At 48.3% G+C, this 121,896-nt stretch overlaps 1 protein-coding gene across 2 annotated transcripts; it reads right to left on the bottom strand.

The window, feature by feature from the left end:
* Positions 1 to 18,273: 18,273 nt before the first annotated feature.
* Positions 18,274 to 110,903, bottom strand: FSHR (follicle stimulating hormone receptor). Of its 2 annotated transcripts, XM_068153451.1 has the most exons (10): positions 110,704 to 110,903; positions 77,343 to 77,414; positions 46,393 to 46,467; positions 45,934 to 46,008; positions 38,870 to 38,941; positions 36,445 to 36,522; positions 33,901 to 33,969; positions 33,715 to 33,789; positions 31,036 to 31,221; positions 18,274 to 24,365 (listed from the first exon to the last, which is right to left on the bottom strand). In XM_068153451.1, the coding sequence occupies exons 1-10, from the start codon at positions 110,886 to 110,888 to the stop codon at positions 23,138 to 23,140; spliced, it is 2,115 nt and encodes a 704-aa protein (XP_068009552.1). In that variant the 5' UTR covers positions 110,889 to 110,903; the 3' UTR covers positions 18,274 to 23,137. The 2 variants fall into 2 exon arrangements, with proteins under 2 accessions (XP_068009552.1, XP_068009551.1); XM_068153450.1 differs by lacking the exon at positions 45,934 to 46,008 and having other exon boundaries at positions 110,704 to 110,888.
* Positions 110,904 to 121,896: the final 10,993 nt, after the last annotated feature.

Here is a 121,896-nt window from a genome sequence, read left to right as displayed (position 1 = left end):
TCCCTTTTTGTAATCCCTCCCTGTGAGCGTTTGCATGGCTCGGGCCCTTTGTCTTTGAAAATACTTCTAGGCATCCTCTGCTCCTCTGGGATTACATCTCCCTGAGATAAAAAAATCTCTCATACAACTGCCTCTGACAGCGTCGGGAGTCAGAAAGGTTTGTTCCTCTTTGCCAGGCTCCTACCAGCTCTCCAATCTGAGCTGACACTGTCCTGGGTGCAGGTCAGACTTGGGGGCTGCTGTGTATCCCCTCAGGCTAGCCAGCACATGTGAAATCTGGCAGGCTAGACAGCTTTCCGGCTACCTGGTCTGTGCATGCGCTATGCAACTTGTGTGGGCTGTGAGCGTTGAGGTTCTGTATTTATCTCTGTGGATCCTAACTCTGTCTGGGCTGCTGCGGGAAATGGTGCCATCTCTGGGTGTATCTCAGGCACCCCCTAACTGATCTCGTTGGTATTTGGCTCCACTGTGAGAGAAGTGAGGGAGCTGAAAGTTGCCTCACCCAGGGTGGCTGCATTGTCTTGGGAACAGAGGGAAAGGCTGGTGTCTGGTGAGTTTGAAGGCCAGGCTGGATGTGGCTGCGAGCAACCCGGTCTAGCGTGAGGCGTCCTTGCCGATGGCAGGGGGGTGGAACTGGAAGATCCCTGATGTCCCTTCCAACCCTGACGATTCTGCGTTTGTGTGATTGCTGGGCACGGCTCCCTCCCGGTCACGCTGCCCCCCTGTCTCCATCCCACCTGAGTAGCTGGTTTTGCCCAGGGGTGTTCCTGTGTTTTTTCTAAGTTGTAAATGTCTGTAAATAATGTATATTTTGTACCTAGTAGTTGCGTGCCATATTTCTAGATTGCAGCCGTGCTGGTAAACGTAACCTCACTTGCTTTCACCTGAGCTGGCCTGGCTATGATACGTTGGGGGGTAATATCTACCCACCACTCTGACCGGCAAGCAAAGGAAGATCTTGAAACAGGGGCATACAAAGGAGTTTTTTTCATGTATTTTCTGGTGATGCTCATGTAGATGCAAATGATGTTTGATTTTGTAGAGAACAGGTAGTTCCAGGTATAGATGCATAGGGGTTAGTGACCATGAACCTTTCAAGGGTAGAACAGGATAGGTGTAAAGGTTGGACAGCAGCCAGAGTGTGTCGGGGTAGAGTGTCAGAGGGGCTCATTGGAGTTTGGATGGCAGGGACATGCTAGAAAATCCAGTTGGAGATGAGCGAGGGGCCCTAGGCCAGCAAACGAGGGAAAGACTGCCTGCGCTAGCCTGAAAATTCTCTCCAAGAGCTGTGTTTGCTAGGAACGCTGCAATCTACAGTGGAGTGCAATGAGTAGGTATGAAATATGCAGTAGTTAGATTATTTGCAGGTATTTACAACTGACAAACAGCACAGGAAGCCCCCTGGCCAAAGTCAGGGGAGCTACTAATAGTTTCCCAGGCCTTGCCCCCTCCTTACTCCCCTGGACCAAAAAGGGACATGTGAAAGAGCAGAGAGTTGTTAGAACCTAGTCAAAGCAATGTGGCCAAGGTCACCGGAAGCCAGTGCAGCACGAAGTTAATATCTCCCAGAGCGAGGAAGTGAGAAGAGACGGAATTGTTAGGGCTGGAAGGAGTTGGAGGATTGGTGTGATTGTCTCTGCCAAAGGGAGCGTTGTGCAGCCAGTAGCGTGTCTCTTGATTCCCCAGGGCAGATATCGCTGCAGACCCATCCCTTTGTGGCACAAAATCAGATTCCAGGAATATTGTGGTGAGCCGGCAGGACCGGCGACCCCTCTGCCGACTGCCAGCTCCCGGAGGCGAGTCTCCTTTGGCTGGCCGCGGCCTTCTCTTGCTACTCCCTCCTCTCGCTATCTACTCTGCCCTGACGAGACCACACCCTGAGTATTGTGTCCAGCGTTGGGCTCCTCCAGTCAGGAGAGACAGGGATTTGCTGGAGAGAGTCCAAAGGAGAGCCACATGGATGATTAGGGGACTTGGCCATCTCTCTTATGAAGACAGCCTGAGAGCCCTGGGGCTGTTTAGTTTGGAGAAGACTGAGAGGGGATGCGATCAATGTCTATCAATATCTGAGGGGTGGGTGTCAAATGGAGTGGGCTAAGGTGTTTTGGGTGGTGCACAGTAATAAGACAAGGAAGGATGGGTACATACTTGTCGTAGTTTGGGCTGGGTGCCCTCTGCTACAGGGGTGCTTCCTGTGTCCAGAAGTCCAGCCCAGTGGGTGGACACAGGAAATTAGGTTATTTCCTACCATGATCCCTTGCACCACTAGAAGTTTCACGGCGGGGTCTGGCACTTCGTCTTTCCTTCCTCTCCGCCACCCGGTAACTGGGGGAGAGATCTCCCAGCCATGGGCCTGGCTAGGCCCAAGGCCACGGGGGGATGGGCAGTCTCAGATCTGGCCAGCTGAGACTAGCCTAGCATTGGGGGGGGGAAGGAGGAGCCCTGGGGGTTTTGGGTGCACCCTCAGGTGGGGATGGGAGCTCTCTGGGTCTGTTTTGGGGTTCTTTTTTTTGTCACTGTGTTTCTAGTTCTCTGCACGCACTCACTGTTTTCTATTTAAATTTTCCATCACTTTTGCAATCCTTTTGTCTGAGTTGTCATTTCTGCGCATGGTGGGGAGGGGGTCTGCCCCAACCCATTACATTTTAGAATGTGCTGGGTTGAGGCAGCCCCCTTCCCCACCCCTGGCAACAATAAACACTCAGACAAACGGATTGCAAAAGTGATGGAAAGTTTAAATAGAAAGCAGTGAACATTTACAGAAAGCCAAAAGCGCAGTGACAAAGAAAAATCCCAAAAACAGACTCAGAGAGATCCCATCCCCACCTGAGGGTACACCAGAGACCCCCAGGGCTCCTTCTTCCCCCTCCCACTGCTAGGCTAGTCTCAGCTGGCCAGATATGAGACTGCGCATCCCCCCGTGGCCTTGGGCCTAGCCAGGCCCAAAGCCAGGAGACATCTCCCCCAGTTACCAGCTGACGGAGGAGGAAGAAAAGAGAGCGTGCTAGACTCCACGCTGCATCTTATAGTGGGTGCAAAGGATTGTGGTAGGAAATACTACATAATTTCCTGTGTCCACCCCTCTGGGCTGGACTTCTGGACACAGGAAGTAAACATTGCAGGGGGGCACCCAGCTCAAGCTGCAACAGTACTTGAACATGAAGGGTTTCACCTCAGGAGGAGGAGAAATGCCTTTACGGTGAGGGCAATGGACTGCTGGAGCTGGCTGCCCGGAGAGGTTGTGGAGCCTTCCTCTCTGGAGACTTTCACAACCCACCTGGGTGTGTTCCCAGGTGTTCTCCACTGGGTGTTCCTGCTATTGGCAGGGGGATGGGACTTTGATCTCGGGAGGTGTCTTTGGACCTCTAGTATTCTGTGATTCTGCAGCCTTTGCTTGCCCCACTGGGGTTTTTCCAGTGTGCCATGAGAAACGGTGACAAAAATGACTTGTGCCCCCCGAGCCATGGTTCTGGTCAGTTGGTGCATGTCTTCCCTTCAAGCGAGGGGTCTGTGCGCCATCGTGTTTCTCCCCCAGCTGGCCATACCCCATTGTGAGGGGCTTCCGACGGTGTCATTGGATTGTGTAGGGTTACATGACCCTCGTGTCACCTTTCTGATTACCGGCACTCAAGTTTGGGCTTGGGAACTGTGGAGGATGCAGGAGCTGGATGTCATTGCAAAGGGGATCTCTGTTTGGGTCGGTTGGTGGTTTGTTTCTCGTTGTGAGTTGTTTTAATCAGTAAGTTGTGCTCCACTGCTTAGCACGGAGGCCAAAACTACTTTCCCTCGGGGGGTGCCACAAGCACTGAATGCTGAAAAATAAGTGTTGGGGTGCTGCACTGATAATCTGATTGTGGACCCTGGAGCAATAATCACCTGCAAGTGGCAGGTATGAAAGTAGCCTGACTGTAGCTCTGTATTCCAGCTGGCAGAAAGGAATCACTTACCCTCACTGGGAATTGCCAATAAATCTATTTTTAGTATCCCTCCCAGTCCATCACCTGATGAAATTACTTTCCTACATGAATGTGCAATAAAGTCTGACAGTGATTTATGTAAGGACATTAAATTTTCAAGGGCCATGTTATGAACAAAGGTGAGCTAACCAAAAAATAATATACTTTAAGGATCAGACAGCAGGGCCCTGTCTCTGATCTCGGTGACAAGGCGGAACCGTGCTAGACCTCATGTTACATTACTGAAATCATACATTTGTGTGGATGTATGGGAGAGGAGCTCTGTCTTCCACAACTCTGGTTTTTGTAGATTCAGAGATTAACAGAGTGGTTTGGGGTGAAAGGACCCCTAAAGATTGTCCAGCCCTAAGCCCCCTGCCATGGGTAGGGACACCTTCCACCAGATCGGATTGCTGAAGGCCCCATCCGAACTCGTCCTGGACACTGCCAATGGTGGCTCATCCGCAACCTCCCCGGGCAACCTGTTTGAGTCTCTCGCTACCCTCACTGGAAAGAATTTCTTCTGAACCCCCAGGCTAAATCTGTCCTCCTCAAGCTTCAATCCATTCCCTCTCATTCTATCAATCCAAGCCCTTGCAAAAAGTCCCTCACTAGCTTTCTCGTAGCACCCTTCAGGTCCTGGAAGGCTGCTCCAAGGTATCTCTGAAGTGTTCTCTTCTCCAGGCTGAACAGCCCCGACTCCTGCAGCCTGTTCCCACAGGGGAGGGTCTCCAGCCCTCTGATCATCCTTATGGTGCTACTGGAGCAGATCCAGAGAAGACCATATCTGTCCTATGCTGGGGACTCCAGAACTGGATGCAGTGCCACAGGTAGGGTCTCATGAGAGCAGAGTAGAGGGGGTGAACCACCTCTGCTCTTTCCTCTCTCACATATCCATTGGAATGAATGATTTTACTACGATGAAGTGTGTGGATACATGCATACATATATAGTAAATTCTTTGTGTGCACGAGGGCTGGGTCACAATGAATCCATTGATAGAAATTTGTCAATGAAAGGGCAGAATCGATGGTGTGACATAGGTTGCAGAGTGTCTCTCTAGCTCGCCCTTGGCAGACTGATTTCCCCTATGCCATTTCTCATTTGTGTTTTTTGGGGTTATAAAAAAAAAACACAAAAAAACCACCAAACCAACAACCAAACAAAGAACCACAGCTACAGTTTGGCTGTTTCCTATGGAGAAGAACATCACCATGCTAGTAGCCAAGTCTCTGTGGGTTCCTGATGGTTATTATCTACTCCCCTGACACAGCTGAAAGAAATAAATCCTGGTCTATTTTGTGAGCTAACAAAGCAGCCTGGTATTTGTGTGAGGGTTATGCTTTCAAGGGAGTAAAGGCTCATATGGGCTTTCCTATGTCTCGGTTCTTTCCATATTGTTTTCTTGCCTGAAGTTTACCTGGGCCCTTGCCTGGCCCTTTGCTTGTGTCCCTATTGTGTGTAGTTCTGTCTGCCTAGGGGATTTCACCTCTGGAGGACCACTTAGAGAGGTGGTGGTGTTTGTGGTTTGTTTTTTTTTTTGGTATCCTGGTTAAAACGTGCTGTCCAGTTATTACATGAGTAAGACTGAAATCTAATTTGTTGTCTCCTGTGTGCCGTTCCTTACTGGTGGCATCATTACAGGCTTGGGGTCTTGGGGTTTGTGGCTGTGATTGGTTGGCTGTGTGTTTTCCCTTCCCCCCTCCCCCCCCCCCCCAAAAAAAAAAGAGTAAACCCTCTGCAATGCTTTCAAGAGAGTTATCTAGGGGAATGTCACATAGCTGAGGCTGGAGTCCAATGGGATGCTTCAAATTCAATCCTCCCATAAAGATAATCCTTTGATTCAGAAAAGTGAGACAGCTTGCGAGAGTCTGTCCACAGCCTCTGTCAGCAGGGAGCTCAAATGAAATCGGGACAAAGCCTAAGACTTTGTTTCCAGAGGTGCTTGGCTCTTGCACTAGGAAGGCCTGTCCACACCAGGGCTTGATAAATGGAAGGTGAGGGCCTGTCACCTCAGGAAGGATATTGAAGCAGTGAAGCGGGTCCAGAGGAGAGTGACCGGACTGGTGAGGGATCTGGAGGGGGAAGTCTGGTGAGGAAAGGCTGAGGGAGCTGGGGATGTTCAGCTGGAGCAAAGGAGACCTAGAGGGGACTTTATCTGTCTGTAAAACTATCTGAAAGGAAGTTGTAGGTGGGTGGGGGGCAGGCTGTTCTCCCAGGCAACCAGCGACAGGACATGGGGACACAGTGTGAAGCGGCACCAGGGGAGGCGTAGGTTGGGTTTTAGGAAGCGCCTCCTGACAGGCTGAATAGGTGGTGGCGTGGACTGCCCAGGGAGGTGGTAGAGTCACCATCACTGGAGGTCTGCAAAGAGAGCTTTCCTGTAGCACTTGGTGGCAGGGTATAGCTGTTGTGGTGGTGTCTGGTTATAGGCTGGGATTGAGGATCTCAGAGGTCTGGTCTAGCCTCTGTAATTCTGGGGTTCTGAGTGGAAGGGTGATCCTGTGCTGCTGTAGCTTGTACTTAGTGATGCTGTACCCATACTGCTGTGCTATAGAGGATATAAGGTAGTGAGGCCTGCGCTGCAGAGAGGCGAGTGGAAAATGCGTGGATGGGAGCGGATGCCACAGGGGTGCACCTCTGAGCTCTGTAGCGGTGGCTTGGGTACGTGCCCTGTCGGTCTGCTGCGGCGGAGGCGGAATGCGACGGGCCAGCCAAGCTGCTGGGGTAGCCTCTGGGCTCATCTGGTCTGGGGATTGCGTGCCAAAGTGGATGTCCTTCCTCACGGAGGCCACCGCTAGGTGTTGCGGAAGAGCTGCCAGTGGTGGGAATTCGTAAGCGTTTGATGCGTGGAGCCTGCGGATGGCCTTCCAATTGCAACTGACATTTCTGAGGGGATATTCCTGGGTCACTGTTGTCATTGCCTCCTCTGTGTGGGATTAAATAAGAACAGAGATAATTGCTCATTGCAATACTGTAGTACTTCCAGGTGTGAGCTCAGACAGGTTGTGGACTCTCTGTTTCTGGAGATTCTGCAAACCTGCCTGGATGTGTTCCTGCGTGACCTGTCCTAAGTGATCCTGCCTTGCAGGGGGCTTAGAGTCCAGGATCCCAAAAATAAGCAGCTCAAGATTCAGCTCAAGTCTCTGAAGTAAATGGAAAAGCTTTCATGAAACTGTCTTACTGTTGGTGAAATTCTACCAGAGGTGAACGTTTTCTTGCTATCTCTCCATAAATGAGTGTGTAGGGCACTACCGGCCTTGCAGTGTGAAAGAAGCAACATTCTGGTGTAAGTGTGTGTAGCAGTTTCAGCCTTTGTTGTAAAAGGTCTCATTGATCCTGAAGCCCAATTTTAGCTGCCTGCGAAAGCAGAAATTGTAATTGCCCTCAGGGGGGCAAATCGAAGGGTTTGCTAATCACAGGGTTCAGGTATGTAATCTACAGCAGGGATCTATTCTACCAATTCTTCCTGTATCTACCCTCAATGTTTAAAATACACCTCTGAACCCTGTTGCCCTCATCCTCACATCAGCTTTGAGTCCTCTGGAGAAACAGGAGAAGAGTTTGTGATCCATACCTCAGCAAGGGCAAGTCTTTATTCTGTGTGCTTTCCAAAGTTATGCACCTCTCAGAAGTGAGGAGATGGAGATTTTGTCTCAGCTGCAGCTCTGGTCTGTGCTGCTCCCAAGCACAGGAATGTGCACAGACACGACACCTGGTTCTAATGAGACCAGTAACCACTTCTCATCTTACCACCTGCCCGGTCTGTGGTGGAAAATGTCCCTCTCGTGAGGTGTAATCAGCGTGGCAGGGCAGGAGTCCCATCTGTAGGTGTTTCAAGGCCCTGTTTCTGATGAAAGCTGTGAGATGCTGTGGGGAGACCTCTTCTAGGGTCCCTGCACGGGGGTGACCTTGAAAAGCAGTCCTATGACTCACGGCCCGCATCTTTGTGAGAGGTACAAAGGGAACTCAAGGGGTGGAGACATTGAGGAAAATTCATAGCATGCCTGTGGCAGTTTACGCCCTGGAGCTTTAAGTTGCAGTGAATTGAAGACTCTGCTGCACAAACTCAGGTGATTCATGCTGGGAAGACTTAACTGATCATCAGCGTGTCCCATCCTGTAGCTGGAGACTTCTTCCAGCAGGGTCATACCTTGGCGCACCCTCAGCCGCTCCACGGCGGTGCAGTTAGCCCTTTGTCTTATTAATTGCCTGCACGATCAATGGTAGTTTGGGTTAACTCTCGAGTAGATGCATTGTGGCATGGGGAATGAGACCTTCCCTGTCTCCTGTACTCCTGCCTGGGTGAAAGACTAAGTGGGGAGGACAGGCAGGTAGAAAAGGCAATGTTCTGTGTTGTGGCAGTTAAATCTATCACAGCTGATGTGTTAGGTCCCTGAATCCGTAGATGCACAGAGTGGTGTAGGTTGGAAGGGACCCTAAAGATCGGCTAACCCCAACCCCCTGCCATGGGCAGGGACACCCTCTGCTAGCACAGAGTGCTCGAGGCCTCATCCAGTCTGGCCTCGTACACCCTCAGGGAGGGGACATCCGCAGCCTCCCTTGGCAGCCCGTTCCATTGTCTCATGACCCTCGGTGGAAAGAATTTCTTTCTAACCTCCAGTCTCAGGCTGCCCTCCTCAAGCCTCAACTCTTGACCTCTTGTCCTGTCACTGCGAGCCCCTGCAAGTGTAGAGTCTCCTTCTGGCTGCCTTGCAGGGGACCCTCGGGTACTGGAAGGCTGCTCTAGGGTGTTCCCAGAATCCTCTCTTCTCCGGGCTGAACGGTCCAAACTCTCCTAGCCTGGCCCTATAGCAGCCCCCTGATCGCCCTCAGGGCCTTTCTGGGGACCCACTCCAGCAGTTCTTTCGTTGGGGACACTGGAGATGGATGCAAATGCTCCAGGTGGGGCCTCAGGAGAGCAGAGCGGAGGGGCACGATTACCTCCCTTGGCCTGCTGGTCACATTCTTGCATTTTCCTGACAATATGTATGCCTTGAGTCATGCACATCTCTTCTTGCCTCCAGCAGGTATGCCCTGACCCTCCTGAGTCTGTGTGTAAAGAGCCTCCTAAAAGGGGCATTCCTGCCTCTGTCTGGCTCTGGTGAAGAGAAGAAGGATGGCTGAGGGTTAGGCCAGGAATAGCTTTGGGGGAATTGTAAGGCATTTTTGCTGTCTGCCTCGCTACGGTCCCGGTTTTGTTACTGAAGCCGGAAGCCTGGCGCTTGCTGCAGACAGGGGTGCTGAGGGTCAAAAGGTCGGCAGTAGCCACATCAGGATCAAACGCACCAGCACGAGGGGTGTGTGGAAGGAGCTGAACGCCAGAGGGATGTAGGGTCAGAAGTGGCTGAGCCCTGTGTGTGGAAGGAAATTACATAAAAGGGGATGAGGCAATGATGAGGTGTGAATGTGACAACAGCGAGCGGCTCCCCTGCCTGCAGTGGCAGGAGAAGGGGATGCTGCGGTGGCTGTGGTTCCTTTCTGTGCCTGCTGAGGTTTTCTGTGGAGGTCCAAGGCGGGAGGGCTGAGTGACAGAAGCCAAGACAGCTTTTCACCTCTAATGCAGGTCAGGAGCAGAAAAAGCAACAGATGGACGAGCCTAAAAGCATCCATCAAGGCTGCAGCAGTGCCCTGATTTAGTTGTTACTTGAGTTATTAGTGAAATGGAAGCAAAGCCTCCCCCTTTAATGCCACACTTGCCTGTGATGGAGAATCCAATCTCCCCTCGGTCAATTGGTCCAGTGATGAAGTGCAAACGTAGTTGAAGTGCAGTGGGTTGCAAGTGCCTTGTTTTTGCTAGCCTCGGGTTGCAGCTATTCGATGCTTGCTGCGTGTGATCGCTAGCTACCAGACTGATATTTCCCTGAGGTGTTTTTATTTCCTCAGGTAGGAATTTTTAGGGCTTTTCCATGTTACCCTGGTGGGGATGAATAGATTGAGTCCCTGGATCTGGTTGTCTGGTTTGCTGTGATGGAAAATCTTTTTGCCATTCTGAGGAAATGTCTGGGAATCTTTTCTAGGTTTTCAAGGGGATTTTGAGTGCCAGAGGCAGCGTTTTCCCCACAGATGGATAGGGTGTACATGCAGAGGAAATCTGAGCTCTCTACCTCTGTGGGTACTCTGTAAGTGTGCACCTCATGACCCATGGTTGTCCTGAGTGGCAGAGCTAAAAAGTCACATGGAATGGATTATCTCCAAGCCTGTCACAAAGAATCTTTGAATTGCAAAATTCCAAGGGTTGGAAGGGACCTCAGGGATCATCCAGGTCATCCTGTGCCATATCCCCTTCCCCGCCCTGCCCCCCCCGCCACGGCAAGGGACACCTAGGCCAGATCACAAGGGAATGCATGCAGGTGGGCGGTGAATATCTCCAGAGAGGGAGACTGCGCAACTTCCCTGGGCAGCCTGGTCCAGTGTTCTGTGACCCTCCCACTGAAAACATTTTTCCTCCCGTTTCCATGGATCTATGCCGCAGCCTCCACCACCGTTCCCTGTGCTGTCATTGGCCACCACCCAGCGGAGCCTGGCTGCAGCCTCCTGGCACTCACCCTGCTCAACTTTACGGATACTCATGAGGCCACCTTGCAGTCTCCTCCTCTCCAAGCTAGGGAGCCTCAGCTCCCTCAGTCTCTCATAGGCAGATGTTACACTCCCCTAATATTTTTTTGGTGGCTCTGTGCTGGGCTCTTTGAGGCAGTTCTCCTCTGCTAGACAGGAGGACTTGGTTGCCTATGAAGAAAATGTGAAGCGCTTTTCCAACGGGAGTGAGCAAATCCCGTGGTATATCCAGCTGATCCTGACTGGAAGACAGATCTATCCAGCAATCTCACTCCCTTGCCTCCTGTCTGCTCTAAGAAGGGATAAGTCTCCAAGGACAATATCTGAGGGTGAAAAAATAGAAACTGCAGAGCAGAATAAATAACAGACAACTGCTAGAGAAAGGTGCCTCGCATCTCATTTTGCTGTCTGGAAATGTGCATGAACGTGTGCAGCAGGGTTTGCTTTTTGCATACACCTACTGTGCTCCCTGTCCCCTGCAGCAGTCCTGCAGCCTGGTTTTCCCTGGCTGCTGAATTTCAAGGGCCTCTAATGTAATAAACCTAAGGGCAGCTGGAAATTCAGAGGATTGATGAAAGGAGGCTGAGGACAGCGCTCATCAGCGTAAACCCTGGTGTTCTGAAGAGATTCCGTCAAACGTCTCAGGAACTGAGGGAACCCTAGGGTTGCTACATTGACTTGCAGGTCAGATGGATGAAATAAGTAGGTGCGATCTGAGCCAAAAAACCCAACCACCCAACTGGAATGGTTCTTATAGCGGTGCTGGTGGAGCCATGGCAATTGGAAGGTGTAGGGAAAGCCAATTTTGCATGAAGTGACAGCAATGGAGATAGGCTGAATTAGCCCCAATTCCCTCTGAGCCTGGCAACCGGAAGGCTCTGGGGAGACGGTAGAGCAGCCTTCCAGTGCCTGGAGGGGGCTACAAGAAAGTGGGGAAGGGACTATTTACAAGGTCTTGCAGTGGTAGGAGAGGGGGTGGATTGAAGCCGGAGGAGGGCCGATGGAGACTGGAGAGCAGGAAGGAATTTTTTCTGATGAGGGTGGTGAGACACTGGAACAGGTGGCCTGGGGAGGGTGTGGATGTCCCCTCCCTGGGAGTGGCCCAGGCCAGGCTGGACGAGGCCTGGAGCAACCTGGGCTGGTGGGAGGTGTCCCCTGCCCGTGGCAGAGGGGTTGGAACTGTTTTGTCCGAGGGTCCCTTCCCACCGGAACCAAACCGGGAATCTTTTGTGAGACCTGCTGTCAGCATGAGACAAACTCTGTTCAACAGAGAGTACTTTGTGTCGGAATGGTTTGGCAACTGGTGTTGGTGGTTGTGGCTGGTTAGTTTTGGTGTTCTGCGGTGAGAAAGAGACAGCACGCAGGTGTGGTGCCTCCGTGTGGTTACAAATGTTTCTGTTGCTCTCGGGGGAGGATGCTAAACAGCAACTGTTGAAGTTGCACATGCTGAGAATCTCGGGATCTGTATTATTCTGAGGTCCTGTAAGGATTGCCTGGGGAGATGGATGAACTGCTTGCACTGGTTTCTTGGAAGTCTGGGAGCATGAAGGCTGAGGGATGCCAGAGCTAATAATATGCCACAATTTAAAAGGGTAAATGGAGCGACCTGGCAAATTAGAGACCAATTAATCTATGCCTCCCCTAGAGAGTTGCTAATGTAAGGATGGAAGAGGATCCATATGTGAGTAAGTGAACCTACAGCAATATGCCGGTTAATATGTGTAAGCCACATCAGTGTGCTGGGCCTGAGGATCTCAGTGTGGTATATTCTGATTTCTGCAGAGCAATTGAACCTGGTCACCCTGAGGAAACTGCTGGCTCTCTGCAGATGGCGGGCCCTTTCTGGGTGGGTCCTAGGCACTGCACAATGTCCTTTGGGCAACAGTTTTCCACACTCAATGAGAGTATCTCAGGCAGCTCTCTGCAAGAACTCATTGCTGTTGTGGTGTAATATTGCAGCAACTAGCAATCGCAGATTTAACCCGGTTGGAAGAGACCTGAGAGATCGAGTCCAACCTATCGCCCAACACCACCTAATCAACTAAACCATGGCACCAAGCACCCCATCCAGTCTCCTCCTGCACACCTCCAGTGGCAGTGACTCCACCACCTCCCCGGGCAGCCCATTCCCTTGGGCAATCACTCTGTCTGTGAAGAACTTCTTCCCAACATCCAGCCTGAGCCTCCCCTGGCACAGCCTGAGACTGTGTCCTCTTGTTCTGGTGCTGCTTGCCTGGGAGAAGAGACCAACTCCCCCCACCTGGTTGCAATCTCCCTTCAGGGGGGTGTAGAGAGCAATGAGGTCTCCCCTGAGCCTCCCCCTCTCTAGGCTGAACTTCCTCAGGGTCCTCACAGGGCAGGTGCTGCAGGCCGTTCACAGGCTGTGTGGCCCTTCTCTGGATATGCTCCAGCCCCCTGATGTCCCTCCTGTAGTCAGGGACCCAGAACTGAACGCCACGCCTGGAGTGTGGCCTCAGCAGTGGTGAACAGAGGCGGATGATCACCTCTCTGTCCCTGCTGGGGACAAGCTGCCTGGTGGCAGAATAGGTGGAATCTGCTGGGAGGCCTGGATTTGAGAGCTCCTGAGGCTGTCCCTGAGGGATGCGGCTCTTGTGACAAAGCAGTTCATTTGTGTGGCTCTTTCTGGTTTCCCTCTCCCCTGTAGAGATTTAACTTTGCTATTGGAGGCACGTGAATCTGTCTTGCGAGCACAGCTTTGAAATTGCAAACCACCTTTGCAGTCACCAGCCCTGCAATAAGTCCCTGGATGGTGAAAGCTGCTGAACGCCCATTTAGCTTTTGTGAAATCTAAGCCTGTGGCAAAATTCACGAGATAAATAATAATAGCATTAAAGGGATGGGGAAAAAAGAAAGGCAGCAGGGAAGGCATGATTGTCCTTGGGAGCCCTTTGTGTTTTGTGGTGCATTACCAATATTTCCCTCTACTCTAGTGCTGTATTTGTAGGTGGAGTCTGCAAGGGAATAATGTCATGCAAAGAGTTCATTGAGCCAATACATTGCTTTTACCACTGGCTTGTAGAAGTCACGTGAACCGGTGTTATTGAAGCCGTTATTTGTTTACATGGCAGTGAAAACACTCCTAAAAGTCAGCTCAGAAAGGGAAGGATGCTAGGGGAGTTCTTTAAGAGAAGGTTATGGTCTCGGTGGGAAATCCTTTCCTTTGAAGAGATGGCAGAGAGAGATGAGCCTAGCAAATACCATCTCCAAACCGGGACAAAAAGATCTCAAGTCCTTTTTTTTCCCCTCCTCCCTTAGGATTTATCTTCCAGGCCACAGCACAGGTTCCTTGCCTTTTCCACCTTCCTATGAGGAGCGATCGAGGGAGCTGGGGCTGCTTTGTTTGGAGAAGAGGAGGCTGAACGGAGACCTCATTGCTGTCTGCAACCACCTGAAAGGACCCTGTGCAAGCTCCTGACGGTCTGCTCGCACAGGTAATTAGTGAGTGAACAGGAGGGAATGGCCTCAAGCTGTGACTGGGGAAGTGTAGGCTGGACACGAGGAAATGGTTTTTCACAGACAGAGTGGTCAGGCAATGGGTAGGTGCTGCCCAGGGAGGTGGAGTCACTGAACCGGGATGGGGTTAACAGTGCCTGGTTTAGGGATGACCCTTGCAGAGTAGGGTTCTGGGTTGGACTTGGTGGTCCTGAGGGTCTTGGCCAACTGGAATGCCTCTGTCACTCTCTGACATTATGGAGGCACAGGAATCGATTGCCCAACAGCACTGTGGGCACACAGAGAATTTCCCCACACGTAGCCTCCCTTGTACGTCTCGCTGCAAAGGTTATCCCTGAGATCTGCATGTCTTGCAGAAAGCGGTGGGTGCCGCTTTCACAGTGTCCTCCAGTGGCAGAATCCACTGGAGAGGTAGAGAGTGTTCCTTTCGCTCAGAATGTTGGTCTTAGCCAGTGCTCCTTCTGGTGGCTTTGCCCTGCAATTGTGCAGGCAGCCTGGTCCGGTGGAAGGTGTCTTGGGCCATGGCTGGGTGTTTGGAGCTGGACGATCTTTCAAGGCTCTTCCAACCCAACCGGCTCTATTTCTGACTCTCTATGCATCTTTCTGAAGCAGTGTCATGCGGAAAGTAGCGTGTGAAGGGTAAATCCCAGGTGCGACTGGAGAGCAAATCTCCACTGGCTCGCTGATCTGCTGTTCGACTCTGGTATTGGCCAAGCTGTCTGGTGCTGCTGACAACCTGGGGGGGAGGCATGTTGGAGGGGAGGCATGTCACAGATTCGCAGTCGGCTTTGGGCTGGAAGGAACCCTCTAACTCCCTGGCTGTTAGCGGGAACACCTCTCTCTGGATTGGGCTCGTCAGGACCACATCGAGTCTGGTCCATAATGGGTTGTGACACAGGCTCCAAAGTACCTCTCTGGGCTGTCCCCCTTTCTTCCCTCCAGACAGACTTTTCCTTTCCCACAGGCTACGCAAGTTCTTTTGAATCTGAGTCAAGGTTAGGAAGGTTTCAAATATTAACCACATGGTCCCCTCTGGCTGCAGTGTGTGTACCTGGCAGCCCTGCTTGGAGTGATGCTCCCAAGGGCCCCTGGGCTGGGAGCCACCACAGCACTGCCACTGTCCTCCAGCGGTCAGCCATCCATCTGTGGTGGGTTTGGGTGGCTCCAGGGAAAATACATCATCTGAAAAACTCTCTGGGAGGGTGGGAAATGAGCTGGTCGTGCATCTGGTCTGTCCAGGGCACCTGGGCCAGAGGAATTGCAGTGTTGCAGAACGTTAGGGGTTAGAAGGGACTTTTGGAAGCTGCTGTGTCCAACCCCTCTGCCAGAGCAGGATCACTTAGGGCAGATCATGCAGCCACACATCAAGGTGGGTGCTGAAAGACCCCAGAGAAGGAGACTGCACCACCTCCCTGGGTGACCCGTTGCAATGGCCAATCTATCCTGTGATGAATTGCCTAACCCCCATCCTAAACCTCCCCTGGTGCTGCCTGAGAGTGTGTCCTCTTGGTCTGGTACTGGTTACTCAGCACTGGGGGAACTGCAACCCCAGCCATGGTCAGTGACCTGTCTCAGCCTGATAATCACCCCCTCCCCTCCCCCCCCCACCTTGCACCTTTCAGGTGTGGTTTACATGTGGGAGGTGGCAAGCAGTAGTCACTGTGCCTGCAGATGGGGACCTGCCTGTGCCGGAGGTATACCTGATGGGTTGGCTGGACTGGCTGATGAGGTAGGGGCAGCCACATTTGAGTACCCCCCTGAGGACTCCTCTCCCGCTCTCCTTGGCAGTCCTCCACGCTCACTCTCGGGAGCTTTATAGTCTTGCTGCAAACCCTGAGGAGATGCTGGGCACTCAGATGCTGTCATGCAGGTGGGACACGATGTCCTCATCCTACTGAACTCCCACAGGTAATTGTGCACAGTGTGCGTGTCCTCAGAGATCATCTACTCCGACCTTCCTGCCATGGGCAGGGACAGCTCCTGACTGGACTCAGCTGCTTGTGGCCTCATCCAACCTGGTCCTGACCACCCTGGGGGTGGTCGGGGCTCCTGGGCAACCTATTGCAGAGTCTCAGCAGCCTTGTATGGAAGACCTTGCTAGGACCCAGTGGAAGCCTCCTACCTCTCTGCCTCAAATCATTCCAGTAGCAGCAGTCCAGGTGGAAGCACCACCATACTTTCCTTGGACTCTCCATGCTTGCTTTAACCACTGATATCCTGTGGGTGGGAAGCAGAGGGACAGCCTGGACAAGGCCACAGGCATGGGGGTGGAAAGAGTCGGCCTCTGTCCTCCCTGTCTGCCAGCAGCCTTTGTTGACCTCTGAGCAGCAGTCCCTAAGGAAGGAGCATTTCTCAGCACAGGCATGATGTAATGCTCCCCCCTTTGTCTCCTCTCACTCTGGGAAGAAAAGAGGCTCTGCAGCCTGCACTTAGCAATCTCTGTGCAGGTAGGTTGCTCTCTCTGCAGATGTGTGTGACAGTCTCCTGCAATCACAGTCTCTGAGTAACTCCTTTTGCAGACAGGGCAGAGGTGAGGAGGACGCTCCCTGGCGTGGGACTGACCTGGGTTGGGGCGAGCGGTGCAGACACAGTGCCGTGCCGCAGGCTGCGTTGCCTGCCGTTTGTCATCTGGGGACATCAAGGGATGATCTGGCCAAACATTTCCCCCTCCACAGTGTATTCTGTATTCTGCCGTGGCCCTGGCTGGCCTTCCGTCACACGCCTTGGTCCTCTTCCCTTGGCTCCACAGCTGTCCTCTCAGCCAGAAGCTGCAGCGGGAGCGAGCTGCTGTCCCTGGCTGCTGTCCTTTGTGGTCCGTGCCTTCTGTGGGGCATTTCAGATATGTTGCCGAGATGAAGGGGGGGTGCATCCCGGTGGATGGTATCCTTAGCTGCAGCTTGCTCGTTGGAAGTGCTGGAGACATGGGCTGAGAACATCAGCATCTCTGTGGGCAGTGGGCACTGCTGGTGAGTCAAACTTCCTGCTGATGGTCAGCAGTGTGAAACGTTCCCCCGAGTCTCAGTGGCATTATCACAACGTGTGTCCTCTGCCCAGCCACCCTGATCTCTCCAAGGGCCACGGCCAAATCCGTGAGGGCATCTTTGGCTGTGCTTCCATCCATTGTGACCCGAGCCGGCTGGACGGCGGAGAGTAGCCCTAGGCAATCTCCAAAAGGCAGAACAGAGGCTGGGGGCTGACCTGGTGGAAAGGAGTGTGCTACAAAGAGACATGGGAGTCTCGGTGGGCAGCCACAGGACCGGGAGCCAGCAATGTGGCCCTGTGGCCAATCAGACTGCTGGCATTGTGGGATGCCTCCAGAAAAGTGTGGCCCAGAAGCCTGAGGGAGGTTCTCCTTTCTCTCTGCTCTGCCTTCTGTGTAGTGTTGTGTCCTGTTTGGGGCTCCTGAGGTCAGGATGGACAGGGAACAGCAACCTGTGAGTGTTCAGCCAAGGGTGGTATGATGAGTGGGGGCCTGGCAATCTGTGACTCTGTGAAAGGCTGGACATGCTCTTCTGTGACCTGCTCTAGGTGATCCTCCTTTGACAGGGGTGGGGTCCGATGCAATGATCCCTCCAACCCCCAATGGTGTCCGATTCTAGGCCTCTCTGACTTGGGGCTATTTAGCCTGGGAAAGAGAAAACTTTAGGATCCCCTCCTAGCAATGCCTAGAAATACTGCAGGGGTAGATGTTAGGAGGATGGGGCTAGGCCTTTTTCAGGGGTGCCCAGTGACAGGACAAAAGGTAGTGGACGCCAAAAGGGTCCCTCTCATGTTTAGATTGGAATTCCTACATTCAGGTTTATGTTGAGGGTAGTGCCAGAGGCCGGTCAGAGAGTGTGCTTGAGTCTGTTTCTGGAGTCATTCAGAGTACGCTTGGACTCCATCCTCTGCAGTCCTCTCTGGGTACTCCTACTGTGGTGGGGAGGTTGAGTTAGATGATTTTCTGAGGTCCCTTTCAACCTCGTTACATGTAGCGATTCTGTGACATGCCCCGGGATGCTGCCCGCACACTGCCCTGGGACTGTCCTCTGCTGTTTACGTGCAGCGCGTCCCCAGGAGCCTGAGGTTGCTGCACGGGACCGCTCATCCTGTGTGAGTCAGTCTCCCTGGCTGCAAGCTCTGCTGTATTCCCATAAGGAAAATGTCTGATAGTGAGACTACTCCAAAGTTCTCAGGGCCTCAGAAACTTCTGTAGGCTCCTGCTGAGCAGCCTGGGTTTTCGTGCCCCTCTGTGGGCCTGACCCTCCAGTGTGAACATAGCCTGTGGCATTGCTGGAAAGCCAGACCAGAATTTAGTAGGGGTTTTATTATTATTTCCCCAGCACAACGTGACTGCTGTGAAGGCCCATCGGGAGAAGGTCCTCTGGAAAGCAGCGGCTCAGACTTGATCTAGGATGGCAGGGAGGCAGAGCAGTGTGCAAGCCAGTGCCGGTGTGGCAGGAGTGTCGGTGTTCCTGAGGACCGATGCAGGGGAGAACGAGAGGTGATCGGCAGCGTCTGGACAGCGGTCAGCATGGTGGTCTTGTAAGTAGATGGATCACGGTGATGTGCAGCATAATGCCTAGGGGCTTTATCCTGGCGCCAGGGAACAGCAGACTAGTGTCTGAGGCGCTGTTCCACTGAGCCAGCGAGTTGAAGTGGCCTGTGTACAGTGTTGGATACAGCCTCCTGCCATAAAAATTTTCATTTTTAGCAGTAACCTGCATGATCACAGGGTAGGTAGGGTCACAACACCTTCCATGTAATCAGATGACATTCTACAGATACTTGTTGCTAAGCACAAGTCCTAACTACCTGCGCTGAGACATACCTCAATCATAAATATCTGTAAGATATAGCCACTTGTAATCCCAATGTTGTTACATGGTGGCTACGGTACGGACCGAGTGTTTAGTAATCTACGCACTCGATCAGGATGGTGAAACCAGAACATGAAGTACTGCAAAGCTAATGTTACCATTTCTCATCACTGTGGCGGTGCAAAAGGGATTGTGTTGGGTCTGCAGTTGGGGTTTGGTTTTTCTAATGCTGTACCTGAAGGCTCTGCAAGCTCTGAGGTGGTGTGGCCTAATGAGCCCATTTGCCTGAGATGAGTAAGCATGTTACTCGGTAACCATGAGTCATTTGAGCACTCAACACTTCATCTGGGAAAAGAATGACTTCCCTGCGTGCAATCGTCGGAACTGGACGGGACCTCCGGAGATCGCAAAGTCCGACCCCTGCTGCCGGAGCACCACCATGCGGTGCAGGTCACCCAGGAACGCATCCAGGTGGGTCTTGAAAGTCTGTGAGCGCTGGAACGGGCTGCCCGGAGAGGTTGAGGAGTCATCCTCTCTGAAGAGGTTGGCTGTTCTGAGTTGCGGTGGAACTTCCTGTGCTCGTTTGTCTGTTGCTCCTCATCCTATCAAAGGGCTCCAATGAAAGGAGCCTGGCTCCTTCTTCCTGACAGCTAACCCTCAGCCTGGAGAAGAGGAGGCTGAGAGGGGGTCTGATCGATGTCTATGGCTATCTAAACATCTGCAGTTCCCTCCCTTGCTCCCCACACACCATGTCCTCCAAACCCCCTCATCAGCTGTGTTGCTCCTCCCTGGACCTACTCCAGGACCCTAATGCCGTTCCTGTTAGGTGATCAGCACTGGATGCTGTAAAAATTCAGGACAGCTGCTCTGTGCTTTAAATGCAACGGAAAGCCTCTGAATTACTGCTATGGGTGGACGGAGTCTGGATGTTCTATTCATCTGCCAGTTAATCCCAGTACTAGGAATGCCTGGAGAGCTGTGATGAAGCCTCACGTGAACTGAAATAGCAGGTGAGCACCAAGCCCTGCTCCTAGGACAGGATGGGCACATAGCACCAGCCTGCCGTGTCCTTTGGCCCCGCCCAGGCCAGCTGGCGACAGTCGCTGAGCAGCAGGGCCGGTCTGCTGCCAGGTCTCCATCTGTGCATGCTGTGCCCTTCCTCTCTGCCTGCAGGGATTGCCAGGTGGGGAGAAAATGTGCTGAAGAGTCGGAGAATGTGGGGAGGGGAGGGGAAAAAAGGCACGGTCGCAGCGACTGCCAGGCAAAAGGCATTTCTGCTTTCTGGAGCAGCTGCTCGGTGCTAGGAGCCTGGCTGCGCTGCCCGAAAAGTGTGAGGCACAAGCAGCCGGCCAGCCTCCCTCTGTGGCTGGAGGATGCTTAGCAGAAGGCTTTTATTGGGTTTGGTTTTGGCAGGGCTTCCAAAGCACGGCAGATGTCTTTGTGCTGCTGCTGTGCTTTCTAGCTGGTCAATGCCAGTCAATGTCCAGTATCTAATGTAACAGTCAGTCTGAGATAGAGAGGTAGAGATGCCAGCCATTATGAAAACAGATTATCTGAGCTTTGCTCTTCTAAACTCCAAAGGTGTAGACTTCGCCTACACAAGCCAACCCTGCAGCTCCAGGATCCCTTGGGTCTGGCCACTGCAACTCCTTCCATTTTGTTCAGCCTCCTGACCAAGCACAGATCTCCAAATCCCCCCTCTAAACTGTTTGAGTGCCTGAGGAGTGCAGAATATTATTTGCTTTGCACTACCTCAGATGTTTCACACCTAAGGAAATGTGACTGGGGGGAAAAAGGCCAGGACCATAACCAAGGAGTTCTGGCCTGTCGTGGCCCTTCTCTGGACACCTACCAGCACCTCCAGATCCCTCTTGTACCAGGGGCTGTAGACATGGACAGTGCTCTGGGTGGGGTTTTGTCAGGACGGAGTAGAGGGGGAGAATCACCCAGTGTGCCCTGGCGGCTATGCCGCTCCTGATGCGGCCCAGGAAGTGATTGGCTCTGTGGGCTGCAAGTGCACACGTGTTGAGCTTCTCGCCCACCACCATCCTCAGGGCTGCTCCCCGGCCAGCCCCGGCCCAGCCTGTATCGGTGCTTGGGATTGCCCTGACTCAGCTGCAGGACCTCATGTCTTGGTGCACTTGTCCAGGCAGGGGTAACAGAAATCTGTGGAACACATGCAAAGTCTGAAAGGAAAAAGAAATACCTATCCTATGCAAAGTTACAGCAAGGGTAAGGGAAGCCCTCATGCTGTGCGTTGGACCCAGAATTACAATTTTGGTCACCCAGCAACGTTTCCCCTGGCACACCCGTGCTTTACAGAGACATGTCAGTGGACCTGGAGAGCTAGGAGAGCAAGGGGTCCTCCTTTGCACTCTTCTTCTGCTTGCAATCCTTTGTGGAGTACTGTCATCCCTAATGAAAGGGCGCCTGCTTGTCAGAGAAGGGTGTAGCCGTCAGGTGGACATTTATAGGATCCTGCTGTGGTACCTGAAGGCAACAGGCCCTTTATGTTCCAGTATCTGCTGGTAACCAAACAGTGAGACTCTTCCTCAGAAGGAGTTTTTGCTTTGTGCATGCAATTGACATTTGCATGTGGGAAGGGAGCCCATATTAGACATGGAAATCTGTGAGGAGGGTGGTCCTATGTGCTGATCTGACCATTTGAACTGGATCCACCTTTCCCTTCTTGTCTTTCATTGCAGAGTGAGGGAGGGATGGTTGAATTATTCCTGCAGGATAAATCATTTCACATGATTAAGTCTTTAGACAGCTTCCTAACAACAAAGTAAGTGTAAGGTGACCTGCTGTGTTATGGGTGGAATGATTATGAGGCAACCCATGTGGGCAAATTATGTGCAGACTGGGTGAATGGGATGCAAAGCCTCATCTGTCATTCCTATCAAGCTCAAATGCAGACCTGCCCCCTGATGAGCAAGCCCTGCCTGGCATATATGTGTGTGACCCCCCAGCAAGGTTGTGAGGGAAGTAGCAGACAAAATGAACCGTGAGCCGAGTTGAGGGGTTGGTGTGGTTGGGGTTTTGTCCCCCTCCCCTGCTTTTGACCAGCTGCTCCATTAGCTATGGTGGTAACTTTTCTCATGCAGTTTGCCGTCTGCGTGGCTGAAATGGCTCATTCCATTGGTCACTTCCCCTCACGGCACCAGAGGAGCGCTTCCTGGCAATGACAAGTATGGGTGCCCCGCCGTATCGGTGCCTGAAGGAGGGATACCTCTGTGAGGCTGATGACAGGTGTCCTCACTGCCTGGATAGTTTCTCTATGGATGGCACCTGAAGGGCCTAATGGGCACTGAAGTTCAGGGGCCACATGTAGGCAGGGAGGAAGAGCAGCGGGCATTAAAGTCCTGTCAACAATCAGGTAGGCTTTATGCACTCAGGTGGAAGTGCAAGGTTTGTCCTGGGAGGCAAAACTGGGACCCAGTTTCCTTTTTATCTGTGGCCGCTCTTGCCTCCGCATATGTGCGCGCATGCTGTGTGTGCAGAGGGACCTGAACAACCCGGAGAAGTGGGACCAGGTGAGGCTCATGTGGTTCACCTAGATCAGGTAAAGGGTCCTGCATGGGGGTTGGAACAATCCTCATGTGCCATTGATGCTCGGGGGATGATAAGATGGTGAGCAGCTCTGCAGAGAAGGACTCGGTTGTGCTGGTGGGTAAGAGGCTGGACACGAGCCAGCAATGGGCACTTGCAGGCTGGGGGGCCAGCGGCAGCCAGGGCTGCGGCAAAGGAACCCTGGCCAGCAGGTGGAGAGAGGACGTTCTGCCACTGTGCTCTGGTGAGATCTCAGCTGGGGTGTGGTGTGCAGCACAGCCATGGGACCTTCACCACAGGAAGGGCAGGGACCTTCCTGGGTGGGCCCAGGGGAGGGCCATGAGGAGGCTGGAGTAGCTCTCCTGCAAGGCCAGGCTCAGGGACCTGGAGTTGTTCAGCCTGGCAAAGGCGCTGGGAAGCCCTAATAGCAGCTTTCCAGTATCTGCAGGGGGCTGCATGGCAGCTGTAGAGGGACTGTTTCCACAGGCCTGCAGTGACAGGAATGATTTGTCCTCCAAAACTGTGATGGTACAGAGAGATTTTTCTACATTGAGTAAATACCGCTGACATGTCATGCAAATCCCTCCCACAATGGTGAGGCTGTGAGGCCACCCCGTCTGGTGGAAGGTGTCCCTGGCCCAAACTCCACCAAACCAAACCCAGCAAGGTCAAAAGCCAGGTCTTATGGGAACAGACATATATTTCATTAGGGTTATAATCTGAAGCTGCAGTTGCCGGTCAGGTTGACAGCTGACTGTGACGATTGCACTGCCTCGGACACAAATTCGTGCAGGCTGTTCAGTTCAGGCGATTCAAAGCAACCAAGGTATACGTAGCACCCTCGCTGGTTTTGGAGGCGGGAGGGCCGTGGCCGTTTCTCGTATGGAAATGGTGAGCAGACGAGGAGGTCTCCGTTCTGTACATCTGGGCCTGCCTTTCACAGCAACCAAACCTGCTCAGCAGGATGAAGAAGTCCCTGCGGAAAGTCTTGGTGAAGATGGCGTACAGGAAAGGGTTAGCGCAGGAATTGATGGGGTAGAAGAGAACCAGAAGGATCTTGGATTTGGACACCGTGATGAGAGGCACCCTCAGCGAGGCTGATATTGCAAAGAAAGAGATGGGGGCCATGCAGAGGAAATCCGTGAAGATGAGCACGGCCATCCGCTTGGCGATCTTGGTGTCGCTGTTGGAGGCGACGACGTCGGGGTTTCTCACGGTGAGGTAGATGCAGATGTAGCAGGCGCAGATAGTCACAAAGGCCAGCACGTTCAGCACCAGCAGAAAGAGAACGTAAGTCTGAGCGAACGGCGTCTCTATGTCCATGGGCAAACAGATGCTCACCTTGGCGTAGCTGCTGACTCCGAGGACGGGCAGAAGTGCCGCCGCGAAAGCGAACCCCCAGCCCACGCCCATGACGAGGGCGGCGTGGCGGAGGCGGACCTTGCGGTCCAGCCGCATGGCGTGGGTGATGGTGTGCCACCTCTCCAGAGTGATCGCGGTCAGGGTGTACACCGAGAGCTCGCTCGCAAACACCGTGAAAAACCCTGCCGCGTTGCACCCCGCCCCGGTCTGCCAGTCTATGGCATAGTTGTAATACTGACTCCTGGTCTGGATGTCGATGGAGGCGATGCACAACAGGTAGATCCCTATGCAGAGGTCTGCCAGAGCTAGGTTGCACATCAGGAAGCGAGGCACGGTGAGTTTGTACTGGCTGCTGATTAAAATGATGAGGACGATGATGTTCCCCGTGACGGCTAAAATGCTGATAAACCATATCAGGACTCTCAGGACGGTGTACCCCATGATATCTTCACAGGGATTGAAAGCATCAGGCTTGGGCGAGCAGGCCACATTGACCACCTCGCTGCATAAACCGTAGTCCAAATCGTTCCCTCTGGGGTCAGATCCCGGGCCGTAGTTGGAAAGGTCGTCCTCGGCTACAAACTGTCCGTGTGGCTTATTCCCGGGCTGCTCGCGGAGGTCTCGCTTGGCCTGAGATATGCTACATAGTGGATGCAACTCGGTGCTGAAATTGTAAAAGGATCTGGGTTGAAAACAGAGACAAGAGAGGAGGCATACACCAAATCCCCCCTCGGCTGTCAACAGCTCACAACTTCTGCTTAGCTGATGATTGTTTATAAAACACTAATCTGGCAGGCCTCTACCTGATTTTCCAGCTCCGGGGAAGTCTGCGTAAAGTGTGAGGTACGAGGAAACATCATACACAGCAAGGGTAAGTAAAGCATGATTCCTCCTCGCTAACGTTTACCGTGCAGTTGTCCTTCTGCATACTGCATCCTGTGCGAAAGCTCGCTATTTTCCAGTGATGTTCTCACTTACTCTGCCATCAATAGGCAGATTGTTGCATGAGGGAAACACACGATGACGAATTCTCATCGTGGACTGAACGTTGAGGAATGACTTGGTTCCCCTGTGGGCACATGAGCCCCCTCCAGTCATAATAATGCTACCTCGGCCTCAGTATAACTCCCAAATTCTCCACACCGCACCATACCAAACTAATGCAGCTGTGCTGTGACAAACTGCACAAACTGTACCATAGCAACCTAACCTAACTACACCGGCCCGAACCTAACTGAGCCGCGCTATGCCCAACCAAACTGGAGCGTGCCAACATTTCCCCACAGGCAGCAGTTGCTTTTGATTCTGTCAGAAAGCCTTCTGTAAACGGTGGGAGAATTTTCAGCAGCAAAGACTAAACTCTGTCATAAACATAGGAAGAGACATCTGCTTTGGAGGGTAAACAGGCCAATCTGTGGGGTAGTTCTGCATTTGGATTTCTTTCTTAGCGTGTCCTTCCCCATACCTAGACCAGCAGTAGAAATGAGCATGCTGACTGAGATAATGGACAGATAATTGGCGTCGGTGTGCCAGGCAGTAGCAAGGGGGGGATCAGCAGGAACTCAAAGAGCAGATTTCAACAGCTGCCTCTCCTAGACCCCCTGTGAGGGTTCCTGTCTCACAAATCACCATCTATAGCTTCGCATAAAATGAACCCGGGTGTACTCTGAGACAGGGTACTAACCATCCTAGGATGTGTGGCACACCCGACATGGTTCAGCTCTCCCTGTCACCTACAGCCCACAGAGAGATTTGCCTGTGTAAATTTCCAAGGCACCAACTCTGTTTATCTTTCACCCTGGCTTGCACTGGAGGGAGGGCCTTTCTAGGGCAAATATTGCTGCTTACCACAATTTCATTCTTAGGAACTATTCTGTAAATCTGTGATTCCATTTGAAGGAGACCTCTAGGGTCACTGAGTTCAACTACAGCCCTGGGTCCTAAGTGCCATGGCCATACATTTCTCAAACTCCTCCAGGGATCGTGCCTCCACCACCTCCCTGGGCAGCCTGACCGCTCCTGCAGGAAAGAAACCGCTCCTCCCTCCAGGCTCCTTTCAAGAGGGCTGATGACAGCCGTAATTTTTGCAGTGGTTGTACAGAGCACATACTTTACTGCCAGGAGACCCCAATAGGACTAGGGTCCCATGGAGTTATCCACGCCCTTTGCTCCAGGGGGAGGTGGTGAGTGTGTGTGTGTGTGTGGGGGGGGGGGCATCCACAGCCTCCCCTGGGGAACCTGTTCCAGTGCCTCACCACCCTCACCGGAAAGAATTTCTTCCTGATCTCCACTCTAAGTCTGCCGTCCTGAAACGCCAATCCATTCCCTCACATCCTATCACCGCAAGCCCCTGGTGGGTATCACAATGCAATCCATTTAATGTTCCTTTTGCTACCCTTCTGCCATGGTTTAACCCTGCCTTGCCCCAGTCAAACCTCTGCAGAATAAACTAGGTGGTGGTTTCTTGTGTTTAAGGGAACAGTAAGTGTGGTGGGAGAACAACACCCCCCAACTGCTGCCTCTGCACGTGCGGTTGGTTACTTTATGCACTTCATCTGGATGTGGGGACAGCAGGATCTTGTGTGCTGAGAAACACGCTTGGCAGAAGACACAGTACTGCCCTGGCCTCTGTATTAGGCCCTGCATCAACCGCCTGTCCTCACTGAGAGGAGACAATGTCAGTTGCTCACAACTCGTGTGTGTTCTCATAAGATATCAAAGTCCGAACACAACTCCTGCTGCTGCCCCAGGTTTATGCCAAAAGAGCGGGATTTCAGGTGACAGTCCTCCAAAACCCAATGCTCAGGGGTAAGGGGCAGAGCTATATCGCTGGCCCTCTTGCAGGCTGACAGTGATCTTTTATGCCAAACAAAGCCAAAAGCTTGCTGGGATTCAGAAGAGTTTATGCCAGGCCGCAGGTTTTCACATCCAACCGTTGCCCTTTCTGCACCTCAGGGATATTATTTTCTAGACACAGAAAAATGTGACGGGACCTCAACATAACTGAACCAAAGATCAACAAGTGGGAGACTTCACAGGGTGCTTGGTGCCATGGTTCAGGTGATTAGGTGGTGGATGATGGGTTGGACGCGCTGATATTGCAGGTGTTTTCCAACCTGGTTGATCTGACTCTGTCCCGTTCTGTCCATTTCTGTCCCACTCTATCCCGTTCTGTCCCATGCTTTCCGACTCCTCTGTCCATTTCTGTCCGGTTCTGTCCGACTCTGTCCATTCCTGTCCGGTTCTGTCTGACTCTGTCCCGTTCCGTCAGACAATCTGCCAGAATCTGTCACTTTTTGTCACATTCTGCAAGAATCTGTCAGAATCTGTCAGAATCTGTCACTTTTTGTCACATTCTGCAAGAATCTGTCAGAATCTGTCAGAATCTGTCACTTTTTGTCACATTCTGCAAGAATCTGCCAGAATCTGTCACTTTTTTGTCACATTCTGCAAGAATCTGCCAGAATCTGTCAGATTCTGTCACTTTTTGTCACATTCTGCAGGAATCTGCCAGAATCTGTCACTTTTTGTCACATTCTGCAGGAATCTGTCAGAATCTGTCAGATTCTGTCACTTTTTGTCACATTCTGCAGGAATCTGCCAGAATCTGTCAGATTCTGTCACTTTTTGTCACATTCTGCAAGAATCTGCCAGAATCTGTCACTTTTTTGTCAGATTCTGCAAGAATCTGCCAGAATCTGTCACTTTTTTGTCACATTCTGCAGGAATCTGTCAGAATCTGTCACTTTTTGTCACATTCTGCAAGAATCTGCCAGAATCTGTCACTTTTTTGTCACATTCTGCAAGAATCTGCCAGAATCTGTCACTTTTTGTCACATTCTGCAAGAATCTGTCAGAATCTGTCAGATTCTGTCACTTTTTGTCACATTCTGCAAGAATCTGTCAGATTCTGTCACTTTTTGTCACATTCTGCAGGAATCTGTCAGAATGTGTCAGATTCTGTCACTTTTTGTCACATTCTGCAGGAATCTGTCAGAATCTGTCAGATTCTGTCACTTTTTGTCACATTCTGCAGGAATCTGTCAGAATCTGTCAGATTCTGTCACTTTTTGCCACATTCTGCAGGAATCTGTCAGAATCTGTCACTTTTTTGTCACAGTCTGCAAGAATCTGCCAGAATCTGTCACTTTTTTGTCACATTCTGCAAGAATCTGTCAGAATCTGTCAGATTCTGTCACTTTTTGTCACATTCTGCAGGAATCTGCCAGAATCTGTCACTTTTTGTCACATTCTGCAGGAATCTGTCAGAATCTGTCAGATTCTGTCACTTTTTGTCACATTCTGCAAGAATCTGCCAGAATCTGTCACTTTTTTGTCAGATTCTGCAAGAATCTGCCAGAATCTGTCACTTTTTTGTCACATTCTGCAGGAATCTGTCAGAATCTGTCACTTTTTGTCACATTCTGCAAGAATCTGCCAGAATCTGTCACTTTTTTGTCACATTCTGCAAGAATCTGCCAGAATCTGTCACTTTTTGTCACATTCTGCAAGAATCTGTCAGAATCTGTCAGATTCTGTCACTTTTTGTCACATTCTGCAAGAATCTGTCAGATTCTGTCACTTTTTGTCACATTCTGCAAGAATCTGCCAGAATCTGTCACTTTTTTGTCACATTCTGCAGGAATCTGTCAGATTCTGTCACTTTTTGTCACATTCTGCAAGAATCTGCCAGAATCTGTCACTTTTTTGTCACATTCTGCAAGAATCTGCCAGATTCTGTCACTTTTTGCCACATTCTGCAAGAATCTGCCAGAATCTGTCACTTTTTTGTCACATTCTGCAGGAATCTGTCAGAATCTGTCACTTTTTGTCACATTCTGCAAGAATCTGCCAGAATCTGTCACTTTTTTGTCACATTCTGCAAGAATCTGCCAGAATCTGTCACTTCTTTGTCAGATTCTGCAAGAATCTGCCAGAATCTGTCACTTTTTTGTCACATTCTGCAGGAATCTGTCAGAATCTGTCACTTTTTGTCACATTCTGCAAGAATCTGCCAGAATCTGTCACTTTTTTGTCACATTCTGCAAGAATCTGCCAGAATCTGTCACTTTTTGTCACATTCTGCAAGAATCTGTCAGAATCTGTCAGATTCTGTCACTTTTTGTCACATTCTGCAAGAATCTGTCAGATTCTGTCACTTTTTGTCACATTCTGCAAGAATCTGCCAGAATCTGTCACTTTTTTGTCACATTCTGCAGGAATCTGTCAGAATCTGTCACTTTTTGTCACATTCTGCAAGAATCTGCCAGAATCTGTCACTTTTTTGTCACATTCTGCAAGAATCTGCCAGAATCTGTCACTTTTTGTCACATTCTGCAAGAATCTGTCAGAATCTGTCAGATTCTGTCACTTTTTGTCACATTCTGCAAGAATCTGCCAGAATCTGTCACTTTTTTTGTCACATTCTGCAGGAATCTGTCAGATTCTGTCACTTTTTGTCACATTCTGCAAGAATCTGCCAGAATCTGTCACTTTTTTGTCACATTCTGCAAGAATCTGCCAGATTCTGTCACTTTTTTTGTCACATTCTGCAGGAATCTGTCAGATTCTGTCACTTTTTGTCACATTCTGCAAGAATCTGCCAGAATCTGTCACTTTTTTGTCACATTCTGCAAGAATCTGTCAGATTCTGTCACTTTTTGTCACATTCTGCAAGAATCTGTCAGAATCTGTCAGATTCTGTCACTTATTTGTCACATTCTGCAGGAATCTGCCAGAATCTGTCACTTTTTGTCACATTCTGCAAGAATCTGTCAGAATCTGTCAGAATCTGTCACTTTTTGTCACATTCTGCAAGAATCTGCCAGAATCTGTCACTTTTTTGTCACATTCTGCAAGAATCTGCCAGAATCTGTCACTTTTTTGTCACATTCTGCAGGAATCTGTCAGAATCTGTCACCTTTTTTGTCACATTCTGCAGGAATCTATCAGAATCTGTCAGATTCTGTCACTTTTTTTGTCACATTCTGCAAGAATCTGCCAGAATCTGTCACTTTTTGTCACATTCTGCAAGAATCTGTCAGAATCTGTCAGATTCTGTCACTTTTTGTCACATTCTGCAAGAATCTGTCAGATTCTGTCACTTTTTGTCACTTTTTGTCACATTCTGCAGGAATCTGTCAGAATCTGTCACATTGTGCAGGAATCTGTCAGATTCTGTCACTTTTTGTCACATTCTGCAAGAATCTGTCAGAATCTGTCAGATTCTGTCACTTTTTGTCACATTCTGCAAGAATCTGTCAGATTCTGTCACTTTTTTGTCACATTCTGCAAGAATCTGCCAGAATCTGTCACTTTTTGTCACATTCTGCAAGAGTCTGTCAGAATCTGTCACTTTTTTGTCACATTCTGCAAGAATCTGCCAGAATCTGTCACTTTTTTGTCACATTCTGCAGGAATCTGTCAGAATCTATTCTATTAAATTCTATTCCATTCCATACTATCCTATCCTATTCTATCATATCTCACTGCAGAGAGCTGGTGCTCTGCAAGCAGCTTACCTTTTCTCTGGCCAGCATCACTACGTTCCGTTCCATTCTCCTCAGACCTCCTTTTGTTACTGATATCCTTGCAGTGGTATTTCATCTTCTGCTTCACAGCTCCCACCTGTTCCTCTCTGTTCACAAACGGCAGGTCTGGCGAGGTGTCTCCCCTAGCTGACTCTGTCTCCGACTGTGTCAGGAATTTCTCCTCTACATGCTCTAGGAACCTCCAGGATTGCTCCCTCTCTGCTGTGCTTTGCATGAGAGAGGTCAAAATCCCCTATCAGAACAGGGGCCACCAATTGTGACACTGCTAGGTGCCTAAAGAATGTTACAGCTGTCTCTTCCACCTGAGTGGGTGGTCTAGACAAGACTCCCCCATGGATATCTGCCTTATTTGCCTTCCCCCTGATTCTTACCCACAGACACTCCACTCTATCCTCGCCCTCCTCGACCTCGATCCGACGCAAACGCTCCCTCACGTTCGGGGCTGTGCCGCCGCCTCTCCTTCCTTGCCTGTCCCTTCTGAACGCTTCATAGCTATCTGCAGCGTGGCTCCGGGCTGAGCAAGGACGGGAGGGTGCGGTGAAAGATGGATCTGTGACAGGTGAGGGCTAGGACGCAGCTGGCAAAAGGTACGAATCCCCCGTAACACGTTCGGTGAGGACACCGTTCACTGCGTAGCACTGCATATGTAGATGCTTATTTCCAGCCATTTACTCACCTACGCTGCAAATAACCTTTGTCCATCCAGGTTTGGCAGGAGGTTTACTTCATTCACTATTCAGCTACTGAGAGGCAGCAAAAGGACAACCAAGTGGATTCACTTACTTTTGCCTTTTCCAGTTTGCGAACGCACAGCAGTGGCTGGGATAGGTGAGGTTGGCCTCAATCAAAGATCTAAATTTGCTTAGGTCTGGAAGCTTCTTTAAATTGGATGTAGACCTTGCTCTTAGCCTCCTAATGAGTTCTAACCCATGACTTGGCAGGAGACCGATTCTTGTCCTTGAAATATCCCTGTAGGAAAACATAGAACAATCTCCGTGGAGGGCAAATTTACCTCTGGTCAACAGTGGGTATGTGGGTTAGGTGGTCCAAGCTAGAGCAGGGATCGAAAAGAGATCTGCTGGAAATCTGCACTGAAAGGATCCAGGGATGAATTGGGTTTTCCTGCAGGACACTTGACCTGTTTTATCTCAACCCAGGATAACATAATTTGACTGTTGATTGCTATAGATGCAGGAGGAAAAATAACCCCTGCTAGTGGGGACATAAACCTATGATACTGGGCTAATTAACAGCATTCTGATTGTTGCATTTACTGGATGTTTGAGGACAAAAAAAAAAAGGATGACGGCACAACACAGGTGTGCTACATGGATGCCACATTGGGACAGGGCTGCAAACACACAGAAAGAAGCTCACACAGGGGAAGAGACCTGAGGAGACATTGGAGATATCAAGGTTTGGTACTCATTAGGAAGGCAAAAAGATTACAGGGAAACAGGGGTGACGTGGGCCACACTATAAGGGACAAAACCCAACATTCCCAGAGGTTTAAACACCAGAGCTCAGAGCGCTGCAGAGAAACAGGCAGGATCACAGGAGGTTAGGGGAGATGTATTTCTGTGGAAGACAGTCACTGTGGGGTGCAGGCTATCACAGGCAGCGACATAAGCAGCAGCTACGACTGTTAGGGAGACCGTTATTTGGCCTTTCCACGGCTACCATGTTCTGCAGGCGCTAGCTCTTTGTTCGCTGTCCCCACCTGTACGGCACAAGCAAAGACCACAGGTGTACCATCACCACCGAAAAGGTACTCGGGAACCCATCCCCACGATTCCAGAGCGCAGCGGCTGCAGCCAAACATCCCTATGTTTGCCACGCAAAGCCACGAACTGTGTCCCTCGACTCGTGACGGCACTTCCTCTTCACGACACCGGTAAAAATGACCTGAACAACAATGACCCTGCCCTCCGTTAGCCCCTGTTTGCGGGGCCTGAAACCACTCCAGGAGGCAGTGGTGTCTGAGGTGGCTCTGCTCTGGCACAAGACCGATGTTTGCCCTATTCAGAGAATCACAGAGCCATAGAGCGGCTCAGGTTGGAAGGCACCTCAGAGATCATCTTCTCCAACCTCCCCACCATGGGCGGAAACACCTCTCACCTAGACTCACAAGCCTCATCCAACCTGGCCTAGAACACCTCCAGGGAGGGGGCATCCACAGCCTTCCCAAGCAATTCCCAAGTCAGTTCGACAAGCCTCTACACCACGGCTGCAGCGACTACAGCTTGCAACAGAAATAATTGCATTTACTGTTTTAGGAAAGACTGCCAGTGGAGCATCCTGTCACCAGAAATGTCATAGAGGTGTGGTTGGAAGTGTTTAGTTTCCTGTAGTAAAAAGTAAGACTCTGAGGGAATAATGCAGGGAGAGCACAACGCAGTAACCTGTGCCACAGCTCCTTGTAGCGCAGGGGCCCAGGCCATCACAAGAGGCCTGCACAGGAGCGCTCATCTCACTTCAGGGTTAGACTGACACTATTCGCTCTCCTTTTGGAGCTTTCTAGCTACTCTAACCTATGCGCACAATCTCCCAACAGCTCAAATAGCCCCTCTGCTCTGCCCAGGTGAAACCTCATCAGATTTGGGCTCCCCCGTTCGGGAGGGACAGGGATCTGCTGGGGCTGGAGCACCGCCCTGTGAGGAGAGGCTGGCTGAGGGACCTGGGGCTTTGTGGTCTGGCACAGTTAGAACTCAGAGGGGACCTAAGAAATGTCTACAAAAATCTGAGGGCTGGGGATCAGGAGGGAGGGGACAGGCTCTGCTCGTTTGCACCCTGTGACAACCCAAGAGCCCCTGGCTGTAAACTCCCGCACAGGAGGTTCCACCTCACCGTGTGGAAGAACAACGTCCCTGTGAGGGTGCCGGAGCCCTGGAGCAGGCTGCCCGGAGAGGCGGTGGAGTCTCCTCCTCTGGAGACTCTCAAGACCCATCTGGATGCGTTCCTGTGTGACCTGTGCTGGACTCTGTGGTCCTGCTCTGGCAGCGGGGTTGGACTGGGTGATCTCCCGAGGTCCCTTCCAACCCCTAACATCCTGCGATTCAGAGATGCAGAGGCAGGTCACCCGTGGTTAGCAGTTTAGATTTAGGCGCTGCAGACCCACTCACCCATTCCTGATTTCGCTTACTCAAACCGCTAATGCCCCTTCGCAGCATTTTACTCTGGAATTCCCAACAAAACTGAGCAGACCTCCTTCTCCTGAGCTTCATCATCTGGGGAGAGGAATCTGGACCCAAATCCCTGGGTCCACACGCTGCTGGAACAGCTGAGGACAAAGTGAAATCCTGGATCTAGACAGAAATTTCAGTTATGGCTTTGGGTTTTTCATTTCGTTCTCCATTTGATCCTGAACTCCAAGAACCATGAGATGTTGAAATCCCTGTGTTCTTCCCTGTCCTTTTCAGGGAAGGCAATAATGTCAACTACAATGACCTGATTATTACTTACAAAACAACGGGTCCGTTGGCTCCGTGGAAGACCTCGTTGGGTAATTTTTCGAGGTTGGGATTATCGCTCAGATTTCTGAAAAACACACCAATCTTCGTGCTAAGGCAATCTGCGGTTAAAAACCACCCCAAGTTTATCCCCTCCTCCAGATTTACATCCAGAATAGTAAGCAACAACAATAGTTACAGCTCATCCAGGTGGGTTCCGTTAAAGGCATGGTTCTCAATTTCCCGAATCCCATTTTTATTCAGCCACCTGCAATAGGGAGAGAGAGAGAGGAGAAAACCATTGCATTGCGTTCTCATTCCTACTTTACCGCTGAAATATCCCTGACCTCAAATCATGGAAAGGGATCTCACACAAATAAAATCGATAAATGGCTACTCAGATGGTGGAATTACAGGAAATATCACCCGGTAAGACCCCAGGAGTCGGGAGGGAGCCTTTGGAGTGTACGACCGACCGTGAACAAAGGAGATGAGTACTACCATCAGGGATGATTGCGGGAGTTAGTTTCTGCAACAAAGGCAGGGCTCGTGAAGATTCCGGTGCTGCTCACAGCTGCCCTGGGAAGGCTGTAGTGGGGTGAGCGATGCTCTTTCGGATGAATCCCAGGAGCGACAGACATCCGGATCCTTCCTTTTGGTACCGTTATTGCCACTTACCTTTCCTTTTGTTCTGCGAGGCGCTTTTGAAACACCGGGCCGCGGCTTGGGCTTTGCCGATTATTAGTGCTAAAGACCACCTGCGGTGGTCCCGCTTCCTCAGCTGGGCAGGTGGGGGAGGAAGGCTGAGCGTCCCTGAGCTGTGCGGGAGGTAGTGGTGCCCAACTGTCCTCTGTCTGCTGCCTTAACAAATTACGCTCCCAGTCTCTTCTGCCGCCCCGGTCCCACCTTCCCAGGCTCCGTCCTCCCCAAGAGGGGACAGAGAGCGAACCTAGGAATCACAGCTCCTGGGGCTCCTGGGGATTATTACAGTAGTGCATTAACTCGTTACCATTTTGCGTCCTTCCTACTCTTCCCTTCACGGTCCTGCAATTGTACCTTTGGGTCAGTTCTATTTGTCATCTTTACGGCGCTGTATTTCATCTGGCTTTAAAAACGTCACTTGGCGGCTCGCCCCCTTTCCGACAGGCGACGACGGCTCTGATGGATGGCAAAATCCCGGCCTGATTTATTTAAACTGTCAGCAGACCTGGAGCTTCTGTTTCTAACTCACGCTGAGAGCTGAGCGTGCGAGTGACCCTCGCATGTAAGGTCTGAGAGGGGAGCCGGGGTCAGCGAGAAAATCAGTCATGGGCCTGGCCGAACAGATTACCCTCCTGACCGTGACGGCCAGACGCACGCAGCTCTGCGTCTGTAATGTCTGTCAGGTCGGATCGGGAGGACTGTCACCGTCCCTTTCGCTTCCTAGCGCTGCTAGATGACAGTGTGCAGACACAGAGGAGAGACATGTCCCTGCTTAGAGCATTTAAACCAATTATTACATTACATTGGTCTTATCTCTTCATTGCTGCAAGGCTCATAGATCTGCTTTTATTCATAGTATTAGCACCTACTGCGTTCTCTCGCCAAACACGAGGCTAATGCAATGCGCTACTAAAGTTGTAAAATCAGAGTCAAAGCTGCCACACTCCGCAGTCCTGTCACCTGGCTAACTGCATTCAGGTAGTAAAAAAGAGGGGAAAAACCCCACCACAACAAATTCTAACTTAAATCCCAGTACCTCATAGCGCTCCGTACAAACTTCTGTTAGGACTAATTCTTCCTTCGCTTCAGGCTGTGTCCTTCTGCCTCCACCCGCTCTTCCCGATAGAGACAATGGAGGCAGGAATCCAGAGTCGAGTTAAATGGGCTTTTCATGCAGTTGTAGAATGGTGGGGCTTGGAAGGGACCTTATGGATTGCATAGTCGCGCCCCACCCCTGCCACGGCCAGGGACACCCCCAGCTAAACCGGGTCGCTCAGGGTCCCGCGCCACGCAGTGCTGGTGGTGAGACCTCACCGGTGCCACGTTCAGGGGCAGAATTCCCCCCCTGCTCCTGTGGGCCACGCTATCCCCTATACGAGCCGGGATGCCTTTGGCCTTCCGTGCCGCCTGAGCACGCTGCTGGCTCAAGGTGAGATATAGCAACAGGAAAAAGGAGAAAAAAAAACCCAACCAACCAACCACCACCAAGAAGGCAGATAGTTCTTTAAAATACCCAGGTGTTCAAGCCAAAGGTACAGCAGCTCCCCCTGCAGCTTGAACTTACATTGGGAGGCAGGGGGTGCATCTGTGCGTGCATTAGCACCGTGTACAAACGCACCACATTCCCGAGGCATCTCCATCTATTTTGCCTGAGTAATACACATCTCTGAATGATGTGGCTGGCTGTAAATATTTATGAGCGGCGCTACCCCTTTGAACACAAATTGTATCGCATGGCATTGTTGTGGGGGGTGCAACGTGTTTACCCTCGCCACCGGTAATTACTACATTTGCTCTATCCTACGCTGCTGAAATGAAGAGCAGGACTAGACCGCAATAGAGGAAAACCAACAGGCAAGCATTACTTTCCCGTGGCAGGGAGACAGAATGCAGAGGATTCCGAGTTAGGGAAGAAGTCTAAACCCACCAATTGGATTTGGAAGTCTGATTGGTGCCATTCACCTGGTTTCCCTGCCCCTATTCTGGTACAGAAATGAGCTAGGGAGGAGGAGGGGGAATGAATGTGCTGTGTCTCACTTACAGAATCACACTTTCAGAACTCAGGCCCACGAAGGAATTTCGTTCAATGGTGCGTACGTTGATATTGTCTTGAATGTCTCTGAAAAAGAAAATATCACGGAAAATACATCTTTGTTTCAGTCTGGTACTCCTGTCAGCCTTGCAGGACAATACACTACCTCAAACATTGCATTTTCCCTTACATTACCATAGAATTATAGAAGGGTTTGGGCTGGAAGTGACCTTAAAGTTACATACCCTCCCCGCCCATGGGTGGGGACACCTTCCATTAGAATACAATAGAATAGATCAGAATACAATAGAATAGAATAAACCACATTGTAAGAGACCTTCAGGATCATCAAATCTAACCCATCATCCAACACCACCTAATCAACCACACCACACAATCAAGCACCCCATCCGGTCTCCCAGACAGCTCTTAGACCGGGTCGGTCAGGGCCTCATCCAGCCTGGCCCTGGCCATCTCCAGGGATGAGGCTTCCCCCACCTCCCTGGGCATCCTGTTCCTGTGTCTCACCCTGCTCATGGGGGGGAGCTTCTCCCTAACATCCACTCTGAATCTACCCCTTTCTAGTTTTGCTCCATTCCTCACAGTCCTATCGCTCCCTGACACGCTAAAACGTCCTTCCCCAGCTTCGCTGTAGGCCCCCTCAGACACTGGGAGGCCACAACAGGACCTCCTCAGAGCCTTCTCCCCTCCAGACTGAATAACTCCAACTCTCTCTCCTCTAAGAGTAGAGGAGCGCCAGCCCTCCGATCGTCCCCGTGGTCCTTCTCTGAAGTCGCTGGTCCCTGCGGGGAGGGTGGACAGGATGACCTCTGAGGGTCCCTTCCAAACCACTGCATTCCATGGATCTATTTATTCTTCCAGGACCATGAGGAGGGCCACACCCCCCCCAAAAAAAAAACCAACCCAAACCAAAAAAAACTAGACTCTTGCTCAGCAGAACACGATACTTCAGGTCCAGTTAAGCCTGACGATAAGCCGAAAAAGTCGACAACTTGGACAATTGCAGGATTACTGCTTCTTCAGCTTGATGACTTCCAAACAAAGATTTAAACTCTTAAGACTTTTGCCCGTACACTAACAACATATCTGGATCAAAGGAAGAGAGGAAACAGTTGCGTATTCCCTGGGTTTTCTGCCTGAAGTCGTGCTAAGAACAAACTGCAAAATTTATGTCAGGATCTTTTCCAGCAACAGAGAAAAAACACCTAGGAATCTAGAGTTTTCCCGATACGTATTCTTTTTCCAGGGTAAAAAGACAAAAGATGCTTTCACAGAAAAAAAAGGGGACAATTCCCCCCGCAAACAGCCACTGCAATTTTCCATAAGAAATAATATTTCCCTCTGCACCCCATTTTGTTTCCAGTGACCAATAATGAGCGTGGTAGAGTTATTTCCCTGACGTTTAGCCCTTCCTCCCTGCCACACCTCCAGGACTTGGCCACCTCTCCAAGGAAAACATCTTTGCGGTCAGCAGCTCTCCATGCAGGCTGGAGACCTGTCACCAGGTGGCAACAAATTTCTACTGTCACCAGCCAGGTTTGCATTTCGGGGGGGGGGGGGGGGAAATGCAGTAAAAGGCCTTTGGGCCACGCAGCCATACAGACGTAGCCTGGCTGAGGCAGGAGGGGCCACAGAATCAGCAGGGTTGAAAGGGACATTTACAGATCATCCAGCTCCAACCCCCCCTGCCATGGGCAGGGACACCTCACACTACAGCAGGTTGCTCACAGCCACATCCAGCTTGGCCTTCACAACCTCCAGGAATGAGGATTCCACCACCTCCCCGGGCACCCTGTGCCAGTGTGTCCCCACCCTCGTGGGGAAGAACTTCTTCCTGACATCCAGTCTGAATCTATCCACTTCTAGTTTGGCTCCATGCCCCTCAGTCCCATTGCTTCCTGACACCCTAAGAGGTCCTTCCCCAGCTTCCTCGTAGGCCCCCTTCGGATACTGGGCGGCCACAGTAGGGTCCCCTCGGAGCCTTCTCTTCCCCAGACTGCACAGGCCCCACTCTCTCAGCCTGTCTCCATAGCAGAGCAGCTCCGGCCTCCGATCATCCTGGTGGCCCTTCTCCAGACACGTTCCAGCATATCCATATCCTTCCCGTAATAGAGGCTCCTGAACTGGACACATTACCTCAGAGTAGAGGGGGAAAATCAACTCCCATGCCCTGCTGGCTATTGTTCTCTCGATGCAGCCCAGGACGTTATAATGCTTTGTAGAAGGTAGATCTAGCGAGAACCGGGATCTTTTGGCCCAAAATACCCTCAATGCCCACACAATCACAACCCAAAATATTTCTGTGAGGTTAATGCACAAACACAGGGGGAATTATGTCTTGAAAGATTTGGAGGGAGCAGGAGACCATTCCAAGGGAGCTTTAAAGAGGTGGCGAGCAGACATTAATACTTACAGTAAAACTTTCTGGAAGGAGTGCACCTTCTGGAGAGCAGGTAAAAAACGAAGGCCAGTGTTTGATATTACTCTAAGGGAGAGAGGAGATGAGGATTATCACAATACCACAGAACACTACAGGTTGGCAGGGACCTCCAGAGATCATCCAGTCCGACTCTCCTGCCAAAGCAGGGTCCCCCAGGGCGCTCTGCGCAGGAATGCATCCAAGCTGGTTTCGATTGCGTCCGGAAGAGACTCCACCACCTCCCTGGGCAGCCTGCTCCAGGACTCTGTCACCCTCACTGTAAAGAAGCTTCTCCTCATGCTGAGCTGAAATCTTCCATGTTCAGGCTTGTATCTCTTGTTCCTTGTCTTATCACCAAAAAGAGATTGCCTGTTCCACCCCCCCTTCCTTGACAGCCACCCCTCAGATACATATGGACGTGGACCAGGTCCTGAAACAGGTTGCCCAGGGATGGGGGTTGAGGCTCCATCTCCGGAGACATTCAGTGTCAGCCTGGACGTGTCCCTGGGCAGCCCGATCTAGTCCGAGGTGTTTCTTGCTGACTGCAGGGGACTTGGACGAGATGCTCCTAGAGGGTCCCTTCCGACCCAACACAACCTTGCAAAAAAGCACTGGAATGAGGTAATACATCCATTTGATATTTGATATGACTCTGGATCATTTAATGAGTGTTGCAATCTTTCCAGTTTCATAATCCCAACTGGAATTGACCACCTCCGTGGGAGACTGAAATCCTCCACTCGGGCGCTCAGGGTGACGCCTAGGTCCCCGAAACAGTCCTTCCCTTCCGTACGTACTGCTGGGAGCTCTCCGAGTTGGTCGCCCTCAGATGCTTAAAAGCCAAACTGTTATCTTGCTACCAGTGCATTACTTTTTGATAACAACACATGCAGGGAGGAAAAAAAAAAAAAAAAAAAAAGAGGGGAAAAGACCTACACTACAATGAATATTCCAAAAGCCTGCTTGGGGTACTTGCTGAAATGTCACCACTGTTTCCAGTCAGGAGTCACGGTGGTGTGACATTGCACAGAGTCAAAACCTGCAGCTGTCACATCTAGCCATGGAACCTCTCGCAAAATGCCTCTGAAAAGCTATTACGCCTGGTTAAACAGAAAGCACGAACAGAGGCCGGTAGATTTCACGAGGCCTTTCGGATTTACAGTAAGACTACACTCACACTTTGTAAAATCACTTAGCTGAAAAAAGGAGGAGCGACAGAGGAACCTGAAACTTCCCTGTAAAAGCACGGTTAAAGGATACTCTTAATCACTGGAGACGTACAGGGTTGCAGCTGAAGCCTGCCTTTACCTTTGAATGAGTCAGATGCTACAAATTCCTGCTACTTTGTGTGAGAAACTTGTTAAACACAAAATCTGCCTTCCATTTCCCTTAGTAGGAAAAAGAAGAGGCAAACTGCTGCCAAGTACTGCATGGCTATTGCAGGTCAGAGAGGAAGACACAAAAAAGTTTCCTTTCTCCAGCACATTCCCTAGAAAAACTCGGTCTCCACATTGCAGGAATGACAGCTGATGGTACTGGAGCGTTTGCTGGCCAAACACCTGGGGAACGAGGCAGCTGGCTCCCAACATTTCGAAAGGACATAGTGGGTAACGGCCTTTCACCACGCAGGTTTCAGGGACCTGCTTGAAAGAGTCCGGCGTGGAACCACAAAAATGCCGAAGGCAGCGGGCCGTGTCGCGGCTGAGGAAAGAGCGGGGGAGCTGGGACTCCTGAGCTTGGAACAGAGGAGCCGGAGGGTGACCTCATTCCTGTCGATAAAGATGCACAGGGCAGCGACAGCAGGCAGAGCCAGGCTCTGCTCGGTGACGTCCAATGACGGGACGGGCGGCAGCGGGCGCGGGCTGGAGCACAAGACGTTCCGCATGAACAGAGGGAAAAAAACTTTTACTCTATGAGGGTGGCAGAGCCCTGGGGCAGGCTGCCCACTGAGATTCTGCAGTCTCTTCTTCTGGAGACATTTAAACCCTACCTGGATGAGTTCCTGTGTGACCTGCCCTAGGTGATGCTGCTCTGGCAGGGGGGCTGGACCAGATGATCTTCACAGGTCCCTTCTGACCCCTAACACACTGCGATTCTGTGACGTGGGACCAAAGGCGTGGCAAGCCTCGAGCGATGCCACATTCCTGATCTTTCCAGTAAGCCCAAGGTCTTCAGGGTGCAATTTGTAACAGTGTCAACTGAGCAGCGTGAGATGAACGGGAAAGCAATGCTGACGAATCATTCTGTATCAAAATACATCTACAGGTGACAGAAAGCACTGATTGCACAGAGGCGCCGAGCAGTGATTAGAAGAGGATGTTCTTTCACTTAATCGCAGGAAAAGACCTTTAAAACAACAATAATAAATGAAGGTAGGCTACAGCCCAGACCTTCCCTCCTCTTTTATCCTTCCAGCAACTCTCCAGAGGCCCTTAGGTGGATAATCTTGTTAGAAGGCAGATAAGCCAATTTATGGAATATCTTTCCTGCAGGACAGTTTTGGCAATACATTTACCACAGCACACATACATCCTCAGTAACCTCACTTGAAACAAGCATCCCCTTTCATTGGTGTTAGAACTGAGTTTCCCCTTGCCCGTGCATAAACAGCTCAGTAAGAACCTGGGTTGTTGGTTGGTGGTTTTTTTTCCTCAGCCGGCTGATGGCTGCTTTCCAAAGCAGGAATTGTCTTTCTGAAAAGGCTTACTGCAGTGGGCACTTCAGAAAACACAGCCCCAGCAGCAGCAGGGGAAAAGTGATCTCTTAGAAATGAATTCCTGCAGGGTTCTGCTTGCTCGTCTCCAGATAGAGCACCATGGCTACTGTCTTTTATGGCAAAGTGATCGGAGCTACTCTAACGCACCTTGGAACACACTTTGCCTGATTAACGTATTGCGGGTGTTAGCTAAATTGCAAGTCCCAGGGCGGCAAACAGGATTACAGCATCGCTCAGGGGACAATTTGGAATCACAGCTTTGTTGGGGTTGGAAGGGACCTCAGGGATCACCCAGTTCCAAGCCCCTTCCCTTGCGCAGGGACACCTCACACCGGATCAGGCTGCTCAAAGCATCGTCCAGACTGGCCCTAAAAACCTCCACCACCTCCCTGGGCAACCTGTGCCAGTGTCTGCCCATCCTCACGGGGAAGAGCTTCTTCCTAAGGTCCAATCTGAATCTACCCATTTCCAGTTTTGCTCCTTCCCTCCACAGCCCTATCATTACCTGGCACCCTAAAAAGTCCCTCACAGGCTTTCCTATAGGCCCCCTTCAGATACCAGAAGGCCACATCCAGGCCCTTCGCGAAGGATGACCAGACACAGCCTCAAAACTTGGAATGTGGCCTCCGCTCTCCACAATTTAAACTATTTCGCAGGCGAAACTCCTGCTTTGCAGCCCTCCCGCTTCACCCCATGTCCAACCGTCCAGCTGTATGCCCTCCTCGCTGATCTCAGTGCTTCTGTCCCATCTTTGTATTTTAAACTGAGGGTGCTTAACACAGGACATAGACACATCCACTGTAACAAAGAAAAAAAAAAAATCCAATGGGCAAGAAACAAAGGACTCAGATTACACTTGAGAACTAATTCTGGGGAGCAAACTGGTTTCAAAAGCCATCATTACATTATTACACAGACAATGCCACAGCCCTCCCTAATGAGAGCCAGATAAATAATCCTGTACCCATGAAAAGGTCAATATGTTACCATGTTGAGACAGTCTGTCTCTTTGGCATATATCCAAGAGGGCCAATTAAAAATTCTCTCCACTGCTTCTGAAAGACCGGTGAGGAAGTAAAGGTGGTGAGCTTTGGGGTTGCTGTTTTTTAAATTTTTCTGCAAGGTTTACAGTACTTCAGCTCTGCATTTTTAAAGCTTTCCGGGTTTCCTCCCCGGTGTTTTTGCCATACTAATACCGTCAATTCAGGGGACAAAGGGGTGGGGGGCAGGGGGAAATGTATTTGTAGCCCGGTTGACAGAGACAAAAGCATCTTCGCGTTCACCGGCTAGCGGCTGTAACGAGCCTGTGAATCTGATGAGAGATCTGACAAGCCTAGCCAGAGCTTCTTGCCTCCTCATAAATAAGACTTAGTGACTGCACAACTACTTGTGAGGAATCACAGAGGAAACCTTGCAAGCAATGTGTTGCACAGGTCATCAAAGTGATGAGTTCTGGTGCCTAGGCTCAGGCTCAGGCATTAACACTGACTAATATTTTTTTTTATAATTTCATTTTTCAAATTAAAACTGCCAGTAAATATATTTTTTTTCCCTGAGAGATTTCCTGAACTGCGTTTTAACACTTCTGACACCGCCACAGCATTGCTGTGAGGAATCAGACCGCACATCTTACACCACGCCAGACTGCCACCGTGACCGGAAACTTCAGAACTACGAGCACAGAGGGAATGGGCAGGTACCGAGTCTATCCGCTTGCCTATGCCGGTTGCTGCTGTACAAAACTATGGGGGGGCCTGTGTCAGATGTTCTAGCTCTCTTTGGCTTGGAGCAGAGGAGCCAGACGGGTGCCCTCATTCCTGTTGATAAAAATGTGCAGGGCAGTGTCAGGAGGACGGAACCAGGCTCTGCTCAGGGATGTCCGACGATAGGACAAGGGGCAATGGGTGCAAGCTGGAGCAGAGGAGGTTCCATGGGAACAGAGGGAAAACCTTTTCCACTGTGAGGGTGCCGGAGAGCTGGAGCAGGCTGCCCAGAGAGGTGGCGGAGTCTCCTCCTCTGGAGACATTCCAAACCCGCCTGGATGTGCTCCTGAGTGACCTGCCCTAGGGGATCCTGCACTGCCAGGAGTATTGGACTGGATGATGTTCAGAGGTCCCTTCCAGCCCGTAGGGTTCCGTGATTCTGACCGGTAGGCCAGAGCAGAAAGGGGTACAGAGGCCTATGGCGGAAGGTCGGGCCGAGCACCTCCTTTTCCGGCTGTGCCGCTTCAACGTGGACTATCGGGAAGCTGCCACGGAGCGCAGCCGGAAAGGAGATAATGCCGCACGGGCAACGGGACAATGTCCCAAAGGCTGCGATCTATACATACATGTCCGTTCGCCTCCATAGGCTTCACATTCACATCACTTATCACAGAGCTGCAAGTAACATTTCTACCCACACAGATGGTTGGCCCTTTTCTGAATTGTTTAAAACTCACACCCCAAATTCTTGCAACCTTTTACTCCTCTATTGGGTGACTAGCTTAAAAAAACCCCTAAACTCAACCCACTACAAAACCCTCCAAAAGGAGCACAAAAATCCTCAGGCCATTGAGTCTCACCAGCATCTTCTCTTCCTTTTTCACTAACTCACCCTTCCTCAGATGGCAGAGGAAGGCAGGCGTCAGCTACGGTGTCTTACGTTTATCCCGCATCCGGGACTAAACTCGAGCGGTCGCTCTATTGCCTTCCACGGCAGGGAAGAGGAAATCGGGAAGAGGAGAGTGGACCCAAAAGTTGAAATGGAAAAGGATTTAATAAAATATCAAACCTGATCACGATGGGGCAGATACCCCAAACTTTGTCATTGGAATCAGAGAATCGCAGAATTCACTGGGCTGGAAGCAACCTCCAGAGGACATCTAGTTCAGATCCCGCTGCGGTAAGCGGGAACATCCCCAGCTACTGAGATGGGCTCCATCGTGCCTCACCTTGAATACCTCCAGGGTTCAGGCATCCACCTCCTCCCTGAGCAACCCGTTCCAGTGTTTCACTACTCTCATGCTTACACACTTCTGCCCAATGTCCAATCTAAATCTACCCTGCTCTAGTTTGACATCGTTATCCCTTATTCTATTGCTGCATGCCTGTGCTGTAGACCCCTAGAGGGAGGGCTGTTCTACTGTTTCCCCGGAGCCGTCTCCAAACTGAACGCCGACTCTCTCGGCCTGCTTCTCGGGATGAGACGCGTCTGTCGATTTGGACGCACGGACCTTTTGTACTATTTACAGTCGTACGGGAGTGGCTTGTGTTTGCCTCCTAAAGCGAGGGCACAAAGACGCTGCAGCGTCAATCCGTTGGTGAGGGAAACCCCCAGGATGGGTGTGATCCATTGAAAACCTTTGGCAGAGGGCAGAATGGGAATGAAGTGGCCGGGACTAAAATCAGAGGACATTTTCTAGTTACTGAATCATTGGATTTCTGGAGGAAAACCAGAAAGAGAGAAAGCAGGGAACGGTGGAAAGAATCACAAAATGTCAATAAAGCCTTTAATTAATGGGATACGTGGAAGGGAGCCAGCGAGCAACGGAACGGTCCGGGGAGCCGCTGTCAGTCCCGTGTGCGGAAAGGAGAGAATACCTTAACGAGTCCCTCAGATCTATTTTCCTCTGATTTCAGCCAGTGAGTAGAACTAGCTAAAGAGAGCTGGGGAGTGTTTAGGCAAACTCTTGTCTGTATTTTCAAGCTAGGGTCCTCGGCCCACCTCTGACCTCGTCCGGGTAGCTCCGGACGGCGACCGTCCCGTCCTTCGTACGTACCGGCCGCACTTCTCGGCTCGGTATCGTCCGCGGACTTGCCGAGGGTGCCTCAATCTTGCTGACTACGGCATTTCAACCGCATTTATAATGAGGCTGGCTAATGAAATAAAACTAAGCCGTATACCGAGACATTTGCAGTCCAGGGTTGTAATCATCTCACATCAAGCATTAATGGAAGCCACTGCCATAGCACTGCTATTGCTACAGAGGAGAAGATTTGAACGCTTAATACTGTGTGCACGAGGGATAACAGATGGCAGAGCCATAGCAAAGAGATGAGAGAGAAAGCTCTCAGTAGGAATTTCAACCTACAGTTGTTTCTATACACAGAGGGGGGAAAAAAGGGCTCAGCTTCTTTTGTCACCATTCAGGTTCAAACTGTTGCTTAGAAAGTCTCAGGGATCTTATGTGTGCGACTACTCCACAGAGGTACTATCTACGGCTTTCCTGAGAACGGCGGGCGGGTGCCGGGATGACTGTGAGGACCGACAATGTGGAACTAGCGGGGCAGAGGCCGGACGGAAACGCATCTGACTCGTGCAAAATGACTACGGCACTTGAAAGAAAAGCAAAAGATCTTACAAATATTTGAGGCTTGGAAGGTGTTGGAAGGCATCTTGATCAATGTACACGAGGTTGTTGGCCTTCTCAATTCTTCTGCAAAAGGAAAATGAAACAGCAGAGGGAATCGATCAATGTATCGGTCTTAAAATATCTGTGGCTGCCCCATGCCGCGGCAGGGCTGTACGCCGAGGCCGAGGCTTTCTTCTCGACAGCAAAAGATCTGCACCATTTCAAAGGCTTAGCGTAGACCCCGCCGCCTTTGTCGTCGGCGGTCGTTTGACAATAAGTTTCAGGTTGAGCGGGGAAAGAAAGGGACAGTTAGATAAGAGGATGGAAAAGACAGAGGGGAGATTACAAATGCTCCTCTATTGCTACGATTTCCTCACAGCTCTCCCGACCCATACTGCCAAACCTTTGATACTTGCTTACAACAAATGTAGAATTGTCTCTTCTGAATTTAGACGGCTCATTACTTACATTTCATGCAGTTTGGGAAGGTTGGAAAACACATTCGCTTCTATGACCTCCAAGGCATCGTTCTGTGAGATCTCTCTGCAAAAGAGAAAAGAACTCAAAAGTCAGGGTACTTCGAGCCGTGGGGAGGCAAAGAATAGGCAAGTGAAAACCTCACAGGGAACTACTTCCTAGAGCTTTAGGCATAAGGTGGATATCAGGTGAGAAAACAGATACCCCAAAACACCGATGAGCTGCCGCCGAGCCAAATGAGAAGCGAGGAACGGATGCCTTCTGACCAGGAAGTTTGTAACGGGAGCTGCACACCTCCCGCTGCAACCGTTCCCTGTTGTGTTAGCGGGCAGAGCCCACCCGTCACTAACTATTGGATCTCTGAGATCGCTAATTACTGAGAGAGATTTAATGAAAGCTTTTGACTCGGTGAGGAGGAAAGGGTGAAAGGGGACTGAAATAGAGAAGGCGGCAGAGAAAGTCACCGGGCAGTATGGCGCAATTTCAGCAGTAGGCCGTCATGCCGTCTTGACCCGACGCAAATGGCAGAGATTAGAATTAGGTTACCGGCAGACATTTTCATATTGGCAGGAGCTGGAGACCACAGACGTGAGAAAGGCTTTCATACCTTGGAGAAAATCCTAGTTGATCTCTTTTGTATACAGTTAATGCTCACTTCCAGCCCCAGAACTGCAGGATGAGGCCGGTCACTTTTCTGTCATCACCACCCCAGAAGGCATCTCCTGCTGGTCCAGAAGACATTGTGATTTTGTCCTGCCTTGACCTGTGGCTCGGCAAAAAAAGGAGGGTGGCTCCGGCTCCGGTGCAATTTTATGCTCGGGAGCTCTCCCGGTGAATTGAGGAGCAATCACCACAGTGCAACCTGTCCTGATCACGTCCCTTACTCAGGCAATCACCAGGAAAATGGAAGTAAGGACGGTTATGCCAAAGTATTCCCCGCTGCTCCTTTTTGGAAGTGGTGCAAAAATGCCATTGTCCCAGGGTGAGGGTGGCTGGAGGAAGTAAAATTGGCAACGCAGACCTAACTCAGTGACGGTCTATTGGATTTTAATGGCAAGGTAACTGAGCACATCTTTGGAATGAAACAGCAGGTAAACAGATTGCAAACTGGCTGGCACTTGTTCCGGAGTATCTTGTGCCTCTGAAATTAGATTGGTTGCAAACAGATTTGACCGGGCTTGAGGTAGAGCACTAGATCACAAGGATAGGTGCAGACTCACAAAAATGATTACAAGCAATATAACAGGTATTCCACTTCCTTCTCACGACCAACTGAACCATACCTGACAAATTACCTGCCCCTTTAGGACAAACAAAAGCCCTGCAAAAGATGGTAGGTTGCTCATCTCACTTTTTTCTGCTCTATAGAAACAACTCAATGGTTTGAGATATTTTCCTACAGTATGAGGTTCTCCCTCTAGTTTCCTAAAGATTTCTTTATACATATATTTAAAATAATAAATATATATATCATATATATATATATATAGATAGATATAAAGCTTTCTTCTGCTTTGGGACCTCTCCACTTACTGGATAACAAGAAAATAAAAGTACATGAGGACTGACAGTAGAATCATAGAAAGGCTTCGGTTGGATGGGATCACCTACTCCACCCTCCCTAATACCGGCAGGGACACTTCTCAACTAGACTTGGCTGCTCAAGGCCTCATGCAACCTGGCCATGAACGCTCCCAAGGAGGAGGCATCCACATCCACCCTGGGCAGCCTATTCCAGAGTCTCACCAACCATGTACTGAGGAACTTCTTCCTACGACCCAATGTAACCCTACTCTGACTCAGCTTCAAACCAATCCCCTTGTCCTGTCTTTAGACACCTTTATGGAAAGTCCTACTCCGAGAGTTGCTCGGTAGACTCCAATAACAACTGGGTTCGGTTGGCAGCGAACGGCTCGCGTGCGGAGAAATTTGCCTTTCTAAATTTAGGTTTAGGCAACAAGAAAATGCTTTGGCTGGGACTGGAATTTCCTCCTGCTGTGCCAGCTGCTGTGAGGCATGTTTCAAGGAGGGCTGTATTACCTTCCCATTTTCCTTGCAAGAAGGCATTACAAGATAAGTGGGAGAGGTAATCACCTGTGTGGTATTTTCACAACTTACTGAGGTTCAGGGTGGTGTATCTCACGCTCTTTTTGGGTGGCCGGCAGTAGATTTTACACACACACACACACACACACACACACACACCCCAACTCAGCTTTCTAGAAACAGACAAACATCCTAGAAAAAGCAGAGGATTTCATACCCACCAATCCCTTTGGCCAGGGGAGACTTCCTGCCACTAAACAGCTCAGTGGAAAAAAAAAGGGGCAGGTCTTTTAGCCTTCTACAGGCAATTAAAGGTTTATTACGGAGACACAATACAGGAGTGACGTCACCTAACTGGTAGGGTCGGTGAGGGTAATAATTTTTTGTGACCCAATCTGCAGTCATTGCAATTAAGAGCATCTCATAACTTCGTGTAGTGAGGGTTACGGGCCCCTCGCTACAAAAAGGACATTGACCTCAAAGCAGTGTGAGGGGTCTGGAGAAGAGGGCTGGTGAGGAGCAGCTGAGGGGACTGAGGTTGTTTAACCCAGAGAAAAGGGGGCTGAGGGGAGACCTATCCACTCTCCACAGAGCCCTGAAAAGAGATTAGAATGAGGTTGGGGTCGGTCTCTTCTCCCAGGTAACAAGCAATAGGACAGGAGAAAAAGACCTCAAGTTTCACCAGAGAAGGTTTAGGTTGGACATTAGGAAGACCGTCTTAACCCAAAGGGTTGTCGAGGCCCGAAATGTGCTGCCCGGGGAAGCGGTGGATTCACCATCCCTCGAGGCATCGAAAGGATGCAGAGAACTGGCATTTAGGGACACTGTTTACTGGTGACCTGTCAGCACTGGCTTAGTGGTTAATATTGTTTGTTTTTTTTTTCCATCCTAAACAATTCTGTGATTCCATGAAGGCAAGAGATGTGAACAAAAGGGAAACTTGTCAGTGGCATAAGGCACTAACCCTTCTGGTGCTGGGCTTCATTACCTGTGTTCAGGGAATGCGGGGGATGGGGGGACAGGGCAGGACCTTCGGCCCCCTGCAGGGACTGTTTGATCACAGAGGAATTCCGATTGACAGCGCTCAGGTGCCGCTTGCTGACAGCGGGCCGTTCGCTTCCTTATCTTCTGCCGTGTCCCTACACCTGCAAGGGGCTGTCATTCAGGTAAAAAGGAGTAAATTAAAAGAATACATTCAGTTTAGACCAGACATTTGCTGTGAACAGCAGGCAGAACTATTCTGGAGTTTACTGGCATAATTTGTGTGCACCATTTATTTGTACCTGGCAAAACATCCTTACCCTAGCAGAGGAAGACCGGAGGAACTCTATCTTGGCAACTTTGGCATTTAAAGTACAGACCACCGATGCTTACCTCGACCGAGCCGCTCGGCAAACTCAGATCTCGTAAAGACCTTCTCCCCCTCTACTGTGCCCTGCTGAGACCACACCTGGAGTACTATGGGGTCCCCGATTCAGGAGAGACGGGGATCTTCTAGAGACGGTCCGACAGAGAGCCGCCCAGATGATTAGGGGACTTGAACATCTCCCCAACAAATACAGACTAAGAGCCCTACAGCTCTTTAGTCCAGAGAAGAGAGGACTCAGAAGGGATCTGATCCATGTCTACCAATATCTGAGGGGCGGCTGTCAAATGGAGGGGGCCGAGCTCTTTCTGGCAGCGCGGAGCAATAAGACGAGAAACGACGGATACAAACTTGACCGTAGAGGGTTTCGCCTCAATACGAGGCAAAACTTCTTTACAATTAGGGTGACAGAGCCCCGAGAGATTGCATGGTCTCCTTCTCCGGAGACTTCCAGGACCCACCTGGATGTGTGCCTGTGCAATCTTCCCCAGGTGATCCTGCTTTGGCAGGGGGGTCGGACCGGACGGTCTCTGGAGGTCCCTTCCAAACTCTAACGTGCTGAGATTCTGTGATTCTGTGAAAGGAGAGCAAATAATACCTGCAGCAGCAGCCTACAGCAGAAAAAAAGGGATTGCTGGCTAGTGTTTGTGCAAGTGATTTGTCTTACGGTCTAAACGCACACAAACAGATGATTGCTCATAATGCATAGCTTATTATATGTCATCGCAGGAGGAGACGGAGCTGTTATTACATTGTTTGCTCGTAACGAATTATTCCATTAGCTCTATTCATAGCTTTCTCAGCAAATCCAGGCAACAATTTCAGCATCACGTCTGATGCCTGTGAGCCTTCGAGCAGATGGAATGCCAAATCATCAGAGGCAATGTCTTAAAACCCCCCAGATTTCCAAACCCTCAAACCACCCAAGAGTTGAAAGGTATCTGCACAGGCTTAGTTTCCACTGCCTGCACAGCTCTACTGATATCGACAATGGTTACAAGCTTACATTTCCTACTCAACTGCAGCTTAAAAGAGGAAACCCCACTCAGCAAAGATGTTTCACAAAGAATAACTGCTTTTGATTTTACTCACAGAATGCCATGTGTCGGAAGGGACCTCCAGAGATCGTCAGGTCCGAGCCGCCCGTAAAACGGGACCACTTAGGGCAGGTTGCGCAGGAACGCGTCCACGGGTTCGGAAAGCGTCCACAGAGGGAGACTCCGCAACCTCTCCGGGCAGTCTGCTCCAGGGCTCCGGCACCCTCCCAGGAAAGAGGTTTCTCCTCATATTGAAACGGAATTTCCTGTGACTGAGTTTACATCCGCTGCCTCTCATCGTGTCGCTGGGTGTCACTGAAAAGAGCCTGGCTCCATCCTCCTGACACCCATGCTGCAGTTATTTGTAGACATTGATCAGATCCCCTCTCAGCCTTCTCTCCTCCAGACTAAACAGCTCCAGGTCTCTCAGCCTTCACTCATAAGAGAGATGCTTCACTCCCTCCATTATCCTTGTAGATCTCCCTTGAACTCTCTCCAGTATTTATCTGTCCTTCTTAAACAGGGGAGCAGAGAACTGGACACAATATCCCACATGTGGTCTACCTACGGATGAGTATAGGGAGAGAAGAACCTCTCTCCACCGGCAGGCCACACTCTTCTTGATGCGCGCCATGATACAATTGGCCTTCTGGGCCACCACAGCACCTTGCTGTCCCGTGACTAACTTACTTTCCGCTACGACTCCAAGGTCCTTCTCTGCAGAGTGACTCTCTAGCAGGTCGGCCCCTAGGCTGTGCACGGTGTCGTGCCTCCTCAGGTGCGGGATGCCGCACTTACTCCTGCTGAACTTCGGTACGTTCGTCTTTGCCCGGCTGTCTCCGGCTCTCGCCAAACGACAGCATGGCTCGACGGGGTGTCAGCCACTGCTCCCAGTTTGGTATCATTCAAAGAGAACTTTAGAATGCAACACCCTCACAGGATGAAGGCATTTCTTCTAATTTTTCACCGAGGTAGCAACAGGTCAGCTAAACAGCTGACCGGAGTTTAGCATTCCCACGTGGGACAGCCAAAGCCAACGGTGGCAGAGAAAGAGAGGGAAAGCCAAGAAGAAGAGGAAGGTGCTGCCTAGTTTCGGTAGTCTTAGCTCGGTCTAAAGCTGCCTTCGGGCAGAGCCGGTTGTACGTCTTTGCGACACCTGCGACGGAGCCCAGTGCAAAGCGCCGGAAGTTTTTCTCTTCCCACCGGCCGCGCTCAGAAAGTAAGCCGTAAAAATCAAGATGCATTGAAATAGCCCCTTAAACAGGTCTATTAGCAAGGAGTTCATAGTTCACGGCAAATTCTTTGTAGTCCTCCAGAGAAAAGGTTTCTTGGACTAATCACAGTCTTGCAGCAAAAGCGGGACCGTTACGCTCGCAAACGAACGGTGTTGCAGCCAAGCGGCCTCGTATTTCAAACTAATGAAAGAATAAAAGCCTGGGCATTTACGTGCCTTTTATGCTCAGAAGTCCTTTCAGGATCAGTCCAGAGCACCCAGAAAAGGACAGGGACAGTTTTTTTCCCCTGCTAAGAAACATACCCGTTTAAAACAACTCTGTGCGTACGTACGTCCGTGCCTGCACGGAGAGAGAAGTTCGGCAGAGATGAGCAAGCGTGAACCGGTGGACACTCTTAGGGAAAACAGTTTTTCTTTGGTAACCCTGCCCGGCATTCACTGGTCGAGCGCCCGCAGGAGCCACCTGCGATAAGTCCGATCTGAAAAATCACACACCTGGCTACCTCTGTCTCCGTGCTGCAGACAGTCTGATCGGAAATGAGTCCATGTGACATCTCCTGCGGAAATCTTCCCTCTAAAGTGACAGCAGAATGCCACTACATTGATTTAAACAGGTCACAAAGGAAAAACTCTTTTCCTTAAAAGCATCAGAGGCTATGGACCTTTTGAAAAGCGATAGCTGACACTTTCCCCTGCCACTTGCCTTGTGAACATAAAAAACTTGTCTCCCCACCATGATTTATTGAACATCAGGGAGTTATAGGCTAACCCATCTTGGCAGTTATTGACATTTCAAAAATGTATTCAAGTCCTGACTCTTCTTCTCACCTCTTTCCTTTGCACATGTTCTACTGACCTGACTGAATAGCTGGGCTCCTCATTTGACTAATTGAGTACGGATAGCGACTTCACTCTTAGAACTGAATAATGGATGTGTCAGTCTTTGAAGGACATAACTAGGGGGCACCACCTCTGTGCCTTCCTGTGTTCTCCAAAGGGCATGACACAATATTTTCCTGTAAGTCCATGCAGGCATGGGAAAAAGAAAAGGCAAATTTCCCCGCAGCAGATGGAAGCAGAGGGGGTTTTATGTCGGCGGGGGTCAGCGCTCCGGCTCAAAGTCTGCGGAGAGTTTGGCAGCATCAAATTAATTGTCTGTGCAGCGGTTTTATGCTGGAGTCTGATTTGCACGGGCAGATGTTCGGTCTGCACAATGGGAGCTGAGAGCAAACCGATCCGACAGCAGAGACCACAGCATTGTCAGAATTGGATGGAGCCAGGCTCTGCCCAGTGATGCCCACTGACAGGACCAGGGGCAACGGGTGGACGTTGAGGCATAGGAAGTTCCATGGACAGGAGGGAATTTTTTTTCCCTGTGAGGGTGACAGAGCCCTGGATCAGGCTGCCATGGGGGGTTGTGGAGTCTCCCCTTCTGGAGATATTCAAGACCTGCCTGGATGTATTCCAGAGTGACCTGATATAGGTGATCCTGCCCTGGCAAAGGGGTCACACGGGATGATCTTTCACGGTCTCTTCCGGTCCCTAACGTTCCGTGCTTTTACCAACCTCGTGAACTCGTGCCAACCTCAAAGTTCAGCAGGGCAAAGTCCTGCACCTGGGTTGGGGTACTCCCAAGAAAAAAAATAAAGGCTGGATGATGAGCAGACTGAAAACGGCCCTTCAGAGAAGGACTCGGGGGTACTGGCCGACGAAGTGCTTGACACAAGCCGACAATGTACGCCGGAGACCCAAAAAGCAGACTGCATTCTGGGCTGCGTCACAAGATGAGTGACCGGCGGGTCAAGGGAGGGGATTCTACATCTCTGCTCCGCATTCCTAAGACCCCCGCACGCACTACTCTGACAAGCTCTAGAGCCCCCAAGACAAGAAGGAGATGGACCTGTTGAAAAAAGTCCAGAGAGGGCCGTGAAACTTATCAGAGGTTGGAGCACCTCTCTTATGAGGACAGGCTGAAGGAGTTTGGTTTGTGCAGCCTGGAGAATACTCCAGGGATGCCTTACAGCAGCCTTCCAGGACCTGAGGTGGGCTACAGAAAAGCAACAGAGGGGCTATTTATAATGGCCTGTGCTCACAGGACAAGGGGCAATGCTTTGCAACCAGAGCAGGGTAGATTTAGATCGGACATTAGGAAGAGGTTGTGTACTCTGTGGGTGGTGAAGCACTGGAATAGATTGGCCAGAGAGGATGCAGACATGGAAGCGCTGAAGACCAGACTGGATGAAGCCTCGAGCAGCCTAGTCTAGCGTGAGGTGTGTTTGCTGATGGCAGGGGGGTTGGAAAGAAATAATCTTTAGGGTCCCTTCCAGCCCAAAGCATTCCATGATAGGATATTTCCTCATACACCAGCACTAACGGGATGCATGATACTAGTTTTAGCTTGTTGCTAAAGCTGAAATTGCACAAGGCTTTGTCAAGTCAAACGAGGCCTGAGTTCTGGGAGGGCGGGGCACCTTTCCACAGAACCTTTGGCTTCACACAGCCAGCCCACAGAGATGAGAGATGGGGTCTGTATCTTAGCGTCCTCTGGTTGCTGGGGCTAACGTACCTGCTGCCTCCTGCGTTTGCGCAGTACCAAATTGTACCTTGGACTGTAAAAGCCTGTAGGAAGGCAGGAAAATGTCTTTCACAGAAAACCAGACACCCTGGCAATGGCACATTTTTCTCAGATGCAATGGGCTCCAGAGGATCTTACGACCACGCTGATGGACGAAGAGGACTGTTCGGCTGGAGACGGATCCTCCTTCTCCCGAGATGCTGACACAATCTTCATGCCCACATCGTAACTCCTTCCGTGGAAATAGGCTGGCAGCATTTATTGCCACTTACCTTTTATTATTTCTCTTCTGGCTTTGATAGCCAGCTAATGATGAATAGTTTTATTGGGATGACCTGGGCAGAGGAGGAGAGTACATCTGAGATAATCACCCAGGAAAGCATCTGAACAAGCAAGTGGGAAAAATAATTCCTGGGGAAAAAAATCAATAGGCAAACTACCTTGCACCGGGAGAACATTTGGCTTCCAGAACCCAGAGCCGAGTGGCAGCCTTTCCAAAAGGATCTGGAAGCAGTTGTTCCTGGATGCTTCAGCATACACTTTTGCAATCATGGAATCATAGCATTGTTGGGTTGGAAGGGACCTCAAGGATCATCCAGTTCCACCCCGCCTGCCATGGCCAGGGACACCTCATACTAGATCAGGTTGCCTACAGTCACATCCAGCCGGACCTTAGAAACCTCCAGGAATGAGGCTTTCACCACCTCTCTGGGCAACCTGTGCCAGTGTCTCACCACCCTCACGGGGAGGAGCTGCTTTGTAACATCCAATATGAATCTACCCATTTCTAGCTTTGCTCCATCCCACCTGGTCCTATCGCTCCCTAACACCCTAAAAAGTCTCTCACCAGCATTCTTCTTATAGACCCCTCGAGATACTGGAAGGCCACAATTAGGTCTCCCTGGAGCCTTCTCTTCTCCAGAATGAATAGCCCCAGCTCCCTCAGTCTGTCCTCCTAAGTTACACTGTGATACTGCTCAGCCTTAAGACAAGAAGGCTCTGGGAAAAAGTCCTGGGGCTTATGGTAAACCCCAGGTGGGGGAGAAAAGGAGTACTGGGGCTTTGGTCTGAATTGGTTGGCCTGGTGTAAGGAGAGCTTGCATAAAGCTTTGGCTTAATGAGCTTGTGTGTTAAGTCTAGACTGGGGATTTCTCTGCATTTTACGTGCTTTGCTGTGCTCACTACTACGTAGACCTGTAGCATTGCAGTTTGAAAACAGCCTTTCCGTTAAAAACTTACGACGCAATCCATTGTGTGAGCGTTACTCTTTTGCCACCTTTGAGGCAATAGAGCAACCCGTCCGCTCGTTAAACCACGACAAGTATTTAGAGTCTTACTTGACTAGTAGCTGAACAGCTCTCCAACTCAGAACCTCTGGAAAACCACGTGCCTCCGCCTGACGAAAGCAACCCTCGGCAGCAGCTGCCGGACTGCACGCAGATAGCAAAATCCTCACAGGGGGAAAGAGGCACGTGATAAAACGCGAGCCAAACTTCTGTATCGTAGAATCTATAAAGCTGGGAAACACCTCTAAGATCATCACGTCCAAGCATCAACCCGACACCACCAAGGCCGTTAAACTGCGTCCCCGGGTGCCGCATCCATACGGTTCTCGGAACACCTCCAGGGACGGTGACTCCAGCACCTCCCTGGGCAGCCTGTCCTAATAAATTTCCAGTCAAGAAATTTTTCCTGCTATCCACTGTAAACCTCCCCGGCACAATTTCAGGCCATTCATAAATACAGAACAAAGAATTAACCACGTTGGAAAAGACCTTCGGGATCATCGAGTCCGATGTATCGGCCGACACCATCTAATCGACTAAACCACGGCACCGGGTGCCTCATCCAGTCTTTCTTTAAACACCTCCAGTGACGGTGACTCCAGCACCTCCCTGGGCAGCACATTCCAATGACCAATCTCTTTCTGGGAAGATTTTCTTCCTAACATCCAGCCTAAGCCTTCCCCTGGTGCAGCTTCAGACTGTGTCCTCTTGCTCTGGTGCTGGTTGCCTGGGAGAAGAGACCAGGCCCCTCCTGGCTACAACCTCCCTTCAGGGAGTTGAGGATGGCAATAGGGTCTCCCCTGAGCCTCCTCTTCTCCAGGCTAAACAACCCCAGCTCCCTCAAACACTCCTCCTCATAAGGCTGTGCTCCAAACCCCTCACGAGCTTTTTCCTCTTGTCCTTGTTCCTGCATGCTTAAATATTACTCTAAAGGTCTACTTAAGACAACTGCAATTAAAGGATGGCTCTGTGCAACCTGAAGCCATTTCTTCTTGTCCTGTCACTAGTTGAGTGAGAGAGGAGGCCACCATATTTCCATGCCTGCACCCAATGGTGGAATAAAGGCAACAAAAATAATAGACTTCGGGCCACACAATGGTGCTTACTCAGTAAAATCAGCCAGCAGCAGCCTTTCTGTACATCTAACCCCATTTACAAATTACATTGCTCATAACGTACCTTGCGAGGACTCTTCCACAGCTACGGTGTGTAAGTTAGGCTTGCAGAAATGCCGGGGAGGCAAGAAGGTCCTCAGACTGCAATCGGCCCTTTGATGGGGAGTCCTCAGGACTGATTCCCCCGGAGAAGTCTCTACAGAAATGAGGCAAAACTCTTGAGAACCCACAGGCAATTCCTGGTCTTTTTGTTTCTACTGCATAAGAGCGCTTTGATGTCCCTGGGAGCCCTTCTCCTCCACGCTATTCTGGGTCATATCTAACTGGGGACATAGGAAGAAGTTGGAGCCAGAAATGATGCAAAAAAACCCCTTCTCTAAAGCAGTTCTTCCTTCTTCATCGAGGGAAGACTAGGAGAAATGTTCCTCCCCAGCCACAGCACTTAAAGAAGTCTGAACAAGAAACATGGTTTGAATTAAAAAAGGATGTTTCCCTTGGAAGTTGCTATGTCTATTCCCTTGCTGTACGGCACTGCATATACTTAGGGTATTTTTCTGTCTTCCTGTACCGATGTAAACAAACTGGAACTAAACAGTGTTTTCACTGCATGCAAGCCTGACAAATTCCAGTTTCCAGTAAAACACTTTCAAAAAATATTACTGAAGATGTCCTTGAAGACATCCAAACCCACAAAAAAAAATCACCATTTGGAAAACTCACGTTGGTGAAATCATAGAATCGTTTGGGTCGGACGGGACCTCAAGGATCACCCAGTTCCAACCCCTCTGCCGTGGGCAGGGACGCCGCCCGCTACAGCGGGTCGCTCAGAGCATCGTCCAGCCTGGCCTTCAAGACCTCCAGGGACGGAGCTTCCACCACCTCCCTGGGCAATCTGTTCCAGGGTCTCACCGCCCTCACGGGGAAGCGTTTCTTCCTGCCATCTAATCTGAGTCTACCCATTTCTATTTTGTTTCCACCCCCCCAGTCCTATCACTCCCTAACAGCCTAAGAAGTCCCTCCCCAGCTTTCTTGTAGCCTCCTTCAGATACTGGAAGGGCACAACTAGGTTTCCTCCGAGCCTTCTCTTCTCCAGACCGAACAGCCCCAACTCCCTCAGTCTGTCTCCATAGCAGAGCAGCTCCAGCCCTCGGCTCATCCTCTTGGCCCTTTTTCTGGACTCCTTCCAGCACCTCCAGATCCTTCCTGTAATAGAGGCTCCAGAACTCCCTAGAAATAATAATACCGATAAAAGCGTAACGAAGCTCGTCATTTCTGCTTAGTATCAGTGGCTTAATTGAGAGTGAGGGAGGTTTCAGACTCTGCAGAGGATGCAGAAATCCATTGATTACAATATGTCTGATCTGTGTTCATGTTATTAGTGTACATTTTGGAGGAGTTCTTTTCCTGCACATGGCTCGATACACAAAAGGACACAGAAATACGCAAGCTTGAGGGCGATCCCATGAGGGCAATTTAGTTTTCCTGCTTAAAGGAATGCTTTGGGTATGCTAAATGATGAATTAAAACCTAAAAGGCAGCTCCTGTGCTATTTCTTCCACCTGACTGAAAACCAGACATCTTTTTATTGTCTTCAGAGCAAAAGCAAGAAACAAATATAACACATTCTGGAGCACAGTCAGAGCTCCTCCGATAGGTGTTCTATCTTTAGGTTAACCACATTCCTAAGGCTCGAGACAGGATCTGCGGGCAGGGCTGCATTTCCCTTACGTGCAGAGAGGTACGGCAAATGGAAAGCATCTGGCAGGGTCTGTACCGGGACCAGTGCTGGGGGATGATGAGATCGAGAGCGGCCATGCAGAACAGGACTTGGCAGTGCTGGTGGATGAGAAGCTGGACATGAGCCAGCAGGGGGCACTTGCAGCCCAGAAGGCAAATGGCAGGCTGGGCTGCCTCAAAGGAAGACTGGCCAGCAGATGGAGAGAGGGGATTCTGCCACTCTGCTCTCCTCTGGGGAGATCTCACCTGTAGTGCTGTGTCCAGCTCTGGGACCCTCGATGCAAAAGAGACGTAGATCTGCTGGAGCGGGTCCAGAGGGGGTGGCAAAGACGATCAGATGACTGCAGAATCTCTTCTGTGAGGACAGGCTGAAAGAATTGGGGCTGTCCAGCCTGGAGAACGGGTAGATTTTCTAAGCGGACCTACGGGAAGCTGGGGAGGCACCGTTTAGAAAGGCTTGTAGCAATAGGGTGAGGGGCGACGGTTTGAAACCGGAGCTGGGGAGCTTTAGGTTGGACATCGGGAGGAAGCTCTGCACAGTGTGAGCGGTAAAATACTGGAAGAGATTGGCAGGGATGTGGTTGAGGCCCCGTCCCTGGAAACATTCAGGATCGGATGGGATGTGTTCCTGGGCGGCCTGATCTAGTTGGAGGTGTCCCCTGCCGATGGAAGGGGAGTTGGACGGGATGACCTTTGAGGGTCCCTTCCCACCCAACTAAGTCTCTGAATCTGTGGCCGGTACACTCCTCGTTCTTTTACGGATGGGTAACAGATTTTCATTATCTTCTCCATATTACTTTGAGGATGGCTCTGCAGGATGTCCCTGGCTAAGAGATTCCCCAGGTGAATCTCTTGTGCCCCATGCCCAGCAGAGAACCTTTGCTGAAGACAGATTAGGCAGCAGCCAGGCGTAAAGGTTTTCAATGTGTGTTCCCCGGGGGTATAAATTACCGGCGGCATTTACTGGGTACTTCGAAATGGCAGGCTCAGGACTTGTGGCTACAGTGGCACCTATTTAATTTGAGGACCGCACAGAGCCCCCAAACAGATGTTTCCATTTCTTTGTCAGAGAGGTTTCACTCCGACATAGTTAATCTTTACAATTTTGTTTTGCTTATTTGTGGGTTTTTGGGTCCGTTGGCGGTTTTCATAGGGGTTTTCCAGGGGAGTGGTTTGTCTATTTGTTGTTTTGGGGTGGTTTTGGGTTTTTTTTGCCTTTAGGTGGCACATGTTTCTTATTAATTGGTTTTCAATTAAATGAACACACCTCCAGCATCTTACAAGTCCCAAGAAGCCACCCAGAGAATACTCCATTTCTTTATGTGACCTGTTAAAAGACATATGTTCTCCACAGTGGCTGCATTTCCGCTCGCTTTTTTCTTTCTGGGCTGCTAGTCAATTTAGGGGCATTTACCCGCTGCGGCCTGAGAGGGGCAGAGGAACTCGCGTTCGCTTGGATATGACCTGAACTCGGCTCACCCCTATCGTCCATCCAGTGCTGTGACTCATTGAGATGCACTTTACCTCATCATTCAAACTGTCCGGAAGGGTAGCAACAGGATGCACTCTCTCCTGTCCTCCTCCTCCCTCCTTAAAGACATGCAGATGGAGACTCGTTAGGAGAGCAAAGATCCGTACGTGACCCGATTACTTAGCAATGAGGAGAAGGAGAAGAAGGAAGATTCCCATTAAACAAGGAAGAATTCCCCTTCATTTTCCTTTGGGTTGCATTTACTTACAAATTGGTTGAAAAGACTCTGTTAGATATGTCTGGCAAAAGACTCCATTTATCCACAGCTGCGGCACAGCATAGCCAAAGCAAACCAATCGACCCACCGCGGCCCGCAAAGGATCCCGGGCACCCACCGAGACACCGGTTCTGCTGCAGAGCCGTTTCGAAGCCTAGCCAAAAGAGGCTACTGCCGAAAGCCAGCTGCAGCGGCCCTAGCTTGCGATGAGTCACCGTCTCCTGAGGGCAGAGGCTGAGATCATCATCTCAAGGTATTCAAGCCACCAGCCTATCCATGTGAAAATAAACCATTCATCACCAGTGCGCAGACTGAATATGAATAAGTGACCTAGACATCTGGGGGGGGGTCCGAGTCCTCGCACCCCCTCTGCCCGAGTCACTCTCCCATCACAAGAACCTCGTTCTGACGCATTCAGTCTGGGCTGTAAGGTAGGGGATGAGGAACAACCCCAAATCCGTTTTGTCATTTAGTCCTAGCTCACTCAAAGACAAAGAAAGGATGACAATCGCTACAAAAGGGGAAAATGTGGTAGGGAGGGAGAAACTTCCTTGTTGCATATTTTATCTTCCTTTGCATGCCAGAATAAATCTGAATGAATTATGCATTTTAATTTGTTTAACTATGCTAATAGTCACCATGCATGAGTGGGTTTAGCATTATTTTCTCTTTATGTGTATGACTCAGGAATTACCATAGCAACTTGCTTCCTAATTAGCCTTCGGTTACTAACAATCAGTAGGATTAGACAAGGTCAGCGGTGGAGTAAGCTCTAGAGATTTTGAAAAGGCTACCGAGAGTCAGCAACGGCAAGAAGAGGAGGAGAGGGCTTCTGGATGATTTTCCCCAAAGGACGGTCACTAGTCTGCTATCACTCACCCTCCTACGAACAAAGGGAGCTGTGGCAAAGGAGAGCTTTGCCACTTAGCCAGCTGCCGAAAGCTTTTAACCTGCCAACCGATTCACAAACCGTGGAGAACAGAGGCATCCTTAGATCTGCAGACACCTTCCTGTCGCATTGCTGGGACTGATGCTGACAGCACACCACCAAACCCATGAATAAATCTGTCACAGATTTTGATCGATGCAGCGACATCTGAAATCCATCTCCCTGCACGGGAGGGATTCCTGAAACCTGAAACAGAGTGACACCGGCCAGTTCTCAGGAGGATGCCCCCTGGGACTGAAACCTGCGCAGTGCTCAGTTGAGCTCCCATTAGTAGGTCCTCATCTGGTGACCTGAGCAATAACCCCCTGCTGACACAACTTCCCCCTCATTTTTGCAGCCTGTTTCAGTTGTTAACACCTTATCTCTTACCCCGAAAGCACGCGGCACGGTAGGATGAAAACATAATGTGCTATTCAGATGCGCTCTGGGTCCTGGGAATACAAAACAGGCTCCTTGGTACAGACGGATGAAGGCTTGTGAAAAGCCGCTTTACTTGTTAGCACGTCGAAGATTGCCACCGAGGCGCACAGGCAGAATCGAGCCTATTTTTAAATAAACAGTGTGCGCCGTCAGTTATGCCTGGGCACGTGGCTGCCACAGAACAACTGTGATCCATAATTACTTGTCTCTGCAAAATGTGCTGCCTCTCCTCTGTTCCCCTCTAGAGTTTACCTCTCTGCTGTGGCTGAGCCTGCAGGCTCCACTCAGCCTGGTTCACGGCGCCGGGTCCCCAAACAGAAGGTTGGGCTGAGGGAACAGAGGAGCCAAGGTGAGGCAGCGTGTGGGTGAGGATGTAACAGAACAGGAGGACGCAGTCTCAGGCTGCGCTAGGGGAAGTTTAGGCTGGAGGTGAGGAGAAAGTTCTTCACAGAAATTGGAATGTGCTGCCCAGGCAGCACTCCAGGACTCCATCCCTGGAGGTGTTCGAAAAAGGACTGGATGTGGCACTTGGAGCCACGGTTTAGTTGTCCTGAGGTGTTAGGCAGTAGGTAATAGGTTGGACTTGATGATCTCTGAGGTCTTTTCCAATCTGTTTTGATTCTTCAGCTGTCTGATTAGTGCTGTATGACGGCCCTTCAGGACAGGAGCTTGAGGCAATAGGTCTTGACCTTCCTATACACAAAATGACCCAAAGAAGAATTAAAGGGTTTTAGGCCCTCAACATAGTAAGGACATGGACCTGATGCATCATAGTATCATAGTATCATTCAGGGTTGGAAGGGACCACAAGGATCAGCTAGTTCCAACCCCCCTGCCATGGGCAGGGACACCCCACACTAGAACAGGTTGGACAGAGCCTCATCCAGCCTGCTCTTAAACATCCCCAGGGACGGGGCCTCGACCACCTCCCTGGACAACCCATTCCAGGGCTTCACCACTCTCATGGGGAAGAACCTCCTCCTCACATCTAGCCTGAATCTCCCCACCTCCAGCTTCATTCCATTCCCCCTAGCCCTGTCACTACCTGAGATCCTGAGAAGTCCTTCCCCAGCCTTCCTGTAGGCCCCCTTCAGATACTGGAAGGCCACAATGAGGTCACCTCAGAGCCTTCTCTTCTGCAGACTGAACAGCCCCAACTCCTTCAGTCTGCCCTCATAGGAGAGGTGCTCCAGCCCTCTGATCATCCTTGTGGCCCTTCTCTGGACACGTTCCAGCACCTCCACGTCCCTCTTGTAATAGGGGCTCCAGAACTGGACACAGTACTCCAGGTGGGGTCTCACCAGGGCTGAGTAGAGGGGGAGGATCACCTCCCTCGACCTGCTGGCCACACTTCTCCTGATGCAGCCCAGGATCTGATTGGCTTTGCGGGCTGCTAGTGCACACTGAGAGCTCATGTAGAGCTTTTTGTCCACCAGCACCCCCAAGTCTCTCTCGTCAGGGCTACTTTCCAGCCAGTCACTGCCCAGCCTGGATTTGTGCCTGGGATTGCCTCGACCCAGATGCAGGACCCTGCACTTGCTCTTATTGAACTTCATGAGGTTGGCTTGTGCCCACCTCTCCAGCCTGTCCAGGTCCCTCTGGATGGCCTCCCTTCCCTCCAGCGTGTCTGCTGCACCACACAGCTTGGTGTCATCAGCAAACTTGCTGAGGGTGCACTCAATGCCACTGTCCATGGCACCCACAAAGATGTTGAATAAGCCTGGTCCCAGGACTGATCCCTGAGGGACACCGCTTGTCACTGGCCTCCACTGGGACATGGAGCCATTGACAGCCACTCTTTGGGTGCGGCCATCAAGCCAGTTCCTTATCCATCTAGTGGTCCACCCGTCAAACCCATGTGTCACCAGTTTGGAGACCAGGATGTGGTGTGGGACAGTGTCGAAGGCTTTGCTCAGGTCCAGGTAAATGACATCAGGCTGCCCATGTAGAGAGTCCAGAGGAGGGCCACAAAAATGATCGGGGGGGGGTGTGGAGCACCTCTGCTGTAAGAACGAGCTGAGGGAGCTGGGGATGTTCAGCCCGGAGAAGAGGAGGTTCCAAGGAGACCTAAAAGCAGCCTTCCAGTACCCGAAGGAGGCCTACAGGAAGGACGGAGAGAGACTGTTTACAAAAGCCTGCGGTGACAGGACAAGGGGTACCAGCTTCAAACCAGAAAAGAGCAGATTTAGACTGGACATCAGGAAGTTCTTCACCATGAGGGTGATGAATCACTGGAACAGGTTTTGCAGGGAGGTGGTTGAGGCTCCTTCCCTGGAGATATTCCAGGTGAGGCTCGACGAGGCCCTGGGCAGCCTGATCTGGTTGGATATGTCCCTGCTGGCTGCAGGGAGGCTGGACTGGATGGCCTTTGGAGGTCCCTTCTGGCCTGGACCATCCCGTGATTCTAGGCTCAATAAAGGCAGGTTTTATTAGATTAGAAATGAGCATAATGAAATTTAAAACAGACAAATCCTTAAAGGATATTGGAAGGTAAGTAAAAATATTTATATATCCCCTTACCCTGACATCCAAGTGCCTCTGGAGTTCCACAGTGGCTTATTCCAAGTGGCAATAAACTCCACCGACCTCTGCAAAACCCTTTTCGTGACCCTTGAGGCCGCTCCCTCCCTGCTCCTCAGTGTAGTATCCTCCTGTCATCCGTAAGCCTCCTGCCACTTGTGGCACCTCAAAGCTGTTCGCCTCCAAACATGCCCATTAGCCCTCAGAGGGAATACACAACCTCCCTTCCTCCAGAGAGCTCTGATGCTGCCAGTTTTCCTACGGGACATAAACACTTTTGTGAACAGAAGTGAGAAGCGAATCCTTTTCTCACTGCATAGATAGGAAAAGACAAAACCCTAAATACCCAGCACTTAAAGACTTTAAAATATGGAAAATCAATCTACAAACATATAATCAGAGACTCTCACTCAAAACAGAAGAGAAAGAAGTAAGTAGTTAAGCAGTATGGGTCTGATGGATGGGGCACTTGGTGGATGAAGAGGTGGCTTGATGGCTGCACCCAAAGAGTGGCTGTCAATGGGTCCACGTCCAAGTGGAGGCCAGTCACAGGAGGAGTCCCTCAAGAATCAGTACTGGGATCAGTCTTGTTTAACAGCAGGTCCAGAGTAAGAGAAGCCACCTGGAGGACCGTGTCCAGTTCTGGAGCCCCTATTACAAGAAGGATCTGGATGTGCCGAAAGGCGGCCAGAGAGGGGCCACAAAGATGATCAGAGGGCTGGAGCTCCTCTCCTACGAGGACAGACTGCGAGAGTTGGGGTCGTTGAGTCTGGAGAGAGAAGACTCTAAGGAGACCTTATTGTGGCCTTCCAGTATCTGAGGGGGGCCTACAGGAAAGCTGGGGAGGGACTGGGCAGTGTCAGGGAGTGATAGGACTGCAGGGAATGGAGCAAAACTATAGGAGGAGAGATTAGACATTAGGAAGAAGTTTTTCACCATGAGGGTGGTGAGACACTGGAACAGGTTGCCCAGGGAGGTGGCGAAAGCCTCGTCCCTGGCCTGGAGGTTTTAAAGGCCAGGCCGGATGTGGCTCTGAACAACCTGCTCTAGAGTGAGGTGCCCCTGCCCATGGCAGTGGGGTTAGAACTAGAGGATCCTTGAAGTCGCTTCCAACCCTGGCAATTCTGTGATTCGGTAAGTAGTTTACTCACAAAAGGTACACCCCATTCTTACCTATTTTTAAAGACTCAGGCACATACATGGAAGCTTCCATCAAAACCAGGTTACTACCCGAGAAATCAAAAGAAATATTCCAATATTTTGTAAGCAAAATTGTTCTTGACTCAGTCACAAAGCAAGCAATGGGCACAAAGAATGTCTGGTTTTGCACCTGGGATGAATAGGGACCGGCAGCATTGTTCACAGCAAAATCAAAATGCAGCTCACTAATAATGACAACATGCTCAGCTGCCTCTGCACTGAGCAAAGCAACCATTAAACTAATGATGAAACCCACATCAGTCATTTGTAGGAACAGGACAAAAAGGCCATGCAATATAATGGTGTCAGGGAATCAGTGTCTCCCGCTTGGAAAATAAATGCCTTGACTTCATCTTAACATTTGTTTCCTGTAAACGCTGAGGTTTCCGTCGGCATTTGCAGAGCGACGGGAAACCATCCTTCACTGCAGCGTGCCAGCCCCACTAACACGATTCCTAACGTCAACAGAAAAGCAAGACAAAACGATTGTGGGGAAAGTGTTTCTGAAATCCTCCGGAAAGAAACCGGTCCTGATCTGGTCTGACCTGTCTGATCCGGTGCCACTCTGCCTTCACGCAATCACAGACACGTTCGGGCTGGAAAAGACCCTCAGGGTCACCAAGTCCAACTGACAACCCTACTCAGAATACAGAATTAACCAGGCTGGAAAAGACCTTCGAGATCATCAAGTCCAACCTATCCCCCATCACCATCTATTCACCTAAACCATGGCACTAGGGGCCTCATCCAGTCTTTTTTTAGACGCTTCCGGGACGGTGGCTCCACCACCTCCCTGGGTAGCACATTCCAATGGCTAATGAATTTGGAGGTCATCCAATGATTTTATGATCCTCTTCCTTTTCAAGTCAATAGACTTTATTCTGAATTCCATTCTGTTTGGGAGTTAAAATGTAATTAATCACAATATCATGGAATCAACCTGGTTGGCAGAGACCTCAGAGATCATCAGGTCCAGCTAACAACCTAATACCTAACGCATCACGACAACTAAACCGTGGCTCCAAGTGCCACATCCAATCCCTTTTGGAACACCTCCAGGGATGGGGACTCCACCACCTCCCTGGGCAGCACATTCCAATGGCCAATCTCTCTTTCTGAGAGGAACTTTCTCCTCACCTCCAGCCTAAATTTCCCTGGTGCAGCTTGAGACTGTGTCCTCTTGTTCTGTCACAGGTTGCCTGGGAGAAGAGACCAACCCCCACCTGTCTGCAACCTCCTTTCAGGTAGTTCTAGAGAGCACTGAGGTCTCCTCTGAGCCTCTTCTCCTCCAGGCTAAGCAACCCCAGCTCCCCCAGCTTCTCTTCATAGGACATAATAGACAATATTTTCCCCAAAATTATTCAGGGATATTAGAGCTGAATATACCTGTTTTATCGAGGAAAAATTGAATTCTTTAGATCAGAGAAAAAGTCTGAGGCGTCGTGAGAAGAAACACCTTTTGCCACACATTACATTTGGAAATGTAACATACAATTAGAACCAGCCATTCTGAGTTCCCATTCAATTTTCTGATGTAAATAGGGAAGTTCCATAATGTATTACTCAGGTTAAGAATCCTAGAATGGCCTAGGCTGGAAGAGATGACCGAGAGATCATTTAATCCAACCTCCCTGCTATGGGCAGGAACACCTCTCACCTAGATCAGGTTACTCAGGGTCTCAACCTACCTGGCCTTGAACATCTCCAGGGAGGGGGCATCCACATCCTCTCTGGACAATCCATTCCAGAGTCTTGCCACCCACCTAGAGAAGAATTTCTTCCTAGGATCCAATCTAAACCAATTCTCCTTCAATTTAAATCTATTTCTCCTCGTCCTACAAGGGGGCACTTGTAAAAAGTCCCTCTCCAATCTTCCTGTAGGATCCTTTCAGGTATTGGAAGGGAGTTATAAGGTCTGCCAAGAGTCTTCTCTTCTCCACTTAGATGGTCACCGATTCCAGTTTGAAAGTACAAGGATCTCAAATTACAATACATCTTGAAACTTTAAACTAGAGTGAAGCTCCTGGAAAAAAGAGATGCAAACTGAGGAAGAGACGTGTGTGCAGGAGGGAAAACCTACCTCTGTCAGCAGCCAGCCTGTATTTTACAATACTGGTTATGGCCTCTCTTGAAGTAAAAAAAAACCCAAACCCAAAAGCACCAGCGATGAATCTCAGAAAGCTAGCTGGTAGGTGGATGCATCAATCCTGCCTCCTCGGTATGCATAAGGCATACTCCACAAGAAAAAAGAGGAAAGATTATGGTATTACTTCTGCACCATGGGATAACTATCAAATCTGAGGCTTCTCGCTATGTTTATCAGTTATAATACTCAGCCTCATGACTCGGAGGGAAAGACTTAGTGTGAGCCAGCCTGGCAAAATGGAAGCCAATGTCTCCCAAATATCTCCCTACAAACAGCCACAGCATGCAGCTCACCTGATCACCACTGCTCTAGCAGCGGTCCAGAAAATGGTGTAAGGGCAGCGCAAGCCCGTTGAGAAACAGTAACTGAGGACAAAACCTCTTCCTAATTGTCACATTTTCATCTGAAGAGGTGCTTCTGCCCTTTGAGCTCAGAACCGTACATCTCACCCTCAAATCTCACTTTAAACAAATGAGGCTGCTTCAGAGCCCACAAGACATGCACACGAGCTATTTGATTTGAGTCTGCGCTTAATTTTTGTCTGATTTCTTTGTGTAGAGGAAGGCAGAGGAACACCGGATTGAAGTTTGCTCCTAAGGAGGAGGGAGAACTCGCAGAAGCATTTGCCCACGTCTCGCCTTTGATGAATTCAGGGAACCTGAACAGTTTGTCTCTAGGGAGAGGCATGAAAGCATTTAGCACACATTCAGAAAAGTGGATTTCCCTCTTTTTTTCTTCTTTTTCCTTTTTTTTTGCTTTGTCTGTCTCTCTGTCTAGACAGCTGTAAAGCAGGAACCAGAAATTACGTCCAAGATGATTCTTGCTTTAAATACTTCAGTCTCTAACGCTGGCTTCATGCCAACACAGTTAACAACTGAAGATTCTGCTACCAGTTCATCACTACCAAATTTGTTCCTACTCAACCAAGGGAAGTAATTGCAAAATGCATTTTCTTTACTTTTTTCCACCCCCCCTTCCTTTCTAAATCTATTCCATCAAAACAAGCAAGCATCAGGATACCAAACCACACAGAAAGAATTGTGGAACACTTCTTTTCTCATCCTCTAACATATTGCAATTAAAATATGCAAATATTAGAATGAATTCTGGGCCTTTTTTTTAGCAGACCAATTAGCAAATGCTGCTATGGACACTATGAATTGATTTTACATTTTCCAGCTGCCTCTTTTAAGGGTTTTTATTTTATTTGTCCACCCAAGTGCTACCAAAAGATTAGGATGGGGTTGTGCACTTGCTGAACTCCAACAAATCTATAATTAAAAGCTCTGCTCTTTGACATGAGCAGTGACTTCCTGACATGGATAATAAAAGCCCACCTCTCAGCTGATTTTTGGTTCTTTTTCGGTCGGTTGGTTTTGTTGTTTTGGTTTTTGGGTTTTGGCGGTCTAAGGTCTCTTCCACAAAACAGAGGGCCAGCTGGGACACGGTTTAATGGCCATGGTGGCGTTAGGTCGATGCTTGGACTCGATGATCTTAAGGGTCTTTTCCAACCATAACAATTCTGTGATTCTATAATGATGCAGCAAACTGTTCTTTCACTACTTGTTCTGTTTAGAACATAGGATGCAGCCTCCGCTTTCAAAGGCGGCGGTGGTAGAACACTGGAACGGGTTGCCCAGGGAGGTGGTTGGGGCCCCATCCCTGGAAATATTCCGGCTGGGGCTTGACAGGGCTCTGAACAACCTGATCTAGTGCTTACAGCAGAAGGGGTTTGGACTAGATGACCTTTGGAGGTCCTTTCAGTCCCAGACCATTCTATGAGGAAACTGAATCGGGAACACACTGGGCTTCCAATGCATTCATACCATAACAGCGGTCCCATTCAAACACTTTCTTTAGGATGTCAGCCTGAACTTTGAATTGCTTTGCTCATGCCGGTTACTCACCTTAGTGTTTTGGAGCTCTAGTTCCCCATTTCCCTGAGAGAAATGCATGTTTAGACTCATTTAAATGCATTAAGTAGAATAGCTTTTTCCATGCCCTGCCCTTAGGATGCAGAATGTTGCACATAACTTTCTATAATGTAAATTAGAATTTAATCTCCATGGAGTTGCACCTTGAGAACGTACCCTGGAGTATTGATTACCACAGTATGATTGTTACTTGCTCAGTACGTATTTTGGCATAGAGAATGCCCTGGCCCCCTGCTTTCACCACAGATAAATACTTTGGAAACATGCACTATTTACCTTACGTGTCACAGCAGAGCCTGCAAATCCAGATTTTGCTTCTTGCAGAACCATAGATAGCAGATTTACCCAAAGGATGAATGAAAAAAAAAAAAAAAAGATAGGAAGGAAGTCCTGCCTAAATCCAATTTCCAAATGTCTTAGTTACGTTCAATCACTTAGTTACATTCAATTACTTAAAAGGAAACTCTAGAGGAAGTGGAGAGAAGGACAGGTAGAACAGGGGGAATATAAGGAAGCTGCCCGAGCAGCAAGAGTCCTGGTTAGGAAAGCCAAAGCAGAGTTTGAATTGAATCTAGCCAGGGAGATTAAAGGGAACACTAAGAACTTCTACAGGTATATTAATGGGAAGAAGAAGACTAGGGAAGGTGTGGGCCCCCTCAGAAAGGAAAATGGTGACATGGTCACAAGTGATGAGGAAAAGGCTGAGGTACTTAATAACTTCTTTACCTCAGTCTTCACTGCAAGGGCCTCTAGCCACACTCCTGATGTTATGGAAGACAAAGCCAGGGACGGGGAGGAAGAACTGCCCATTGTAAGTGCAGATCAGGTTCGTGATTATCTGAAGAACCTGAAAGTGTTCAAGTCCATGGGACCCGACGGGATACACCCACGGGTACTAAGAGAACTGGCAGATGAGGTTGCTAAACCCCTCTCTATTACATTTCAAAAGTCATGGCAGTCTGGTGAAGTCCCCACAGACTGGAAAAGGGGAAACATTGCCCCCATCTTCAAAAAGGGCAAGAAGGAGGAACCAGGGAACTACAGGCCAGTCAGTCTCACCTCTGTGCCTGGAAAGATCATGGAGCAGATCCTCCTGGAGTCACTACTCGCTCAAAAGAATAGTGAAGAGGTGATTGGGAACAGTCAGCATGGCTTTGCCAAGGGCAAATCCTGCCTGACCAACCTGGTGGCCTTCTATGAGCAGGTGACAAAATTAATAGATGAGGGGCGAGAAACTGATGTCGTTTACCTGGACCTGAGCAAAGCTTTCGACACTGTCCCGCACCACATCCTGTTCTCCAAACTGGTGACACATGGGTTTGATGGGTGGACCACTAGATGAATAAGGAACTGGCTTGATGGCCGCACCCAAAGAGTGGCTGTCAATGGCTCCATGTCCCAGTGGAGGCCAGTGACAAGCGGAGTCCCTCAGGGATCAGTCCTGGGACCTGTCTTATTCAACATCTTTGTGGGTGACATGGACAGTGGCATTGAGTGCACCCTCAGCAAGTTTGCTGATGACACCAAGCTGTGTGGTGCAGCAGACACGCTGGAGGGAAGGGAGGCCATCCAGAGGGACCTGGACAGGCTGGAGAGGTGGGCACAAGCCAACCTCATGAAGTTCAATAAGAGCAAGTGCAGGGTCCTGCATCTGGGTCGAGGCAATCCCAGGCACAAATCCAGGCTGGGCAGTGACTGGCTGGAAAGTAGCCCTGAGGAGAGAGACTTGGGGGTGCTGGTGGACAAAAAGCTCAACATGAGCTCTCAGTGTGCACTAGCAGCCCACAAAGCCAATCAGATCCTGGGTTGCATCAGGAGAAGTGTGGCCAGCAGGTCGAGGGAGGTGATCCTTCCCCTCTACTCAGCCCTGGTGAGACCCCACCTGGAGTACTGTGTCCAGTTCTGGAGCCCCTATTCCAAGAGGGACGTGGAGGTGCTGGAACGTGTCCAGAGAAGGGCCACAAGGATGATCAGAGGGCTGGAGCACCTCTCCTATGAGGGCAGACTGAAGGAGTTGGGGCTGTTCAGTCTGGAGAAGAGAAGGCTCCGAGGTGACCTCATTGTGGCCTTCCAGTATCTGAAGGGGGCCTACAGGAAGGCTGGGGAAGGACTTCTCAGGATCTCAGGTAGTGATAGGACTAGGGGGAATGGAATGAAGCTGGAGGTGGGGAGATTCAGGCTAGATGTGAGGAGGAGGTTCTTCCCCATGAGAGTGGTGAAACCCTGGAATGTGTTGTCCAGGGAGGTGGTCGAGGCCCCGTCCCTGGGGGTGTTTAAGAGCAGGCTGGATGAGGCTCTGGCCAGCCTGATCTAGTGTGGGGTGTCCCTGGCCATGGCAGGGGGGTTGGAACTAGATGATCCTTGTGGTCCCTTCCAACCCTGAATGAAACTATGAAACTATAATCGTAACGATTTACTCAGAGGAGCTTTCGTGCTTTTATCTAATCACGGCCTTTCACATACTAAACGAGGCAGCACATGATACACGGTGCAAGAAAAAAGCGGAGAAGCTGCAGAGCCCAGACCTGGACACAGTACTGCAGATGAGGCCTCACTAGCACAGAATAAAGGGGGAGGAGAATCTCCCTAGACCCGATGGCCACGCTCTTCTTAATGCACCCCAGGATACCATTGGCCTTCTCGGCCACAGGGGCACATTGGTGGCTCACGGATAACTCCTTCTCCGTCAGCACTCTAAGGTCTTTCTCTGCAGAGCTGCTCTGCAGCGGGTCAATCCCTAATCTACACTGGTACATACGTATATAATATGCATATGCATAACAGATGCACATATTACATGCATATAATATTCCATCAGAACACATGACTGATGATTGCCTTCTCCTGTGCCTCGGGGTACAAACGTGCAGCCTGTTTGGCCTCCGTATGTTGAGGCAATCAGACAAAAGTTTCTATAATTGTGCCCCTTGAATCAGACCTTGCCAGACCAATGTGCACAAATCTGTTTTGCTACCTTGTAGTAATAAGATGAAACTTAGCAGGAGACAAAGGGAGCCTTCATTATTGCTTCAGATTGTCTCTCCTCCGAATTAGGCACTTCCAGCACAGGTTGCGGATGACACAGCAGATGCAGAGCACGTTGCATTGATTTTGTCAGGTATGTGCCTGCACAAGGCTCCTTTTTAATTTAGCAACTGGAGGGTTAATTAGTTCTGGGACTGTAAACAACTTGGTTGAGCAGGAGTCCAGGTGAGCTGCCATGTTCTGACTGGCTAAAACTTTGGAGCAGATTAAATGTATTGAGAAAAAACTAATCTGCTGCCCTCAACATCCAAATTAACATGAGGCAAGAGTTGGAGAGCTGCTAACAATAAGATGGTTAGGATGTTCCTCAGATCTGTGGCTTTCTGAAGCAGTTTGGGATAGGAAAATTCACGCTGCACGTTTAGTAAGAGAAAACTCAGATGCTTAGAGCCTGTCAGTTTATTTCCTGATATTAAACATCCTATTTAGGAGGACAGGAAGGGTCTTCCTCTTAGTCTATGCTTGGGAAGTGTCACTCCTCTGTAGAGGAATAAATTAAGATGTATGAGATCATCAAGTCCAACCTATTGCCTAATACCTAACACCTCCTGACAACTCAACCATGGCTCCAAGCACCACATCCAAGACTTTTTTTAACACCTCCAGGGTTGGTGACTCCACCCCCTCCCTGGGCAGCACATTCCAATGGCAATCTCCCTCTCTCTCTGTGAAGAACTTTCCCCTCACCTCCAGCCTAAAACCTCCCCTGGCACAGCCTGAGACTGTGTCCTCTTGTTTTGGTGCTGGTTGCCTGGCAGAAGAGACCAATCCCCACCTGGGTACAACCTCCCTTCAGGTAGTTGTAGACACCAAGAAGGTCTCCCCCGAGCCTCCTCTTCTCCAGGCTAAACAACCCCAGCTCCCTCAGCCTCTCCTCACAGGGCTGTGCTCCAGGCCTCTCCCCAGCCTCGTTGCCCTTCTCTGGACACATTCAGGTGTCTCGATGTCCTCCTTAAACTGAGGGGCCCAGAAATGGATGCAATACTCAGGGTGTGGCCTAACCAGTGCCGAGTACAGGGCAGAAAGACCTCCCTGCTCCTGCTGGCCACACTACTTCTGATGCAGGCCAGGATGCCATTGGCCTTCTTGGCCACCGGGGCACACTGCTGGCTTAGGTTGAGGTGCTGTCAACCAGCACCCCCAGATCCCTCTCTGCCTGGCTGCTCTCCAGCCACTCTGACCCCAGCCTGTAGCACTGCATGGGGTTGTTGTGGCCAAAATGCAGAAAACGACGAGATAGAGAATATTGAAATGTCATCTCATTATCTCCAAAAAAAACCTTGAAAATAGCAAAATTATCCTAGTGACAATTTCACCAAGTAAAATTCCGGTTTGTATTTTGCCAAGTTAGAGGCGAATGAAGTAGAAAATCCCCAACCGACCAACCCAACAAAACCCCAGCAACACCAAAACCAAACCAAACCACATCAGATGAAAACTGAAAGATTTGGACTTCGTAACAAAACCTGGAGCTTCACAAGGGAGGGCAGATCAAGTGCTCCGTGCCAACATTTCTGGGTCACACTACTGAGTGAGTCCATTATGGAAGGTCCAAATGGAAACCAAACAGGATCTTTCCTGGATACTGTGACTGGAGCCTGACTGGAAGTAGCTGGAAATATTTGACATTTTGTGGAAAACATACATCTCTCTGTTCAAAGGTCTCAGCTGTTTGGGTGTTTAGGAGGAAACTAAGAGACATAGAAAGCAGAAACATTGAAAAATGATGCTGAATGATTTTTCTTTGATGGCCGGAAAGTTTTGGTCATCGTGTTCAAAAGCCTTAATTCACTTTGAGCATAAATACGACAGAGTTAGGATGAGGACTCATCTTTGACTTAACTTGTTTTCAACCAGGTCATCCTCAGCAGATGATTCCAAAGATCAGCATTCTCTGGAGTTTCTGGACTTTACAGCTGACCTTGTTCTCAGAGTCACAGCTAGAAATGATCTGATAATGATAAAGAAATCCTGTGTACAGCCATGTTGGACTGCATGAGACACTGGTCTTTTTCAGAGTCCTCCAGGATCATTGAGTCCAACCATCAATCTAACACCACCGTGGCCATTAAACCGTATCTCAAAGTGCAATGTCCACAGGTTTCTTCAACGCCTCCAGGGACAGTGACTTCACCACCTCCCTTGGTTCCAATGCCTGACCACCCTTTCAACACATTTTTTTGCCCCCCTATATCTACTCTAAACCTTCCATAGTGCAACCAGAAGCCATTTCCTCTCTTTCTATCACTTGATACTAGAGAGAAGAGACCAATCTCCACCTCACTACAACCTTCTTTCAGGTAGATGTAAGGCAATGCCCAATAACACACTAAAGAATTCTACAGAATAGAATAGAATAAAATAAACCAGGTTGGAAGAGACCTTCAGGATCATCACATCCAACCCATCATCCAACACCATCAAATCAACTAAACCATGCAACCAAGCACCCTATCAAGTCTCCTCCTAAACACCACCAATGATGGTGACTCCACCACCTCCCGGGGCGGCCCATTCCAACGGGCGATCACTCTGTCTGTGAAGAATTTCTTCCGAACATCCAGCCTAAGCCTCCCCTGGCACAGCTTGAGACTGTGTCCTCTTGTTCTGGTTCCGGTTGCCTGGAGGAAGAGACCAGCCCCCGTCTGTCTACAACCTCCCTTCAGGTAGTTGTAGAGAGCAATTCTGTTTAGGTCTAGGTGAGCACAAACCTGTACTACATTGAAGTATCTCATTTGTACACATCAAGCTATCCACAACCTACCACATGGAGGCATCAGATTATTAATAGCTGTTTTCTTCAAGTAGACCAACATTTGCTTCAGTCTTCCTTTCTCTGCATGATCTTGCAGGAGTGAAAAAAGGAAAAGAAAAGCTTTCACGCAAAGGTTGTGTTTTTATACGCAAATCTATCAGTTGATTACAAACTTTACTGACCCTACATTATGATAACTATTTCTGATGAATGTTTCAGGGGTTAGGGTTTAGGATCTGTGAGCCGTTTCAGGTTCTATCTGTTGGCCATATTGATCTCAGTTGGTCTCATTAGCCACACTTCTATTTTCAAGGTCGGGTGTTTTGTTTTTGGTTTGGCTATACACTGCCTGCCCCAAATTTCTTCTCCATGGATTATTAGTAACAGAGCTATATATTTTCAAATCAGGCGCTTTTCCATGGATTGTTTATTTATTTGGTTAACAAATCGTTTAGAGGCATCCTATTCTATGCCATCACTGCCTTCATACATATCTGACATATGGTTTTGGAGTAATTAAAGGTAATTGAGGCAGATTTCAGTGCACTTTGCAACCCACTTCACAGTCCAGAGAGCTCAATGATTTTCCATAAGGACTAGGCTGAAAGGAACCCTGCAGGACTAGAGAGAAACAAGTGCCAACAAAACTGTTGCTGCAGACGTGCTTTTATTCCTAACTGGTGACTCATAGCCACAAAAAGGAAGACTTTCTTTTTCCTATTCTCAGGAACAATGACCACTTACAGCACTGCTTGATGGGCTTAGCACAGAATCGCAGAGTTTTAAGGGCTGGAAAAGACCTCAAAGGATCATCAAGTCCAAACCCCTGCCAGAGCAGCATCACCTGGAGTAGATCACACAGGAACACATCTAGGGAGGTTTTGAAAGTTTTCAGAGAAGGCCAATGACATCCTGGGGGGAATTAGAAGGGGTGTGCTGAGTAAATCCAGAGAGGTTTTCCTGCCACTCTATCCTACCCTGGTGAGGCCACATCTGGAATATTATGTCCAGTTCTGGGCACCTCACTTCAGGAAGGACCTCGTGGAACTGCTTGAAAGGGTCCAGTGGAGAGCCACAAGGATGCTGAAGGCAGTGGAACATTCTCCCTGCTGAGAAAAGGCTGAGGGAACTGGGGCTCTTGAGCTTGGAGCAGAGGAGCCTGAGGGGTGACCGCATTCCTGTTGATAAAGATGTTCAGGGCAGTATCAGGAGGGCAGAGCCAGGCTCTGCTCAGTGATGTCCAACGACCGGCCAAGGGGCAATGGGTGCAAGCCAGAGCAGAGGAGGCTCCACAGGAACAGAAGGAAAAACTTTTTCACTGTGAGAGCAGCAGAGCCCTGGAGCAGGCTGCCCAGAGAGGTGGTGGAGTCTCCTTCTCTGGAGACATTCTTAACCTACCCGGATGTGTTCCTGTGTGTCCTGCCCTAGGTGATCCTGCTCTGGCAGGAGGCTCGGACCGGATGATCTTTGGAGGTCCCTTCCAACCCCTAACGTTCTGTGATTTGTGATTCTGCAAAATTCTCACAGTAATCACTTCCCCACGACCTTCTGCTGTGGCACTGCATTTATAAATGGCAATGCCATTCCATGCTGATCCAATCCTTTCACTGGAGACTGTCTGCTTGCTGGTAGAAAAATGCTTTGATGACAACAATGTTTTGGGACACGGTGCTAAAAGAAGTTTCTTTTGTATTTCTAAAGAGAAGGATGAAACTAGATGAAGCTCAGAAATAGAGGCTTGCTCACAGACCGTAACAGGACCTAAAATCAGAAACTATTGTTTCAAGCAGAATTAATGTTTGCCAGTAAATATTGACATTATCCTTACATTTTCTCCAGGTCACCAAGTCCTGCGAAAGCTCCTTTGGGTATGACTCTCACCTTGGTGAGGACAAACCTCCTGAAAATAGAGAAAATGGGGTGATCGGTCACTATTCATCACACAGGACTCAGCCTTATCAGCACAGGAGAGGTCTTTATCACTGCTGCAAGGACACTATCCAGGCTGAAGGCTCTGATGTCTACATACATAGAATAGAATCATATAATAGAATCACAGAATCAATAAGGTTGGAAAAGACCTCAGAGATCATCAAGTCCAACCTATCGCCTAACACCTCCTGATAACTAAACCATGGCTCCAGGTGCCACATCCAAGCCTTTTTGGAACACCTCCAGGGATGGTCACTCCACCATCTTGCTGGGCAGCACATTCCAATGGCAAATTACTCTCTCTGGGAGGAACTTTCTCCTCACCTCAAGCCTAAACTTCCCCTGGTACAGCTTCAGACTGTGTCCTCCTGTTCTGGTGCTGGTTGCCTGGGAGGAGAGACCAACCCCCACCTGGCTACAACCTCCCTTCAGGCAGTTGTAGAGAGCAAGAAGGTCTCCTCTGAGCATCCTCTTCTGCAGGCTAAACCACCCCAACTCCCTCAGCTTCTCCTCACAGGGCTTGTGATATCACAGTATTATTAAAGTTGGAAAAGACCTCTACGATCACGGAGTTCAACCATCAACCTAACGCTACCATGGCTGTTAGATCATGTTCCACAGTGCCATACGCACACATTTCCTGAACACCTCCAGGGATGGCGAGTCCACCACACCTCCCTGAGCAGCCTGTTCCAATCCCTGACCGCTCTTGCAGAAAAAAAAATCCTTTTTTCTGACATCCAACCAATCCCCCGCCCTGTGCACCTTGAGACCATTTCCTCTGGTCTTCTTGCTAGTTAGTTACTTGTGAGAAGAGACCAGCCCCCACCTCACTCCAACCTCCTTCGAGGTGTAATGCTCAAAAGCTTCTTGGGATTCCAACTGCCTGCCCAGATCAGAGGTAGAGCACAACATCAGGCTACTGCTTAGGGGGAAAAAGCACCCGTCAGGAGCTCTTTTGCCTCAGCAAGACACCAGACCCAGTCACCACAGCTTTTCTGTGGACTGATGGTGGACAGTCTCATCTTGACCTCTCTTTCTCATCTGAACCTCTGATAGGAGACAGTCTCATCCTGACCTTCCTTTCTTATCTTGACCTCCCTTTCTCATCTTAACCTCTCTTTCAGGGGATGCTCAAGCACAGGATGAAGCAAACCTGTGGAGCCTGGCAGAGCTGGGTTGCTTTCACAGGTAGTACCTGCATGCTCATTCAAGACAAGCCTTACCATGCTGCAAAGATAATCTAGGGAGTCAGCTACTATCTCACATCAGTGCAACTTTAATACTCTTTATTGCTTCTCCCAGTCTCTCTTCTAATTAGTTCATAATGTGCCACAAAATTGTGACTTTGGGATACACAACTCCATCATGCAGGCACTAAGACAACATTTTAATCATTTCTTGAAAGGTCACAGAATATGCTTTATGAAGAAAAAAATCCATTTAAAATAGCTTATAAAGGTTTTTGTTAACCTGGACTCATCTCCTTTCATCACAACAAACAAGGATGAATACAAAACCTCTGATGGCACTCAGGAAATGAAAAGCAGAGCTTTTACAACCCCTTGCAGTAATAAGGTCTTATCTGGGTAATTGTTTTCTTTCACACATTTAATTATTCAGACACAATAAGCACAAACAATTGCACATGCTAGCACAACCTGCCCATCCCTGGACGTGCTTCACAGGGCGTGCATCTGACTAGATGCCAGGTCAAGAAAGCATAGCTGAGACATGAGAAATCATAGAATCATAGCACTACAGAATCACAGAAGGGTTGAGGTCGGAAGGGACCTCAGAGATCATCTACTCTAACCCCCCTGCCATGGGCAGGGACACCTCTCAACTAGACTGGGCTGTTCAAAGCCTCATCCAACCTGGCCTACAACAACCCGAGGGAGGAGGCATCCACAACCTCTTTGGGCAACCTCTTCCAGAGTCTCACTACCCTTGTACTGAGGAACTTCCAAAGATCCAGTCTAACCCTGCTCTCCCTCAGCTTCAACCCCCTTTTCTTGTTACTAGACACCCTTATTCAAAGTCCCTCTGCAGCCTTCCTGCAGGATCCCTTCAGGTATTGGGAGGCAGTTCTAGGGTCTCCCTGGAGCCTTCTCTTCCCCAGGCTGAACGACCCCAGCTCCCTCAGCTTATTCTCACAGCAGAGGTGCTCCAGCCCACAGGTTATTTTGTAGGGAGAAATACTCTATTTTTTGTTTGCTGCTGAGAGTGAAACAAATATTCAGACTTCCAGTTATTAAATACCAGGCAGAGAAATGATCAAGATGTCAGACAACATTGGTTGTGCTGAAGGATAACTGTTAAAAAACGATATTTTCTTTTTCCAGAAACCCCACCCTCTGTGTTACATACACAGGTATGTAACCCTCTGATTCCCTCTCACACGGACATGGAAATGAATTGTTTTCTGATGTGGTTTTTTTCTTCTCAGTGAGCCTGACTGCCAGACCATGCCTCATTTTTATCATCTCAGAACCGCTTTCGCACGGCTGCTCAGGATCCCCTTTCAGCTGAGGTCTGTGCTGACTTATTGCAACGTCTGCAAGAGGATGGAAATGGGAACTCGGCCTGGCGTTACCTGCTCTGCAAGTCCTGAAACGCTTAACGCAATTCCTCAAACCCAGAGACTCACTTCCTTCCCGTTTACATGAAGTATTCATGCAATCCTCATCTATTTTTTATTCCAGCTGATTAGTTTAGAAATTTCATGGGGCATTATCATGCTTTAATCAAAGTTTTAGGGGGGAAAAAAAAATTAATCATAGAGGGTATCATCCTGATAGACTACCACTGTGAAAAGCTCCTTTTCTTTTTATAATTGTAGGTCTTTAGTAGAATTCAACTTCCTATTCAGGTTCCCAAATAGGAGTTAATATTTACTGAAGCAGGACAAAGCCAATGCCTGCTCACCTAACTCTAGAGAGGCCACTCAGCAGGACTGAGCCTGGTGTAAAAGACTTTAAACATTGAAATCTATGGCATTCTCAATCCTGAAAGATGAAGGCGGCTATTTGATACTCCATTATTCTTGTAACTGTCATTAATGCAAGTCAGAAAAGAGTTTCAACAGGCTGTCACACCAGAATGACATCATTGAGATCATTATGCAAATGTTAGGAGGACTGAAGAGCTTCTGGAAAGGACCTAACCTGGATTAGGCAATTTGTAAAGCCCTGCTGAAAGCACGACCAGTGTGAAGCATGCAAAGCCAGGGCTGTGCTTTCAGAGTGCACCTGGGGACAATGGATCCTTGCAGAACACCCAGCAGGCTTAGAGCTACAAAGCTCAGGCATCAGGAAACTCTTTAACTTTGATCTGCTTTGAAACCTTTCCTGTGCTCTCCTTTGTAGACATGCATGCCTAATTTTGGAGCCCTAAAAGGCAGACTCTGAAAAGCCACCTACCTTTTTTCTTTTTCTTGTTTTTATGGCAGTGTTCTGAAATGAATCCTCCCTCTGCAGGTGCAGAGACCAATGCCATGCTCGACCACAACATGGATTTATAGCCTAGTCCCAAAACAATTGCAAGATTATTATAAAAAACCCAATTATTAGAATCACAGAATGTTAGGGATTGGAAGGGACCTCCAGAGATCATCTAGCTGCACAGGAACACATCCAGGTGGGTTTTGAAAGTCTCCAAAGACTGCATAGCCTGAGTAGCCTGCTCCAGAGCTCCAGCACCCTCACAGCAAAGAGGTTTCTCCTCATGTTAGGGTGGAACCTGCTGTGTTCCAGCTTGTATCCACTGTCCCTTCTCCTGTTGCACCACCAAAACAAGCCTGGCACCTTCACCCTGACACCCACTCCTCAGATACTGATAGACACTGATCAGATCCCCTCTCAGCCTTCTCTTCTCAAGACTAAACAGCCTTAGGTCTCTCAGTCTTTCTTTATAGGAGGGATGCTCCAGTCCCTTCATCAACCTTGTAGCTCTTCATTGGACTGTCTCCAGTGGATCCTTGTCTCTCTTGATTTGGGGCGCCCAAAATCAGACGCAGTATTCCAGGTGTGGTCTCATCAGAGCAGAGTACAGGGGGAGGAAAAGAACTTCCTTGATAGGTAAGATTATCTACATGAGGAAAGCCACGAGTGCACGAAGGTAAAAATCAAACCTTGAGTTTCTTTGTTGAACGCCCTCTCATCCTGCCTTAACAAGAAACCAGAATTCAGGATCCATGTGTCCAACACCCTGGAGCAGTTACAGTGGAATTGAAGTCTAATAACTGCAGTCCCACATTCCACTTAGAAAAATTAAGGTTAATTGTTTTTAAATGTCCCTAAGTAGGCTAATAAAGTCAGCCTTAATGGTATAACAAACACTGAAAATTAGAATCAGCTACTGGGTGAATTATCAAGCGTACAATGAATAGGCATCCATTATAAGTAGCCAAATGCTGTATTGTCAATAAATCTCACCAATTAGGCCCCAAGAATCAATCTGTACTTAACTTGACATACTGGCTGCTCAGTGCCAATGCTTTCTGAGGTACATCAGAAAGTAATGGAAAAGCATTTCCTTGGCTTTGCTGACAGCATTATTTTAGGGTCAAAGAAACGAATGCAGCCCACGTTCATTCAGGCATGTTTCATGCCAGGAGAAACAAGTAAGCAAAAACATCCTTTAAAAATCCACCCACATTCTGGCTGGAGAGATGCAGTATTTGGGCCTGAGAAATTCTTAGCACTTAGGCACCAGCAAGGAAAGCACTGAACAGATTACACAACGTGTGGTGTGGAATTGAAAACCCAGAGTTGGGTGCCTGACAGAAGGTCAGGCTGAAGGTCAGGTGATCCAAAAGCCTGTACACACAGCTAGCCCCCAGGAAACACAGACATTCCTCCCAGTTTGGTATCCTCAGCAAGCTTGCTGAGGGCCCACTCTATCTCTTCAGCCAGGTCCTTGATGAATATTGAACAAGACTGGATCCCAGGGAGACACTCTCTAACATTCCCTTGTCCAGTGACAGGTCAAAGGGCAATGAGTGCAAGCTGGAGCAGAGGAGGTTCCATGTGAACATAAGGAAAATTTGTCACCTTGAGGGTGGCAGAGCCCTGAGGCAGGCTGCAGGTTGTGGAGTCTCCTTCTCTGGAGACATTCAAAACCCACCTCAATGCATTCCTGTGTGACCTGCTCCAGGTGACCCTGCTCTGGGGGCGGGGGGGGGGCGCAGCTGGATGACCTTTAGAGATCACTTCCAACTCCTAATGTTCTGTGATTCTGTGAAATTAGACTAGCTAAAAAAAAGCAAAACAATAAATTCTGCTCCATAAAGCATGGCTGAATTTAAGTCTTACAAAACACCCTTTAAGACTAATTTCTCAGATCTACTTAAGTCACACACAGTTAATCAGAAAATGTGTTCATTGTGGAGTTATCTTCACTGGCTCATGTAAATTGCAAATCCGTGATGTTCAAGTGAACTTTATCAAGCAGACAACTACAAACTTCATAACTTAGGGATCAAAGGAAAATCAAAAATAAAGAGCCAAAAAAGATTTGGTGACCGTAATGCTAAATCACCAAACTCACTTCCAAAGAACTAATCGTGAAAGGGTTTTGAAGAACATTTTACCTTAATCTCTGAGTTAATAGCCTGATGCTATCACCTTCTAATCCTCTGCAGCAACGTGCATTTTGTCAAACAAAGATTGACGGTGAAATTCAATTTACTCTGTTTCTTTCTTTGGTTGTTTTTTTGTTTCTGCTTCTTGCTTTGGAGATGTGCTGGAGGTTCCAGCATGAGCAACAGAGGAATCTCCGCTTTACAATAGGAGAAGACACAACGATTCCCTTCCCTATTTAATGCACTCTTGGTTAAATGCAAAAAACCATCAAAATCCTGCCCTCTAGTTTTTATTTGATTCATCAATGCAGCGGTGAGGGACTATTTGCCTTTTCGTGTTCCACCAGGAGAAAAATAGGTACTGTGGACTGTGTCCCAGATGGTGTAAATCATTCAGGCTCTGTCATTTTGGCCCTAAACTTTTGTCCTAATTCTCAGTGGAATGAATCATCAAGTCCCTTTGAGCTAAATGAGAGTTAATTTAAATTTATGAGGAACATTTATGAGCCCCCCCAGCTCACAGATGAAATGGGTTCACATTGCCACATGACTACACTATGACCAGGATCTTGTTCTAGTAGACATCTCCCTAGGGAGGGGCATGAAAGGATTTTTCCTAATAAGCTGCCTAGGTGGAAGATCTTTGTAGCTGCTAACATAGCAGCTGGAGCAGGCTGCCCAGAGAGATTGTGGAGTCTCCACCTCTGGTGACTTCCAAAACCTGCCTGAATGCGTTCCTGTGTGGCCTGCCCCTGCTTTGGCAGGGGTGTTTTACTTGATGGTCTCTGGAGATCCCTTCCAACCCCTAACATTCTATGATTCTGTAATTCCTGAGTTTCAGGCTGTACTGGTCCTGGCCAGGAGAGGGTTAATATTCTTCATGGCATTTCATATGGTTCTGTGGTTCAGATTTTTGACCAAAACCACGCTGATAACGCACTAATCTCCAAACTTTTGCTGAACAGTGTTTGCACAGCATCAAGGCCACCTCTGTGTTTCTCTTTGCCCCCTGCAGTGAACAGCCCAGAGGGTGGGCTAAAGGCTGGAGAGAACACAATCTGCCAGGCACCCCCAAATAACCAGGGAAATATTCTGTACCATATAATCAGCAATACAAGGGGAAAGTCATTCTTCTGACAGAAAAGTGCAAGATAAATCTGGGAGAGTGTGTGCCCTCCTTTCAGGTATGGGAGTCCCTTCTGCTCGAGGAGCAGTGTAAGGAGCAACTCTGAGAAAGAACAGAGATTGATTTGTGCACTGTTGAAGAAAGTAATGCACAGACAAAGCAAGCACAATTAGAACGCTGACGATCGAGTCGTTAGCGATGCCCATCTGTTTTGCAGGTCTGAATCTAAAAGGCAATATGTGCAGTGGCTCGTGAAAAATCCCTCCATCTTTACCAGTGGCCTCCCTCGACAAGCAATTGCCTTTTTTTTTTTTTTTTTTTTTAATTGGATTAAAAGAACAATGAATAGTGCTGTCCACAGGCTCACAGGATGTCAGGGGTTGGAAGGGACCCAAAGAGATCCTCCTCGAGTCCAACCCCTCTGCCAGAGCAGGTCCCTACAGTCTAGCTCAGGTCGCAGAGGAACACATCCAGACAGGCCTTGAAAGTCTCCAGAGAGTGAGACTCCACAGTCTCTCTGGGGAGCCTGTGCCAGTGCTCTGTGACCCTTACAGTAAAGAAGTTCCCCCTTGTGTTGAGGTGGAACCTCTTGTGCTGCAGCTTACACCCATTGCTCCTTGTCCTATCACAGGGAACAAGTGAGCAGCGCCTGTCCCCTCCCTCCCGACCCCCAGCCCTTAGATATTTATAGCCATTTATTAAATCCCCTCTAATTCCTCTCTTTTCCAGACTAAAAGTCCCCCAGGTCCCTCAACCTCTTCCCATAAGGCACGTGCTCCAGTCCCCTAATGCTGTTAGCATTCCTATTCCACAGTCAGTGAATACTTGCTCAGCTAATAATGCCACCCAGCCACAAAAAAAGGTGAAGGGAAGCATTTTAAGATCATACAGCTGATGTCCCGTTGGCATTTCACTTGTGGACTGCCCAGAATACCATAGGAGGAATAAGAAAATGCCCATTTCCCCAGCGGTGCTGTGAGGCTGTTGGCACAGGCACATAGCAAAGTTGCTGTGGGATTTGTTTTTCTCCCAGGACCTTGCTTAGGTCGGCTAATAAGTTGCACATAGTGCCCTGCAGCAGCCAACAGCTGATAAGGAGTGATAAGGAAGGACAGAAAATTGTTGTGAGGAAAAAAAAAAAAACCAAAACCCAAACCAGCAACCCAAAACATCTAAAAAAGGCTGCAAAGTGGTCAGGCAAAGACGCTTGCAAAGCTTGCTCTCCCTCTCCCCTGCCTTAGTTTTCCAAAGCCGTGGGGTGTTTAGTCTCAGCACTGATAGCCTTTTAATTTCTGGACAAAGCATACATTGTCCTCAGTAACACTGCACATCTTTCCCCCCACCCCCAGTGCTGCAGATAGCTTCTTTCCGAGGTCACATGTGCGGGCAGTTAAAAATAAAGTTCTGAGATGCTTTTAAATACCTCTGCTGGAATAGGGTGGGAGGAATCCAGAGACAAGGGATTAAATAAAAAATACCTAACAAAACCCAGCAAAAATCACGGTGTTAGGAAGGGGAAACCATAACTATGTGTGAAAGCAGCTGCAAACTAGTTAACAGATTAGAGAGATCTTCCATCTAGGCTGCTGCAAAGAAAAATAAAATGGGGGGAGGGGGGGAAGAAGATTGCCAAAATCCCAATCAGAAAAAGAGATGGAAGAGCAGAACTTTTTCCTGACTTGAAATGTTCAGTGGCCTACACTTAGTGCAGTTATTTCACTGTACTTAGGCAGAGGTAAGGATGGAGAGGAACGAGAGCAGTTCCTCACCACATTATTCCAGTGTTGTAGATGCAGAGCAGTGGGCATGGGGGTTGGAACTAGATGATCCTTGAGGTCCCTTCCACCCTGACAATTCTGTGATTCTATAATTTGGCAAAGGCTTGGAAAAACTATTTTGTTGAAGATTTTGTTGAAGATGCAAGCGGTAGCAACTCACAAGTTACGAAACCAATAACACCTGCCTCGAGCAGACTTACAGTCACAGAATTGTCAGGGTTGGAAGGGACCTCAAGGATCGTCCAGTTCCAACCCCCTGCCATGGGCAGGGACACCTCACACTAGAGCAGGTTGCCCAGAGCCATCCTCTGACAAAACTGCAGAGCACCCTCTGCCAAGAAGGGGTTGGTCCCTTGGCTGGTTCTGGGTGGCTGCAAGTCAAAAGGACAAAGTTTACGTCCTACTGGAAGCAGATAAAGCAGACCACAAAACAATGCTGTCCTGGCAAGGAACCATCTCTGCCTTTCTTTAGGCTCGCCCAGAGCTCAAGCAAAGGCAAGCAAAGCTGGAGCTCTGGATTCCTCTACACACAGAAAAGGGAGGCTTGACAGCCAGCACAAATTACAACTAAACAAGTCCTCTTTAGGCCTCTGAACTGAATCACAGTTATCATGTTCACATCTGGGAAGGGTTGAAATGCTCAGAATGAGTTACCCACAAAAAAAAATAGAGGCCAGCAATAAGCTTGAAAGCACAGTTCAAATTGCTCCTAATAATATCAGAGGCATGCTGTGAGAAGTGTTTTGTGGAAGATAAATAACACAAGGGAATGAAGTTATCCTGACTTGGTTACAGAGAGCCAGAAAATAGAGATGGCTTTATTTTTACAAATAGCTATACTTTTAATAGTATCGATTATCCTGGGAGGCACTACCCTGCTTTTAGGAGAGCACATCCTCCTTCCTCACAGCTCACTCAGATGAGCCTCTGAGAAGCGTTCAGCATGTGCTAAATGTGCAACTTCCTTAAAATCTGACCTTGGTATCTGCAACCATCTTTGTGGTGAGGTTCCATCAAAGATACATTCTCTTTGCAGACACTCTCTGTGTTGCCTGTATTTATATTCATATCTCTGCGTACTTCCCTAACAAAAGGAGCATTGTACAAGCACAGTGTATTTTCTCCTTGCAGAAAGAGCTTTTTACTTGGTATTCCTTCCCATGGGCAACTCGTCAGGGAAAACAGTCTGACTAGATGGAGGGGCTTTTTAGGTGTTTGTCTTCAAAGTTTTCTTCCCTTCTTTGGATTCAGAGTGAGAACAGCCATCCCACTCACACAGTTCAACTCTCTTCCTGTCCCAAGAATGTGTCAATAAAGATCGTATTCTGCAGCAGGGAGAGAACAGTGGTTGAAAGAATTTGGGCAGTTCAGCCTGGAGAAGAGAAGGCTCCAGGGAGACCTTAGAGCTACAATTCAATATCTGAGGGGGACCCACAGGAGGGCTGGGAAGGGACTGTTTAGAAGGGATTGTGGGGATAGGATAAGGGACAATGGTTTGAAAGTGGAGCAGGGGAGATTTAGGTTGGACATCAGAAGGAAGTTCTGCACAATGAGAGTGGTGAAATACTGGAACAGGTCACCCAGGGATGTGGTTGAGGCCCCGTCCCTGGAGACATTCAAGATCAGACTGGATGTGTCCCTGTGCATCCTGATCCAGTTGGAGTTGTCCCTCCAACTGATTGCAGAGGAGTTGGACAAGATGACCTCTGAGGGTCCCTTCCAACCTGATGCAATCTGTGAATGTGTTTACTCATTGGCTGGGGTTGTAGCCGAAAGGTGTGTAGTGATTCTGTCTATGTTGGCAGGCCCTCCACACACGATGCTATCTTTATTAATCAAGACAAGTCATTCAGGGACCGAGTTCCTCCGGTTCCGGGTTGGAGTTCTAGATGAAAGAGACAGTTTTTCTGCAAAATGTCTTGCTGAAACCTTGCTGTTTGGCACAACAGAAAACTTGCTACTGCCATTTATCTTATGACAAATGCATTAGAAAAGAGCCAATGTGCTTTTTACCTCCTTTCTCATCCATCTCCTCATAGATTGCTTAATGGGACACAGCTGAACTATCACACAATACTAATAAAACAAAAAGAGGCCTACTCCTACTTTCTCTACTTAGCACACACAGCCTACTAAGAAACAGGATCCCTACCAAATATTTGGATTAATTTGGATACATCCAAAGGCTTTTTTAAGTTGCAATGAGATATAAAGGACCTGATGGAGCAGATCCAGAGGAGAACCACAAAAATGATCAGAGATCTCGAGTACTGCTCCTGGGAGGAACAGCTAAGGGAACTGGGGTTGTTCAGTCCAGAGAGGAGAGGGCCCTGGGGAGACCTAATAGTGGCCCTTCCTTGTAGGGGGCCTACACAAAAGCTGGAGAGAGACTTTTTACAAGGGCTTGTACTGATAAGATGAGGGGCAACACTTTGAAACTAGAACAGGATAGATTCAGCTTGGACATTAGGAAGAAATTCCTTACTATGAGGATGGTGCAACACTGGAACAGGTTGCCCAGGCAGGCGGCAAAAGCCCCGTCGCTGGAGACACTCAAGGTGAGTCTCTATGGGGCTCTGAGCAACCTGGTCTCATTGGGAAGGTTCCTGCTTGCTGCAGGGGGGTTGGACTAGATGACCTTTACACTTCCCTCCCAACCCAGTACATCGTATGGCTCTATGATCTGATACTCTTTGATACTAGAGCAGCCAGAAAACATTTAGGGAGTAACACTTGGAGATGTGATCGTACTTTTCCCTCTGGATCTCAGTTTGAGTTTTGTAAGAGTAAATATTCTCTCTGCCACCTACTATGTGCTGCATTTTCTAAAGAGCAGCCTGAGTGCCAAACACAGCTAACTCAATGTCAGTTCTGGGAAATCAGCATCTCCTGACCCAGGGGTCCTGAAGCAAAGGGCACCAGCTAGACTGGTTGTGCTGACACAGCTGAAGCGCAGAAATATGCTGGGGCTGTGCCAAATGCTCCCACTTCTCTCCCACTGTGGTGAGTGGAGCGTTTCCTTTTCACATACAGAAGTCCACATTTACATTTTAAGTACTTCTGGTTGGAAATACTAAATACTAAAAGGAACAAACCTCTCTCCAACAGGTCAGTCCCCAACCTATACTGATACCTGGGGCTGTTCTTTCCCAGGTGCAAGGCTCAACACTTGTTCCTGAATAAACCCAGCACAGCAGCTACTGTGTAACAGTATCCTTAAAAATCCTAACTCTACTATTTCCTTTAGGAGTGACAGTTCTCTTCCCAGTAGCAAAAAGGGCAAATCTTGCGCTGGTGTCAGGAGTGGACCTTTAATGCATTTGAAAGCGAGTCTTACTGTTTCAGAAAGATGCCATCTGGACCACACTGACAACGGAAACACCAGCACCTTCCAAATAAAAATGTGCTCAAGTGCTCTCGCCTTCAGAGTGCTGCTTGAACATGAACCCTCTATGGAGCACTTAAATATCATAAACATACATGGTCCTCTCGAAAAAGGATCATAAACCAGTGAAATAGAGATGGGAGAAACTCGACCTGCTTGTGGCACACCTGATGGTTCTGAAAGACCTCTAAGAAAGAATAAATATATCCTTTGCAATATCTGACCTCACTAGATGAAACAGACTTCTGCCTCCTTCCTGCACACCCTGCCATCAGCTTCTTTGAAGTGGCTGTGTCATCAGCTCTCTAAATGACTGATCACAGAATGGTAGGGGTTGGAAGGGACCTCTGGGCATCACCCAGACCAAGCCCTGCCAAAGCAGGGCACCCACAGCAGCTTGCCCAGGAGCACAATCCCCAGAGGGGGTTGGAAGCTCTCCAGAGAAGGAGACTCCACAACCTCTCTGGGCAGCCTGCTCCAGGGCTCTGCTACCCTCACAGTGAAAAAGTTTTTCCTGCTGTTCCCATGGAACCTCCTCTGCACCCATTGTCCCTTGTCCTATCACTGGACATCACTGAGCAGAGCCTGGCTCTGTCCTCCTGACACTGCCCTGCAAATCTTTATCAAAATGAATGAGGTCACCTCTCAGGCTTCTTTTCTCCAAGCTGTAGAGCCCCAGCTCCCTCAACAGGGAGATGTTCTGCTGATAGACAGCATCTTGCATAAAATGGGATAAAGGCTGAATGGATGAAGGAAGGATAGATGGGACAGCCATCTGAACAAAGGACGCTCATGAGTGGCATCCTATGGAAACCACATGGGATCTACATATTATAGTCACAGGAGATCTGGAAGTGGGGTGACAAGCACAGGGGTGACAAGATCTGGGGGGTGAGGAACAGAGTGACAAGCATGTGTGATGACCAGAGCAGTAAGACAAGAACTGAGTAAGAAAATTCACTAAAAAGGAGGTCAGGCTTCACGGAGCATGGAGCTGAATGATGCAGCTCCTTGCTGCAGGACAGTGTGGCTGGTAAACATTCCAGAAGAAATATATAAATACATGACAGTAAAATATGTCAGGAGGGTTGGCTATCAAAGTATCACTCTACTGAGGATACCCCTGAGCTAAGCAGAGCTGGAAAGGTATGCATCTCTCTGCTGAGACACACATCAGAGCAGCAAAGAACCTGCCCTGCAACCAGCCTGGGACAGCTCTTCCAAAATGGGGAGTCGTATTCAGGTCAGCACAAGCAAACATCACTTGTCCCGGCACTCCTCGAAACAGAGGACCTCTGTCTAGGTTGAAACATCTACTACTTCAGTATTTACAGCTCACCGTGCTCTAAGTGCTTAATGGTTTTGTGTCAGTTGTTAGAATAATAGATTCACAGAATTGTTGGAGTTGGAAGAGTCCTCAGGGATCATCCAGTTCCAACCCCCCTGCCATGGGCAGGGACACCTCACACTACAGCAGATTACTCACAGCCACATCCTGGCCTTCAAAACCACCAGGAATGAGGCTTCTACCACCTCCCTGGGCAACCTGTGCCAGTGTCTCACCACCCTCAAGATGAAGAAGTTTTTCCTAATATCCAATCTGAATCTAGGCATTTCTTTTTCCATTCCCCCCAGTCCTATCACTCCCTGACACCCTCAAAAGTCCCTCCCCAGCATTCTTGTAGCCCCCTCTAGATACTGGAAGGCCACAATAAAGTCTCTTCTGATCCTTCTCTTCTCCAGACTGAACAGCCCCAACTCCCTCAGTCTGTCCTCATAGAGGAGGAGCTCCAGCCTCTGATCATCCTCATGGCCCTTCTCTGGACACGTTCCAGCACATCCAGATCCTTCCTCTAACAGAGGCTCCAGAACTGGACACAGTACTCCAGGTGGGTCTCAACAAAGCAGAGTAGAGGGGGAGAATCACCTCCCTCACCTGCTGGCTATGCCTCGCTTGATGCAGCCCAGGGTGTGATTTGCTTTCTAGGCTGCAAGTGCACGCTGCTGGCTCCTGTTGAGCTTCTCACCAACCAGCACCCCCAAGTCCTTTTCTTCAGGGCTGCTGTCAAGCCAGTAGCTGCCCAGCCCAGCCTATATCGGTGCTAGGGACTGCCCTCTTGGTGTTGGGTGCACTCCTTCTGTAAAACCTTCCTCTCCCTTCTCTGCAGTAAAACAAACATTTGGCCTTTAGATAGAGGCTGCAGTTCTGATCTCATCTGAAAAAGGATATGAGTATTGGGAAGGTAAAGGGGAGGGCAAGCAGGCTCAAAGACACGATATGGCCTCCAAAAGTGGAATAACCAATTTGTCTGAGGCTTCTCAGTGTGGAAAGCTTAAAGAGATGCCAGAGGTCTACACGGGCTGCCCAGGGAGGTGGTGGAATCACCCTCTCTGGAGGTGTTCAAGAGGGGATTGGATGTGGCACTTGATACCATGGTCTAGTAGTCGTGAGGTTCTGGGTGACATGTTGTACTTGATGCTCTTTGAGGTCTTTTCCAACCTTATTGATTCTATGATGCCTCCAAAAGCGTAGCCAATGGCTGTTGCTTTATTAGCTCTTCCATTAAAAACTCAGGAGGTAAGACCAGAGGCACACCAGTATGCAGGATGACTACATTTAAGCAAATACTCTGATTTCCTTCCTAACATAAAAAAAATGGAATACTCTTGTCTTAAATCAAAGCACAGAGACCAATACACAGTGGGCCACCTGAGCAAACCTGCAGGAATATGAGCCAGGTAAACTTTCCTGAGCTCACTTCATATATCAGAAAAGTGAAAAAAAAAGGAATCTAGTTCCCCCCCGCTCCCAGGGGAGGTGTGAAATTCATTTCCAACCCCTCTTTTTCTCAGAAAGAAACAGAAAAAAAGAAATATAATAACGAAACAGAGAGGAGAACTCTGCTGGAAATCAGAGTGAAAATAAATCAGCAGTGAATGGATTAGCTTCAGATCAGACTGCCTGGAGCAGCCTGATCTGGAACAGCAGAGCGCTGAGGGCTTGTGTTTTTTAAATTAGTTTCTAATAAATAGAATCAATAGCTCAAATTATGAAGAAGGACAAAAGCAGAGATGAAATCAATCAAGACTATAGCTTATCAGTATAAGCCAGAGGGTGTCTTCTTGTCTGAGTGAGATAAAATGGCACAAGGATCCACAGGCAGCTTATCAGCATCTCTCCTAGAACAGCTGGGCACAGAGTCTGAAAATTCTCCTGGTTATCCAAACACAAACACAGCCCCCTTTTCTTTATCCTGTCCCAGAGGGAAATGAAAACTTTATCCTGAAGACAAATGCAGGAATGTAGAGGGGGAAGAGAACTACATCAACAATCCAGCATGAAGTATCTCACGTTATATATGGGATTTAATGTTCAGGTGAAGAAATAGGTGGTAAATGACTAGAACATTGTCTTTCCACATGCTGGGTTAGGAAGGGGTGTTGGAGAACATTCAGGAGTTCTCTCCCCCCTAGACAGTCAGCCAAGGATTATCAGCTGGAGGGAAGCATGGAGGGATAGCATTAACTGCAAACATGTTTCTGGCAGTGGGAGGGGGCACTTGCACACGGGCACTTTGTTTTCCTCCTCGTGTTTATTTTTGGGGGGGCTTTGGTGGTTTTTTTTCCCCCCCCTAAAGGGACTTTACTGCAGAGTTTCACTTCAGAGCTGGCTCTGCTCACACAGTGTTGGATCGCTGTGGAGGTGAGCAGGAGCATGCCAACAGCTGAAGTCCCTGCTCTGCATGAGGTACCTTTAGCTGGGCACACAGCTACTCAGATGCTCACAGCAAGAGATGGTCTCTGGCAGTGTGAGACACAGCACACAGACACTCCTGCTGCACAGCACGCCATCTACACAGGCAGGGGAAAATGGAGAATCCTGACTGCCTGCTTACTCAGTGTAACAAGAGAATGACTCCAGATAAGCTGGTTTCAGTTAAGAGTGGTCCCCTCCCTCAGTAAGGAAACCCAGGAAAAGCTCCAAACACCTTTTCAATTCTCTGTTGGACTCTAGGTCACCAGCCCTGGGTCTGCATGTGGAGGGCTTCTGCTGCTCTTCACCTGGACATCACATTGTTTTGAAATGAGAGAAGAGCAGATTTAGATTGGATGTTAGGAACAAGTTCTGCACCGTGAGGGTGGTGGAACACTGGAACAGGTTGCTCAAGGAGGTGGTTGAGGCCCCATCTCTGGAGATATTCAAGGTCAGGCTCAACAAGGCTCTGAGCCACCTAATCTAGAGGAGCATGTTCCTGCTTACTTCAGACAGGTTGGACTAGATGACCTCTGGAGATCCCTTCCAACCCAAACCATTCCAGGATTCTCTGATTGCTGTCACCATGAGCTCACTTTTCACGGCAGGGGTTTTTATCCCAAGCTCTCCAAGCGTCAACTCTCGGGCACAAAAGCTGCACAGGGAACTGAAACACTTAAAAGATTTTTTTTCTTTCCTCCCCCATCCAATATAACTTTCTTATTAAAATTATGCCAGATACAAACTACCCTGAATTTCTTTCATCACACACAATACAGCTGCGAGGTTTTGGCGCACCACAGGACCCTCTAGAGATGTCAGGACAATGCAGGGGGCTGATAACCTCTGCTAACTCTCATTCATCCTCAGGTTAAAAAGCTGCCGTCAGCTGCGTGGGCTTTGTGCCCACATATATCACTTATGAGTCCTTTCCATTGTTGTGGCTGAATTATAGATAAACAGAAAAAGGTGAACAATAATCTAAGAGAATACATGACAGAGGTGCTGCTGAAAGTCATTATGAGCAGGGTTCAAAGCCTATCTGCAATAGCCTTCCAGCTTCCTAATAAATATTCAGAGAGTTTTTAATCCTCAAGGGCATAGCATCGAATACCTGACAGAAAACTCTGTGTAGATCCATAAGAGGGTTTTATTACATTTCAATTGGAAGGAGATTTTGTAATGTTTTACAGCCAGCAGTGCCTTTGCCAGAAGACATAGAACGTTCTTGGCCCAAGCGGGTGGTGGTTAACTGCAAGCCCAACAGAACAAACCAAATACCAATTATGATTCCAGCGCAGTCTAAGTTATTTTTCTATTCGGTGAGGAAGAATTGATTTTCCCAGCGGTGTCGCTTACGCTGTAATGATTATTGCATGTAAGACAACTTAAGAAAATAATGGAAAACCAAATGAGATAGGCTGCAGATCCCTGGCTTATCTTGACTGCTCACCTTGAAGAGAGTGTTAGGGAAACATAATATACAGTCGTGGATGTCAGGGTGCTTCAAACCTCTGCTCTCCTCCCACCTCCTCGATAATTCACATTAAAATTTCACAACGGAAACAGGCGTTTCCAGCAGGGATAAAGTGGGAAGCAGCACATCTTGCCAGGCTAGGGATGTTTGCTTACTTAAAACCAATGATAATTTGCTGTGACAGAAGATAATTAAAGGGGTGTAAACTGCATAAGAGCTTGGCTTTGTCTAAAGCTCTTATTTTATGTACACATTACTAGTGAGTCATAAGAGAAAAATGTTCCTTGGCTTTTTTTAGCTGACACTTTAGTCCTTATGGCCAAGTCCTAAAGCAATGCAGTGAAAGACTGGGCCTAATATTGTGGCAAAGTCTTCTAGAAATCAATAGGGATTCTTGCACTGCTTTTTCCAGCACATACCGGAAAATACTTAGCAGGACTAGGCAGGTTCTCCTCCTCCTTCCCTCTGCACTGGTGAGACCACACCTAGAATATGATGTGCAGGTTTGGGCTTCCCATTTCAGGATAGACAAGGATCCACTGGAGAGAGTCCAATGAAGAGCTACAAGATTGATGAAGGGACTGGAGCATCCCTCCTATGAAGAAAGACTAAGAGACCTGGGACTGTTTAGTCTTGAGAAGAATAGACTGAGAGGGGATCATGCTGATGTCCACAGATAAATGAAGGGTGGGAGTCAGGATGAAGGTGCCAGGCTCTTCTCAGTGGTGTCCTGTGATAGGACAAGGAACAGTGGGCACAGGCTGGAACACGGGAACTTTCACCTCAATATGAGGAGAAGCTTCTTAATGGTGAGGGTGCAGGAGCCCTGGAGCAGGCTGTGCAGAGAGGTTGTGGATTCTCCTTCTCTAGAGACTTTCAAAACCCACCTGGATGGATTCCCATGTGACCTGCCCTAGGTGCCCCTGCTTTGGCAGGGGGGTTGGACTGGATGATCTCTGGAGGTGCCCTCCAACCCTGAGCATCCTATGATTCTCTTTGATAGGCCTTTCATTGGACACGTTATCCTGAACAATGGGAACAGAGGTAAACCATCAGTGACGCAATACAGAGATGGAACAATCCTGATCAGAGTTTGCAGCAAAAAAAAATGAGCTGGCCTCACATCCACAATCAATGTACTGTACTTTAAGTGCTCCACATCTTATCTGGCTGATAGAATTTGCTGCAAGAGGCTTGCTTTGCCTTGTTTGGTTTGGCTTTAGGGCCAGAAAAAGTGGCAGTCAGCATCATCAATGAGGCTGAAATGCCATTGTGAAGGTCCCTTCCAGAGGCATTAAGATTGCCTTCAGATTGATTTATAGGGTCAGCATCATCACCTTACAATACTTTAATTGCAGCTTCCTTGCAGGATTTATATTTTTAAATATATATATATGCATATAATATATATATATATGTTATTTGTAGATATATAAATATGTTTTTATATATATATATATATATAAAAATTTTCCCCCTGTTTTACATGGTAAAAGGTCTCTTAATTTTAAAGATCACAGAACATTAGAGGTTGGAAGGCACCAACAGAGATCATCCACTCCAACCACCCCTGCCAAAAGCAGGATCACCCAGGGTATTCTGAACAGGAATGCATTCGGGTAGGTTTTGAAAGTGTCCAGAGAAAGACTCCACAATCTCTCTGGGCAGCCTGCTCCCAGGCTCTGTCACCCTCACTGTAAAGAAGTTTCTCCTCATATTGAGATGACAGCTTCTGTGTTCAAGTGTATATCCATTGTTCCTCGTCTTACTACTATGCACCACCAAAATGAGCTTGTCCCCTCCACTTGACACCCACACCCCAGATATTGATAGACATTGATCAGATCCCCTCTTAGGCTTCTCCTGTCCAGACTAAACAGTCCCAGGGCTCTCAGTCTCTCTTCATAGGGGAGATGCTCCAGTCTTCTAAGCATCCTCATAGCTCTCCATTGAACTTTTTCTATCAGATCCCTGTCTCTCTTGCATCGGGGAGCCCAAAACTGGACAGAGTATTGCAGGTACGGTCTCAGCAGGGCAGAGTAGAGGGGGAGAAGAACCTCCTTAGCTCAGCTGGGCACACTTTCTTTATGCACCCCAGGATACCATTAACCCTCTTGGCCGCAAGGGCACATTGCGGTCCCATGGAGAACTTTCTGTCCACTGGGACTCCAAGGTCTTTCTCCCTGGAGCTGCTTTCCAGCAGGGCAACCCCTGACTCGGGCTTGCAAAAAGCAGAGAATGCATAAATTTCATAGCTGATTACCTAGTTGAGAAAATGTGCTTAAAACCTCTTGATCTGCTGGGTTAGATGTAGGCCTTCTTTATTTCAGCTTTACTGGTTATTTCATCTCACTAACTCACCCTTTCTCTTTGTTTTCAGTGTAACATCAGTATCTAGTCTTGCAAATACAATATTCAAAGAGTGGGCACGACAGTGGTCGTTCCCTCTCACTTTCTCAGATGAAAGCATGCTTTTGGCAATGGGAAAAGGAATGTTTACTCTAAGTTTGGCAGTTGTAAAGGATGTTTATTTTCTTTTTTTTCTTTTTAATTTAATAAGAGTGCAGTGTTTACATTATTATTTTGCTCTGCTTTTGGCAAAAGTTGCAGGTTTGTCACCAAAGCAATATTTAGGGCCTGTATATTGAGTTATAGAAGAGCAAATAGCATGCAGTGGAAGCATAGAAAGTCAGGGCCAGCATTTTGTCTGCCTTCGTGTATGCATTTTGATTTTCCTATCTCCTTCACTCAAGGGTAATCCTCTGAAATACACAGATGCTTCAGCTGATTAGTCCTTTATCTGGCAGAAGTAGCCCCTGACAGGGTATTGCTATTTCAGCATCAAGATAGCAAGGAATGATGAAGGATTGGTTTGATACTGTTGTGTTTTATTTCTTTTCCTGGAAAGTATTTCCAACATCACCTCTTCAGGAAGATCAACAAGAAGGAAGAACCATGCAAACCAAGCATAACTTGGAAACATGCTGTTAGACAATCTGGCAGAGGAAGCAAGGTCATTAATCCTACAGGGATCCTACGGAGACCCTACAGGAAGGCTGGAGAGGGACTTTTCCTAAGGGTGTCCAGCAACAAGACGAGAGGGAATGGTTTGAACCTAAAGGAGAGTAGGTATGAATGGATTTTTGATGAAGTTCTTCAGTACAAGGGTGGTGAGACTCTGCAATAGGTTGCCCAGGGGTGCTGTGGATGCCTGCTCCCTGGGGGTGTTCAAGGCCAGGCTGGATGAGGCCTTGAGCAGCTGAGTCCAGTTGAGAGGTGTACCTGCCTGTGGCTGGGATGGTCCCTGAGGACTCTTCCAACCTAAGCCATTCTATGATTAGCTTCTGTTACAGAAGCTGCTGAGTTACAGATGATGGAAAAGGAACTTCCAAGTGGGGAATTTCCATGCCATGGAAACTCTTATACTGAGGCTATGCTTTACAGCAATGGTGAAATTTAGACCTCCATACAGTCTAGCTGCCCCTTCTTTGGAACACTTTAGGAAGAGAAGTTGATAACATACTGGAGTAAAGCATCTAGGTATTGTGGACTTCTAGGATTGAGAACCAACCTGGAGCAGCTGAGTTCAATCTTCTATGCAACACAGGCTGAGGCCCAAAAGCTTTTGCTCACAAAAGAAAGATAGTAGCATGAAGTGGTTTACAGAAACACATAAAATCCTTCATATGATGACCATTGCAAAGACACACTCTAGCTGGCAATTCAGGCATTGCTAATCAAGGAGCAGCCTCTCATCCCTTTAAAGCAGAGGTTAACAACCGTTCTCTGGAATGCTGAGAATCTGCAAGGAGACACAAGCAGGAACTTCTGAGGCACCCCTGCCTCATTCCCTATTTTAGCTGATAACCACCACTACGTGCACTCAGCCTGGAGAACGTTAAACACATGGAATCTACACCTAGAACCAAGGCCACCTTTTGGCAGCCTGAAGCAGGGGGAGGGTAAGGGGTAAGGAGTCTTTCAAAGCCTTGGAAAAAAAGCCAGCATCCTGTTTTTTCAGTGCTGCTGGAGAGCTTCCTCCAGAGAGCATTTATGCCTCCGATAGACAAACTAAAGGTCAGAGTCCTAGCTGTTGATGGTCCACAGCCCTGAAGCCACAGGGACCAGGACACAGATATGTATTTGAACAAACTTGAACATAGAAGATTTCACCACACCATGAGGAGAAACTTCTTTACAGTGAGGGTGCCAGAGCACTGGAGCAAGCTGCCCAGAGAGGTTGTGGAGTATCCTCCTCTGGAGACTTCAGAAACTCACCTGGATGCATTCCTGTGAGGACTACCCTGGGGGATCTGATTTGGCAGGGGATTTGGAGCCAATGATCTCTTGAGGTCCCTTCCAACCTCTAATATACTGTGATACTATGATGTCCAAGAGCAAGCACTCCTTGACAGATGTTTCATTGAAACTCAGACCTCTCTGTAAAGCCCTGGATGGATGTGCTCCTGACAAATGTGATCCAAGAGCAACCTGAATTCTGGAGTGTGTGTCTACACAGTATGCTCAGCTGTGTTGATGTAACATGGCAATGACATCTACAGAAAGGGAGGAAGCCAGAGTGAGAGTGCTTGGCTGGAGTCAGAAGAGACCCTAAAGATCATCTGGTTCCAATCCCCCACATTTGATAAATGAATACTTGTTCCAGCTAAGGACACACATTCAGAGAGAAGTTAAACTGCTAAGAGTTTTCCAAGTAGTGCTCCATAAGCAGCCCTACTGACCAGAACAGAGCAAACAGCCAGAACTGAAATGCACACAAAAATCTCCACCTCAGCTGTCTTTAAATTACTGACTGGAGCATTACTGTGAAATGTTGCTCTTCTAATACAGGGACAGAAACTGATAGAATAAAAGTGTATCAGTGAGGAAAGTGGAAAAGGTGATGATGCAGAGGTATCACATCAGTAAAAATAAATTTGAGGGGTGGGGGGAAAAAAACCTGATCCACCTGAAACTCTCTACATGGAATGTTAAAACCCAGTAGAGCTGTGACTTATACAGGAGAGTCAAATCAGCAGGCCAGTATTTCATGCCACTGAGCATAAAGTGTGATGAGAACTAATTATTTGAAGGGAACATGAATGTTTCAGAGGTAATTTTCATTTATTTATTAGTTCTTAACAAGGAAATACATTGCTATAGCACCACAGTCTGGTAAATAAGGTCCTGAAGGAGCCATAGTCTCAGCTAAAGCACTAATTTGTTTCCTTGTACTCTTGGGAAACTGCCTCTCCTTTACAACCTATAGCTCTGCTGTCTCTGTAGTGGAAAAAAAAAAAAAAATTATGTTTACACACTCACCAGGAATGTTGTGAAATCTGCTAATATTTATAGGAAACTTTGTGAGCCCAAAGACAATCTTAGCATTTCCATCTGTCCCATTAAGCCAATTAAAATCTCCCCCAATAATTTAAAATAAATTTAAACAGTTGGCTGCTGATTTCGTTTGTGCTTTCAACATCCATCTTATGTTTCCCTGGAGTGGTTTCCTGTCTACCACAACAGCACAAAGTCCTGAATCTGCAAATATGTCCAGATGGGTAGCTTCGCACCTACGATTTGTCCCACTGGAAAGGCAGCGGAGCTGCCTGGGCAAGCAATTAGGATGGGTACGGACGCCTGCGGAATCAAGCCCTAGATTTTCTGGTACAGTATTCCCTCGCAGGGCCCTCTAATGCTGATTTCAAAAGCCTGAAGAAGGAGGTCTGGGCTCCATCTGCCATGGCAACAATAGACTACAGATAGGAAATTATAGCTCCTGGGATTCGCATACAATGAGTATTTCCCCAAACCAGTAATTCCACCTAGAGACAGTTGTTCTGCCGAGGGCAGTTCTTGGTTTGCTGTCATTTTCTGACACACTCTGTGCTACTTTTATGACTCTCCACTTGCCAAAAACAAAACTGAAAGCCAAAAATTTCCACAGCAGCTCTGACAGCCAAAGAAAACTTAATAGAAGACGTAGATTTTTCAGCATCAGTCCTCTGTCTTCCTAGAGCAAGGCAGGGTTTATAGCCCCTCTTCCTCCACCTTGCTTGTTCGGAAATTTCTACGTGTCCATAAATATTCCTGCTGGAAGACTGAACTCTGGGGAAATACTTCAGAATTGATTGCTTCCCAGCAGCTAAAGAGAGGGGAAATATGAATTTGGCTGATCTGTGCTCCTTTTTTGCAGCTGTGGAGGGGCTGGAGACACCAGGGAAAGGGGTACGGGCAGTGCTGCCATAGCCTGAGACAGATTCACAAACATGAGTGCTTCCCATTGAACAGGATGCCCTTTCACAAAGGCTCTCTCCTCAGAAATGCTCATTGGGCTACTAAAGGCAATAGCCTCATATATTTTTATCATGTGATGGTACAAGCAATGCTACAGGCTTGGAGAAGTGTTGCCAGAAAGCTGTCTGGCAGAAAGGGACTTGGTACTAATGGACAAGCAGCTGAATATGAGCAAGCAGTGTGCCCAGCTGGCCAGGAAAGTCAATGGCATCCTGGCTGGGATTAGAAATGCTGTGCCCAGCAGGAGCAGGGAGGTGATTGTCCCCTTGTACTCGGCACTGTTGAGGCCACACCTCGAGGACTGTATTCAGTTTTGGGCACCTCAATGCAAGAGAGATGTGGAGGTGCTGGAGCCAGTGCAGGGGAGGGCAAGGAAGCTGGGGAAGGGCCTGGAGAATAAATCTGATGAAAAGCAACTGAAGGAACTGGGGATGGTTACTTTGCAAGAGAGGAGGCTGAGGGGAGACCTCCTTGCTGTCTACAACTACCTGAAAGGACCTTGTGGAGAGGTTGGTGATGGTCTCTTCTCACAGGTAATTAGTGACAGAACAAGAGGGAACAGCTCCAAACTGTGACTGGAAAGGTTTAGACTGGACAGTAGGAAAAAACTTTTCCCAGCAGGAGTGGTCAGGCACTGGAATGTGCTGCCCGGGGAGGTGGTTGAGTCACCAACCCTGGATGTGTTTAAAGTCCTTTGGATGTGGAGCTTGAGGATATGGTTTAGGGGTGAACCTTGTAGAGTAGGGTTATGGGTTGGACTTGGTGATCTTTTCCAGCCTGAGCATTTCTGTGATTCTGTGAAGTGAAATAAGGAATCAAAGCTTACCCTGAAGCTGTCACTGAAATCTTAACCACTCAAAGCCAAGGACAAACAAGAGTGTTACACCACGGATAGTTTCCAAGCACACGGCATAGCACTGAATGTATAACCATTAAAAGGCTTTCAGAAGGTGTGTAAAGAAAACTGTCACAATCTTTAACCTACTTATGTGACAACTAGTGAAGAAAATCTGCCTCAAATAAACACATTTACTTTTCCCCTACTACTTCTTCATCCCATCCAATCCTCCGCACCCTTGGAAAAAGGGACAGGCAGATAGTCCCTCCTTCCCTTCCCACTCTCTCCCCATTGAACCTTGGCCATTCTATCAATTACAACTATGTATAAGTGCTACTGTTTCCCCATCCTCATTTTATTTACCTGGAATTAAATTGGTGGAGGAAGAGGATAAACACCCAAAGGATAAACACAGAGACCCTCCCCATGCACACACGGGGTACGTGCAGAGGCAACATTCCCTTCGCTGCTTTGAGTTGCATCTGGTTTTGATGTAAGGGTGAGGGGAGGTTGCTTTATGAGTATTCCACTGCAACCCACAATGTTATGCTCAGAATATCAATAAAGAACATGAGAAGACGTGTTGAACAAAGAAAAGCATCCCTTTCTTTTCCATTCTTCACACGGTCAGCTCCCTTCTTCCTTGCACACTACTATTTCAGACTAAAATAAAACATCTACTGACCATCAGCTGAAAGTCCAAAGGTGACTCAACTAATTAAAACTTGGAAGTTCTCCTCTCTGCATGTTTATGCATGTGAGATATTTCTTCCAAAGACATATTTACAAACTGATTTTGATTGACTGTATCTGGAGAAGGATTCATTCAGAAAGTACATGTGTGCTATGGAGCATTACCAGAGCAATGCCCACTGGGTGCTCATCATTTAGCTAGTCCGGACAAAGGCAGAGGTTCAGAAAGCTCAATGTACTTAATCATAGAATGGCTTAGGTTGGAAGGGACCTCAGAAATCATCTACTCCAAACCCCCTGCCATGGGCAGGGACAAATCTCAGCTAGACTCAGCTGCTCAAGGCCTCATCCAGTCTGCTTGAACACTCCCAAGGAATGGGGACATCTGCAAGCTCCTTAGGCAACCCATTCCAGAGTCTCACCACGCTTGTAACTGAAGAACTTGTCCAAAGATCCACTTTAACTCCACTCTCCCTCAGCTTCAAACCATCCCCCCTCATCCCATTCTAGATACCCTTATGAAAAGTCTCTCTTCAGCCTTCTGTAGGATCCCTTAGTAGTTCATTTGAGTTGGAGTTAAGGCTGCTCTCATTTCACTCAAAAAAATATCTCCATCTGCATACAATAGCAGTCTGTAAATTCTCCTCTAGCTAACCAGGAGCAAGTGCACTGAGTGGCTTGATAAGGAAATGAGAGATAAGAAGCATCTCTATCTCTGAGGCTGAGCTCCTGGAACACTTAAGGATATTTGGAGGAAAACATGAAGCAAGAGAAAACAAATCACAAGCCTTCCTTCCTGACCCCAGATCCCCATAAGGATCCAAAGGGAAGCTGCACCTGTGCAAAGGCAGAAATTGGGCTGCTTTTTACTGCGTTTGCCAGATAATTAGAAGAAATAATTTTCTATACTCATAAGTGAAATCCAGGCTTGACTCTGACCTATAATTTGAAATAAGCTTCATTTTAATGACTTCAGTTTCACTGCTAATTGGAGCACTCCAATCAAACCACAGGCAAAGAGTGTGAAATAATTTACAGGTTGTGTCTGAAAAGGTCAAGGTCTTGAGCAAAGAAAAGTGACTTTTCTTACCAACTTGCTTGCCCCTCGCTGTGTAAAACTAATAGACTGCTATGAAAAGTAATACCAGCCTTTGGTGCCCAAAGGATCTTGTTTACCCAACACACACAGGGGTTGCTTTCCAGTCAGCTGCTGCCAAAACAAACACCACATGGCTGACAGAGGTCCCCGTCACCAGACAGCACAAATGAAGTTACTTCTCTCCCCTGAAGTTAATAAAGCTCTGACAGTTTAAATAGCTGTGAACCTACCCCAAGCATCTTTTTTATCTTGCCTGCACAAGACTCTGGACAGTTAGGCAGAACTAACTAAAACAGAGGGTAGAAGAAAGTGAGGCATGTTGAACTTTGCATGGATTTCTGTTGCTTCTCAGCTAGACACAGGTTTATTCTGCTTTGGTAGATAACTTGGGAGGGCTTTGCAGGACCCCTCCTGCACGCAACCCGCTGTCAATTAGAGCAGCTATCCCCCTCAAGATGTATTTCCACTTGGTATCTTTCTGCTGAGCAGCTGTTCTCTCCTTGTGGCATTCCTTGCCCACTTTCTTCTCTCACCCTCCTTTAAGTCTCTACACAAGCAGTATTTTCAGTGACATGCCAGGGTGGTGAGAACTCCTTGGCACCTGCAGAGGAAACCCTCAAGCTGCACAACAGACTTACCCCTGCTGACTTATCTGGTGACAGAGGAATTCAAATCAGAGCTTTTAATGACACTTTCCATTGGAGAACTTATCCATCACACCTCAGAAATGCTCCTGGGAAGATCAAGTATTTGAGAAGCTTATTTATTATTTAGGAAGCCCGACCTGAGTTTTGAGGGAGATAATAAGCTTCATTCTTCAGGACTGCAGTGCTAATACGATTTTGCTAAGGTCCAGATCCAGAAAATTATTATCTCAAATTCCCCAGCTGTCATTTATGAGGTGTAGAAAACCTACTGTATGGTCAAATGCAGATACAGGATAACAGATGAGGTGTCCTGGCTTTGTGGCTCTTATTGCACAGTATCCTGTACCCTTCTGGGTCAGAGCATGAGGGCCAAACACAGCCACAAACCTTTCCACATTCCCCTCTGTACAAACACCCTGAGATCCCTGTGTAAAGGATGGGAGAGCAACTCAGTGAAGCTGAGACAGAAGCACATATAAACATTTAATGGAGAGGAGAAGGCTCTAGGGAGACCACATAGTGGCCTTCCAGTACCTGAGGGGGGCTACAGGAAAGCGGAGGAGGGACTTCTTATAAGGAGGTGCGGTGACAAGACAGGAGGCTTTAAACTAGAGGAGGGTAGATTCAGATTAGACGTCAGGAAGTTCTTTACTATGAGGGTGGAGAGACACTGGAGTGGGTTGCCCATAGAAGTTGTGAACACCTCATCCCTGGAAATGTTGAAGACAAGGCCGGACGGGGTTTTGAGCAACTTGGTCTAGTAGAAGGTGTGCATGCCCATGGTGGAGATGTTGGAACTAGATGATCTTTAAGGTCCCTTCCAAGTCAAGCCATTCTATGATTATGATTCTTTCAAACTTATAAAATCACCCCTCAGATCTTAGCCCTGACTATGCTCTGCTTTCCCAGCTAGCAATGGTCTCCTGTGACTATCAGTAAGGTTCCCTGTGCCAAAGTGCCTTGACCTCCCTGGATGTCATGAGAGATTAAGTTAATACATTTTAATATTAAAAAAGAGAAGCCAAAGTCCAAAAGACAAGGCTTTAATCCTGTGCAGTGGAAACTGATGAGTTCTGAGGAGCTGCAGTAAGGGAAGTATGTGAAGCTGGGTTGTGGCATAATATTCAGAGCAAAGGAAATTAACTGCTGCATGGGACCAGCGAATTAATACTTCTTCAAATCTGTTCTGTCATTGGTATTCTTGTTGAAGAAGTAAAAGATAGACCTCCATCCGCTTTATAATACTCCCTAGGCTTATCAACGTCTCCATTTTGACCACATTAGAGTTAAAATTACTTGTTCCTGATCTTAAATAGGCTTTTTTTTTCCCTTGCTGTGTCTGTATGCTAGACCCTGGCATTTAACAGCTTGCATCTCAGGAATAACATTATTGTCAAGCTCTCCTAGGTTATAACTGTGTGAAACAAGAGTTGAATAAAATGCCCAATAAGAAGACACTGTAGTTGAGATAAGAAAACACCTACAAATGACTGTTTTAATCTTACAAACACATTAGAGAAATGTTGATGATAATCTCATTCAACAGACAAGCTTTGTCACTGGGCACCACTGGAAAAAGCCTGGCCCCATCCTCCTGACACCCTTAAACCATAACATCACGGAATGGTGGGGGTTGGAAGGGACCTCTAGAGACCACCTAGTCCAACTCTCCTGCCAAAGCAGGATCACATAGAGCAGGATGATGTCCATGTGGGCATTCTGAGTTGTATTTCCATTTGATAGGAACATATTTCTGCTTCAAGGAATTTGCTAAATCTTAGGAAAGGTTCCTTCCGCCTCTAATGACTAAACAAAAGCTTAGTGGATTTTAAGGACGGATTTCAAAGCTCGACACTGGATTTTAAAAAGCTATTTTAAATCTTCAAGGAGTAAACTGCTTTAGGTGACTACCAAGTCACTCCCTACCTCTCATTCTGCAAGACAGTTAATCACAGAATCATAGAGTGGCTCTGGGTGGAAGGGACTTCAGAGATCATCTACTCCCACCTCTCCGCTATGGGCAGGGACACCTCTCAACTAGACTTGGTTGCCCAAGGCTTGACCTGGCCTTGAACACCTCCATGGAGGAGGCATCCACAACCACTCTGGGCAATCCATGCCACAGTCTCACCACCCTCATAGTCAAGACAGTCTTCCTAAGATCCAGTCTAACCCTACTCTCGCTCAGCCTCCAATCTTTCCCCTTTGTCCTGTCTCTAGACACCCTTGTGAAAAGTCCCTCTCCAGCTTGCCGGTAGGCTCCCTTCAGGTGTTGGAAGGCAGCTATGAGTTTAAGGTTCCCATCTGAACTCCTGGCCTCTGGTTTCTCATGGATTGCCTCCAGAGTTGTACATCAGAGCCATCTACACTTCTCACAGGCATTTTGATATGTATAAAACACAATTCTTCAATCCCTTTTCCAGGCAAAGATTCTAAAGCAAAACAGCCAATAATCACAGCTTCCCCTGCAAACAGTTGGATCGTGCCAGCTGCAGCATGCTTGCGTATCTGCAAGAAGTAAGACATAAACCAAGCTGTAACCACTCTCATGAGATTTGGCCTATTAGTGAACAAGTAGATGTGGCAGAAAGAAGAGTAACACAGTCCTGTGGTTTCTAATCCCTGCTCTGTTTCCACACTATAAACACAAACCAAACCCCCTCACTTTTAGAGGTTGCCAGCTCTTTTCTTTGCAACCGCCTTGCTAAGGTTGATGCTAATCCAACCAGGAGCAAGAGCCCAGCTCTTGTACCATGCTGCAGAGCTTAAGTTCTTGCTGTCTGGAAACCAACCACAAAGCAAACTGTTACAGCAGCATATGTCAATGTCCAACTTTCAAATAACCACAGAATCACAGAATGGTAAAGGTCGGTAGGGGGTCTCTGGAGATCATCTAGTCCACCCCCCTCATTAAAACAGGTTTGCCTAGATCAGGCTGCAATGCATCACAATGTCCAGGTGGGTTTTGAAAGTCTCCAGTGGAGACTCCTCAGTCCCTTTGGACAGCCTGGTGCAGAGCTTTGCCACCCTCAAAATGAAAACTCTTAGACTTGTTAGGGTTGGAAGGGACCTCAGGGATCATCTAGTTCCAACCCCCCTGCCATGGGCAGGGACACCTCACACTACAGCAGGTTGCTCACAGCCACATCCAGCCTGGCCTTCAAAACCTTTAGGGCTGGGGCTTCTACCACCTCTCTGGGCAACCCGTTCCAGTGTCTCACCACCCTCATGGGGAAGAATTTCTTCTTAACATCCAATCTGAATCTACCCATTTCTGTTTTCACTCCATTCCCCCTAGTCCTATCGTTACTTGACACCCTAAAAAGTCCCTCACCAGCTCTCCTGTACCCCCCCTTAAGATACTGGGAGGCCACATTAAGGTCTCCTCAGAGCCTTCTCTTCTCCAGACTGAATAGCCCCAGCTCTCTCAATCTGTCTTCATAGGAAGACAGAGGGCTCCAGCCCTCTGCTGATCTGCCATGGCAAGGAGCTGAGATAACGGTGGCTGAGTGAAGTATTTTTACCATTATCTTGAGTCTTCCTACAAGGTAACAGAGTTGGCTGCCTCATACCAGCTTCCCGACTTAAGAAGCAGCTGTAGTTGAACAGAAAGATACAGCAGCAGACGTGCTTGAGGCTTACCAGGCTCCTGCTCTCTTTCCCAAGCTTTCACTGTCATGTTATTCAACCTCTACATGGCATCAAGAAAGGACTCTAGCATGGCTTAGGAAAGCTATTAGGATCATCTAAGAGAAGGTGAAGAGCTCTAAGTGTACTTAAGAAGTCTCCCTCCTTAATGACAAATGAAAATAGACTGCATCCAGCACTCCCAGAATGAGTTTTTAAGTGGAAGAAGGACATTGCGGAAGCTGTACTTAGCAAGAAGTCTCTGTTTGTGCTCTATACAGGATTCAATATAGGGTCCTTGGACACCATAGCTATTTAAGCTCAGGTCACTACCCTGCTTTTAAAACCCCTTTGACTCATTGAGGGCATTTGAAGAAATAGAAAGCAAGCTTTTTCTATTACCAAGAGTGGATTTGCAACAGCACCTGGAGCAGTGAAGTCTATTTTAGTCACCTTAATCACCCCATTGGGCACTCAGCAGAGGGATGCATAGGAAGGCACCATCCTAGAGTCCCTCTGACCCTGTGGTAAGAATAAAATAAAATTAAATCTAAGGCTTCTCTGTTACTTAATAGCTCCCCAGCTGATGTGTCTGGCTTTAGTAACAATAACATTTGGTATTTTCAAAGCAGCTCTCCATAGTTTTCAGGAACAAATTTTTATACCATGCTGAAATCGGTCCCAAGGTTGTACTGATTGAATGGCACCAGAACTCTCTCCCAAGGAGCCAGAGGTGGCTGTGAGAAAATAGTCAGGTTGAGAGATTCTAACTGCAATCACAGAACCAATAAGGTTGGAAAAGACCTCAGAGATCATCAAGTCCAACCTATTACCTAATACCTCAGGACAGCGAAACCATGGCTCCGAGTGCCACATCCAAGCCCTTTTTGAACACCTCTGGGGATGGTGACTCCACCACCTCCCTGGGCAGCACATTCCAATGGCAATCTCTCTTTCTGGGAACAACTTTCTTCTCACCTCCAGCCTAAATTTCCCCTAGTATAGCTTGAGACTGTGTCCTCTTGTTCTGGTGCTGGTTGTCTGGGAGAAGAGACTAACCCCCACCTGGCTACAACCTCCCTTCAGGTAGTCGTAGAGAGCAATGAGGTCTCCCCAGAACCTCCTCTTCTCTAGGCTAAACAATCCCAGCTCCCTCAGCCTCTCCTCATAGGGCTTGTGCACAAGACCTCTCCCCAACCTCATTGCCCTTCTATGGGCACATTCAGGTGTCTCAATGTCCTTCTTCAATTGAAGAGCCCAGAACTGAACACAGTACTCAAGATGTGGCCTAACCAGTGCTGAGTACAGGGTTGCAATGACCTCCCTGCTCCTGCTGGCCACGCTCTTCCTGATGCAGGCAACAATGCCGTTGGCCTTCTTGGCCACCTGGGCACCCTGCTGGCTCTTCTTCACCTGGCTCTCAACCAGCACCCCCAAGTTCTGGTTTGCATAGAGGAAAAGATTCAGTTTTTTCAGTCACACAAATGTTGTGGTTTGCCTGTTTCAGGCAACACACACTTGTGGTGAGGAGCTCACAAAGTGGCATCCTTAACCAACCCCTTGAGAAGCTAAAGAGGATCTGCTGTGAATAAAATCCCATTTTACTAGCAGGTGCTGTTGGTGAGATAAAACTCTGCCTCCTCGCAGAAAGAATTGCCAGATGCTTTTGCTCAGTCCCTGGAAGGCAGACCTTAACTGTGTGTGATCTAAAGAGATGATCAAAGTAAAATTAAACAAAATTAGCAGTATCTGCCTGGAGCAGAGTTCACTCAGTCTTTAGCTGACCAAAGTCACAGATGGATTATTATTCCCTCTAGTTGTGAGAATGATTTAAACTTTTACTGACCTTCTGTGGTTTATTCAGTCATTTTTCTCAACTTCTCACTGCAGGCTATTTATTCAGTGAGCCTCTTCCCAAAGAAAACAAAACTTCTGCCCTAGGAAAACTGGGGGATAACAACAACCACAAAACTTCTACCCTAGGAACACTGCAGGATCATAATCAGGGATATATTGTGGTCTGTAAAATGGGGATGGGCTATTTTTTTTTCCAACTAGTGACATAACATTCTTTGTTGTATCCTCCCTCCACACTTGCCTCTCCACTTATCAATCAAAGGGCTACTCCTTTCGCTTAAGGTCATAATGATGCCAGACAGCTGTGGGTGTAGGCGAGGGGGAACACAACTTACTTGAAAAAGGACAAAAATACAGTGAAAACCATTACTTGCATAGTTAATGCTTGCCATTGCATGACTTCTCTTTATGTTCCTGTGCTGCTGACACAGAAAAGAGCTGCCATGTAGTAATTCTCACGTTCCTTTATGGAAAACAAGAAGGTTTCAGCTAGATAGAACCCTTCCTGGACTAACGCGGGAACGCTCTCTCTACATTGTTCACTGCCTCCCATCACAACCGTGCTGCTCCTCTGGTAGAGGAGGATCACTCTGGATGTTTGTCAAATAATACCTGCGTGATTTCAGACCAGAAAACATGAAAGCTGCTTCTTGGCAAACAAGAGGAAACCTTTGGAAAGCTCCCACAGCACAAACACTAAAGCTCCTCAATCAAGTTGTTTTGGGGCAGACGAGTTGCACTACGTGTTTCGACAACTCGGAGGCAAGCTGTAAAGAAAGCTTAGACTGCTATGCTTCAAATTACTGTCACAGCACCAAGGAAGCTTGCTCAGAACGTACTCTGTGCTCTGCACCATAACGTACCCATGTCTTTTCTTAGCAGAGACCTTAAAATGAGCACAACCAGAGGAACGGAGAGGAGCTTCAAGATGCAATTCAGGGAGGGCTGGAGGAAAGGCTGAGCTTTCCAAACAGCTGCTGTAACTCTCCCCAGTGACTCCCTACAAACCCGACCCCTGGCTTGCCAGGCAGCAGTTTTGTTTGGACAGCCAGCAAGAAGGCGTCTCCTACGCAGCAGATCCCTCTCCCTACTTACAGTTCAGTGGTGTTGGTGGGGATTTCCTGGGGGACCTGGACAACCTTGCTCTCCTGGCAAATGAAGACCCTGCCTGTGCAGCGGCAGGCGTGGCGCTGCGATCCTGAGCAGCCCAGCAGCAAAACCAGCAACCAAGGGAGGAGCGGAGACATCCCTGCCTTCACGTCTGTGCTCATCTCTTTCATCTCAAAGGGAGGAGTGCAGAGACCTCCCAGGCTAACTCCCCGAGTGGATGATCCGCCCAGAGAGCCAGGAAGAACCACGTGGCTTTGGGGGAACGACTTCCCAGCAAGTCAAAACTTGCTGAACTGAAGTTCATGGACCCAGAACCTTTATGGCCTCAGAGTAGGGATGGAGATGAACGATGCTGATTTGCCATGACTGAAGTATTTCATATTTAAAATGGTGTTGAAATCACAGGCCTCAGCTGAACTAACCGGGGTGCTTTTGATGTACTGGATATCTGTGCTGGGAAAAGGTCCTTCCCTCTCAGCTGTACTACTTGGCCTGCATTATTTAGTATGACCAAGGGACAGCAAAGCATTTTTACTTTCTACAGCCCAGAGACTTTTGTCCCCGAAGGGGAAGCATTATTTATGCTCCCCTTCACGGATCCAAGAGCCCCTGCTCTTGTGTTGCTCCTAGGCAAAAGAGATGTGTTATGCTTTTTACAGGGTGTAAATTCTCTTTGATTGGTTACAAGCCATACAGTCCCAAAGCCAGAGCTAAATAGCACATCTTTATTTTCTACTCTAATTATTCTTCATGCACTTGATGATTCATCTCCTCTTTCCCTTGGCACCTTGATAAGAACCCAAACACCACAATCCCTGTAGTCCCTGTGGACCAATAAACTAATTTCACCATCTGGGAAACAAACCCCAACCCCAGAAATACACAGACTGACTATTTGTGACACCAAACAGGAACAAAACAACTTCAAAGAACATCATCGTAAGGCCTGGGTGTTGAATCTTCTCTTTGAGCCCTTATTTGTTTTGTTTACTTTTGTGGACTGAGCTTGTTACAAATGTGGATCCCTAAGGAAGGGACTTTGCTATCTGTTTCCTGTCACTGCATTATGCTGCACCAGGCTATTAACTGGAACAAGGCTCTGCATACAAGACACCTGAAATGAGAATGCTGAGATATGAAAGTGGGAGGTTTTGGTGCATGTTTTGTGTTTGTTTGTAGGGTTTGGGGTGAAGTTTCTTCCCTATTTTTTGGGTTTTTTTTTGGATGGGGAGTGATGGCTGTGAGGTATTTTTGATTGTTTTGTTGTGTTTCAGATTTTGCTCTTGATGTTTTATTTTGTGAGGGCTTTATTTTTGTTGGGTTTGCTCTTTCATTTTGGTTCTGTTTTAATCATAGAATCAGCCAGGTTGGAAGAGACCTCAGAGATCACTGAGTCCAACCTAACACCCAGCCCTATCCAATCAACTAGACCATGGCACTAAGTGCATCATCCAGCCTTTTCTTGAGGATCTCCAGGGACAGTGACTCCACCACCTCTCTGGGCAGCACATTCCAATGGCAAATCACTCTCTCTGTGAAAAACTTCTTCCTAATCTCCAACCTGAACCTGCCCTGGCACAACTTGAGACTGTGTCTCCTCCTTCTGGTGCTGGTTGCCTGGGAGAAGAGACCAACCCCCACCTGGCTACAATCTCCCTTCAGGTAGTTGTAGACATCAATGAGGTCTCCCCTGAGCCTCCTCTTCTCCAGGCTAAACAACCCCTGCTCCCTCAACTTTTCCTCACAGGGCTGTGCTCCAGACACCTCATCAGGTTCGTTGCCCTTCTCTGGACATGTTCTGGCAACTGAACATCTCTCTTGAGCTGGGGGAACCAGAACTGGATAGAGTACTCAAGATGAGGCTTAACCAGTGCTGAGTACAGGGGAAGAATAACCTCCCTTGTCCTGCTGGCCACACTACTTCTGATTTAGGCCAGAATGCCATTGTCCTTCTTGGCCCCCTGGGCACACTGCTGGCACATGTTCATCCTTCTCTCTACCAGTAGCCCCAGGTCCGTTTCTGCCTGCCTGCTCTCCAGCCACTCTGTCCCCAGCCTATAACGCTGCTTGAGGTTGTTGTGGCTGAGGTGCAGAATCCTGAACTTAGCCTTACCAAATATCATCCCATTGGCCTCTGCTCACCCATCCAGCCTGCCAAGGTCCCTCTGCAGAGCCCTCCTACCCTCCAACAGGTCGACACCTGCTCCTAACTTGGTATCATCTGCAACCCTACTGATGATGGAACTCAATCCCCTCGTCCAGATCATCAGTAAAGAAGGCTGTTTGGTTGGTGCTTTTGTTTTGTTTCTCCTTTAAACTGTAAATAGCTGTTTCAGACTCACAGAGCTTTTAGGTCACGTGCATTTTAAGTGCTGCAGCTGGATTACCATGGGTAATTCTGGTGAATTTGTCTTCACATTGCTCATAAGGGCTTTTAATCTTATTAAAAGCAGCTGTTAGGTTGGATGTTTTTCTGGGTGTTTTAATTTATTGAATTTTCAGTTTGGTTTGGTTTTTTCTCTTCTTGCATGATTAAAAAGCATAAGCAAATGTAAGGAAACACAAGACAACATCTCTCCTCTGATGTGTGCTGGCTAAAAGATCCCACCATTCTCACCTTGGAAAAAAAACAAGCCATAAAATGTAGAGGTTTCTGAAAGGTGCTTTTAGGACTTTTAAAAGCTAATTCCTTAAGTTAAGCCTCAAAATGTAGAGGTTTCTGGAAGGAGCTGTGTAGGATTTCTAAAGCTAATTCCTTAAGTCTCAAAATGTAGAGGTTTCTGAAAGGAGCTGTGTGGGATTTTTAAAGCTAATTTGTTAAATTACCTTGAGAATTACCCTAATGTTACCAATCACCACCAAATATTTGTTATTTTTCCCCACTCATTTAAGCCTACTCAAGATAAGAACAGTGATATTTCCACACACAAAAGGGGGGTAATGGTGGCAATCTTTAAAGAGTGGTAGGCTTGCAATGAATTGTAAGAGTATTCGTTTAGCTGCATGTGTAAAACATTTTGCTAAGATGTCTAAATCACAGAACAGCTCAGTTTGGAAGGGACCTCAGAGATCATCTACTCCAACACCGCCCCCCCCCCCCACCTTGCCATGAGCAGAGACACCTCTCAGCTAGACTTGGTTGCGAAAGGCCTCATCCATCCCAGCCTTCAACACCTCCAGGGACAGCATATCCACAACCACTCTGGGCAACCAATGCCACAGTCTCAACACTCTCATACTCAAGAATTCTTTTCTAAGCTTCAGTATAACCCTATTCTCTCTCAGCTTCAAACTATTCCTCCTTGTCCTGTCTCTAGACACCCTCAGGAAACATCCCTCTCCAGTCTTCCTGGAGGATCCCTTTGGGTATTGGAAGGCAGCTCTAAGGTCCCCCTGGAGTCATCTCCGGGCTGAACAACTCCAGCTCCTTCAGCCTATCCTCATAGCAGGGGTGCTCCAACCCTTGGATCATCCTTGTTTCACAAATCAGTTGCACAGAAACCCAGAGTCACAGAATGTTAGGGGTTGGGAAGGACCTTCAGAGATCATCAAGTCAGTGACCACCAGAAAAAAAACAATACTAAAACATCAGTGACTTTTTTCCTCCTATACATACACATCTGTCTTACCCTCCATCCATCCATCCATCCTTCTGATCTCATTTCTTTTGAAAAGCCTTAGCTATGCAAGATCTTCTAAAATAGGTAGAACCTTTCATTTCCTTTGTACTCAATGGGATGAAAACTTCAGAAGGCCATCCTATGATCAAACAAATTCCCATTTAAATAAACAACTGCTGTAGGCTACTGCAGGATTAAAACAAATGCCAGGAAGACACTTCTGAGGCTTTTCTGGTTTTGTCTTTACAATAACAAGTCTCTAGTTTTTACAGCTGCAGACTAAAAAAAAAAAAACCACCCCAAAACCAAAGCACAACAAACACAGAAAAGGAAAGAAGCTCAAGGAATATAACAGGGCAGAACTTCTGGTTACAGATCAATGTAAGGCACAGAATCATAGCACAGCTTAGTGTGGAAGAGACCTTAGAGATCATCTAATCAAACCTCCCAGCCATAGGCAGGGACACCTCTAAAATCATAGAACCACAGAATTGTTACGGTTGGAAAGCACCTCAAGGATCATCCAATTCCAACCCCTCTGCCGTGGCCAGGGACACCTCACACTAGATCAAGTTGCTCAGAGCATCATCCAGCATGGCCTTCAAAACCTCCAGGGATGAGGCTTCCACCACCTCCCTGGGCAACCTGTTCCAGTGTCTCACCACCCTCATGGGGAAGAACAACTTCCTCACATCCAATCTGAATCTACCCATCTCTAATTTTGTTCCAAATAGACCCATCCAACCTGGCCTTGAACATCTTCAGGGAGGAGGCATCCATAACCTTTCTGAACAATCCATTCCAGTCTTTCCGCCCTTCTAGTGACGAATCTCTTCCTATGATCAAATTCAAACCAATTCTCCTTCAACTGAAATCAATTTCCCCTTGTCCTCTAGGTGGATGCTCTTGTAAACAGTTCCTCCCTAGCCTTTCTGTAGGATCCCTTCAGTTATGGGAAGGTAGCTCTAAGGTCCTCCTGGAATCTTGTCCAGGCTGGTCAACACCAGCTCCCTCAGCCTATCCTCACAGTAGGTGTTCTAGCCCCTGGATCACCTTTGTGGCCCTCTTCTGGACTTGTTCCAACAGTTTTATGTCCATCTCACAGTGGGACCACCAGAGGTGGCATGTCTTTTCATCCTGGAATACATCAGAATACATGGACGATTCCACCGATGCAATAGATTGCACGATCGATTAACTTTGGCTTTCATCTGTCAAACTACAAGATTTGTTTCAGATGATGATAATCAGAGAATCACAGAATGTCAGGGGCTGTAAGGGACCTCAAAAGCTCATCCAGTCCAATGCCCTGCCAGAGCAGGATCAGCTAGGGCAGATTACACAGGAACACTGAGAGGGAGACTCCACCACACCCCTGGGCAGCCTGTTCCAGGGCTCTGTCACCCTCACAGGGACAAATGTTTTCCTCATATTTATGTGAAAGTTCCTATGCCTCAACCTCCACCCATCACCCCTTGTGCCGTCCTTGGGCACCACTGAGAAGAGCCTGGCTCCATCCTCTGGGGACTCACCCTGCAGATCTTTATAAACACTGATGAGGTCGCCTCTCAGTCTCTTCTTCTCCAAGCTAAATAATTCTCTGGAAAAGAAGCCATGTAAAGGAGGGGGAAAAGCTGCCATGATACTTTGTAGTCTCTTTTTTGGGGAGGTTGCACTGACTTCCATAAGCACCAGGCTGGAGCTACAACTCCACCTGAAAACCTCAAGCTGCAGAGGATCCATGAGCCTTGTCTTTGTGCCATCACAGGGTTTTGCATTTTTCCCTCAGTAGCTTGTCTGAAGCAAGGCAGGGGCTAAGCTCCTGTCTCAGCTACACACTCTTACCACCTTTGGAGCTTCATGGGCTTGAAGCAAGGACCTCTCTCATGGAGATGGATGACTGTGATGCACAGCCATTGAGATATGTACTGTTGACAGCAGAAATGCAACGATGCTGCTGCTTTCAGATATTTATAAGGGCCTTATCTTTACATCCATTCACAAAAGAACTATGCTCCAGCTGGCAAATTGGTCTTGAGAGTGTAAACTGTTTTCTTGAATAAGAAAACAGAAATTTCCCACAAATTGAAACACTTCAGCAACAGACATGCAATTAAGCAAATTATGACAGAAACTCAACAGTGATATTCCAGATCATGCAATTAGATAGCTTCTGGGATAAACAGTTAATTCAAGGTTATATGGTCACCAAGAGAATCTTTTTCCAGACAGTAGTAAAGGAGCCTGGTTGATAGGACTGGCCTTTAATATCAGCACTGGCATCTAAAATGAGCACGGGTCTGATTCTACAAGCACTGAGCCCATGTCCCAGGCCATGCTGCTGTCTGGATTGATGAGGATAGAGTGGGAAGTAAAACGAACCATCCCCAACTCTCTCCCTTTTGCCTTCCCTAACCCTGCTCCAGATGCACTGAAATGACTCTGACCCTTTCCTCCACGGTGCAGACACAGTCAGCCTAGGATCTGAATCCAACTGTTGGAGGCATGGGAACAGCTCTTTTTCATAAGGCAGGAATCTTACCAGGTGTTGGAGTGCATCAACCTAGAGGCGAGTAAGTTCACAGCAGTTTCTGTGTTCCTCTCATTTGAAACACAATCTGGCAGACAATTAAGTATATAGGAGTATATAGTACTCTTTCTGCTGTCATTTCTCAACCTCAGAATCATGGAATAATGGAAAAGACCTCTAGGATCATCAAGTTCAACCATTAACCCAACACCTCCATGAAGCTGAATACTGTTTAGTTACTCAGAATAGCGTTCAGTTGCTGAGTGCCACTGTAACACTTTGCTTATTCATAAGCACTCAATAAAGAAGCAGGGGCAAGGAAATTGCCTGTATGAACGGGTGACATAAAAGCCACATCCAAAAGAAGTTCATCTGTCAAAGGGTGGAGATTTCTCACTCTTTTGATGATGTCCAGCTTGTGAGGTTCTCTCTGTGGTTTGATACCACGGCAGTCAGGACAGGAGATGCTATTTCTCCTTGTGAGCCCTTATCTGTTTATAAAGGCCTCCAGTGACAGGACAAGGGGCAATGGCTTTCAAAGTAGCGAAGAGCAGATTTAGACTGGGTGTTTCAAACAGGTTCTTTATAATGAAGGTAGGGGAATACTGCAATAGGTTGCCCAGGGAGGTGGCTGGGGCTCCATCCCTGGAGATATTGAAGCTGATGCTGGACAGGGCTCTGGGCAACCTGAGGATGTCCCTGCCGACTGCAGAGGGGGTTGGACTGGATGACGTTCAGAGGTCCCTTCCAACCCAGACCGTTCTGTGGTTCTGTGATTCTATGATCTATTGTTCTGACTACCGTGATAACATCAGGTAAAGGCATTTTCTACCCACAAAAGCTTGCAGTGTGAGACACCTAAGAGAAAATAATTAAAAAGGGAGTTTGACACATCATTGATTTAATTGTTGTGAATGACCAGCTTGGGTTTTAAACCAGCAGATCACCGGTGCCAACAGCCCATTTGCTGGCTGAAGAGACAATGATTTATGTTTCTTTTCAGAAATAGTATTTCTGAATAGATTCCTTTTATTTTAGCTTCATCTTTTTCCATGTATGAGGATTATTTTTTAAATACATCTGAATGGCCAGACTTTATCTGTGCCCTCAGTGTGGAGAACATAAAACATTACATTAGCCTAATAAAAGCAGTGGCTTATTGCTCTCTCAGTTCTTTAAGCCAGCTGCTGGCATGAAACCTTGACTCTGAAAAAAGGAGTGAAATGGAGCCAGTAAATTACCCACCAGAGGGAGTGCATTCGCTGGAGAGAAGACGACACACCAGTGTAAGGATTAGAAATTGTAAGGAATGAATGATGCTCACGCAGATTTCCTGGGATTGTCTCCCTTTTGACTTCCGAACCTGGCCAAGACTTAGTTCCCTTATCAAATAGCATCTCTGCAGATCACACAGCAGCACACCACATGGTTTTATGTTTCATGTGGCAACGACTGCCTCCTTCCTTCCTTCCTTCCCCTCCTGTTCACTACCTCCTGCTCCTTAGAAGCCATTGCCCGGCACACTCAGATCTGCTACAGCTTCTCAGCAGCAAGCTGGTGCTTCTGGTACATTTATGGGTGCAGGGAAATCAGAGATTCACAGAATGGTTTGGGTTGGAAGGGACCCTAAAGATCAATTAGTTCCACTCCCCCTGCCATGGGTAGGGACACCTCCCACTAGACCAGGTTGATCTAGGCCTCATCCAGTCTGGCCTTGAACACCTCCAGAGAGGAGGCATCCACAGCCTCCCTGGGCAACCTGTGCCGGTGTCTCACCACCCTCACTGGTAAGAGTTTCTTTCTGGTCTCCAGTCTAAATCTGCCCTCTTCCATCTTCAGTCCATTCCCTCTCATCCTGTTGCTACAAGCCCTTGCAAGAAGTCCCTTTCCAGCTTTCTTTTTGGCCCACTTTGGTTACTGGGAGTCTGCTCTAAGGTCTCCTTGGTGCCTTCTTTCCTCCAGGATGAACAGCCCCAGCTCTCATAGCCTGTCTCCATAGGTAGCTTTCTTCATTTCACTGTCTCAATGCTTTTGTGGCTTTGATTGCTGACAAGCTCCCACCCAGCCCTTTGTCTAGATGATTTTTCAGAGGGAATCTGAGGATATAGGCACCTCATGTATTTTTAGACCATGGATAACATATGCAAGAGACAACACTGAAGTCAGAGAACAGTCTTTGCCACTCCATCTAGTACTGCTCCCCAGGTTCAGGTCTGTTCAGCCCCAGTTGATAATAAAAGACATGGCCCATCTGCTAAGTTTCTATTGCATGTCTGTAGAAGCACAGTTATAGAAGTACTTTTTCTCTGCACTGTTCATGAGTGGGTTTGACTAGACCAAAATAATGCACAAGAGACACTGAAGCCTGCCTGGCATCACACTTAGCATCATATATTCTTACCCAACACCTTTCCCAGCCAATAAAGACTATCTGAAGGCCAGAGATGTGAGGCAAAAGAAACCTTGCCCAACTGTCTTGTCAAGTAGACCTGCCTACAGACAAAACCCACCATACATTGTTCCTGTCGATGCCAGAACCACCTCAGTAAATTCAAAAGGGACAAATGCAAAGCCCCAGAGCTGGGGAGGATAAGTGCCCTGCAGTGGTACAGGCTGGACGCTGGCTGGCCAGGGAGCAGCTCTGCCACCAGATTGAGAGCAGTGGTTATTCCTCCTTACTCAGCACTTTTTACACCACATCAACAGGACTGCATCCAGTCTGGGATGCCCAGCAGAAGACAGGCATGGGGGCATCTCAGGGAAGGCTGCCAGGAGGGTTGGGGCAGAAGCTCTTGCCTCAGGAGTTGAAGCTCTGAGGCCAAGGCTTGTTCAGCCTGGGGAAGGGATGTCCTGTGGGGACCTAAGAGCAGTCCCCAGTGCCTGTGAGGAGGTGAACAAACAGTGGACCCAGGTTCACTGGAGAGGTGCGGTAGGAATACAAGAGACAATAGGTGCAAGTTGAAAAATGTGACATTCAAACTGGCTACAAAGAGACAATTTTTCACCTTGAGGCCAGTCAGGTAGTGGCACAGGTTGCTATTGAGGCTGGGCTGTCTCCTTCCATGGAGGTTTAAAAGACCAGACAATAAGGCCCGGAGCAACCTGGTCTAACCTCACAGCTGACCTCATTTTGAGCAGGAGGTGAGACCAGAGACCTCCTGAGGTTCCTTTTGTACCTGAATTAATTTGTGATTCTACTTATGGCTCAGAAATATTTCTCCCAAGGACGTTTAAAATAGGGAGCAGCTATTCATGCTTTTTCTCCAGCCTACACTGCCAGTTACTCTTGACCATGGTTACAATCTACTACTCAGATATTAGTCCTTAATCCATAAATAAAGGAGAGATGTTCAGCAGCATGAAAAAAAAAAAAGACTGGCAATGCTTCCTTTACACCATCTCCAGATTCATAAGCCTGCCATCCAGGAAGCTCTGCAACCTCACAGCAAAGCTAAACCTCTGACTCACTGAAATTCAACTCATTAATACTTTCAAGTACAATTTATTATGAAATAAAATGAATTCAATAAATGTTACCCTAATGATGCCTCCACAACACCACATAATTAACATCTCTTGTTACAGCCAGCAGCGCGGCAGAGCGCACACGAGGAATTTCAAGGAGGGAGCTGCAGAGCTATCTGTGAAGAGAAAACTTGCTTACTCCTCCAGTACTTACAGCTTGCCCATGCACAGTGCTTACTGCCTGGCCAGAACAGCTACATTTGCTGAAATTCATTCAGATGGGCTGAACTTCCCAGCCACCGAAATACATTAGAGAGGTCTGTAATGGAAATATCTTTGCAGCATACCATAGGTCACTTAACTTTCTACTCCTTATGTCTTCATTTTCAAGGTACTCTGCAAATGTATAAAACTGAATCTTCTCTTTTCTTGACCTCATACAGCTTAGGAGAAACCATCTCTGCATGAGAAAAGGAAGAGCTCGGGCCTGACTCATACTTGAAAGACATTAACAACAACAACCAAAAGAAAGGAGAAATAAGAATGACAAATTACCATTTGTTAAGGCCTCTAAAGAAGATGCAAATGACTAACTAATCCCTGTAGCAGACTGAGGGGAAAAAGAGAAGGAAAAGAAAATGAAAACATTGTGCAATTAGAGGAGGTTATTAATATTGATAGAGGAAGAATAAAAATGTGGCTCAGTTACTGTGCTAGAGTTACAGTGTGTGGTGTACTTCTTGCCTTCATGACAGGTAGGCTAAATAAGCTTCCTGAGGTGATAATTAGGAGCCAAAGAGATACCCAGGCTTTTTTTTTTCCTTTAACACTATAGAGTGAGGATTTATATTGATTTAAAGCATCCCTAGAAGGGCATCCAAGGTTTTCCCTACTCTTGCAGAAGTTTTGGAAGCAAATTAAAAACAGGCAAAAGTATTTTTGTTAGTGCATTCAGTAGCTGATCTGGAGCAATATTAAAACCTCAATACTGATCCCAGCTCTGGCAGCCATTTTCTTCTTCCACTCTTCCCTGCTCTTCCCACTGGGACTCCTCAGCTGCTGCTGCACAATATTATTTTCTACAAACAGAGCCACTGCAGTAAGGATTATTATTTCTGCAATGAGGTGCTGCCAGACTAAGTAGGAAAAAAAAAAGAGTCAGAGTCTGGCCCTCTGTGAATAAAATAATGAAAACCGACACTTGCACTTAAATGCAGAGCAAATGAGCACCGAAAGGAAAGCTTGGCATGTCTAAGACTTTATGCAGCTGGAGTCCTGGCCAAATAAAAAAGCAGCAGCTTCTCATTGCTTCTGCAAGCTTGAATAGGCGCTGTAAGACTCTCCAGTGATAGGGTCCTCCTCAGAATAGTTTTCCTTAGACACTACTTTTTTTTGGGCCAAGAAGGAGGTTATTGCATGGAAGACAACAGAGAGGGGCCTCTGTTTCTTGATCTGCCCTCAAATGCTCTCAGCACACAGGGAGCAGGTGAGTGACAGCTCTCTGCAAAAGGAAAAGAAAGTCCTGCCATTGCTCTTAAGGCAAAGAAAGAAATGGTTGGGAGC

The sequence above is a fragment of the Melanerpes formicivorus genome, unplaced genomic scaffold, assembly GCF_026170545.1.
Source record: "Melanerpes formicivorus ecotype bairdi unplaced genomic scaffold, bMelFor1.0.p_v2 SCAF_26, whole genome shotgun sequence".
In the NCBI taxonomy this organism is placed as follows: Eukaryota; Metazoa; Chordata; class Aves; order Piciformes; family Picidae; genus Melanerpes; species Melanerpes formicivorus.
Note: the sequence above shows the minus strand (reverse complement) of the source record. Positions and strands in the feature narration are given on the sequence as shown.

Excerpts from the sequence above, each read along its gene's own strand:
- FSHR (XM_068153451.1), bottom strand. The coding sequence starts at position 110,888 with ATGAAAGAGATGAGCACAGACGTGAAGGCAGGGATGTCTCCGCTCCTC. Across the intron at positions 46,009-46,392 it reads CTTCCCAAACTGCATGAAAT|AAGAATTGAGAAGGCCAACA; the intron begins GTAAGTAATGAG and ends TTCCTTTTGCAG. Across the intron at positions 24,366-31,035 it reads GCAAACTGGAAAAGGCAAAA|CACCGAGTTGCATCCACTAT; the intron begins GTAAGTGAATCC and ends TTACAATTTCAG.